Raw genomic sequence first — 144,179 nt, forward strand, 5'->3', positions numbered from 1 at the left:
TCCCATCCTCGGGGGCCTGGGGCTCATTGTTCAAGCTCCAGTGGGCCCTGCGAGCAGGGGTAAGCCCAGATGCCACCACATTAATCAAGGCTGTCACTTCAATGGAAGCAGTGAGGTTATTACTTTATTCATTGATTAACTCATTCACATTTTCCTCCCTTGTATCTTTCTGTCCATTTCACTTCTCACTTTCCCAGATGACACCTATCTCGATGGGTCCATGTCACGGTAAACGCAGCATTAGTGAGCATCTGCCTCAGGTTCTATCACCAGAAAGCAGTCTGTAGATTTGATGTTGATGGAGGTTTATACCTGTCAGGCCTCTACTAGAATCTGAGACTTGTCCCCAGCTTTCAGTAGCCAAACTAACCTTTCCCCTGGACTCCATGCTCTTTGCAGGAAAATAAGGAATCCCAGGTTGTCACCATCTGGGGTGACAGGTGGTCTTGATTTGCCCAGGACTGAGGGGTTCCTAGGAAGTGAGACTTTTAATTCTGAAAAAAGAGCAGGCATTCTAGTTAAGACTCCATGCTCGCAACGCAGGGGGCATGGGTTTGATCCCTGGTTGGGGAAGATCCTGCAGGCCATATTGTTGCTGTTCAGTCACTCCGTTGTGTCCTACTCTTTGCAGTCCCATGGACTGCAGCACTCCAGGCTTCCCTGTCCTTCATCATTTCCAGGAGTTTGCTCAAACTCATGTCCATTGGGTCAACGATGCCATCCAACCATCTCATCCTCTGTCACCCCCTTCTCCTCCTACCCTCAATATTTCCCAGCATCAAGGTATTTTCCAATGAGTCAGCTCTTTGCATCACGTGACCAAAGTATTGGAGCCTCAGTTTCAGCTTCATGCTACGTAGCCTGGCCAAAAAGAAAAGCAATAAGATAGAAGCAGTCTCAGGAAAGCTGGGAAGAGTTGGTTACCCCACTCCTGATCAACAAATAGGCTGGAAGAGAACCAGCAAGGAAAGCTATGAAGGTGCTCAAAGTCCTGCCTAACTATGGAGAACACCCTCATTGTTCTTGATTTGCAAAAGTCTAGGTCTCTTGACAGCAGGGGTCAAGGAGATCAAACTTGTCAATCCTAAAGGAAATCAACGCTGAATATTCATTGGAAGGACTCATGCTGAGCCTGAAGCTGCGATACTTTGGCCACCTGATGCAAAGAGCCAACTAATTGAAAAAGACCCTGATGCTGGGAAAGATTGAAGGTAGGAGGAGAGGGGAACAACAGAGGATGAGATGGGGCTGGCATCATCAACCCAACGGACACGAGTTTGAGCAAATTCTGGGAGAGAGTGAAGGATAGGGAAGACTGGCATGCTGCAGTGCATGGGGTCACAAAGAGTTGGACACGACTGAGTGACTGGACAGCAACAAACCTCTTGACACCGTCCTAATAATGACAGTCAACAGAGCCCTCTCTAGAGACAGAGGACAAGGTAAGAAGACCTGGAAGTCCGTGAACTTGGGACAGAGCGTTTAACTTTGCCTCACTTCCTCATCTAGACTTAGTTTGTTAATACCTTGTTCAAGACTTCAGATCTATTTTCACGAGGAACTTGGCCTCAATTTTTCATTCTGGTGCTGTCGTTTTCTGTATGGGTCTGAGGTTATATACATTCACCTCAAAATAAATTTGGGCTGAGTTCTATTCTTTGGAGGCATTTGTATCCAATTGGAATTTTATATACATTTCCCTCATGCTTCCTCCTAGAGTAGGAGGACCCTACTCTAAAGACATGTGAGTCTTATTTTTCAGGAAAATTTCCATGTTGTCTGTTTTCATCTATTGACATATTGCATTCATCAGAGACCACTAAATCTTTAATGTCTTAGCATTTGGTAAGTTATGTCCTATTTAATTCCTAATGTTTATGTTTACACTCATTTTTTTTCTTGACGAGTAGTATCAGATGCTGTGTAAAATATTGGGCTTCCCTGGTTGCTCAGTGGTAAGGAATCCATCTCCCGATGCAAGAGACACGGGTTGGATCCCTGGGTGGGGAAGAACCCTGGAAATGGCAACCCCCTCCAGTATTCTTGCCTGGAAAGTCCCATGGACACAGGAGCCTGGTGGCTACAGTCCATGGGGTCACAAAGAATCAGTCATGACTTAGCGATTGAGTACAAGAGCACCACTGCTGCTGCCAAGTCACTTCAGTCGTGTCCGACTCTGTGCGACCCCATAGACAGCAGCCCACCAGGCTCCCCCGTCCCTGGGATTCTCCAGGCAAGAACACTGGAGTGGGTTGCCATTTCCTTCTCCAATGCATGAAAGTGAAGAGTGAAAGTGAAGTCGCTCAGTCGTGCCTGACTCTTAGCGACCCCATGGACCAGGCTCCTCCGTCTGTGGGATTTTCCAGGCAAGAGTACTGGAGTGGGGTGCCATTGCCTTCTCCAGTACAAGAGCACAATCATGTGTAAAACATTAGCTCTTCAAAGGAGCAAATATTGCTGTGTTTTATATTTGTTTTCTAAGTCACTCTCTTCTAATTTTATATTTAGATGTCTCTTATATGTTAGAAATAGGTAGAGGAGAACTGTCTTGTCCTTTTTTCAAACTTCTTGATGCTTAACTAATGTCATAAGCTCTTCTTTTTTTCCCCAACATAAAATACATGGTTTGGTGTGTAATACTTTCATCATTAGCAATGACAAGATATTGACAATTACACATTACAATTTCCTCTTTGAACCATGAGCTGTTTAACAGTGGATGTAATTTCAAATGCTTCTGAGGTTGTGAGAAATAAAAGCTGTTTGCCTCTCCAGGTCTATTCTTCCCTCTCCCCCCACACCATTTTCTGCCCAGAAAGCTGACAGCTGTGGATCAGAGCAATGGCTCCGGGGCCCCCTGGCTTCTTCTTGGGAGGAGCTATGAGGGATGAAGGGGGGTGGCATCAGACACATACACTCTGGGCTCCTTTTTCATTCTTTTGTTTCATTCAGGGCACACATCACATCCTCAAAGGATGCCTATCTATTTCTTTACTTCTTTGTTTTCTGTCTCCCTACTGAGACGGTAAGTTCCCTGACAGCAAAGGGGCTTTGCAGATGGCATTAGTGGTAAAGAACCTGCCTGCCAATGCCAGGGACACAAGAGATGTAGCTTTATCCCTGGGTTGGGAAGATCCCCCAGAGGAGGAAATGGCAACCCACTCCAGCATTCGTGCCTGGAGAATCCCATGGACAGAGGAGCCTGGTGGGCTACAGTCTGTGGGGTGGTAAAGAGTTGGACATGACTGAAGCGACTTAGCACACACAGGACATCAGAATCTCCACTCATTGAGCCCCGGGCCTGGCATGGGTTAAGACCACCAAGGGGTTAAGAGATGAAGAAGAATTTTTGGATCACAGAGTCTAGTTCCTTCCTGGTGCATCTGAGGGAGCTGAGCCTGGAGAGGTGAGAAGACTTGTCAGTGGGCAAGTGTCTCATTAGAGGCAGAGCCTGGGCCCACCCCCAGATCCCTGGGCTTTTTCTGATGCAGCACGAGGCCCCTGGAAAGCAGGCGAGAAGAGGGACGAGGGGAGCCCGCAGTGCAGGGGAGCGGGTATAGCCATTCTCTGAGCGAAGGAGGACGGCACGCCTACAAACCTGAATCACTCCTTCCTTTTCATCCCCTAAGTTCCGCAAATAGCCTCTCATTTCCATGCCTTGCGTATCCAGCCGGCACAGACGGTCAGTTAATTAAATGAGGCCGCAACAGCCAAATGGCCTGGAAGCTGCCCATTCCCGCTGCCAAACCTCTAACTTCTTCCTGGCTGGGAATTTGAAAATAGAATAAACAAAGTTTCCCAAGAAACTGAGAGAAAGCTATTTTCCTGAGGTCAAATTAAATATGTCAGTGACTGCCAAGCACAGATGCAGGGCTCACGGTCTCAGAGCACCGGAGCCGCAGACAATGGTCTTTGAGGCCAAGATGCCCGAGTGCCTTTTACCTTCTCCCTTCACTAATCCTCCAGGGGCCACCACTGCAGCATAAAGGGGAAACATATCAACATTTTGAAACAAATCCCTGGGAGCTGTAGGAAGGAGGGAGGAGCAGCAGACACTGAAAGTTTGATTCATTGTGCTTTGTGAAATACACAAAATATTTAGGACTTACATGGTGCTTGTCGTTTGTTAGATGAGTATGTGTCTGTCTCTCCCAGGCATCCGTAGGTTTCTTGAGATAGTGTCTCATTCTCTCTGCTACTGGCTGTTTCTATCTCTGTGGACTACACATAGGTGCCTCGTGGTGGTATGTTTGAGATGTCTGCATACTTGTTTGAATGAATGTCCTGAAATTTACCTCGGTGGAAAATGAGGTGACCTTATTGTGGCTCTGCTGTCTGACTTTGGAAAACTCACTGCCGCTTTCTGGTCCTTGCTTTTTCCACCTGCTGTGTAAGCTCTTTAAATCCGCTAGTCTCTCATTTTCCACTTTGTGCCAAAGGTGTGCCTCCTTCCCACTGGGGTCCCCACCCCTATACACCCAAAGAAAGGCAAGAGACAGCAGGTCCAGCAGAGAGGACAGTGGCTGTGCCACCAGGCGCAGGTGCCCCAGAGGCACCCGGAGAGCCGGAGCCAGAGCTGGGGAGCAGGGTGGGGGCTGGAGATGGGGCTGAGTGGGAAAATGGTGGTAAATCGTGAGGGCAGACGGGGCTCCCTCCAGCACAGCTGCGGGGAAGAAGTACAGTGACCCAGGATAGGGCCCGGGGGACCCCAGCCTCTAGAGGAAGAAGTGAAAGTGCTAGTTGCTCAGTTGTGTCTGACTCTTTGTGACGCTGTGGACTGTAACCCACCAGGCTCCTCTGTCCGTGGGATTCTCCAGGCAAGGACACTGGAGTGGTTTGCCATTTCCTTCTCCAGAGGATCTTCTCAAGCCAGGGATCGAACTCAGGTCTCCTGCATTGTAGGCTTATTCTCTACCATCTGAGCCACAAGGGAAGCCCTGTAGAGGAAGAAAGTGAATAGCAAAGGCCGTCCAAGAAACAGAAAAATGGCCCCAAAATGTGAGTTAAACAGAAGAACATGGGAGAAGGAGAGAATTTCAAAATCCTGAGTGAGCAGCAGCAACACAGAAGAGGGGTGCTGTAAGATGAAGGCTGAAAGCTTTTGTAAAACGTGAGCCACGATGTTGGCTGTCAGCATGACGGCAAGCACCGAAATGAGGATTGGTTTGGGACTGAAATCCCTCCCCACACCCCCTTCCACTCTGCCACCAACCCTGGCTGTGACCGAATGTCCCCAGCTTCACCATTGATGGAAAAGGGGTACCAACACATGACTTGAAAGGTGTCTGTGCTGCTCAAGGGAGTAAAGGAAACGAGCAAGTGCTTTTGAAACTGTTCATTGGTTCCTCTAACATATGGGTTATAGTCAAGGCTATGGTTTTTCCAGTAGTCATGCATGAATGTGAGAGCTAGACTGCAAAGAAAGTTGAGCGCCAAAGAACTGACGCTTTTGAACTGTGGTGTTGGAGAAGACTCTTGAGAGTCCCTTAGGACTGCAAGGAGATCCATCCAGTCCATTGAATATTGAAGGAAATCAGTCCTCAATATTCATTGGAAGGACTGATGCTGAAACTGGAACTCCAATACTTGGCCATCTGATGCAAAAACTGACTCACTGGAAAAGACCCAGATGCTGGGGAAGATTGAAGGCAGGAGGAGAAGGGGGTGACAGAGGATGAGATGGTTGGATGGCATCACCAACTCAATGAACATGAGTTTGGGTAGACTCTGGGAGTTGGTGATGGACAGGGAGGCCTGGTGTGCTGCAGTCCTTGGGGTCACAAAGAGTCAGACATGACTGAGCAACTGAACTGAACACGAGGGTTAGAGCTCATGTGAGAGCTTTGGATAATAAACCATGGAACAGCTTCTGGTATAGACTGTAACACTTTAGTGAAGGCTGGCTTTCCTCATCTCCAGTGAGGACACCTTAAAGCTTATCATGTGAAATTGTCCGAATCAGTAAAAGGGGGCTCTGAGACACTTCAGCACAGAGAATGAGACGGAGATTTGAGGCTTTGTGAGTCAGTGTTCTCGATCTGACTCTCTTTGGGGCAGCAGGTGCCCTGCATTTACTTCCATTTTGTGGTCTGTGCCCTTCCAGAAACAAAGTCAGGGTCTCATAGTCATCACACCCTTTCCAGTCACCAACACAGAAGAGACCCAAGACATGTGGTGAATGGCTGGATACCGGGAGAGAGAAGAACACACGCTGGAAAAACATGAAATCAGGAAAAAACCAAGGAGAGGAGTTTTCGGGCTGGAGGAGCTGGAACGGTTTCCCAACCAGAACTCTGAATGAAGGAAAGATGGGACAGGCCGGGAGTGGAAAGGTTAAGGGCTTCCCTGGTGGCTGAGACAGTAAAGAATCTGCCTGCAATGCAGGATGCCCGGGTTTGATCCCTGGGTCAGGAAGATCCTCTGGAGGAGGGCATGACAACCCACTCCAGTATTCTTACCTGGGGAATCCCATGGACTGAGGAGCCTGGCGGGCTCCAGTCCATGCGGTCGCACAGAGACAGACACGACTAACACACACACACGTGCATACGTGCAGAGCAAAGTGTGAACACGAGCGCAGTATACAGCAAATGCAGGCGCGCTGGCAGGCCCCCCGGGCTCCTTCTAGCTGATCAGGAAAGATGCACACACAGAGTGCTTGCCGCGTGCCAGACACGTGCTGGGCAATCTGCCTTCTCGTTAACATGGAAAGCACCCGAGTTCCAGGCACATCCCAGGATGGCAGGTACGTGAGTGGACTCTGGGTTCTAGCCAATGCATGTTTTAACCCCAGTCCCACCATCTATGAGATATGACTCTGGGCGATTTAAAGAATTTCCTGTAGCCTCTGGTTCCTTGTCTACCCAGTGGAGGCAACAGAACATCTTCAAGGGTGTGTGTAATGATTAAACAACGTGATGATCAGGACATGCCCAACACTGAACTTAAGAGCTGCTCAAGCAATGTGACTCCTGCCCCTGTTGTTGCAGCCCAGTGACCCAGGGCAGCCCGAGGGCATATTGAGGTCCTCACGGGGTCATGTTTGCTCTTAAATAGTATGCTCTGTGGGAAAGCAAGGTACCCTTCCCACACCAAGATGGAGAGAGCTTTCTTTTCCTCCCAACTCAGGTCTTTTTATTTATTCATTTGGCTGCACCGAGTCTCAGCTGCGGCACGCAGGATCTCTGATCTTTGCTGTAGCATGCAGGATCTTTAGCTGTGTCAAGCAGAATCTTTTTTTTTTTTTTTTTTTTTTAGTCGCAGCACGTAGGATCTAGTTCCCTAGCCAGGGATGGAACCTGAGCCCCCTACATTGGGAGTGAGGAGTCTCAGCCAGTGAACCACAAGGGAAGTTCCCCCAAGCCGGGTCTTTATGGGAACCTTCAAATAGTACAATGTTTCAGCCCCTCGGCTCCCTTCCCTACCTCTATTTTTATCTCTTCTCATGTTCCTAGGATGCAGCTTCTTGCGGTGGCGACAGACACGGGGCTGGGTTGGGAGCAATCAGAGACAGATGGGAAGGACCTCCTGGAAGAACCCTGGCAGGAGGAGCTGGGAGAACGGTGTGTTCTCTGGCTCCACTGCTCCCCATGGCCCGACTCCAAAGCCCTCGTCCATACAGGAGAGCAGAGTCTCTCCTTGCATCTGGGTCAGCTGCACTGAGATACCCACCCAATGGAAAAAAGTACTTTCAAGCAAATATGCTCTTCTATTTGAAAAAATGCTTACACACTTTATACTCCACTCCAAACAGATCAAACCCCATTCTTCACATCAAGGTAATACTTATAAATCACCTTTTTTTTTTTTTTTTTTTTTTTCACAAAAATCTATACATAAGATGGATGCTCCAAGCATAAAACCACACAAAATGTTTCTTTTCCTGAACTTCAAGCACTGCTTGGAAGATGTCCATCTCTTCCAGGTGAAACGTGGACTTCAGGTGGGAAACATGAGTAGATCCAAACTTCAAACTATGGGACTAAAACTCGGAGTTTGGAAATTGGTTCCTTTTGGACTTCATTCTCCACTTATCTTCATCAGTGTTGCTTATTTAATCCTCGCAAGCCAATAAGAGAAGGAGGAACAGGTTTGCTATTATTTCCATTCCAGAGATGAGGGGACTGTGATGCAGGAAATTAGCACGCTTTGGTTGCAGCCTCCCAGGTTGCCACGGTGGATTTCAGTCTCGGAAAGAAGATTCTCCCAACAGCCGAATATGCAAGCAGCATGGTAGGTGCTACAGCAGAGGGGCTTGCAAGGCCTGATGGGAGCACCAGGACGGCAGTCAGCGCAGCCTGGAGATTCAGGGAGGATCTGGGCTCTGCTTAGACAAGACAGTAGCGACCTGTGAAAAGAGAGCTTACTGCAAATTCAAGTCCTAAATGGACCGGCTGAACCCAGGATGCTGTAGACTGAATGTTTGTTCCCCCCGAAACCCCTCTGCTGCAACTGTATTCCCAAAATGATGGTGTTTGGAGGTGAGGGCTTCAGGGGGTGATTAGATAATGGAGACGAAACTGTCATGGGATTAGTCCCTTTATAAGAGAGACCCTGGAGAGCTCCCTTCCTTTCCATGATGTGAGGAGACAGGGAGAAGGTTCCCACCAGACTCTGCGTCAGCTGGTGCCTTGATCTTGGCCTGCCTGGGTCCCAGAACTGAGCCATCCATTTCTGTTGTTTATAAGCCAAACAGTCCATGGTATCCTGCTACAGTGGCTGAATGGACTAAGACACTGGGCCAGCCATTGAATGGGGTGACAACTAGACAAACCCGAAGATGATCTTGTTGGTGATAAAGGCTCAGAAGGAAACAAAAAGGACCCCAGCATATTTTGACGAAGCTCTGTCCACCTTTCTCAGAAAGAAAAGAAAATCAACCAGACAGCTGCTCCCTTCACCAGATGCAAACACCACTTAAATGAGTCTTAGTGAAGTGTGAAGTGAGTGTTAATCACTCAGTTGTGTCCAACTCTTTGCGACCTCATGTTCTGTAACCTCTCTCCATGGGATTTCCCAGGCAAGAATACTGGAGTGGGCAGCCATTTCCTTCTCCGGGGATCTTCCTGACCCAGGGGTCAAACTGGGTCTCCTGCCTCACAGGTGGATTCTTGACCATCTGAGTCACCAAAGGCAGTACTCATGAGCAGAAATTCTCCAAGGTCCAGGAACCCTAGTCTTGACCCCCAGCCCCTCCCAACTCCCAGTAGGAACGTTCCCCAGACCCCATCTGGCCATCAAGTAGGCACTGCAGCAAATGCCTCTTATTTGCTGAGCAGCTGTCTCCCCACATCACTCCTAGAAAGGACTGGGAGGAGATTTTTCTGGTCCAGGGACACCCTAGGGACAGGAACAGATACTGTTGTGCCAGGGCGAACACCCACTTTTGAGCAGTCACCTCATCTCACCAGAGTATGCGTAGCTCTGCCTCGTGAGGGTAATTTACCAAACTGGAAATTGATGAGCAGCCAAAAGCCCTGAAGGAACAAATTCTCATTTCCTACGGAGCAGATTGAATGCCTGGATTTCTCATCTGCAAATAAACGTGGCGTAGTATCCCACACAACCCCAGGAGTTAGTTCGCCTTGCAGCATTAAGAAATGATGAGATGGACCTGCTAAGTGGGCAGATGGCTCTACCTGGTGAACACCTGACTGTGTAGCCAAAATTCTGCCTCTGTACCCTGGTAGCAAATTGAATCTCAGAGACAGAGATTTGGTTGAAGTAGAAAGGCATATAGCTTTATTGCTTTGCCAGGGAAAGGAGACCAGAGCAAGGTAATGCCCTCAAAACTGCGTCCTGACCTATAGCAGGTAGTGAGGAGTTTTACAGTAATGGTTCAGAGAGGGTGACCACGATCATGGATCGTGATGGTTTCATGAGGAGGTAAGTGGGAGTCAGCATCATCCACCTTCTGGTTCCAGCTGGTCTGGGGTCTTCATGCTTCTGGGCTGCATACTGTTAACTTCATGTTAACATCACTTCATGGCAAATAGATGGGAAAACAATGGAAACAGTGACAGACTTAATTTTGGGGGCTCCAAAATCACTGCAGATGTTGACTGCAGCTATGAAATTTAAAGACCCTTGCTCCTTGGAAGAAAAGCTGTGACCAACCTAGCCAGCATATTAAAAAGCAGAGACATTACTTTGCAAACAAAGGTCTGTCTAGTCAAATCTATGGTTTTTCCAGTAGTCATGTATGGATGTGAGTGTTGGACCATAAAGATGTGTGAGTGCTGAAGAATTGATGCTTTGAACTGTGGTGTTGGAGAAAACTCTTAAGAGTCCCTTGGACTGCAAGGAGATCCAACCAGTCCATCCTAAAGGAAATCAGTCCTGAATATTCATTGGAAGGACTGATGGTGAAGCTGAAACTTTGGCCACCTGATGCAAAGAACTGACTCACTGGAAAAGACCTGATGCTGGGAAAGATTGGGGGCAGGAGGAGAAGGGGACGACAGAGGATGAGATGGCTGGATGGCATCATTGATTCGACGGACATGAGTTTGAGCAAGCTCCAGGAGTTGGTGATGGACAGGAAAGGCTGGCGTGCTGCAGTCCATGGGGTCGCAAAGAATTTGACACGACTGAGCGACTGAACTAACTAACTGTTAACTTCTCCCACCTGGTGGGAGTTTCAGTATCTGCAAAACTGCTCAAAGATATTGTTCACTGTATCGCTTAAGGGGGAGCCAGGACCCTGCCCAACGCTGCACTATTGTTTCTTGCCTGCTTCTCCCTTGTTTTTGCATCCTCTTTCTTCCCTGATTAGCAACTGTTTGAACCTGCCCTTTGGATCTCAGGGAAGGCTATGGAGGCTGAATGAAATCTAGTTCCTGCAAGCAAAAAAAAAAAACCAAAACCAGGGGACACAGAAAGGCTTTTGTGCCCAGGAGCCGCACAGAGTCCTGCTCAGTTTCGCCTCCACTTTGCAGGGAGATGGTGCTGCTAGCTGAGGGGACCCTACCTCCAGAATAAGGTCTTGTGACAGGAGTGTGTAGCTTGGCTTTTCAGGAGATGCCCCGACTGAGGCTGCAGACCCTGTAATTTGTCTTCTCAGTATCTGTGTGTTGCCTATCAGTGCACATGAGTGCTAAGTCTCTTCAGTCGTGTCCAACGCTTTGTGACCCCATTAACTGTAGCCCACCAGGCTTCTCTGTCCATGGGATTCTCCAGCCAAGAATACTGGGGTGGGTTGCCATGCCCTCCTCCAGAGGATCTTCCCAACCCAGGGATTGAACCCAAGTCCCTTATGTCTCCTGGACTGGCAGGTGGATTTTCTACTGAAGGGGGTGGGATAGGGTCAGTAGACATATGATTTGGGTGAAGGGGGTATACATGCAATCAAGATTTTCACAGAAGGTTTCTGCTGGACACAAGAAATAGACTTCACTATGAAGGGTTTTGGTAATTTTCTAGCTCTGAGGAGATGCAAGAATTGGGCTCAGAAAACCTTCTCTGGAAAATATCTATCTGAAGGCCTGTTCTGCCATTTTCCCCAGAGCACAGAGTGCCTCATTCCCGCTCTCCACCCTGAGCTCCTTTCAGGGGGTGTTGAAGGTCAGCAGCTGTAGCAGCTTATGATTTAATCTGTGTAGAGGCCGATGACAGTTGCCAGTTTGTACTGCAGTTGGCGGGCTTCCCTGGTGGCTCAGACAGCAAATAATCTGCCTGCATTGCAGGAGACCTGGGTTCAATCCCTGGGCTGGGAAGATCCCCTGGAAAAGGAAATGGCAACCCACTCCAGTGTTCTTGCCTGGAGAATCCCATGGACAAAGGAGCCTGGTGGGCTACAACTCATGGGGTCACAAAAGAGTCAGACACGACTGAACAACTAACCCTGAACACTGACTGTAGTTGGCAGTTTGTAGTTGATGGTCACCCTTCCTTCCATGTGTGTCTGCATCTGAATTTTTCTCTGTATAAGGACATCAGCCTTCCTAGATTAGGGCACACCCCAATGACCTCTTGTTGCTTCCCTTGTGGCTCAACTGGTAAAGAATCCACCTGCAATGTGGGAGACCTGGGCTCAATCCCTGGATTGGGAAGATCCCCGGGAGAAGGGAAAGGCTACCCACTCCTGTATTCTGGCCTGGAGAATTCCACAGACTGTATAGTCCATGGGGTCGCAAAGAGTCGAACATGACTGAGTGACTTTCACTTTCACCAGTGACCGCTATTTAATGACATTTCCTCTCTAATTGATAATTGGCTCCTCTCTCCAAGCCCCGAGACATTGGGAAGTTAGGGTTTCAGTGCGCATTTTGAGACCCTCCAGTACCACCCAAAGTGAGCTTGTCTGTGATTGGCTATATCTGCACAGCTCTCTGCTGTATCATAGAACCAGGGCATCGCACTGTCAGGCGCTGCCTTGTCTAGGGCAGGCAGCCATCCTGGGAGACACAGGTGTGTGCACAGCCCATAGAAGGAGAGGTCCGAGTGAGAAGCTGGACTTGCCGCCCAGCAAAGCGCCTGTCTTACGAGCAGCTCTGCATGGGGGCAGTGGGTGCTGGGGCCACACGGGTGGGTGACCACCTTCCAGGGCCAGCGCCCACTCACCAGTCTGCTGGTATAAGGTTTGTATCTGTCCACGTGGCCCTGATGCAGGTTACCAAGCCTGGAAATTTGGCACCAATGGAAACAACTGCTATGAGCGTAACCATTAACCCTTCACTAGTTCAGAGAATCATGGCCAATGCTCTGATGGATGCCGAGATGCCATGAGAAATGGTGGCCGCAGCAAAGTGAGGGATCAGGGCTCAGGCCCTTGAGCCACACTTAGGCTCTGCTACTTGCTTGCTCTGTGACCTTGAGCAATTAACAACCTTCTCTGTGCCCGAGTCCTCACCTCTGAAAAGGATGACTTCACCAGACTTGCCTCTTTGAGTTCCTGTAAAAAATAAGCAATTAACATTTACCAAGAGTGCCTGGCACTTTTCTCAAGGGTTTATTTTATTTTTATTCAAGTTCCAACATTTTATCCAATACCACAGGTTCCATGGGCCAATCGCTACCCTATTCTCAGCTTCTGATTCCTCACTGTAAACGTCGTTAGCAAATGCATTCAACATATATTTATTAAGCACCTACTGTGTACCTAAGGTCTGTGCTGGGAGCAGAAGGCTGGTAACACCATTCCTGCATTCCTATAAGGGTGGTGGTCAGGGTTAAGTGGAACTGGGGCTGGTGCTAAGCACAGTTTGAGGGGTTTCTGTGTCCCTCCACTGTGTCGCTGGTATGTTTTCCAGCAGCCTGCATGGACAGCCTGGTGGAGGGTGACCTAGAGCAGCGAGGGGACAGAAGGCAGAGAGAGACCAGATGTCGGGAGAGATGGAAGGCCTGTGTCCACATGCAGAGAGCATAGGCCTGGGGCAGGCAGACGCAGGTCTGAGTTTTTCCTCTGCATCTCCATGCGAGGTTGGCAGTTTGCTCACGTCTCTGGCTGTTTGTCCTATTCTGAAAGATGGAGAAGATGAGGGCTGGTGTCTGCTCTGTACCCAACCCCCACCCATCCACCCCTGCCGTAAGTCTTGAAGGGTGGCGTGACCAGCATCAGTTCTGATTGGTTTATGCAATGTCATGCCAGGACAAAACCTGGCCATCTCTGGGGAACCCCATCACAGAACTTGGCACTCACCCCTCAGCCAAATTCATATCCTTCTTTTAAGATGAGGGATTAATTGTGGACGACAGCTCACAACACTGGCCCTGGCAGAAATAAATGCACTTTGACAAATGACAGAAAGGCCTAGCTTTGGGTATTAAAGGTTCTTCCTTATTTATCGAATTAGAGGTGGTTGGTGGATGAGAAGAAATTCCCTTAAAGACAGTCTTACCTGATACAGGACTTTCCACTCTTGAAATTTCATGGGTGATGATCCTCTTGCTGGACTTTGTGGACAGGAAGCTTTGAAGTTAGATGCAGTGGTTTGTGGTTCGATGACACCTTTCCTCTCTCTTGGTGAAAGGTAACCGTGTGCACGCAAGGACAGCAAGAGGAGCACTAGGGCAGGTTAGAAAAACCAAGTTATCTGCTCAGTGCGTTTCTTCGCACAAGTCAGACTTATTTACCATTCAGACACTTTCTAATTTGCTGTGTGATTGTGGGGCTGTTGTTCATTCCCGTCTGGTTTTTGTGTCTTGACGATGATGTGTCTCGAATAGATACCATCCAAGAGTAAGAGGCAATCTTAGGAAAACTCGAGTCCAGTTTCTGACCTTCCAAATGAGTTTGATGGAGAGAAAAGGGCTTGCCTTGTGATTCCAGAAGTCTTTGGGCTTTAAATTCTAGACACCTCACACAACCCAGCAGAAAGTGCCAATGTTAGACACACAGAGACAGCCTAACCCAGCAGATTGAGACTCTTCCTCAGCCATGCCTGCCAGTGATGAAGATGGAGGCCGGATGAAGTGCTGCTTGAAAGCATTGTTCATTTCCATCCATCATGTCTCTGTCAGGCCATGCTGGGCGAGAGGAAAGATAATGCAGCTGAATCTGATTCCTACACAACTGATAAAGATGCTTGTACCAGGGGCATGGGTGGGGAGTGTTTCCATCTTCCCCAGCCAGACCGCTCCATGACTCTTAGGCGGGAGATGTATTCTCTACTGAGCTGATTAATAAACCCAGCTTTGATTCTACCTCTTGAAATGGCTGTTGGGCAAAAGAGTAGAAAATAATGGGGCTCAAGAGAGAGAACCCTGATTATCAGGAGTCTAGCATCTGTCAGACAAAGAGAATTGTGGCGCTGAGAGGGGGCATACGTGTCCCCGAGTCCCCAGGCTCCTATGTATGTGGAAATATCTTAATACCTTTGGGGTCTAACTGATTGTGTTTTCCTGTATTTTTCATAAGTTCCTTTGCTCTGCCCTACCCTTCAGTGCTGCTATTCTTCAGGCTTCCAAGCTTTTCCATTCTTGTCTCCCATTAGGAAGGGAAGGGGTCATAGATCCTCCCTGGAAGCCTGACTCCCTCACCAAGAAAAGCCCCGTAAACAAGTCTGTGACAATGCAGATCACAGTTGCAGGATCTCAGAACCCCTAGTCTACACTGGCAGGTTCAAGTTACGCCAATATCTTCTCTACCCTACGTACTTGCAAACCTACCTCTTTAATCTAGAACGTTCCGCACACATCATCCTTCTGTAAGCCAGAACACCCTCTTCCATCAGTACAGTAGGGACATAAACATGCCACCTGTGCACCCCGTTAGCTTTAAGTCTGAAATGAAATGCCCACGGGAAAGGGTGATGGTGTATGACCAAGGGTCCTACGGGTATCTTGGAGAGAACCCTGATCAGGGTCTTCAGTGCTGAAGATCAGGCTCCTAGAAGAGAAACTGTGTTTGTCATTTTCACCTAAAAGAGCAGAATAAGGGACGGAATTTTGTGTGGCAGCCTATCTTAGGTGAATGGGAAGGAAAAATCCCTCACAGTGAAAGCTGTCCCAAAAGAGAAGTTCAAAATGTGGTGAGATTCAAGGATCTGCTCTTGGCTTCTAGGGCTTATTTTGGAGGCAAGCTCTTGGTTATCAATCATGTATTTCCAAACTCGGAATCTAATAGGTGTGTCTTGGGCAATAGAATTTCCACATCTATTGCAGTCCCTAGTGGAGCATTTCCTTGGGTTACAAGTGTGTATGCTGTTTCACAACAGTGTACGGCCTCGACTCCCCCGTGGAGCTCAGGGGGATGGAATCTACCCGAAAAACATCTCGTTAGAAATTAGGCTTATGGCACCAGGACCTGCTCTTCCTGGAGTCTTACTTGGTGCTCTCTCTGTCTCTCTCTCTTTCTCTCTTTCTCTTTCCCTCTCTCTCTTTCTCTCCTTCTCTCTCTCTCTCTCTCTCTGTGTCTCTCTCAACAGAACAGAGGTCTGGGTAAAAGCCAAAGGTTTGGGGTCAAAGAGATCCCAAACCTTTACATATCTGTTTAATTTGAAGTCATTTCCAAGAACTTGCCCTTTCCTGCCACTGCTTATTCTATAAACCCTTCATTCATGTACATGAAACTGTCACCAAAGCCCCCTCCGTGATTTAGAACTAAGATTCGTTTTCAGAATGTAGGCTCAAAGTTGATAGACATGAGAACAATGGAGAAACAGACATATTGATTAAGTCAGTTGAGGAAAAGAAAATGTTTTATCCTCATGGTGAAATTCACAAATCATCAGCATTGAGTTTCCTTCAGCCACAAGTGTGCTAATTACTACTGTTGTTATCTATTTGCTTATTACAACTCTTTGCAAGCTCCTTGGAGGTGTTTAATTTGATTGACTCTTCCTCTGCCCCTGATGGCTGTGATGCTCTATTTACCTGAAACTAATAAAATCAAGTTCTTGTGAAAATAGGAACTAATGGGAAAAGTCAAGGGCTTTACAGGCATCCTTCAGAGGTGTTAACAAGCATCAGATGTGGGGAGAGAGGGAACTGGGTTTAAAATTTAAAAGTTATTAAAACTACTTAACTCTCAATTGTTGCACCGATAAAATTATACTGAGTACCTATTGTTGGGCTTCCCAGGTGGCTCAGTGGTGAAGAATCCTCCTGCCAACGCAAGAGACTCATGTTCGATCCCTGGGTTAGGAAGATCCCCTGCAGAAGGAAATGACAATCCTCTTCAGTGTTCTTGCCTGGAGAATCCCATGGACAGAGGAGCCTGGCAGACTACAGTTCATAGAGTCATAAAGAGTCAGACATGACTAAGCACGCATGCACCTATTGTTAGGATTTATTGACAATTAAATGTGATCATATATTTGAAGTGCTTGGCATATTCTCCAACATGTAGTAATTTGTCCCATGAATGCTGGTTATTTATTCATATTTGGTGCTACTGATTTTATTACTCAGATAAGACAAATTGTTCCTAAAATTATATAGGAATGCCAAGGACCTAAACTAGCCAAAACAATCTTGAAGAAAAGTCTAAAACTCTCACACTATGTGATATCACAACTTAATAGAAATCTACAGTATCCAAGAGAGTGTGGCATTGGTGTAACACTAGACAAATAGATGAATAGGGTCAAAGGAATAGAGCAAATCATATATATCATCTGTTGTTTGATATTTCAATGGAGAGAAGAATAAATTTTCAACAAATGGAGCAGGAAGAACTGGATAAGTATAAGAAAAAATAACACACAGCTAGAATATGGTGGGGCCAAGGTCTAAAGAAAAAGTTTTAACCTGCAAAATCTGAATTTAACACTTGCCTACACTGCCATTCCAGCATGGTGATCTGCAAAGGGTCCTAATTTAAAAGCTAGCCATCTTTGTCAGCTGCTTTCTCAAGCTGTTTACAAGGAATGAGAGGATAAGGTGAGATGATTTCTAAGATTGCTACAGATTTGGGAAATGTGTCCCTAAATGGTAGACCAACAATTGGACCCCTGACCTTCCTGGGCACATCACTGTCCACTCCCCTGACTTTCTTCCCAAAGGAAATCTTGGGAACGAGACAAGGAATTCCTCAGGGAATGAGGGCTCCCTTAGGACCCCAAGAAGCCCATTGTCATTGCAGAATACAGACAGATCCAAAAATATCTCAAGGGCTTGGTAATGCACTTTCTCGCTTTGCTCCCTGAAATTGATTAGACTAATTTTTTAAACTCCAGAAGTGTTTGCAGGATATAGCCTTTCTCCAAAGTCATCAGAACACCTCTCTGCGCAGGTGAAAGTTAAAGTGTTAGTGCTCAGTCGTGTCTGATCCTTTGTGACCCCATGAGTTGTAGCCCACCAGGCTCCTCTGTCCATGGAATCCTTCAGGCAAGAATACTGGAGTGGGTTGCCATTCCCTTCTCCAGAGGACCTTCCCGACCCAGGGATTGGACACACATCTCCTGCAGCGCCAGGAATTGGCAAGTGTGTTCTTTTTACAGTTGAGCCACCAGGGAAGCCTCCATATATAATATCTTATATCTGCTAATCCCAGACTCCCACCCCATCCGTCTCCCACCCCTTGGCAACCACAGTCTCTTCTCTATGTCTGCGAGTTGGTTCCTGATTGGTAGATAAGGCCCTTTGTGTCATATCTTAGACTCCACGTATAAGTGGTATCATACAGTATTTGTCTTCCTCATTCTGACTTGTTACACTTAGTATGATAATTTCTAGGTCCACCCACCTTGCTGCAAATAGCATTATTTCATTTTTTATGACCAAGGAGTATTCCATGGTACCATTGCACCATTTCATATGTACCATATCTTCTTTATCCATTTATCTGTTGCTGGACATTTGGATTGTCTCCATGTCCTGGCTATCGTGAATAGTGCTACTATGAACATTGGGGTGCCTGTGTCTTTTTGAATTAAAGTTTTGTCCAGATACTATGCCCAGGAGTGGGATCACAGCATCATATTAGAGCTCTGTTTTTAGTTTCTTGAGGAACTGCCATCCTGCTCTCTCAGTGGCTGAATCAGTTTACATCCCCATCGACAGTATGGGAGGGTTCCCTTTTCTCCACACCCTCTCCAGCATTTGTTATTTGTAGACTTTTTAATGATGGCCATTCTGACCAAGGTGAGGTGGTACCTCATTCTAGTTTTGATCTGCATTTTCTCTAATATTAGCAACTTTGAACATCTTCTCATGTGCTTATGGGCTATCTGTATAAGATACTGGAGGTTTTAGGCAAGGGTAACAGTGATGGTCTATGTTGTAAGATGACACTGAAATCGGCCTCTCAGAGGGAATCAACGAATGCTTGTTGAGTGTATAAATATGCATAAACAGTATAAACATCAATAATGTGGGAGAAACAGACAGTGAATTGATTAGCATGTGGGTTTTTTTTCCTCTCTGAGATGGGATTTCAGGGGGATTTGCTTTTCCTATTATGCATTTCTGTATCTTACAAATATTTAAATCAATACATTTTGTCTTTTCTGAGAGGAAATAAAGTTTGTTTTGTTTTCCTTTCTAAAAGTAAAATCTCTGCAGACAATGCCTTCTTTAGACAATAGAAATAAATTGCAAAGGAAATTGCCCTAATGTGACCCAGGCTGGGACTGGGCAAGCTTTAGACATAAATAGAAAGGTCTTTTGATGATGCAGTTTTAAAAGTGTCCTTGACATTCTTGAAGGTTTTAGCAGCCCCAAAGAAAAGAAAAAAACAGAGAATCGTGTTGCTGAAAAAGATCTTAACAGTTCAAACGATCCAACTTGCATATTTTACCACTGTAGGAAATAAAGCTCTGAGACACAGATATTTCATAGAGAAATCCACTCAGAAATCAACATTAATAACCCATTTAGACATTGAATTTTTTAAAAGATTCAGTCACTGAAGGATTCATGTCAATGTATGGCAAAACCAATACAGTATTGTAAAGTAAAAAAATAAATAAAAACAAAGAGGAAAAAAAATTTAAGTTAACTAAGAATACGTCTAACCAAACGTGTGCAAGTTCATCACAGAGAAGATAAGAAAAAATATTTAAAACATAAAATGACCTGCACAAATGAAGATCTATATACCATGGTTAAGGATGGGAAGATTTACCATCAGGACCTACTAAATGGACTGACATACACTAGTTGATCCAGTTATCCTAGTTCAAGTGAATTCTTTAGAAATATGTCATTTCCCCCCCATATGTTAAGCATGGTTTTGCTGATGTTCAGTCACTAAGTCCAACTCTGTGACCCTATGGACTGCAGCATGCCAGGCTCCTCTGTCCTTCACTATCTCCCAGAGTTTGCTCAAATTTATGTCCGTTGAGTTGGTGATGCTATCTTACTATTTCATCCTCTGCCACTCCCTTCTCCTCCTGCCTTCAATCTTTCCCAGCATCAGGGTCTTTTCCAAAGAGTCGACTCTCCATATCAGGTGGCCACAGTATTGGAGTTTCAGCTTCAACATCAGTCCTTCCGATCCTGACAAGTTTTGGTTGATTAGTGGGTTGGTTTTTCTTTGTAACATCAATTTTTGGTACTATAATTTACATTAAAATGCATCTTATTTTCAAGGGTACAGTTTGGCAAACATCTACATCAGGGTAAACCACCCCAGCTAAGACTTAGAACCGTTCCATTACTCGGAAAAGTCTCACAGGGCTTTTCAGGAACTTGGCAAACTGATCTTAAAATAGATCCAGTAGAGTAAAAGGTCAAGGATAACGTAGACAATTTTGAGGACTAACAAGGGGAAGGATTTTTCTTATCTAGAAGATAGAAAGATTAATTTTAAAACCACAATAACTAAGACCTAAGTAAACAGTCCAAAGGCATAGTTACAAGTTCCAGAAATAGACACACTCAAATACGAAATCTCTCTATATTTTCCAAACTATATCTACCAAAAACGGCATCTCGAGCCAGTTATTGGAAGATGGCCATGTCAATTCGTTTACAGATTGCTTGTGGCTGCTCTCCTGCTCTGATGGCAGAGCTAAGCAGAGGCCACATGGCCCACAAAGCCTAAATGAAGTCTGGCCCCATCTAGACAGGCATTTACTATCTGGCCCTTTCAAGACATTTGCTGAATTCTAAAGCTGCATGATAGGGAAGGCTAAAATGCTAAAATTACCTGTATTTCGTACAAAGTCTCATAATCATCGAAATTTAAAATTCTTTAACTCTTGTTACTCCTCTCATTTTTGCGTGGCTTTGAGAAATTTCTGTTCTACACACGTCTGCTAAATTTGAGCTCGTCATCTCCTGCCACATTTCCCAGTTTAATAAGGAATCACTTTCTTCTGCCTTTGGTATTTACAGCAGATCTGATGATATTAAATCATCGCTCATTTCTTTCAGGAGTTATTTTGTTTTACCTTCATCTTTGAGGCTACTTTTGCTAGATAGAGAATTACAGGATGAATTTGTTAGCATTCCAGGGGTTGCCCCCCCCCGACTTATTACAGATCCAATACAAATCAGTTTTCTCATAATGGTAGGGCCTTGGAATAGTCTAATTATTACCTTTATTCTTTGTTGTTGTTTTAGATTACAATATATCAAGGACCCGCATTCTAATCACTGAGTAATCACTAAAAGAATAATAACAGATGTATAACTAATTTCAGAGAAAAAGAAAGCACCTTTTTAAATCTAAAAGGCAAAAAACTACAAAGAACAGAAATAGGAGCGTAGAATAAGCAGATGGGTCAAATAGAGAACAAATAGGAAGATTGATGGACCCCTATTTTATTTGTGCTTACTTTAATTGTGAATGGAATAAATATTCACTTAAAACACTGAGATTATCAGAGTAGATGTAAAAGAAATACAATAATACTTTTGCAGACAGGGGTCATGCCTTCATGATAAGGATACAGAAACCCACACAGTGAAGGATGAGATGTGCATATCTTGTGACTACTAACCCTAAGAAAACTGGTTTAGCTAGCTATACTAAGGTAGACTTTAAGGCAAAAACATTACCAAAGAAGAAAAGACATTTCCTCAATGAAAAAGGAGCCAAATCACCTGGAAGGAATAACAATTCCAAGCCTATATATAGCTTCAAAACACATACAGCAAAAATTGACAGAACCTGAAGGAGAAGTAAAGAAATTCACAAGGATATTGGCAATTTTATCACATTCCTTACAATAGCTGCTAGATCATATAGGAAAAAATCTACATAGATAAAGAAAATCAGAACAACAAACAAATTATTTCATGTCATGAACCCTGCACCTATATATACATTCTTCTCAAGTGTACGTGACCACTTTCCAAAACTTACCATACAATGGATTGAAAAGCAAGCCTTTACAAAATTCAAAGATTTTTCTTATTATATTGTTGTTGCTTAGTCACTAAGTCATGCCTGATTCTATACAACCCCATGGACTGTGGCCCACCAGGCTCTTCTGTCGAGATTGCCCAGGCAAGAATACGGGAGTGGGTTGCCATTTCCTTCTCCAGGGGATTTTCCTGACCCAGGGATCAAACCTGTGTCTCCTGCATTGGCCGGTGGATTCTTTATCACTGAGTTACCAAAGAAGCCCCTTATTATATTATCCTAGTAAAATTAAGCTAGAAATATATATAGCAAAAGATAAATTTTAAATCACCAAACTATTTATAAGTTAAGCAATATGCTCTTAAATGATGCATCTCAACGAAAAATGATCACAACAAAAAGCAGAAAGGTTTTGAACTGAACATTGAAGAGACAAGGTAGCAAAACTTCTGCAAGGCAACTAAAACAGTCCCTGGAGAGAAATGTGCAGCCTCAAATTCACATACTATTAGAAAGGGAGTGAAGGTAAAAATTAATTTGATTCTATCGCAAAAAATTGGAAAAAAAATGAAAAGGAAACATATAATAAATAAGTACTAAAAACAGAAACTGATAGAATTACAAAAATGTAAAATAGAAAAGTTCATCAAAACCAAAAACTGATTCTTTGAAAATATCAGTAGAATTGCTAATGCCCTAACAATACCATCAAAAAAAGCATGAGCGAATGAAAATGTTTTACCAAGGTCAAGAAGTAAAAGGGAGAAATAATTGATCTTCGTACATCATTGATGGGAAAGTAAATTGGGAAAACTACTTTGAAGAGCAGTTTGGTAATGTAATACAAATGTTGATAATTCTGCCCTTCTGTACAGAAGCACCATGGGGATATGGCATCAGGTTGTGGTTCTGAAACCTGGATGTACCTTAGAATTGCCTAGCAAGCTAAAAACCAAATTAAACCAAGAAGATTCATGAAATTGGAATGTCTAGGGGTCAAGTGTGCCTTCATTCTCCCTTCTTTTGAATTCTCTCATTTTACAATTCTTTTCAATGTATAGCCAGAGCTGAGATACACTGCCCAGGGGAAATACATATAAATGTTCATAGGAGAGAATGTTCTCTGTACTATCCATAAGAGAGAGAGAAAAAAGAAACTGTATCAGTATTTATCAACGGAAACCTTAATAATAAATTTGGAAGTATTCAGTATTGGCATACCAGACAATATTTGAATGAATGCCTAAAATACATTACATGGATGAATCTCACAAATGTGGTAGGAAGAACAATTGCTTTATGATAAGGCCAGTATGATACCAATTTTGGAAAGCTGAAAAAAAATATACAAAAAAAGTGTACGTTTGAAAGTCAAAGGAGCAAGGCAGTTAAGGGCACAGAATCTGGTTGAGTGGTTCAGACCCCGGCCTCCCAGAGACAAGCATGACCTTAGCCATCACAGGATTTCTGTGCACCTCACGGTCCCCCTTTATAAAAGGGGGATGCTCCCACGCGCACCTTGAAGGACTGCGGTGAGGGCTGGAAAAGCTGGCAGGTGTGAAGGGCCTGGCACGGGGCATGTGATGGGCAGTTGCCTGTTGTTACTCTGTTACAGCCCAGGCCTCAGCTGTACTCACAGTCTTTCTGGCCTGGCAAGATGTTAGAACAGAGTAGAACTGGATGGCGAGTGTACCCCTGATTTTATGCTATTTTCTGTTCTTTCCCACACACTGAAAATAGCTAAAACAAGAAAAGCAATCTGAAGCCCAGAGACAAAGGTCGCTCAGATGCTCAGAAAAATCCAGACGTCGTCTGGCGCCAAAGATCTTGCCCCTAATTTAGCCAATGTGATACAAGAAATTAAACTCAGTGTGTGTGTAGGAATCGTTTCTATGCATTCCAGCCACTGAAGATTGGCCTGCCGAAGCCATGGTTTCCAAAGTCTATTGTAATTCTTTAATTAGTTTTTTTGTTGTTGTGTTGGGTTATGCTTTTATAATACTTGGCTTATCTCTCCTCCGTTGACTTATGACTAGAAAGTTGCATGGTACAAAAGAAAGAAAAATAACCACCCCCATGGCTTCCTATCTCACTGAGAATAGAATGGAAAAAAAAAACACTTTCCAAGGGTGCATGTAGTATCTGGCCCCCAAATGCATTTCTCTGTCTCTTACAGCCCTCTCCTCTGTTCTGCTCAGACCATACTCACGATAGTTTTTTTTTACCCCTTTCAGATCTCCTAAGCATCCTCCCATCTCCGAGTCCTGGGACTCACTCTGCCAGGGTCCCTTCCCACAGGCCTGTCTGTGGCCTTCTCCCTCCCTCCCTTCCGGTCTGTGCCCAGCGGAGGAGCACCTGAGCACCAGTCTCAGATAGCCATTCCCCACCATTACTCTCCACCAAGCCTGGTTGATTTGTCCTCGTGGCTGTCTCAGATCGGCCCCCAACATGCATCAGACCAGGGCACGGATGCAGAGAGAAGCCCAATAATAATAAATCCAATTATTTACAAGCTACAAGCCAAGCTTGGCAAGCTGTGAGTAACATGTTTTCTAATATCCCTACACTGACAAATATGCAGTCATAACCATCTACCAAGTGATCTGCATTTAGATTTTTCAGGCTCCTCCGAGACCTGTACTGGAAAGCGTGGAGGGTGGCCCTCTGGTTCCCGGACTCTCTCTCGCTCCCTTCTTTTCTACCTCGGCTCACAGAGACAAAGGGAAATGGCCCTGCTGCTGATTTTCAACTGCCCTGTGTCTTTCCTCCTACAGTTCACAAGGAAAAGGGGGTCTGATTTTCTCGGCGTGGGCAGAGCCTTTCAAGTTACCAGCTCTTCCTCATACACACATACAGCTACCCAACAAACGGCTCAGCACCTGGGGTTTCGGGCAGAGACAGTCACAGTAAAAGAAGTCAGACGCACAGGCAGACTGGCACGCCTGGCACAAACCTGTAGCTCAAAGACGTGAAAGCGCAGGTCTTCATCATACAATCGTGATGGACTGTATCAGGCTGCAGCCCAGATATGGCGGAGGGTTTTAAAAACACGGGATCTAAAATCGCTCAGCTCAGGGTCAAATCCTGGCTCTGTCGCTTACCAGCTCTGTGACTTTGAACAAGGTAGAGAATCGTCCTCTGGCAGCTCCAGAGGGTATTTGAGGTGACTGCTTGAGTTAGTGCAAGTGAGCAGAACAGGGTCAGGCAGTTATTAAACTTCCAACCGGTTGGGCATTAGATTGTCGTAGCCTTGAAAGTAGTCCTCTCTCCAACCCTCCACCAAATCCTCATGGTTTATAATAGAATCAAGGACGAATAGACAAATTAGATATCTCCTTGAAAATAAGTTCTGAGATGTAGGCTTTATATTTCATAAGGTTTCAGGGAAAGAAAAGGAAAGTAAGCACTGAAATCAACCAGAAAATCTTCCTGGAGGACGTGGGACCCAGATGAGCACAGAGGATTGGGAATGTTTGGCTGGGGAAGGACTTCCCAGAAACATTGCTTCCTTAATAAGGGTTGTGTGTCCCAAGGGCAGTATTGTGTTTTAATGTTCGTATTGGAGGATAGTTGATTTACAATGTTGTGTTACTGCCAGGTGTACAGCGAAGTGATTCAGTTATGCATGTTGCTCAGTTAAGTCACGTCCAACTCTTTGCCACCCTATGGACTGCAGCCTGCCAGGCTCCTCTGCCCTTCACTATCTTCCAGGGTTTGCTCAAGTTCATGTCCGTTAAGTCAGTGATGCTATCTAACCATCTCATTCTCTGTCATCCCCTTCTCCTCTTCCCCTCCATCTTTCCCAGCATCAGAGTCTTTTCCAACGAGTTAGCTCTTCACATCAGGTGGCCAAAGTATTGGAGCTTTAGGTTCAGCATCAGTCCTTCCAATGAACATTCAGGATTAATTTCCTTTAGGGTTGACTGGTTTGATCTTGCAGTCCAGGGGACTCTCAAAAGGACCAAATGTTGTTGGCACCTGGATTGTGAAATTTCTAGCCTCGGGAACTACAGGAGAATAAATATCTGTTGTTTTAAGCCAGCCAGTTGTTGCACTTAGTTATGGAGCCCTTGCAAACTACTACAGAAGCCACCTGTGATTTGTGTTCAACATCACACAGACATCAGGAACTCAAAACGTGATGACTGTTGACCTTGTATCCACCAGCCCTGCCTAGAGGGGCCTTTTGCATGTCTGTCTCACTTTGGGTATTGTGGGGGATGTGTGTGTGTGTGACTATCACAGCACCATGTTAAGTTGTTTCTCCTGAATGCAAACTTCTTCTGTGATGTCGGACCAACTGATGTAAACTTGTCACCCACCTTGGGTTTACAATAAGTACATGAAGCCTATGGACTCAGAGTGGGAGACCAGCCTCTCAGATGACTCCTAATGACTTCATATCCTGATATTTACACCCTGATATAGTAGTCACTCTTCTTTCTGAGAATAGACTCCTTTTAACATCAATTCCTCAGAACTGTCTCTTGCATCAGCATTTACTCATTCATCCATTCAATAAATATCTATCAGGAGGAATTGTATTCTAGACACTATTCTGTTATAATTGCTAAGGATATAGCAGTAGACAAAATTGACAAAAATCCCAACCCTCACAGAATGTACATTCTAGTAGGTGAAGCCAAACAATAAGACAAAAAATTGAGATATATAGTATATATCTTATTTAATATAACATATACTATATTGTTGGTTGCCCTGGTGGCTCAGATGGTAAAGAATTTGCCCACAATGTAGGAGACCCAGGTTCAATTCCTGGGTCGGAAGATCCCCTGGATAAGGGAATGGCAACCCACTCCAGCATTCTTGCCTGAAGAATTCCATGGACAGAGGAACCTTGCAGGCTACAGTTCATGGGGTCGCAAGAGTCAGACACACCTGAACAACTTTTTCTTCATAAGATGTACTATATTGTAGATAGGATATACTACAGATTCTATGGAGAAAAATAAATCAGAAAAAGAGGATATGAAGCCCTGAGTGGGGGAGAAGAAGTTTCCATTTGACTGAGTGCTTTAGCCAACTTTCTCTGCAGTAATAACCCTTTGCCAAATCTCATTGACTTATGACAGCCATCATTTATTTCTCATTTGTGGGTCTTGAGGTCAGTTGCAGTTCAGGTTTATTCAGCTGGATTCCACAAATCTTCCCAGTCCAGGACTCAGTGTGTGGGAAGGGGCAGCCTCTAAGATGAGCCCCAAGGACCTCACATCCTGATATTTACACCCCAGTATTATATCTTCCGAGTATAGGCTGGGTTTAGTGACTCACTTCTAATGAATGAATAAGACAAAAGCAATGGGGTCGCACTGCTGAGATTAGGTTATAAAAAGACTGTTTCTTCTGTCTCTTGCTGGCCCTTTCTTATCCTTGCCCTCTGGGTCTCATTCTGGGGGAAGCCAGTGGCCATGCTGCCAGCTGCCCTACGGAGAGGCCCCCAGGTGAGCACCTGAGGTCTCTGGGCAATAGGCAGTGCAAGTCTGGTTCAGCGTAAGTCAGGAAGCTAATGCTTTGTGCTCCACAGGGCAGAAAATGAGAATGAGAGAGGGTGAGAGAGCCTCTCACTGGGGAGGCAAGGACAGACCCCTCTTAGAACGTGGCATCCTACCAGGATGGAGGAAAACATAGAAAACACATATTTTTCACAAATTTATCCCAGGAAAATCAGAAGCTGTTTTCTTTCTTTTTTGGAAAGAGTGAAGTGTGATGAAGACAGAATTTTTTTTTTTTGTAAGTTTCCCAACTGAGGAGCTGTTATTATTTTTCTTTGTTTTTTTTTTTTTTTTAACTGATCGGCTATTTTGGGTGTCTTTTCTCACCATGAACTTTTTATTGTTTTTCTTTCATATAGAACTAGAAATACAACACTTGCTGCTTCCCTCCCCCCACTCCAAAATCTGGTTTTTATGGTACTCAGATACTAAGACTATTTTGGGATCCCTCCACCCCACCTTTAAATAAATCTATGTTGATGCTTTCAGAGTGCCTTTGGGAGGGGAGATTCAGTCCCAGGGAGGCATTGAGACCGTGCTTGGCTCAGACAGGCTCCCTTGAAAGGTGCAGCATATGCTGGGGTCAGGGGGGCTCCTACAGTTGTTCCTACAAACTGAAACTCAGGATTTTTAATCAGGGCACGTGCGTTCCGTTCTGCCACTCAACATCTGTGTAGCTTACAGCAAATTCCTTCATCTCTCTGGTTAATTTCACTCACCTGCATATGGATATACGCATGGTGGTGCTATTTTCACCTCCAAGTTCTGATAGACTTTAAATAACACAGTACAGAAGAAAAAAAAAAGAGCATCCTAAGTGGGAAACTAACTTCATATAACGATGCAATGGTCATTAAGTCTGAGAAGGTAAGTGAATGTTCTTGGAAAAGTGTAAGACACTGTACATATTATTGGACCTTGTTATTGTAACTCTAAGAAATTGTTGGTCCTGTCTTCCCAAGGGACATGATGGAGCTAGGTGGGCAGTGGGAGTTCTGATTATTGACGGCTGAGAGTTAAAGTCGACTCAGGGGCCTGATAACCTTTGAAATCTGAGTCTCAGGATAACCGTCTCAGGATTCCTAGATCATGCTAGCCCCGTTCACACCTTCATCTTTCTTCTCTTATTTCTTATTTCTCTTTTATGATTTTGTCTCCTTCATCCTGTCTCCTCTGCGTCTATCGGGGGGGGGGGGGGTGGTACGCAGCATGCGGGCCGGCCACCTCTAGCAGCAGTCTTCTGACAGCATCCATCTGAGAAGCTTCAGGGAACACTGTACACCTGAGGATCCGTCTGCAGTGACCACGCCTGGCAGGGGCCTGGCCATTTCCACCCATATCCTGATCAGGGAAGGTATAATAGGCTGGGGATGAACCTGGGGTGGAAGTGTCAGCATTCAAGGGCAAGTCCAAGGTCTCCTTCCAGGGAGTCCAGCCCAGAGTGTCAGGGTCGGGAATCAAGCTCGGATGGTCCTCTATTCCCTGGGGGTATGACTGATGACCTGGGCCTGCCCTCTGGAGAAAACCCACCGAACTCAGCATCTTGATCCTCCTAAGAAAGCTGAGGGAGGCCAACAGGAGAGGATGTGCTTGGGGCCGGGCACTGGATCAGGCGGGTCACAGTGAGGGAGAGGCTGGTGAGCTGAGACTTCAGGGAGGCGTGGAGATGTAGCCTCAGGATCAAAAATGAGAAGCAGGTGGTCATGTCACCAAGTGGCAGGAGGCTGCCGCCAGCTTCCTGATGCCAACTCCACTCTCATTTCAAGGTGACAATCATCCTCTAGGCACTGAAGTCGTTTTCTCAGAATTTAATCTGGACCACAGGTTTCTGGAATGGACTTGGTCAGGGAGTCAGGAGGAGACGGAGCTGGGGAAGAGTTCCAGGAAGTAGCGGCCAGATGCTCCAAGGACCAGGAGCAGCTGTCGGGGTATTTGGCTTGTCTCCTTTTCTGGAGCTTTCCCCAAGGCCCTGCACACCCACTCCTCTCTTCCTCCCCCAAGTATTTAGTGCCTCTAGATCTCAGTTTTCCCTCAAACCAGCCCTGGAGAGAATCTGATTAGCAGAGCCTGGGCTAAAGCAGGGACTTACAAAAACTTCAGGAATTTTTTGAGTGACAATTGAAGTTACCCAGAGGACATATGCATGCTAACAGGGGTGAAAGACAATACTTCCAGCCAAAGAAAAGAATTTCCAGCAGTCTGAGCTCAGATCCTGTGGGACTAGAGGGTGTTGGTGTTTCTACTTAGTATTTTGTGGCTCTTAGATTTCAATTTATATTCACCCGCATCTCTCTACTTCTCAAGGGGCAAGCATTTACACAATCCCCCATCTACGTGTGGCCTGTTGCTAAACTTTTCAACATATATGATTAGCAAGCATTTATCTTATTCAAACTTGTCAATGGTCCTCCGAGGCAGGTTTTAAGAAATCTCGGTTCATTGTTTTGTTTTCAGGAAAAGAAAGAGCTAGGCCTTTGACTTGCCAAGGGTGGGAAAACAACGACAGAACAGAATTTGGGACCCAGGTCTGGCAGACAGCAACCTACTAGGCTCTCGCAAACCTTCCTGAACAGAAGAGTCACCTAAGATACTCATGGACAACGCAGCTGCTGGAGGCCCCAGCTATGGGCACAACCTACCTGCCTCAGGGTAGGGGCCCTGGGCCTGGTTCCTCAGAAGCAGGTAGAAAGAAGGTGCAGGACACTCACTGGGGAGAAGCCTCAGATCTTCACCTCTAGGGGTGCAGATTGGACTGGAATAAGTCATGACAAGGCTTCTGAGAAACCTACTGGAAACTCTGGAGCTGGGATAACCCTTCAGAACTGGCCTGAGCTGGAAGAAGGGGGCCACATTTTACTCCACTTCTTGAGCAACCCCTGGGTATGAATTGGCCTAGAAGGTGAGCGATGTGGCCCAGGGCTGAGTAGCCTTCCTCAGCCGCTCCAAAAAGAGTCGAGAGTGGACAAGTCAGCCAATAGCCTTCCCAGCAGCTGGCAAAATGGGTCCTTTAGTGATGAAGGGGAATTTGAGCAGCGCAAAACCACAGGAATGTCTGTATAAAATCCATGGGGATCATGAAGTTCCCAGGGTGATTATCTTGGGGGAAGGCTATGGACTTCCTTGTCCCCTCCAATAGTTCACGAAGGCCAGTAGGGGGAAGCAAAGAGCTTTCCAGGTGCTACTCTGGAGCGTCATGGGGAAGCAGGAGCCTGGTGAACAGCATCACCTGGGAAGAAATTGCGGGGTGCCCACAGGAATCCAGGCTTTCCCTGGCGGCTCCGATGGTTAATAATCTACCTTCAACATGGGAGACTTGGGTTCAACCCCTGGATCGGAAAGATCCCCTGGAGGAGGGCATGGCAACCCACTCCAGTATTCTTGCCTGGAGAATCCCCACGAGCAGGGAAGCCTGGAGCGCTACGGTCCATAGGGTCTCAGAGTCCGACATGACTGAGCAACTAAGCACAGCATGAGGGAATCCAAGCAAGCCCAAGATGGAGCCATCAGTAGCAGAATCTGAGAAGGGGTAGAAGGATGGGACCCAGATTACAAGAAGATATGCCATGTAAAGAAGTTGAGTGATACCCTACAGCTGTTGGGGGACCCTTGAGTGGTTTGAAGCCCAGGAAGTAATGCATCTAATGGGTTTTAAGGAACTTTCTGCCTGCGAAAAGGGTGTCTTATTAAAGGACTCCATCTCTTTGCAGTCACTCAAATTACTTATCTTCACTATCCAGATTGGAAAAATTGTGGGAGGTAATAGTACTCACCTTACATGGTCTCTTTGCTGAGGAAGAGAGATTCACTAATTTGTAAATAAGGGAAATTTCTCTCTTCTTTCTTTGCGATTTTCTCTCTTTCCCTGTAACTCTTGTGTTACTCATTTTTTATTCTTCTCTTCTTACTATGCTAAGTAGGATATCCAGTAAAATGTCAAATAGACATGCTATTTGATAGAATAGCAAAGTATTTGCTCCCATTTTCAATATAGTAATAGAAATGCTTCTGACAGGTCACCCTATGTATGATGCTTACTATAATGTTTAAAAGTAAATACTGTTTAGTCAGTTAAGGAGGTTCCCTTTGGTTTCTATATTTCCCATAAGAATTTTTATCATAAATAGGTGTTGAATTTTTTTTTAACACTTTTTTTTTTTTTCCTGTGCCAAGTGATAATAACCTTATCTTTTCTTCCTTAAATATGTTAAGGTGCTTCATTGCCTTAGTGAATGTTCTGGTTAAACCATCTTTGCAATTCTGAGATAAAATGTTGCCATCTGAAATTTTTTTTTTTTAATTTAAAGCAAATCATCCTAACCTATTATAATACATGGTCATGTCAAGAGCCTTTCTACATAAGCATTTTCCGAGAGGTATCATTTGTTTTCAAGAGAAAATCAAGTATCCAATTGTCTCTTTCCCCAGTTTAAATCTTTCAGTGGCTCGCCCCTGTCTTCTGAAGACAAGATCCTTTGATGCACATGATTTGATTCTCAAATCGTGTCTCCAAATCCTCTGCCTATCTCTGGCCCCTTTTCTTTACTCATTGCATCTAACCTGGCATCAAAGCTTATTAACTTTCCTCTAAAAAATATGTATTTATTATATTTAATATACAATGTTACACATTAGTAATGCTTATTTTAATGTATTTAATAACATATATATATATGGATGTGAGAGTTGGACTGTGAAGAAAGCTGAGCGCCGAAGAATTGATGCTTTTGAACTGTGGTGTTGGAGAAGACTCTTGAGAGTCCCTTGGACTGCAAGGAGATCCAACCAGTCCATTCTGAAGGAGATCAGCCCTGGGATTTCTTTGGAGGGAATGATGCTAAAGCTGAAACTCCAGTCCTTTGGCCACCTCATGCGAAGAGTTGACTCATTAGAAAAGACTCTCACCCTGGGAGGGATTGGGGGCATGAGGAGAAGGGGACGACAGAGGATGAGGTGGCTGGATGGCATCACTGACTTGAGGGACGTGAGTCTGAGTGAACTCCGGGAGATGGTGATGGACAGGGAGGCCTGGCGTGCTGCGATTCACGGGGTCACAGAGTCAGACATGACTGAGTGACGGAACTGAACTGAACTGATATAGCTAAACTAAGAATCTTTCATCTAGATTATTGCAATGGACTCTGGAACAGTTACACAGTGATACTGTGGAATACAAATTGGTTCCTGTATTTGTAAATACATAAAGCTCGAAAGCTCCTTCAGTTGGCCCAGTGGCGTGCTAGAGTCTGTTCATATTGTCTTCTGAGCACCCATTGCTAATACTCAGGAATTTCACAAGCCAGTTGTCAAACTGTTATTAGCTTGAAATTGACTGTGGTAGAACAATTTGCTCTAGGAAAAAAAAAAAAAAGGTCAATACTACAAATCAATGAATTTAAAAAAAAAAAAAAAAGCTTTACCCATGATATAAAAATTGTAGCCCATGATCAAGTTTCTCTGCTTTGTGCCTGGTTAGAAGTTCTAGTTCCCAGAACTTCTATATTTCCTTGATTTCGTGGTACCTTCCTTCTGAGTGTAATGCATTTCCTCTCCCATCTGTGAGCACCTCCTCCTGGACTCAATTCAGTGCCCGTCCCCTAAGGGAGCACTTAGAGGATACCTCTTCTCTGCAGCTCTACAAAAAGCACTTATCACACGATTCCCTAGTCATTGGTTTCTGGGTCTGTGTGCTCTGTAAACTCCTGAAAGGCATTCCTCTTCATTATTCATCCATTTGTCCTCATGGTTCGTCCACTGTCTAACACATGACAGGCATCACATATATGTTGGACAACTAAGGAGTAAATAAAAGATCTTCCCATCTTCCTTTTAGTTCCCATGTTTCCAGCAAGATCACCCAATTTCCAAGCCACGACCTTGCGCTCTCTCCCCCAGGCCTGTCCTTATCTATAGAGGACTGCAGCATGGCACCACTTCTAATCCCACCTTTATCCATGAAGCAAGTTCAGAGGGAAATGGAACTGAATGGAAATTTTTCTCATCTGATGAAAGAGCACTAGAAAAATAATCACTGGGGCAAAATCATCGAAAGAGATTATTCTTTTTATCTATCACTGGATCGCAAACTATCCCCATATCTGGTGATTTGTTTCACTCCCAGTTTTGTGGGTCAGAGATTCAGACCCACAAAGTCTGTGGGGACTCCTAACCATGGGGTGTCCAGGGATGCAGCTGGGGTTGGAGGATCCATTTCCAAGCTGGCCTCTTCACACACAAGTTCAGCATTTCTATGTCGTTTGGTCCCTCTGTCTCCACAGGTCAGGGCCTCTGCGGGGGCTGCTGCATGCGGGGTAGGCTTCTCACAGAATGGTGATCTCGGGATAGCTGTCCTTCTTCTATGAGGGCTGTCTTCTAGGAGAACAAGGCGGAAGTTGCCGATTTTAAAGGGCAGCCCTGGAGAAGGAAATGGCAACCTGCTCCAGTACTCTTGCCTGGAGAATCCCATGGAGGGAGGAGCCTGGTGGGCTACAGTCCATGCGGTCGCAAAGAGTCGGACACGACTGAGCGAATTCACTTCACTTCAGAGCAAGTATCGGATTACATCCTGTGTGAAGCGAAGTGAAAGTAGCTCAGTCGTGTCCGACTCTTTGTGACCCCCTGGACTGTCCATCAGAGAAGGCAATGGCACCCCACTCCAGTACTCTTGCCTGGAAAATCCCATGGACGGAGGAGCCTGGTGGGCTGCAGGCCATGGGGTCGCTAAGAGTCGGACATGACTGAGCGACTTCACTTTCACTTTTCACTTTCATGTATTGGAGAAGGAAATGGCAACCCACTCCAGTGTCCTTACCTAGAGAATCCCAGGGACGGGGGAGCCTGGTGGGCTGCCATCTGTGGGGTTGCACAGAGTCGGACACGACTGAAGTGACTTAGCAGCAGCAGCAGCAGGACCGTCCATGGAATTCTCCAGGCCAGAATACTGGGGTGGGTAGCCTTTCCCTTCCTCCAGGGGATCTTCCTCCCAGGGATCGAACCCAGGTCGCTCACATTGCAGCCGGATTCTTTACCAGCTGAGCCACAAGGGAAGTAAAAGCAGACCCAGGCCAGTCTGGATTCAAGGAGAAGGGAAGTAGAACCCATTTTCAGTGGGAAGAGTATCAGACACTTCGTCTTTATGTCTAATCTACCACAGAGGGGTCTGGCTTCTGTCTCTCTCTGATAGAAACGCGGGTAGCAAACTACACTGGGGAGGGAAATATGAAACCCAGAGGTATCCCCCGTGGAATGAGTTACTGTCTCCAAACAGCTGGAGTACTACCTGGCACCAGACGTGTCATCAGATCCCTGAAAGGTGGTACTGAACTCTTTTTTCTAACATTAATCCCAAATCCATCTCAGCAGACGTAACCTCTCATCTAACCTCTAGCAGTTCCCTGAGTCAGAAGAGTAGATGGAACCTGTGCCTTTTAGAGAAAAGGCCCTGCCTCACAGATGACGAGCAGTCAGTCAAGAAGTATTCTCACTACATCTGAGCGAATAGAAGTGAGAGGCATCTAGAGGTGATTGAAATGCAAAGAAGTGGCACCTAAGCCACATGAGCACACCTAGAAGGGGAGGCAACAAAAATAAGCATACAAAACAAACACAACAAGTTTTTTCCAGACATCTGGATTTCAAGGCTTTAATGCATTTCCCGAGGAATATAAAGCTTAATCGCTAAAGGATTTTATGCTTATAGATCATTACAGTCAAGGTTAAACAGGAAACAGATGGCATACTCAAAAAGGGTGAATGAAAATAATGAAGCAGAGAGTCTATTAACAAAGGTGAGGGAAACATTCAGAAAAATCAGCAGGAGGTGGTGAAGCACAGAGGTGCAAACAACAGCAAGAGGTAGGTATAACCCCGGGGAGCTAAGGGGATGCAAGGAAAGGCTGATGCAGAAAGCCCGCAAGGATTGGAGCTGTAGGGAAGGGGTGTCTGGTGGGAGCTGTGACCTGGGGAGTGGAGCCCCGGCCCTCCCAGTGTGGCCCAGCCCGGAGACTCGGTTCCCCTCTGATCTCCTGCTACTGCCTCTCTTGCCTGAACTCGATCAGAAGGAAGGTCCTAGGGAGCCAGCCGATGGGACGCGGCCCACAGCGGGTAGCCTCCTGGAACATCCGGCAGAGAGGAAAAGTGCACCAAGTGGGCCCGGAGAGATGGATGTGGTTGTTGCTCCGTCGTTCAGTCATGTCTGACTCTTTGCAACACCATGGGCTGCAAATGTAGATTACACAACCGAGTTGGCCTGGGAACAGTATTCAATTTAAATCTTAACATTTGAATATATATCAACAGCTGTATCCCTATGGAGGAAGACTCTGGAATGATCTTTATCTTCCCCCTTTTATGTACAGAGGTTTTAGAATAATGAATCCGTTTTATTCTTTCTCTTAATGTATATGGAAGATTTATCAAATTGACATTACAAAACTAGGAAGTTTATTAAACAGAATCAGCATGGTTGACTGTTGAACCATCAGCATAGAGGGATGGGTTTCAACTAGTGATTTCTGATGAAAAGGAGAAATATTCAGGCAACTGAAGGTCCTGGTGGTCCAGTGGCTAAGACTTTGTGGTCCCAATGCAGGGGTACTCAGGATTGATCAGGTCAGGAAACCTGATCCCACATGCCACAACTAAGACCCACCGCAGCCGAATAAACAAATAAATAAAAATAAAGCAACTAAAGATGGCTAGTAGGTACGTAGGACAAAAACAAGACAAACTAACTATAACTGGTGGCTCTGCTATGCCCAAGTCGTGAAATCTCTCAATGACCACCAGGGAGCCGAAATCCGATGCAAAAGCAAGAGAGTTTTTATTACCAAGCTCGAGCAGCGGCTATAGGGAGGAGCCATTGCTTATATAGGGAATATTCAGGTAAAGGGGGATTTTCAGGCTGAAGCACATCCGACTGGTTACCTTCTTCTATAGGGTTGTGTGTGGATTCCCGATTGGTTTTCACTTTCAAGGTAAATCACAAGTTCCTGAACGTAAAGTCAGGAGGTTTAACCCGAGGGCCGATCGGCTCGTGGGCAGTGGGGCAAGGTTGGGTAATATCCGAAGTCTAAGTCTTTTTGCCTGGAACTTTACAAAGTGGAGTTCTTTTGCAAGATGGAGTAGCTTAGGCTCTCCAGCTCTAAAGAAGAAAACCCAGCAAAGGTACAGAAGACATACGTAAAGGTAAGCTATAAGGGAGTGCCTCTAAAATATAGAAATGATATAGGAAGACAGATATGAATCTATCACTTGGGGAATTGTTTCAAATTCTTCACCTCCACGGCATTTCTTAGTTGATATATTGAGCTCAACAGGTAAAAAACAATACATTTCAAGCAGAAAAAAATTAATCACACACAAAGGAAAGCAAAACATCAAACAGAATTCAAGCTTTTCAGATCCATCTTAAATGTCATAAAACAACAGAGGAATTTCTACAGAATTCCAAAATCAACAAGTTTAAGCCAAGAATGTGATCAAATTAAAGGTAAGATTACCAAATGCATATTCTTGGCTAACAGACTTGAGATTGTTTTTAAGTTATTACAAGACATTGAATAGTTTCTATGTGATACAACAGGACCTTGTTGTTTATCTGTTTTATATACAGTAGTGTGTATCTGACTCCTAGTTTATCCTCTGGTCCCTTCCCCCTTTGCTAACCATAACTTTGTGTTCTATGTCAATACATCATTTCTTAATTCTATAGTAGAAAGAAAACGCAAGAGAATATATTTAGATGATGTGAGAGTGTGTCTAGATGTTTCGTTGCTGTTGTTCGGTCGCTAAGTCATATCCAACTCTTTGCAACCCCATGAACTGTAGCACATCAGGCTCTCCTGTCCTTCGCTATCTCCTGGAGTTTGCTCAAATACATGTCCATTGAGTCAATGATGCCATCCAACCATCTCATCCTCTGTAGTCCCCTTCTCCTCCTGCCTTCAATCTTTCCCAGCATCAGGGTCTCTTTCAATGAGTCAGCTCTTCGCATCAGGTGGCCGAAGTATTGGAGCTTCAGAATCAGTCCTTCCAACGAATATTCAGGGTTCATTTCCTTTAGGATTGACTGGCTGGATCTTACAGTCCAAGGGAGTCTTATGAGTTTTCTCCAGCACCGCAGTATGAATTCTTTGGTGATCATCTACATTAAATCATCTAATTGAATTTTAGGTCACGAAACCCTCTTGTAAACTGATAGGTATAAACCCCAGAAGTAATATTTGCCCGGAACAGAACAGGACACAGGAATCCCAGGAAAAATCATTTTCTCTTGCTCCTTCTTGGATATTCCTTCTTGTCCAGAAGAGCTGGTCTCAAATTTGATATCAGCTCTCTGGTGTATCTCAGTGAGCACTAGCAACTGGGGGTTAATGACCATTAAATAACTGATATACTTCAAATGATGTACTTTATAAATAACTTGGGGAAAATTCAAGGTTACCTCTGTGAAAGCATCACTCTTGCTTGTATTCTCATAGGTTTTCTTAAAGTGTTATTCTGGGTGTCACCTACATCCTGGGGCTTGCTCTTTGCCCCCTGAGGCTGGCTCTGTGTCCCCTGAGGCTGACCTGAATTTCATACATCAATGAATTCTGTGGGGGGCTACAAGCAATAGCCACAAATTCCTCCCTTTCCTGTATCCGTGCTCTACTACAGCACGGCTTTGTGGTTCTTCCCATCAAGGAGTAGATTCTATTTCTCTGCCTATTCCTCCTCTTTCAGCCCTCAGAGTCTGAGCCAACTTGTGATTTACTTTGACCTTTAGGATGGAGCAGAAGCAACATTGTGGGGAGTTCTGATCCTGGACCTGATGATCCCTCAGCTTCTGCTCTTTCTTAGAACTCTGACAGCACCATACGAGGAAGCCTGGACCCCCTTCCCTGAGAATCAGAGACCAAATGGAGACAGAAGTCCAGCCTAGAGCCAGCACCAACTGCCAGACATGTGGGTGAGGCCACCTGGGACTAACCTGCCCCAGGTGAACTGCCAGATGACGCCACTGCCGGAGCCAAATGGGGAGTGACAGCAAAAAGGCCACCCGGTTGAGCCCATTCCAAAAACTAACCAACAACAGAATCTTAAATTCCAAGAAAACTCCCCAGTGGTCCAGTGGTTAAGACTCCATGCTTCCACTGCAGGGGGCATGGGGTTGATCCCTGGTCAGGGAACTAATATCCCACATGCCATGTGGTGTGGTCAAATTTTTTTTTAATTCCAAGAAAATGCAGTGAGATTTCTAGGAATCCAGTGATCTGGGGGCATGTTGATGTATTTCTTCCAAGGTGAACTACAGGCTTCTATATCTGGCCCCTTTTCCTACTCTGAAGTAGACACAATGCCTCCTGGGTCTCTCTGGATCTTAGAGGCGACATATGCTTCACTTGGTGACCCATTTTTCCAAGTTAACATGAAGGCTGCCCACGTTGATTAAGAACCAGAGGGAGGAAAGGCACTGGATCAGGTCAGCGCTGTCACTCAAGCTGCTCTGCCCTCAGGCCGTGTAACCGGCAGACCTGATGGTGTTTGAAGTCTCTGGTAGATACAGATGCTTTCTGGGGCCCATGGCAGGCCCCATGGAAGAATCAAAGCACACATTTTGAAGGATTTAGAGTGAAGCTATGCTATCGTCTTCAGATCCTATTCTTCTGAGATTCTCTGGCTTGACATAGGCCCTGGTAGCGAGCAAATGCTTGGCTGCAACGCACCACATTACTAGCCAACCTGATTTCTCCATCGTGAATCGGATGTTGTCTGACCCATCACTTATAACCCACCAGCATGCACTGCAGCCCTCCATCGTCAAGAGAAGTGGTGCGGACAGATTGGATTAATGGGATCTGAAGGCTCAAGCCAAGTCCATGGGCAGATGGCCATGATGTCCAGAACTCTTCCTCTGTCTGCATCATCTCCCCCTCCCTCAAGTTAGTACCCATCACCTCAACGGGAATTCCCCATGAGCAGCCTTGTTGACAGAAAGTTCTGCACAAGATTCTAGCAACAGGCCAAAAGTGGATGGAGGCAGAGCTTCAGCCACAGAGAAGACCTAAAGGACCATCAGGGCAATAAAGTGAAGGTCTTGCAGTGGCCAGAACCTCAAGAAGCACACCTCTGGCTAGTCAGTTTGCTTAAAAGAAGAGGTCTCCAGCTGTACTGGTTCATGAACATTGACTAACAATTTGACTGGAGAGACGAGGACTTGAAAGTAAGATGGTTGGGAAATTGCTAATGAGGGTGTCAGATTCAGACCTCTCTGAATGGGCACAACCATGAAGCTATGTCATGAGTGAATGCTCACTAAAGAGCACCTTCTCCAGAGGAGGACCTTCGTTACCAGGTGGGTGAAATGATTCATCCTCTAGATGTCGGCTGACCTCTTTCCGCAGTCATCTTGTCTTTATAATCAATGAGCTCATGGGCCCAGGGCATGGTGGCAGGAATGGAGATTAAGCCCAGGCTGGGGCTGACACTCACCAAAGCCAGCCTGGCTGCGGTCACTGCCGAATGCCCAACCGGCTGACAGCACAGACTGCAAGGGAGCCCCTGATGTGCACAGAAGTTGGGGCAAAACACGGTGGATGGGAAGCTGCATGGTTTAGTGGAGAGAGCCAGGAGCTAGGAATGACAAGTCGGAGGTTTCCATTTCTTCTCCTAACAACAATAGCAGAAACATGAGTGGCTACATCTGTAATGAAGTAAGGGCACAGGAGAAAGTTGAAGTTGGAGTCAAGAGCTGAGATCCTGGGTGGTGGGGTAGGGGTTGGTGGGGAGGGATCAGCTGGGAGAACTGGCTGGCATCAGCTGAATCAGCTGGCATCAACTAGGCACCATTTCATGGGTGGGGGACTCTGTGACTGTGTTAGGAAGCTCGGACAACAGTGACCTAAGGGGCCCTGGAGGCATTGATGCTGTCTGCTCTGTGGCGCTCACTAGCTCTGTGACCTTGGCCGTGTCTCCAGTCCTCTCAGAACCTTGGTACCCTCATCTGCCAACTGCAGGGCTGCCTGGGAGGGATAAACGAGATACGCCGTATGCGCAGTTCATGGCACAGTGCGTGTGCTGGTGTGCTCATGGCGTGATCCCAGGTGAATGTCCTCACCCTGCTCTCAGATGCTGCTGTCGAACTAGGTCAGTGACTGCTAAATTGAACAAGCCTCAGAATCACCCAGAAACTTGTTTAAAAAACAGACCCCTGGGGCCAAACCTGGGTCTGCTGGTCTGGGATGTGCAGGGGCAGGACCTGAGAAGCTGTACTGTCAAACAAGCACCCCAGGGGTTCCGGTCCACAGATGGCTCCGTGGATGGGGCTGGAAGCGTCAGCACAGATGCCCTCCAGGGCCGGGCCTGCACGCCTCAGGTTCCAGGCTGTGTGGTCCTCTGGAGGTCACCTCTGCACACCATCTATTTTCAGATCCACCTCCGGGCTCTGGCCGAGTCTGTGCAGATTACACTGGACGCCATCTTTCCCCATCTCTCGGCTTCCTAATCTAATTATCACAACAACCAGATGTGACAGGCTCCCTCTCAAACCCATTTAAAGGTCTCCAAAGGCACCTCTCCGTATTCAAGCCTCCTCTAATTTCCCCCCTCCCTCCTCTAAAGGGACACCTTGGCTCCTGGCGCTCTCCCTATGCCAATTAGCAATGAAGTATCTTTCTGCTGAAATAATCCGATTATGGGGCACTGAATAGCAGCCACAGACTGTCACACTCAAATCCTCATCCCCAGAGAAGCTCAGGTCAACCCTCTTGGCATCCTATGGGCTCGGCCTCCTGGAATAGGAAGGCATCTTGCTCCGACAGCCACACTTCGGAGCCCTTTGGTGCATCTGGGCCTCTCTCAGTATCTTTGAAAATGGGATGGAGGTAAAGGGCTCTCCCCACCTTCCAAAAACGCTCATGTGTGTGTTGATTCCTAGTCAGTATACTGAGTTCATAGCCTCTTAAAGACCATCCCTGGGCGCTGGCTGACATGGCCCCACCAGGGTCCACCACTCACCACTCATGTTTCCACATTCCCTTCCTCACCTTTTCCTATTCCAGAATCATCTTTTCTTTCCAGAAGAGTAAGTGGGATCTTACCATACCCCTCGCTCCCCATCGTGCTCTTCTCACTTTACGATACCTCCTAGCCACCTTGCCGTGTCATGCATTATCCACCCATGCATTATTTTTAATGCCCCACCAATCCCACAGCGTGGATTTTTCTTAACCGTGGATGGACATTAAATTGTTCTCCACTTTCAGGCAAACCATGTATCCCTAGAAAACAAAGAATTAAGAAATTGGCATAAACAACATCGATCAGGGAAGATTTCAGGGAAGAGAAAGTATTTTAAATCACTGCTGGCAAGGAGATCCAACCAGTCCATCCTAAAGGAAATCAGTCCTGAATATTCATTGGAAGGACTGATGCTGAAGCTGAAACTCCAATACTTTGGCCATCTGACACGAAAAACTGATTCATTGGAAGAGACCCTGATGCTGAGAAAGATTGAAGGCAGGAGGAGAAGGGGATGACAGAGGATGAGATGGTTGGATGGCATCACCGACTCAATGGACATGAGTTTGGGTGAACTCTGGGAGTTGGTGATGGACTGGGAGGCCTGGCATGCTGCAGTCCATGGGGTCGCAAAGAGTCAGACATGACTGAGCAACTGAACTGAACTGGCCACAGATCAGATCCCATTGAACCAGCAGACCTGTCCCAGGTCCCCCTCACCTAGCAGAGCGCACGGTCCCCAGCATGGCCTGATTCAGGCCACAGCCATCTGGCCCCATCAACCATTCCAACCTACACCGGGAGAACTGCAAACCCTGGGTTATTTATGATTTCCTGAACATGCTGTGCTCTTCTCCCGCTTTCCCTTCTGGAACTCACCCTCTTTCCCTCTCCCTTCAGCTGGAACTCAGACTCCCTCCCTCCCTCCCCCGCCCCCCAGCCCCACCAGAGAAATTTACATACTAAAGGCTTAAGGAGGAAAGGGACCGATTTAACTCCCATTCACAGTCGGCACCTTCTCCTCCCTCTTCCTTCCACACCTGGCCTCCCTCTGTGCCTCTGGAGGGCAGCAGGCCCCCCTTCCTGGGACTGGCAAACCTTTCCCTCAGTGGTGGGGACACAGTTTGGAGTATCTGGACTCGGACCTGTCTTCTTGCGGTTTGGGTTTCCTCTGGTCTGCAGTCATCCTGGACTGTCTTAAAAAACACAATTCCACTGACTAGATTTTAAAGATCTTATTGGCTTCATTCAACAGTTTTCGGGCAGTATTCAATGTAGCAGATAGAAAGACTCCAAGGAGCTGTACAAAATGAAAGACTTTTATGGGCAGAAGAGAGCAGGATGTGAACGTTCTGCTAGACCATAAAAAAGCAGATTGGGCTATGACAAGGTCACTTTTCTTTAAGGGATGGCAGGGATGTCTCAGCCAGGTGACCTAACTAGTCCTGATCAAAGGATTCCTGATTGACTTATGATTCCATTTCTGGGAGAGCAGAAGCTGTAATGGAGGTGAATCTCGGTTTGGTGACGTGGACTTAGCAGAAGCAGCTCCATGCTGGGCCTGCTGCCTTGTCTTTAAGAACTACAACAGTCCACGCAGCTTGACCATCCCTCTCTTCCTCCTGCAATAACCCAACACAGATGAGGCTGATCAAGTTTATCACCTACACCTTGAGGGCAGGGCTTTGGCCAAGGACAGGTCACATGACCCACACAGCCAATCAGAATCCATCTTTGAGGGGATCTCTATTCCAGATGCTGGATGAGAAAGGCTCCTTTTTTCCCTCAAGCGTGCTGAGCTGGGACTTGTCCCCGTGGAGTGGAGGGCAACACCGGGACCACCAGCTATGCAGAGACCAGCAGAGCTTCCAGAGCGGACAGAGAGGAGGGTCAGAGAGGTTGTTCCTGTCCTTGCTGATTCTCTGAGCTGCCCCAGACTGCTTCCCAAATGGTGGGATGGTAAATTCCTTTCCTTTTTTTAAAATGTAAGTTACTTTGACTTGGTGTTCTGACACTTGAAAATATGCGTTTGACAAATATATACCAAATTTAGCAGCTACACAGGTCCTTAGTGTTTAGTTGAAAGGTTCTGCATTCTCCAAGCTCTCGCATCTCTCTGAGCTCACCCTGTTCACTTAACTCCAGGACAAGCATTTTTTTTTTTTCTGCTCCTCAAAATAAGCTCAGGGAATTTGCAGGCATTTTCCATTCAGCTCAAGGTTCTTTCTGCCCAGGTCGTCTCGCGGCTAGCTTCACAGTTGTGTCTCCAACAGCTAGGATAACACTTGGTGATAAATACCTATCAAATAAACAAATGAGGAAGGTGACAAAGCTTATTGGAAAAGACCCTGATGCTGGGAAAGATTGAAGGCAGCAGGAGAAGGGGACGGCAGAGGACGAGATGGTGGGATGGCATCACCAACTCAATGGATATGAGTCTGAGCAAACTCAAGGAGATAGTGAAGGACAGGGAAGTCTGGGTGCTGCAGTCCATGGGGTTGCAAAGAGTCGGACACGACTGAGTGACTGAACAACAGCAAATAGAGCAAAGGGCTCAGATTTTGAAGCAGATGCCCTAAAATCACCCAGGCTCCACCACCTACAAGCTTGGTTTTCCTTAGAAAAAAAATAATTAACATTCTTTTGCTACTTGCAATGAGGAAAATATTCATACACTGTATTGCTTTTTGTTTTTTTTTAAGTAAAAGAGTTCTTTAATGTTTCGGCTGTGGTGGGTCTTCACTACGTGCTCTGGTTGCGGTAACTCAGGGATGCGGGTGGGTGGGCTACTCTTCACTGTCAGGTGTGGGCCTCTCACTGTGGTGGCTCCTCTGTTGCCAAGCACAGGTTCTCAGCACTCAGGCTTCAGGAGTTGTGGCACATGGGGTTTATTGCTCTGTGGCACATGGGATCTTCCTGGACTAGGGATTGAACCCAGGTCCCCTGCGTTGCAAGGCTGATTCTTAACCATTGGACCACGAGGGAAGCCCCATAGTATTGCTTTTTGGTTGATTTATCCTTTACTCCCAACAAGACTGAAGATGTGAAAGTTCTATGTTACCTGCAGCGTGCTGACGGCACGATGATGACCACAGCCAGCAATATTAACCATGTGCTGTGTTCTAGATATTGTGCTGATAGCTTATTCTGTTCATTAAAACACTCACCACAACCAGTAGGCAGGCATCAATATATCATCTTACATGATGAGCGGCTGAATCTTGGTGATGTAAGTAGCATCTTAAAGTCAGCTGGGAAATATGGAGCTTGGGATTTGACTCTATCACAATCTACAAGGAGATGCCATGCAAAATGGACCAAACAGCCAGTTGATAGTTAAACTAAGTGATCTGATGGTATCTTTAGAGCCCTGGGATTCTGTGGTCAACCAGCTCCCATTTATAGTCTATTTCTCCAGAACATCTCTGCTTCCTCTTGGCTGTCATTTAACTGGCTCATCACTAGTCGGGACTCAAGACACCCCTGATCATAGACAGACTTTGAAGTGAATTCAGGATGTGCCATCATTGGGAAAGAGTGGTGTTGGCTTCACCTGTGGGCTCTGGATGCAGGATGTAAGAATTTGACCCATCTCTGCCTCTAACTGGCCTTACCAGCTTAGGCAGGTTATTAACTTCCTCTGCCTTAGTTTCTCCAGGATAAAAGGGAAATAGCCAGAGACTGTCCATACAGGATGGTTGTGAAGATTCCATGAGTCAACATAACTAAAGCTCTTGGACAGGTATCTATCTGGCCCACAGTGAGTATTCCACAAACGTGCACTATTAAACATAGAGCTGTGTAGAAATGGAAAGAAGACGAGTCAGAATGAGCAATTCTGAATTACGCAACACCCCTTGGGAGCAGAAAATCAAATTCATCTCAGAGCCAGCTCACAGAGGACAATACCCTTCTGAATCCTTGAATTTCTTTACAGCATGTATCTATTCATGCATTCATTTGAGGGGGAAAAACCTTATGAGCATGGCTAAGATTCTCATTCCTCCCCTTCTCCCACCTGAGATGCAAGCAGTTCACAGCAAGCTGAAGGAGACAGAGAAACTTTTGTTCAGCACAGTTCCTCCCAGTAAGAGAGTGAGGTAGCCCTGTGTGTAGTCAGGAGAAATCCCACCGTAAGCCTTCTGGGCAGGAGGCTAGTCTCTAGCGGCCCTTGTAAATTGCCTTCCAAGAGAGGAAGTGCACTTCTCAGAGGTGGGCCCTGTGTTTGCAGAGCACCAGGTGGGTCTGTACACAGAAGTATCGAGGAGACGTGCTCTGCTTAATGGCAGAGGTGAGGGAGACTTTGATAATAGAATAGGGGATGGAATCTAGGAAAACAGAGGGGCTTCAGAGATTGATGTTACTGAGGGAGCAGGTGGAGAGAACAGAGGAAAAACTTAAACAACCACAGAAGAGGCACAGATGCTAGAAAGAAATAGTCCCTCCGTGCTACTCCAAAGGGTGAGTGGCAAGGAACTAGGTGAAATTTCCAAGATGACATTTCTCTTTCCTATAGGGGGGATTTATTTTTATACACTCACATGTTCAGAAATGGAAGTTACTGCTTGGATTAGGTGATGAGCTCACCAATAGTGGAGGCATTTAAGCAGTGAAGGGTTACTCACTGAGGGATTGATTAGCTTGGGATTCACTTGTTTCAAAAAGAGAAACACTGACTCATGGTTCTGAATCATGCCCCAGACAGGGTAGAATCCTGGAGCCTGTCCTCCTTCTCCCTCGTGAAATCTTATGCGGATAATTGAGTTAAAATGAGGCTGCCAGGGTGGACCCTAATCGCATCTGTCTGGTGTGTTTATAAGAAGAGATTAGAACACAGACACTCAAAGGAAGGGCTTCCCAGGTGACACCAGTGGTAAGGAACCTGCCCGCCAATGCAGGAGATGTAAGAGCTGCAGGTTTGATCCCTGGGCGGGGAAGATCCCCTGGAGGAGGGCATGGCAACCCTCCCCAGTATTCTTGCCTGGAGAAGCCCACGGACAGAGGAGCCTGGTGGACTACAGTCCATGGGGTCACACAGAGTCGGACACGACTGAAGCGGAAGGAAGACCCTGGGAGGATACAGGGAGAAGATGGTTGTCTACACGGCAAGGAGAGGGGCCTCTGAGGAAACCAACCTTGCTGATAGCTTGATCTTGGACTTCTGGCTTCCCGAGTTATGAGAAAATTAATTTCTGCTGTTTAAACCACCCCAGTCTTGGGTATGGCAGCCCTAGCAAATGAAGACAGAGGAGCAGTGACATCTAGGTGACCTTTATTTGACAGAAGGGGAGCCTAAGCCTCAGAGAGATTAAGTGACTTGCCCCAAGGTAAGCGATAAAAGATGATTTGAACCAAGTCAGTCTGATGCGAGTGTGTGTACTATTTCTGTTCTGTGCTGCTTCTTAAGTGCAGGATACCATTTTCAAGCGCTGTAAGAAATAACATTTGAGATCCTCGGGCCAACTGTTCCCTCGGTAAAGCGTCCCACCAAATGCCTTAAATACCTCCATTGCTAGAGAGCTCACCACCTATTAAAGAAGCCATTTACATTTTGAACATCTGAGCATGTAAAAATAAATTTTCCTTATATGGGAAACAAATGTCATCTGAGAATACTCACGCAGTTCTTTACATCTCTCTCTCTGGAGCAGCATGGAAGAAGTATTTGTTTGTGTCCCTGGAAAGTACTTCAAGTTCCGTTAGAGGACAGTTCTGTCTGCATTGTGTCTCTCCTCTCAAAACAAAGCAATGACAAAATCATGAAAGCATCCTCCTGTCATAATATTTCCAAATTCTTTCTTTATAACACTAAAATTAGGTCAACAGAGAGTTGCCTAGTCCAATTAGCAAAGCCATCCTTAAAAAATGGACAAGCATGATTTGAGATGAGTGTAATTTGGCATCCTTACCAATTCATAGGCACAGGAAATTATTCACCACCAGTTTGCCTTCTCCCCAAGCCAAAGACATATTGGGAGTGACCTAGAGCATGGACTCGGGCTGCCAATGGAAGAAGCAATGAAGTGAAAATCACCATCTGTTAAGTGGAAATGAGAGCCGCTGAGAGGAACCTGGAGGAAGCGGCTTGTCTCAAAGCAGAACCCCGAGACGGGCGCCCGCACAAACTGTGGCGAGTAAGAGTCCCGTAGGTACTCCATCCCCACCATGCACTCCAGCCCATGGCAAGGCTGGGGGAGCGCGCGCCGTGGGGCTAGAGTTCCCAGGATGCTGGCTCAGGTCGAGATGCTGTAACAGTAGGGAGTGACATGTGACAGCCTCTCCATCTTTCCCGTTCCCTGGCTGCCAGCGCCTCAACTCCAGGGTTCAAGTCATTCTAAATCATTGTCAAGGCCATGTCAAGGTCCCCACCACGGAGAGAAAGGGAAGGTGATGCTCTCAGAGCTAAGCTGGAGCCCGAAGAGATACACAGGCCTTGTGTAAACATCACTGAACAATTTTGACTTGATTCAGCCAAAGGACCAGAGGGTACAACCTGGAACCAAAAGATACATTGAAAATGCTTGAGTGCAGAGCAGAAGAGAAGAGTTTAGGTGACTGATGTGCAGGCATCTGAGGGACATAATATATTAGCTGTCACTATTTGATGACACAGGGAGGGGTATGTATTTTCAAATACTTTTAAAGTAATATATAATTTTCTACCTTCAAATGTATGCAAATATGCAAAGAAAGCTAATAAAGAGAGGCAGAGTAAAGAGCCTCAGAGAACTGACTTTAATTAAGTTACCCATTAAGTATTTCTTAATGGCTTCTTCTAATGTGCCTGAACATTTACTATGAAGTACATTAAAACATTTTTTTTCTCTCCTAAGAGCAATAAAGAGGATGAAATACCTTGACAAGCTTAAAATAAATGGGCACAAGTGAGTTGAAAACAAACAAAATAATGAAAACCAAAAGAGCCACCCCCCAGACTAAAATCTGACAGTCTTTTTGACTTATGTTTATACAACTCCAACATAAATCTTAGTGTGATACTATAAAACTTCACAAAGGGCTTCTAAAGTTTATCTGGAATAAAGTAAGCATAGGATATTAGCCAATATATTAAAAGAAAAAAATTCTGGGTAGAAACTGCCTCTCCAGGTAGCAACTGTAATAAGTCTAAAATAATTTAAATAGTATTTAAATGGCAATTCACTATTACCAGCCACTAGGTGCCAACATGGTCACAGATTAAAAGGCATGAGGGTCTTGAGCAGAGGTCAGAAAAGTTTTCTGTAAAAGGCCAGATAATGAATGTTTAGACTTTGTAGCCATCCAGTCTCAGTTGCAACTATTAAGCTCTGCTGGTGTAGCATGAAAGCTGTGATTAACAATATAAAATGTGTTCCAATAAAACTTTATTTGCAGAAACAGACAGCAGGCTCAACTTGGCCCACAGACTGTAGTTTGCCACCCTCTGGTATCTGCTCAAAATCTAGAATTCAGAGCACACATGGGCAATTGTCATGGAATTCAGAACTTTTCTGACTTCTTAGGTAGAACTCTGTGGTAGATTTTTTTGTTTTTAATCAGCCCCAATTCTTTGCAGCTTCTCCCAACAAGACTGTAGTCTATTTTTCCATCTTCTGACTGGCTTTGCTCTAACGTCATGTCAAGTTAAGCCTGGGCCCCAAGAGGAGATGCACGCTTCTTCTGTCACTCTCGGACCTCAGTTTCCATGGCAACGGATCTAGTGTTGTTATTGTTGTTGTTGGAGGATTTTTCATGGAGAAGAATCCTGGTGCCCCTGTGCAGTTTCTGCCGGTCCCCAGCCATTCTGGGAGTTGAACAAATTCACCAGTCAGCCCCAGTCAAGGTCAGCTAAGCCTGGATAAATGAGCAGACAACCTAGCCAAGCCCAGCCTAAGTACTGACCCACAGACTTACAACATCCATAATTGATGTTATGCTAAACCACTACATTTTGAGATGATCTATATGTAGCAAAAGCTGATTAAAACCATTCTGCCGCTCAATATATGAAGCAAACTTATTTTGTAATGTAGGCTTTCCAAAGGGAAGAACAGTTAGACAATCAACTGTGCTTTTGTTTGTACACTTGTCCTTAATACCCATTTGCTTAACTAGCTTCTCCTGCTTTGATATCTGATTTGATTGCATGAATATATTAAAGAGGATTAGATTCTTCATCCCCAATGCTGTGGGGATACAGGCATACTTTTGAAATACTAATCTACAGAAACCTGTTATCAAGGCATAATCATTTTTGTTTATGACCATATTGGCACTGAATGGCTAATAATATTGCATTAACTGTCTCAGACTAATGAGAGAAGAATAAAGCAGGTTATCATGTAAATAATGTGTTTATGTCTGGATCAGTAGAAGAAAATGCTAGTGAGCTGCATGAGACAAGATTTTTCAATAGTTTAGAGTGAGACACATAGAGAAAATTAAGTCTGTATGTGGCAAAGAGCAGTAAAGGCATGAAAAATTCAACAAGACTTGTCCTGTAGCAACTGTGATCATCCATGTTACAATCAGCATTTCATTCCAGAAAAATAACTTCACCTATCATATTAGTGTTGTCATTTTGAATTTCGTTGTTTTCTTATGGGTTTTGGCATTTGAGTTATAAATTTTCTTTGTTTCTGTTGCTGCGTTAAGGAGTTTGCTATTCTCTCAAAGCAAGAGCATAACCTTTTTCTTTTCTTCCCTGACTGCGCACCATGCATCAAGTGGATCTTAGTTCCCTGCCCAACTAGGAACTGAAGCTGTGCCCCCTACGCTGGGAGCGCAGAGTCTTAACCCACTGGACTGCCAGGGAAACCCCTAAGAGCAGAGCCTTTAACCTTGCTAACCCCACTTCTGATACAATTCTCTGGGATAATCTGGATTAGAGGCCAACAGACTGAGAAAATCTCTTCCCTTCTCTGGACTTCAGTCAATCACTAAAACATGTTATTCTAATTTGAACTGTGGTTCTCAAACTTCAATGAACATGTTAAGAATCATAGTTATGAGATCCATCTCCAGAGATTCTCATTAAGCAGTGAAGGGTAAGACAAAAATAAAATATAAGGCAAAATTGAAAGATATAAGATATAAATAGACAATTTAACAAAACAGCTGAATAATGCCACACTTTTAATAACATACAGAGCAACTAGACAGAAGATAACAAGTAAATGGAAGACTATGATAAACCGAAACTGACCCTAACAGACTTATGTAAAGGACTCCATCCAACCCTGGCAGACACACCATCATCTCAAGCACACCTTCTCCAGGACAGACTGCATGTGAGGTTGTAAAGCAAATCTGAATAAATTAACAAGAAGTTAAATCATACAAAGTATGTTTTCTGACCATTGAGGAATGAAATTAGAAATCCATAGCAGAAGGGAATTTGGGAAACCTACAAGTATGTGGACGTGAAACGATACATTGCTAAATAACCAAGAGGTCAAAGAAAAAAAATAACAAGAGAAATTAGAAAATACGTCAAGATGAGTGAAAACAAAAACACAGCCTATCAGAGCTTGTGGGATTCAGTTAAAGCAGTCTTTAGAGGGCAAGTGATACCTATAACTGCTCTATTAAAAAAGAGAGAGACCTCAAGTTGGTAGCCTAACTTCTTACCTTAAGAAAATAGAGAAGTAAGTGTTACTGAACCAAGCAAAAGGAAGATTAGATTAGCATAAATCAGTGAAATAGAGAACACAAAAACAGAGAAAATTATTAACTTGTTCTGTGGAAAGATCAACAAAATTGACAGTCTTTAGGTAGACTAACCAAAAAAAATAATAAAATGCTCAAATAACTAAAATCAGAAATGAAAGAGGAGATGTTGCTATAAACTTTACAGAAATAAAAAGGATTATGAGAAAATCCTAGGAACAAGTTTATGCCAACAGATTAAACATCCCAGATGAAATGGTTAAATTCCTAAGACAATAGAACTACTAAAATTGACTGAAGAAGATAGTTCTAACTAATCTCTACTTCTAACAAGTAGAGATTGAATTAGCAATCAAAAAATTTTCAACAAAATGTCCAGAACAACCTCCGTTGGGATAAAGCATTAATACCAATTCTTCTCAAATTTCTGCAAAAAATAATATATCACTTCCCTCAACTCATTCTGTAAAGCCAGTATTATCCTGATACCAAAATCAAACTACAACATCTCAAGAAAACTACAGATCAATACCCTTTATGAATGTAATGCATAATCCTCAACAAATTACCAGCAAACCAAATCAGCAACATATGGAAAGGATTATATAACCCAACCAAGTGGGGTTTTATCCCAGGAGTATAAGATTGGTTCAACAATCAAAAACTATCAATGTATTCACCATATTAATAGAATATAGGACAAAAACCACATGATCACCTCAGCAGGTGCAGAAAAAGCATCTAACAATATCTAACACCCTGTTATGATAAAAACACTCAACTAATCAGAAACAGAAAACACTTGCAGCCTGAGAACGAGCTTGACATTATATACATGACAAACCTAGAAGGATTCTGAACCACGGAGAGAAGGCAGGCCAGGTAGGAACCTCAGGACCCCAAGAATGAGAAGGTAGGGATCTCCCTGGGTTTTCTTTCTGCCTCAGCTGTCCCAGATTTAGAGCTGAAGGAAACAGCAACTCAGAAACACCAATGGCTGCAACCAAAATGCTCCAGAGAAAGCCCTTCTAGCCAAAGGACCAGGAAAGAGGCAGCCTAGCAAGACAGAGATCTTTTAGACAACAACCACCCTCTGCCCTACAAACACCCCTGGATAAAACTGGCCATCCACCCACACCAACATGTGGAGCCGGAGTCCCTCCACCCTGTGGAGGCTGTGCTGAGGGCCCCCTCCGTCTCACTAGGATCACAGCCACATAGGGAGGCAGGACTGTCATGCCTGCCCACAGATAATAAGGCACAACTCCGCCTTCCCAGGTAAGTGGAGACCACATGGGCAGCCAGGACCCCATCCCACCCAGCAATAAGTAGGAGACTCCTCCCTGGGTGTCACTGGAGGGAGGTGCAGGAGGGACCCCAAGCTCCTGCCTCCACCTGGTAGAGAAGAGTTGGTGTAAACATGAAATGGTACAATCATGATAGTAAACAGGCTGTTTCTTAAGGAAATGAACATTCACCTGCCTTTTGATCTAGCCGTTTCACCTGCAGGTCACCCCTGCCCCTCCAAATAAATGGAAGTTCAGGTCCACACAAAGACTTGCGCACAAACACCCCTAGTTGCTTCATTTCTAACAGACAAAGACTGGAAACCAGCCCAAATATCCATCAACAAGTAAATGTGTAGATGTGTTTTGGGATGTCCATGCAGTGAAATAGTGCTTAGAGCAAAGAGAAAGAAACCATCGTTGCCTGCAACAACATGCGTGAATCTCCAAATAATTATCCCCAGTGAAGGAAAATCAGATGAAAGTACATACTGCATCATTCCATTTTATAAGCTCACTACTGATACGCAGGACTTTCCTGGCAGTCCAGTGGTTAAGACTCCAGGCTGCTAATGAACAGGGTGTGTAGTTTGACCCCTGGTGGGGGGAACTGAGATTCCACAGGCCACAGGTATGGCCAATAAGTAAACAAACTAAAACACATTAAAAATTCACTACTGGTACAAATGAACTTACTTACAAAACAGAGACAGACCCACAGACTTTGAAAACAAACTCATAGTTACCACAGGGGAAATGCGGAAGAAAGGATACACTAGCAGTTTGGGATTAACATATACACTCTACTAAATATAACACAGACAATCAACAAGGACCTATTGCACAGCACAGGGAGCTCGTGTTCTATAACAACCTGGATAGGAAAAGAATCTGAAAAAGGACGGGTATATGTATAACTGAATCACTTTGCTGTGCAACTGAAACTAATACACACACACAAAATTCACTCCTCTGTGATAACTGAAAGTAGGTTGATGATCACCTGGGACCCTGAGAGTATGAGGAAGCATGGAAGGAAGAGGTTACTGAGGGAGGCAGGAGGAAACTTGGGGCAAGTGGTGAGTTTGTTATCTCCGTTCTCTGTGTTCATCATCCTCACGCACCAGCACTCCTAGTCCTCGTGGGTCTGGAGCACTGATGAATTAAATTAGATGCCTTCATTAGGTTAAAAAGATATCCATTTCTCCTCTGTCTAAATTTGAAAAAAAAAATTATAAAAATAGGCTTTGGGGCAAAATATAAGATTTTATCACTCAGTACTCTTGGAACACGTTGCCCTAGGAAAGCAGACCACTTAATAAATGCATAGTCCTATTTGCACAGGCCTGCAAGCTGAATTCTGAAGGTTTCAGTCCAGAAACTAGGGCTGAACACTGGAGCCAACAGAGCCGAAATTCTCTGAATCCAGGGAAACCAATTAACACCTTAGCATGCAATAAACTGAAATGCATAATGGATCATGACTTTACATTTATTTTAATAAATGGCCCAATAATTTGAAGTTCAAATAAATAATTCATCCTCCTCTCTCCCTCAGCACCACAGCTTGGAAGATATATGATAAGCTGAAATCATGGTACAGTCTTCAGTGGGTCTTTTTTACTGGATTCTAGTCTTAAAGGCATGACCGGAATGGCTCCTAAAAAAGATAGCAGGGCCCTGCACTCTCATATTTGCCAAGCAGAGGAGTGAGTATAGACCTGGGCTGTTGCAGCAGCCCACAGTGAGAGCTGAGGCCCTGCATCTCTGGCGCCTCTCACTTCCCTCCACTCTCCAGGGACCTACCTCTCCTCTAAGGGACCTCACTTCCCACTACTCTGCCCTGCAAGTGAGGGTACCTCGCACTTCCCTCCACTCTACAGGGACCTACTTGGGTCACTCATATTGGAAAACTTGCCATGTTGCTAGAAACATTTCTCCTGCCTTTTAAAAAAAGACAGTCATTTTTAATTGAAGGATAATTTGTTTACAATAGTGTGTTGGTCTCTGCCATACATCAGCACCAATTAGCCATAGGTGTACCTGCGTCCCCTCCCTCCCACCTGCCCCTCCTAGCTATCACAGAGCACTGATTTGAGCTCCCTGAGTCACACAGCAAATTCCTACTGGCTCTCCACTTGGCATATGATAATATTTGTGCTTCCATGCTACTTTCTCCATTTGTCCCACCCTCTCCTTCCCCCACCTGTGTGCACCTCTCTGTCTCCCTTGCTGCCCCGCAAATACACTAATCAGTACCATCTTTCTAGATTCCATACTTATGCATTAATATATTTTTCTCTTTCTGACTTACTTCACTCTGTATAACAAGCTTGAGGTTCATCCACCTTATTAGAAGTGACTCAAATGTGTTCCTTTCTATGGCTGTGTAATATTCCATGGTGTATATGTACCACAGCCTCTTTATCCATTCATCTGTTGATGGCCAGACCATCTCCCTGTCCAGGAACTTTAGTCCAAAAGTGAGACGGAAACATTTCAAGTGTGTTATTTCAATCACATGAGGCAAGATCAAAGATCATCTTTATCCCGGGCACAGAAACATCCATTCTCAGGGGCATTTCCTCTTAAGAAAACGAACTGTTCTGATTAAATCCTTTCCAGGTTAAACTAAATCTATGGGGGTGGGGGAGAATGTTCCAAACTGTATTATGTTTCTAGAAACCTCTTCTTAACTGTCCTAAAGATGAAGAAGGGGCAAACAAATTTTATTTCATCAATAAACTATATCCCCAGTTCCTAACACTCATTCCTCAAGTTTTTATCGACCACCTGCTATCTACTGATCACTTTTCCAGTGTTTGTGATGTAGCCATGAAAAAAGGGGGGTCCTTAGAGAGGACATTCTAGAGGAGGCAGAAGGGCCTGTAATAATTCAAAGAGGTAAGCGCTAGAGTATGGGAGAAGTAATTATGTTTTAGGGAGAAGAGTGAATTCGAGAATGGAGATAGAATGCCGGGGTGGGGGGCGCTGCGATCGCACAGATAAGGAAAGCCCACCAGAGAAGGTGAACTTGGACATTGACTTGAAGGAGATGAGATGAGCCACACAATATCACAGGGAAGGGGTTACCAGCAGGAGAAGCAGCAAGGATGGGTGCATAGCAGCAGGGCTGCTGTATTGGAGGGACTTCATGAAGGCCCACGTAGCCAAGGAAGAGACTAGACTCAGAGAGTTAATGGGGTCATGTCACCAAGACACTTGACCCTAAGGACTTTGATCTTGCTCTGAATATAAGGGGGAACCACCAAAAAGTTTTGGGCAGGATATGACATGATCTGACTTGTTTTGGTTTTTTTTTTTTTTTTTTTGGCTTGTTTGCTTTTTAATTGTGATAAAATACACATTACATAGAACATACTCTCCTAACAACCCTTTTCATCTTGCAAAACTGAAACTCTGTAATCATTAAACATCTCCCCATTCCCCCTCCCTCCAGCCCCTACCACCATGCTACTTTGCATCTCTATCAGTTTGACTACACAAGGTACTCCATATTATTGGAATCAAACATGTAGTTGCGTAACTGGTTTACTTTGCTTAGCATAATGTCTCCTCCATAGTATAGCATGTGTCAGAATTTTCTTCCTTTTTAGGGCTGAATTATACTCCATTGTGTGTATATACCACATTTTTTTATCCATTTATTCATCAATGGACACTTGCATTGTTCTCACCTTTTGGCTATTATGAATACTGCTGCTATGAATGTGGGTGTGCAAGGAGCTCTTTAAGACCTCCTTTCAACTCTTTTGGATAAATAAATACGCACAGGAGGAACTGCTGGATTGTTCTGCACTTCTGTGTCTAATTTTTCAAGGGACTGCCATACTATTGTCCATAGCATTAACTTGAGCTTCAAAAGGGCGCTCTTGCTGCAGGGTTTAGCAACAGACTGCAGGAAGACAAGAATGATCTCAGGCAGGTCGCCGAGAAGCCTTCTTAGGCATGTTTCCCTGCCAGACTCCAAGATAAAAATCTGCATGAAGAAACTTTAGCAGGGGTCACCCTGGATTTATGTGGGGAGGGGAAAGCAAAAAACAGATTTGGCCGAGGGAGAAGGGAGGGTTCGTTCAGAGACGCAGGCGCAAGGAAGCTTCATATGATCCCAGGGGTCTTGGAAGCTGCAATGGTCCTTTAGTGTTGTCCAGACTTAAGAGAGCTGGGTCTTTCTACCCAACAGGGGCCAGAAACTTGATGCGTACTGACGCCAACACAAAGATGGGACTTGCGTTAGGCAGCTCTCTTCAGGGGAGGACAATTCCCAGTGAGGGACTCACTGGGAACCTTCAGCCACCAGCCCTTCAGCAGTGGAGGGAATGTAGGCTCAGTTCTGAGGGGGCCGCAGGGTCTGGGAAGCACAGCATAGCACCCTCCACACAGGCTACTGCAGTAGTCTGTGTAACTGGCAAAGCTGCTTGGCCAAGGGTCTTAACAGTCAAGGTGAGAAGAAGTGCTGTATTCTTGAACTGTTTTCAAAGTAGAGTAAAAATTTTGTGTTGATAAAATGGATATGTGATGTGAGATTCTACAAAACTAAGCTAGAATGAAGCCAAGACTGTTGACCTAGCAACTAGAAAGATCAAATCGTCATGACCTGAGATAGAGAAGACACTTGGAGGAGCAGGTCCTGGGTGGGGGAGCGGGGTGTGGATGCTCAGGAATTTCATTGTGAACCTGGGAACGAGGGCTACTGTTGAGCAGACGTTGAATATAAGAGCGGGTTTCCAAGTGAAGTTTCGTCTGAGGATATAAATGTCAAGGTCATTAGCAAATGGATGGTACTGGAGGCCACGAGACCTTGAAAGATCACAAAGGAAGTGTGGTTGGAGAAGGGAAGTAGACATGTGAGGACAGAATCACCGGGAAGTGCAACTTTGCAGGAGGGGACCCAGCACAGATGGAGAGGGACAGTCAGTGTCGTCAGCTCTGCGGCCGCTGCTGCCGTCTGAGGTCCGTCCTCTGCCTTTCCCAGCTGCATGTGCCCTGGAAGGCTGCCACCGCTTGATCCATCCTGTGGGTCTGCTTGCCCTCTGGTTCCCCTTTGGGTTTATTCAATGAGCATCTCTGTCCGGACAACAGAGCATACAGGCGGAGTGATGGGCGCGTCTCCTCCCTGCCGTCCCTCCTCAGAGCAGTTCTGGCAGGGGTTGCATTCTCCAGGACCACTCTCTGTGCACCCCCTTTTTTGGTTCCAACTCCCAGGAAGGTCCTATAACAACATTTGCACCCTTCACCCCTTCAGGTCTGAAAATGCCAACAGCTTCCGGGGTGATTATTCTTCAGGTTAATAACATCTCTTTGCTCTGTCAGGCTTCTCTCAACAGCCCATTCATGAAAATGTCTCTTTCAAATCCCTACTGTTTTATCTATATCTGCTAAGACCTCAACTAATATACGTTTTTGTGTATGTGTTCAGTCACTCAGTCGTGTCTGACTCTTTGTGACCCCAGGGACAGGACCCCAGCAGGCTCCTCTGTCCATGAGATTTTCCAGGCAAGAATACTGGAGCAGGTCGCCATTTCCTCCTCCAGGGGAATCTTCCCCACCGAGGGGTCAAACTTGTGTCTCTTGTGTCTCCTGCTTTGACAGGCAGCTTCTTTGTATGTGCTGTCCTGGAAGAAATGAAACATTTACAGTCTTGAAGGAGAAGGATGAAGTCGACAGGATTACTCACAGTTTAACTAAGATGCAGGCTCTGGAATGGCCAGAGGGTTTCACAGCAGGGAACAGATGTTGATGTTATCAAGTCATGTCTTTACAAGTGGGACAAGGGCTCAGAGCCGAAGAGAGAAAAGGAAGAAAAGAATCTGAAACGGCAAGAGGAGACAACTATTTTAGGGGATTTTTCTGTAGACAGGAGCAGAAAATGGAACAGAGCAGGGGAGGAAAAGTGAGATCAGCGCTGGGTTTTTAAGGCGGGAGAAATAATAGCGAGCTTTCAAGCTCAGGGAAACCATCTAGTCAAGAGGAGAAGGGGTGATGCAGAAAGGAGTGGAAAATCACTGTCTCTGTGTCCTTGAGCAGGAGAAGGGGGTGCGACCGCCTGTAGGAGAGGAGGGGCTGGCCACGAAATGTTGCTTGGAGAATTTATCCACGGCACTTGGAGGGAAGGCACAAGGTGCAGGGACAGACGCTGATAGGTGGGGAGGTGTGGGCGTGAAAACATGTGGAATTTCTTTTCTTATCAATTATATTTTCCTAACTAGAAGCAACACCATCCCCCCACCCCACCCCCCGAGAGTGAGGATAAGGGACAGATTGCTGGTCCGAGAGGGACAGCGTGTCACCATGGAGAGTATGGGAGCGTGACCAGACTGGGAAGAGCTGTAAGGTGGTGAGGTTGCATTAAAGAGCACAGCTTAGAGGTTCAGCTTCCCCAGGGGCTCAGACAGTGAAGAATCTCCCTGCAGTGCCGGAGACCCTGGTTCAATCCCTGGGTTAGGAAGATCCCCTGGAGAAGGGAATGGCTGCCCACTCCAGTATTCCTGCTTAGAGGTTCAGAGTTGTATATTTTAAGTGGGACCGTGGTTGTTCTGGGGCTCTCCTGCCATGTTTTGCTACTTGGATGCAGGCACAGAGCAGGAAAGAATTCTTTTACAGGCTTGGGTTTTTTTTTTCCAAGAGAAAAGCAACAAAGCAAGAAAGGGCAAGAGAGGAAGAGAAAGGATACAGAAAGGGAGTCCTTATCATGATTTTTCAGGAATCAGCATGTCAAGGAGTGTGAACAGTAGTGTGCTGGTGTGAAGTTAAGTACTAGGAGATGATGTATTAAATGTATCATTCCACCCAAGATACACTGAAGATACAAAAGGATTTTTGTATACATTCCTTGTTCTCCAGGCGTTTGAAGTCTGATGGGATGAGAGAAATTTCTCGTGGTAGGGGATGGGTTCACCAGCCGTCTTTGCAAACTTCTAAATACAAGGAACTTGGTTTGCAATTTCTGATTCAAGACACTTGCCAGAAATAAGAGACGTAGATGTTATGTGACGTATTACATCACTTCATCCTTGAGATGAGGAAACTCAAGCTTAGTTCCTTGTCTTGGGGCTTCCCAGGTGGCTCAGTGGTAAAGAATCCGCCTGCCAATGCAGGAGACGTGGGTTCAATTCCTGGTCAGGAAGATCCCCTGGAGGAAGAAATGGCAACCCACTCCAGTACTCTTGCCTGGGAAATCCCATGGACAGAGGAGCCTGGCAGGCTACAGTCCATGGGGTCACAAAGACTCAGACATGACTTAGTGACTAAACAACCACCACCTTGTCTCATATTGCAGGAGCCAGGGTAACTCAAGCCAAGGGTCTTAGTTTGACCTGCTTTAACCACACACCTCAGACTGGGAGGTTTAAACAAGAGAAATGTATTTTCTCACAGTTGTAGAGGTTGGGAAGACCAAGATGACAGCGCTGGCCAATTTACCTCCTGATGGAGACCCTTTTTCCCACTTTCAGACAGTTGCATTAGTGGCTGGGTCCTTACCTGGCCATTCCTCAAAGCATGTGCACAAACACACACAGAGATCTCCCCCTTCTCATAATGCCACCAGTTCCTCTTGGATTAAGACTTCACTCCTATTACCTCATCTAATCTTGTGTTCAGTCACTCAGTAGTGTCTGCCTCTGTGACCTTATGGACTGTAACCCACCAGGCTCCTCTGTCCATGGGATTCTCCAGGCAAGAACACTGGAGTGGGTTGCCATTCCCTTCTCCAGGGACCCATTCTCCCGACCCAGGGATCAAACCCAATTCTCCTGCATAGCAGGCAGATTTTTTACTGTCTGAGCTACCAGGGAAGCCCCATTTAGCCTTAATTACCTTTAAAACACAATTAAACATTAGGGCTTCAACATACAAATTTGTTGGAGGGACATAATTTCAGTCCAGAGCACCAAGATCTTCTGATTCCAGAATCCATCATTGCCATTTGCTCTAAGATAGACAAATGCAAAGAATTGTTGCAGATGAAATAAGAAGTTCTTTGGACGTGTCCTTTCTTGCTGGCCTCAAAATCCTTGCCATGGTCCTGGTATAAAATAGACTTTAATATATTACCTTCACACTGATGTATTTGAAAGAACAATGTAACATAGATTTATAAGTCTACCAGAGGTGTCCTTGATAAAGTGTAAAAGCAAACCTCAGCAAGCAGGTGTGGTATGATACCATTAGTTCTCAGATGACACTGGGCTAGTTTGCTTGGCTACTGTAACACAGTGCCCTGGGCTGGATGGCTCAAACAACAGAAATGATTTTCTCTCACAGTTCTGGAAGCTAGGAGTCCAAGGTCAAGGTATCCTCAGGATCGGTGCCTCCGGAGGCCTCTCTTCTTGGCTTGCAGATGCTGTGTTCTCCTCATATCCTTATCTGGCCTTCTCATTGTGTCTATTTGTGTCCAAAGCTCCTCTTCTTTATGAGGACTTGAGTGACGCTGTATTAGAGCCCACCCTCCTAACCTCATTTTAACTTAATTCCCTCTCTAGAGACATTAACGTCAAATGGTCATTTTTCTGAAGTATTGGGGTTAGAATCTCAAAGATTCTAAGAATTTGGGGGTTCACAGTGCAGCCTGTGACAGATGTCAATATTGTGTATGTGGACAGTGTCCACGTGTGTGACTGCATGTGTTTGTAAAGCATGAGGGTGTTTGTAAGTGCAGAATGTGAACTTTGGAAAGTTCATAACTACTTCATGGAACTCACCTTTAAGTTGGGGTGTTGGCTTGGGAGAAAAGGTGTAAATAGGGACATTTGCTTCTGATTTTTACGCAGCATTTCATTCTTGATTTCTTATCATGAAAAGATATTCACTTGCGTTGAAAGGAATGAAATACTTTAAAACTATAAAAGGAGGTGTACCTACCAAGGCCCATTCGGACTTCGTGATGTCAACAAGGGCGTATAGACTCCACACGCATCTGTGAAGTGCAAGTGGCTGAGTTTTAGGAACTCAGCTTTGGATGGGGGTCCGAATCTGCTCCTCTCTACAGAATGAAGGGCCTGAGATGACGCACAGGCCTTTTCACCTGGAAGTCTCCGTTCCACGGTCCCTGTGGGCTGAGATGGGAAACAGTAGGCAGGAAAGAACATCGAGTAGCAAGAGGTGCGAGTTCTAGTCTACTTGCTGGTACCTGTGTCACTGTGGGAACCTGGGAAATTCACTTTCTTCTGCAGCTCTTGGCCCCGTCATTAGGGAAATAAGAAGCTTGATCCGCATCAGTGGGTCTTTACTTGGCCCTGGAGTGTTCTGACCGGGGTAACTTCACATATGTCTTAAAAGGCCAGTGAGCAGGGGTCTCTCTCTCTCTCTCCTGCCACAAATGGGCAGCTTCCCTGTTAGTCACTCAGTCATGTCCAACTCTTTGCCACCCCATGGACTGTAGCCCACCAGGCTCCTCTGTCCATGGGATTCTCCAGGCAGGAATACTGGAGTGGGTTGTCGTGCCCTTCTCCAGGGGATCTTCCTGACCCAGGGATCAAACCTGGGTCTCCTGCACTACAGGCAAATTCTTTACCATCTGAGCCACCAGGGAAGCCCGGGCAACTCTCTATTCATCTGTAAAATAATCAACTTTCTAAGAAGTGTTTCCTTAGAGGAGAGAACTTGATGGCTAAAGGAAGTTTTAAAGGGACTGTCATTGTAGCAAGATGCTCTTGCATGGGTAGGTGTTGGGTCTTGTTGGAAAACTACTTCTGAAGCATCACAGGAAATATAATGGAATTGCAGAGGCTATGAAGCCCAGGGGCCTGACTTTGTCTGCCTGTCCAACCACCTACTTATCGCATGACACTGGATCAATGACTGAACTTCCTCTGAGCTTTATTTTCTTGACCCATAAGACTGGGATGATTGCACTGTTTACCAGGAAGGTTTGGAGGATAAGCTCAAATCCTCTGCTTTCGTCCTGACTGTAATTTACCGGCCAGTTCCTATGGTTAGGACTTTGCATATATTAGTCAGTGATCAGTTTAAAACCATTGATCACAATCAGTGATCATAAAAACCCAACAAGGTATAGGTTTCCTTACCCCAAAGTACAGATGTAAAAGCAGAGGCTCAAGAGGGCTGGAATAATTCGCTTGCCCAAGATTAAACAGCAAATAAACTGTGGAAATGGCAGTTGACGCTGCTTGCATTTGGCTGATAACCAATAGATGGACGAAAGCTTGTATTTCACTGTTCTTATTGATAAGGCCAGTCTGCAGAGAGAGATGTTTGAACAGCATGGGGATAGGGCAAGTGCGGGCAGGAAAGAGGCGCGGGCAGCTCCGGTGTGAATGAGTAGCGACACAAAGGGGCTGTGTTCCCAAGAACGAGGTGCCCCACTTGCCTTCTATGGACAAGGTCTGAAGGCATGGCTCTGAGTAGAGAGATGAAGGTCTCAGTCCGGGCACCTCTACTTGCCAGTTCTGGGAATTTGGAAAGTCACTTCTCCTCCTAAACCTCAGGTTCCAAGGTGAGAATAACAGTCCACACATTGCGGGCTTGCTGAGAGGATAAAATGAAGTAGGAACACATGTGTGAAAACACCGGGAACAGTACTTATTATCAACCAGGATGGGAGCCAGGAGTCAGACTCCAGCCCAGTTAGCTTGGAACATTCTGTTTCTTTCACACTCACGTCCTGCTTCCCGCAGGGGATGGACGAGGTGCCTGACCCAGGCAAGTGGACCTGGAACAGCCCAAAGAAGATGGAGGGGGTTCCAGCTGGCCAGGAGGCTCTAAATTCACGACCAGCCTTATCTACTCTTTTCTTTCAGCAGCTTTTAACCCTCAAATATTTTCCACGCTTTGGCAATAAAGCCAAATGTGAAACGGACATAAAAAGCTTAAAGGTAAAGGTTGCTTCTTCTGTTACTTCCTTTTCTTCTTTTTTTTTAACGCCATTCTTGTAGTTAAACACAGATCTTGAATAATGCAAACCTATAATTCATGCAAATTGATCCCTAATGAGATGGAAACCAGCCAAGTTTTAATTTGTTGAACTTGAGGGAGAGAGGATAATGAGCTGGAAAGAACAGATGCAGAAATGTGTCCCCCTTTCATCCGCAATGAGCCCCAACATTTCCTTTCTGCCCTCAGCCTCAAATGTATTCAATATGATTTATAGTTTTTTGTTAAGGAGATGAAGATACCTCACAGGCACATTGTTACCTTTGTGTCCATTTCACGGTGCTTTAGTTGCCCAGAGTCTTCAGTGACCTCATGTTCCGAGACTTTCACGCCCTGGAAGAGAGTGCAATCCATTAATGATCTGTAATTGACAGATGCTCTAAAGTGTAACTTTACCCAAAGCCTCAAAAATGGTCAGTAATTAGTTCCAATGTGAGGAAAGGGGGAAGACACTCGCAAACTCGGTCCCAATGGGAAGGCTGAGAGTGGAAGCCAACAGAGAGGAGTATTTCGGGGAGAAGGTGACTTGAGCAACAGTGAAGGGTCTGAACATGTACGTGTTTAGCACACGGTGACTGGACCTCTCCCACTTCTCTGTAATGCATCTCCTCCTAGGTACACACAAAGGAAGTAAACAAATTGAATTTCTCAATATACCCCTTCCTCACTTTTAATCCTTCCAGTGGTCCTGGTCTTTCCCTTGGACAATAAGCAATTCTCCACTCTTTGAACCAGACATGGAAGAAACCAGTAGGACTTGCATGTAACCTTTGCTGGGCAGTGAGTAGTGCTGCTGTGCCTTGCTGTCACTCAGCCGTGTCCAACTCTTTGCGACCCCATGGACTGTAGGCCACCAGGCTCCTCTGTCCATGGGACTCTGGAGTGGGATTCCAGAATATGGGAGTGGGTTGCCATCCCCTCCTCCAAGGGATCTTCCTGACCTGGGGGTTGAACCCGTGTTTCCTGCATCTCCTGTATAGCAGGCAGATTCTTTACCCACTAAGCCACCTGGGAAGCCCAGGTACTGAGGCAGGGCAGGGCCAAAAACTTGGTCCCTGCCTATGTGAAATTTGCAACTAAACAGGCAGTGTTTCCACAGCAGCTCCACAGGTTACATGCCACGCCTACTGGCAGAGGGTCCATGGTGGTCCCCACTCTTGTCAAGGGATGCTGGCTGCTGGGCCTGGTAACGGTACTTCCTGATGCCAAAACAAGGGAGGTAGTGGTTTTGTGGTGTTACTAAAGCTGGGCTGGCTCAACATCACCTGTTGATCATCAGCTTTTTACTACCTGTTTAACTAACTCGGGACATCTAATATCCTCTCTTTCAAATATCCGAAAAACTGTTGGTTTCTTAACTGGCCCTCATGCACAGGGAGGAAGGAGAGATGGAAGAGGCAGCCAGTCCAGATGGGAAGGATGAAAGCTGGATAAGCTGGGAGCTTACCTACAAGGCCAGCCTTGGGCCTCGAGATGGTAGGTCTCTGCATTCACCCACCAGGATCTTCAGAGTTTATGGAGAGGCCTTAAGGGGGTGAGTCACTTACCTCATCCAGATGAAATCAACACCACATTGCCCTCTCAAGGCTGTGTCCTGGAACATGGTGCCCACTGGGGGGACTGTGGGCTCAGCTTGTGTTCCAAGGACAGGGGAGGGGGCTGAGGAGCCCAACCTCCTGGATCCAGCTCGTGGGTCAACCAGAGGTGACATCCTCTCAACCTCCTCCAACACAGAATGGTGTCTGCTTTCCTGATTTTTATCCCAATTGATGCAATGCCTTCCTGGCTTTTTGTAAAGTTACACATTTAATACACGGATGTATCGACTACAATGCCAGGTATCAAGTCACATGCAATCATGAATATTCTGCTTAGCAGTAAAGATCAGACTTCATGGATTTGAAGCTGTATGACCTTAAGCAAGCTATTTAAAAGTTCTCTGCCTCATTTTCCGAATCTGCAAGATCAGGATAATGGTAATACCTACCCAAAAGATTGCTGTGAGGGCTCATTTGTTTCACGTGAAGCACTTGGCTTAGTCCCAAGTACAATAGCTCCAATAAGTGTGAGTTATTTTCAAGGGATTATCACTTAAAAAAAAAAAAAAGTCAGTTGATGAAATTCCAACAGAAAAGCAAATGAGAAATTAAAGTCTTTGAGCTCCCAGTTTGAGCTAGTTGGAATCTTATGATTTCAAAAGCAAACCCACTTATCTTTCCAATTATCTCAAGAGGTAAGAGGCATTACCCTAAACAAACAGATACTCTCAAAACTGGACCCTCTCATCCCTTATAGGATTGAAGAGTGTGTATACACACACACATATGTCTATGTGTATATCTGTGTGTGTGTCTGTCTTTGTAGTTAGAAATGTGACTGTTAGGTTGTTCCTGACTTGGCTGATCATATAGCTTTGGTGGACAGAACACTAGACTTGGAGTTGAGAGTTAGCAGTTTGGATTTCTGGTTGCAATTGTACCATGTAACACTTACGACACTGACAATGAGCCACAAGCTCTCTGAATTTAATTAAACTTACCTGTAAAATGGGAATAGAATCTGCCTTAATCGCGTGTCATACAGTGAAGGAATTTTGCTTATACGATAACAGCAAATTATGAGATGGGTGCCAGGCGGTTGCCAATCTAAAGCAGAGGCTGAGCATCAGGACAGCACTGTTGTATCTCTGTCCTGTGGGTTTTCTTCCGTTTTTGTCCCTGTTTTTCAGATAAAAGAACAGATTCATGGAGATAGCTTGTGAGCTGCAGAGCCTGGCTTTGAACCCAAAACGACTGGAACCAGAGCTCAGGTCAGGAGCCATGACTTCGTCTTCCACCTCTAGGCAGGTGGGGTGATGGACTGCATTTTCCCGTATCCTGCCTGAGGCAGGCTGGTCACCCATGTCAAGTAAGAGCCATCACAAAGGCAGCCCCGTGCAGGGTCAGAGAGCCAGGGGGAGGGAAAAACCTCTGAGTCCTTCGTGAGACCACCCCCAGTGACTCCTCAGGCCCACAGGGAAGTTTTCAACAACACAAGTCTGGAGGGAACCTGTATTTATTGAGAAAGCTCGTGAAGGGCTGGAGTCTGCGTCCCAGCTCACTCAGAATAATTAATAACTAAGCTGATACAGACACGCGAAGATGAGCACAAAGGAGGTCACAAGGAAGTCATGGTAAGACCTGCCAGATAGGGCGAGCCTACCAGCCTGCCACGTTGGAGATTCAGGCCTTCAGGGAGGCCTCACACCTTGCCTGAACCCTGTAATTAGGCACCAAGAGAAACTACAGCAGTGTAGGAAGGGCCCTTCCGTCAGGTACCAGGTGGCACGCATCTTCGCCCATCGCTCTCTGTGCAGGTACTTCGTGTGGAACAAGGAAACGTTACCTGTCACATCCATGGCAGGCCTGCACAACAGGAAGACAGGGCAAGTCATAGTAACATTCCTTATTTACACGTGTTTGCAAGCTGGTTTCAGATACACCTTCGTACGTGCATCTTACGCTCGTCTGACCTTATTGATAAGAGTGACACTTATTGGAAATTTACAATAGACCAGGCATGATAGTAAGCCCTTTACCTGTGTTTTCTGATTTAATCCTCAAAAAACTCCATTTTATAGATGAGAAGACTGAGACAAGGAGAGGTTAAGTAACTTATTGAAGGCCTCCCTTGTAATCGCTGTTGGAACGCAGATCTCAACCCAGAAAGTCGGCCTCCAGAAGCCCGGATGAGTGGGAGATTGTGGTTGTTCAGCCACTAACTCATCTCCGACTCTGTGACCCTGTGGACTGCAACACACCAGGCTCCCCTGTCCTTCACTATCTCCCAGAGTTTGCTCACATTCACATCCATTGAGTTGGTGATGCCATCCAACCATCTCACTGCACATACACGAAACCAACTCACTGATGAGAAAGTAGCACAAATGCTTGGATGATTGGCGGAGAAATGACTTTGAAAAGAGCTGAGTGCTCAGCAAAGGGATCACTTTGATGCAAACACGGATCTCGTTGCCAGCGGCAAACGTCAAGTTCAGGTGCCAAGGTCTCCTCTGCAGCGTCCGGGCCAGATTGTGGCCCTTCTGGTGCGTCTGCAGTTGGCCGATCTGCCTGATGAGTACCATGCTGGAGCCAGGAAGCTGCTTCCTGAGAGCTCGAGAGCCCTCCCCCGCTCGGACCATGGACCAAATGGCAGATCCTCAGGCCCCTGCCCTATTCGTTTGCATTTCAGGCATATCAGGCCTGCTCCTCTCTGAGTGTTTTCTGTTTGTCAGGGCAAGACAGATGTCTCTTGTTTAATTTATACCTTAACATTCCACCTTGAGGGCATCCCTGGTGATGCTGATGGCAACGAATCTGCCTGCAATGTTGTTCAATCCTGAATTGGGAAGATCTCCTGGAGAAGGGAATGGCAACCCACTCCAATCTTCTTGCCTGGAGAATTCCATGGATAGAGAAGCCTGGCAGGCTACAGTCCATGTGGTCTCAAAGAGCTGGACATGATTGGAGCGACTTAGCATGCATACATGCCTTCAGCCTTTAACCCCTTGTTACCACCTGAAGCTGGAACTTGGGAAGAGTCTAGACCTGGGTTTAGACAGACAGTGGAGACCTGTGGTATCTGCTTTATGAGATTGTCGTGAAATAAATGAAGACAAGTTGGTGGACCCTGGGACCCACTTCAGCATTGCAGAGGATGAATGAATAAGGCGAGTCCCAGAGGCCTCCAGAACAGCTTTGTCGGTGTATCTCTCTCTTGTCCAGGGGCTTATTTGCTCTGATGGAGTTAGTCCTGCTTCTACATACAAAACAGAGAGTGGAGAGACCTGACCCACACCCTGCCAGAACCGCTCTTTGGAATTCTGTGGCCTCACAGGGTTAGGAAGTGACCACACCCTGGGCCAAGCACTTTTAGGTATTTGCTTCCTGGATGCTGTCCCTGTGTGGGCCCACTGCCGAAGCTGGTAGTTCTTCTGGGAAAAACTAACCCCCACTTCCCTGTGGTTAAGAATCCACCTTCCAATGCAGGGGATCCAGGTTCAATGCCTGGTCTGGGAACTAAGACCCCACACGCCGCAGAGAAGCTAAGCCCATGTGCCACCACTATAGAGCTTACGCACCACAACCACTGAGGCTGAACACTGCGCTGCAGAGCCTGAACACCCTGGAGGCTGCTCCCTGCACTGAAGAGCCTGAGCATCGCAACGAAAGATCCCACGTGCTATAACCAAGAGCTGATGCGGCCAAAAATAAAAAATGTTAAAAAAAAATAGGATAACCCCAATCTTCTGACGCTGGCCTGGGCCACAGCCCTGCCCCCTCCACAAGCCAGTTAGTTTACGCCCACCATCACCCCCTTTTCTCAGCACCAGCCCTTGGAGTCAGGTGCTGGGTAGGGGTTCTATCAGGTTTCCTGATAGAGCCTGTACTGTATCAAAACCCACCCTCCACACTCCACGGAGACAGTGCTGCTCACACTGCAGAGGACAGGTAATGCAGATTCCAGGCGTTTCACTGCTACTTTTAATAATAAAATAACCCTGTGAAAAGCTGAATCGGAACAACGTTAGAATGAAGAGGATGCTGATGGAACTGGCAGGAGCTGGTCTTTGAGGGCAAACAGGTCCTATGTCACTAGAGTTAGGAACCCTATAAAGTGGGTGGAAATATGGTTCTTGTCCCCAAACAACTCAGGCAAGCGGCTGAGACTCCTTGAACACCATTATTTACATTATGGTGTATCCGCTTTCTTCCTTGTGTTCCAAAGAAAAATGTACCGGATACATGTTTATGTGTGGCTGAGTGCCTTTGCTGTCCACTTGAAATGACCATAATGCTGTGAATCTACTGTACTCCAATAGAAAATAGTTTTTTAAAAATAAAAGAACCGTGTAATGCAAAGAACAGCATTTAAATTCCATGGTGGGGATGGAGACAAAGAGAGTCGCCAGGAATGAAGTGTGTTTGAGTCAAGCATTGAAGACACCTCCCTGGAGAGAGAGTGGGGAACCAGAGGGTAGGAAGCACAGGTGAAGGGTCCTGAGCTGCCCTTGACCTTGGCAGCGGGTCAGGGAGGGATGAGTCAGCTGAGGGCAGATGAAAAGAGGAAGAAAGAGAGCGGGCAGGAATGGAAATGTAGTTTGCCGGAGCTCAGAATCCTCTCCAGGAAGTTTCGATTTGATTCCCCAAGGAATACAAATCCCCACGGGGGATGGTGGCGGAGAAGTGGCCCAATTAGGACCGGATTCAAAGAAATCGTGCGGTGGCCCTTTGTGTAGCTCATTAGCGGAGGAGGGACTGGAGGCGGCGGCAGCGTGAGGAGGGTCCCGGCAAAGACCCCACAGCAGGAGGAGACAGAAAGCAGAGGAGAGACCACTGGGAGAAAATCATCAGAACTCAATGCTCCCCAACTGGGCAACTTGAGCGCTTGTTATCTGCCTCTCCTGAATCAAGAGATGGGTTGGAGCGTGTGAATAACAGATGAAGTGCTGTGTAGATGATGTTGATTAGAATGAACAGTTTAACAATGTGCTTAAATGAAAATTTCAGGGCTGGAGACCCAATTAGGAGTCTCATTAGAGGCTCAGCACAAGGGGCGCCGGCTTTGTTCTCTGGGTGATTTTTAGGGAGCGATGCAGAACGTTTTAATGATGATGTCACAGTGGGGCGTGATTCCTGGAGGGTCCAGCAGGGCAGCGATCCTCTCCGGAGACAGGCAGCTTCTGTTGCAACAACAAGGATCTGAGGGCATAGTGTGATTTGACGTTCCTCCTGCACCTGTTTCTGGCAAAAATAATCATAATTAATTTTAGGGTCTGTTTTTGGATCCCCCTCAAAATAGAACTCATGCATTGGCACTATCATTTCCATTTCATAGGATCCCAAACAGACTCACCTCAGGAAATAAGACCCACACAATCAGCAAAGGCCTGGAATCTGCCCACCAATGCAGGAGACGCAAGAGATGACATGGGTTCGATCCCTGGGTGGGGAAGACCCCCTGGAGGAGGAAGTGGCAACCCACTCCAGTGTTCTTGCCTGGAGAATCCCATGGATGGAGGAGCCCGGAGTGCTGTAGTCCATGGGGCCACAGAGTTGGACAGGACTGAGTGACAGAGCACGCTAGTTTGGGCTCTGAAGCTTTTGCTCTGCGTGCTTTTCTTAAGACACACAAAACCAGCCATGTTGCGATGGTAGTGAGCAGTCGTCTGGAACTGAAGCGTGAGTCTTCCGTGAGAACGAAAGCATTGGAAACGTACGTTGTAAACTTGATATCAAGCTAACTGTGTTCCATGTTATCTCCAGAAGTAACACTGGTTCTATTTAGCAGCAATGATTAGCATTCATGAGCACCCACCAGAGTCAGGATCTGTGCGCCATGTGATCTCCACAAGTTAATTAACTCTTACAACAACCATTGAGGTGGATTCTATTACCTTCAAAGTAACATATGAGGAAACTAAGGTGGGAAGTGGTGGACCCAGGGTTCCCAGGAACAAGTGGCAAGTCGGGAACTGACCTCCATTCCTTCCGACTCTTAAGACTTTGCAAACATGTAGAGTGATGGCAACCCACTTCAGTATCCTTGCCTGGAGAATTTCATGGACAGAGGAGTCAGACAGGCTACAGTCCATGGGATCACAAAGAGTCGGACACGACTGTGAGACTTTCACTTTCAGGGTGTTGTAGCCCTAACAAAGACCTTTCACAAGCAGCAGTCTTTCTTTTTTTCCTTCGATACAACATAAAAATGTTGCTGTCAATTAATCTCGGCAGCCAAAGCAGCAGAGGCTCTAAAAGCTGAAAGTGACTCACGAAACAGTCATACGGCTCAAGAGTGGCTTGCTGGGGATTTCCAACAAGGTCTCCTGACTCCAAAATATGTGGGTGAGCCAGGTACAAAGCCCATCCCGTTCTTACTCTAAACCTACTTCTCTCCCTTTATTGAGTCCCTATTTTGGTCCGCAGCATTGCCAAATCACCCAGCTCAAATCCAGAACCATTCTTCACCCTGGCCTCCTTTCTCCCCACGCACATGCCCAGTCATCACAGCCTCTCTCTCTCTTTCCTGAACTCCTGTCTCCTCCTTTCTGGTTTCGTTTCCTCCAGCTTGAATAAAGCCTTCACCTGTGATGGTTCTGTGCCCTTTCCCCGTGTTCTCCTAATTTTCCCCAGGGGGTACTCGAGCTTCAGTATACACAGCTTTTAAGGATGCAGATCGGAGATTCTGATTCAGAGGTCTGGGGTGGGAGTCACAGATTTGTGTTTCTAACAAGTTCTCAGAGGAGGTTCCTGACTCTGGTCTAACCACCTCACTTTGAGAACCACTGTCCTACTCCATGACTCCCAGAATGATCATTTCACTTCTGTGCGTATGAACCCTCCATGGCTCTGGATAACCTGCTGCAGATAGACACCCAGTGTTTTAAAGCCTCCAGTCCCTGAAAGCCCAGGTGACCCAACATTGACCAGAATCAAGAGCTGGGGAAAGCCACTCTTGCTGATGGGACTAGCACGTGTGCGAGAATTTTCTTTGGCTCAAAGTAAGAAACTTAGCCCTGAGGACTCAAAGTCTGAGTGAGCAGGTCAGGGATAGCTGGTCTCTGGTAAAGCATTTTTCCCAACCTCATTTTTTGTGTGTTTAATCATTCATTCAAATTCTAGACAACTAGAATACATCTTTCAACAAATGGAGAAACATCCTTGCTCTCTTTAGTTATTATGGCAGGCACCCCCTGTTCCTAGATACTGAGGACACAGAAGAAAAAGAAGCTGAGGGAGTATTCCCCCAGCCCCATAAGAAGGCGTATTCACTGCCAGGTCTAGCAGCTGAGGTTTGGAGCCCCATCCACAGAGGCTTAAACATCTTGCTGATAAAACTACGACCTGGACTATGGCTTATTAATCAATGGAATACATTATATTAACGGGTTAAAGAACAAAACCACATGGTGATCTCAATTAATGCAGGAAAAGTATTTGACAAAAATCAACTGTCCTTCCATAATGAAAACATTCAACAATCTAGGAATAAAAGGAGAATTCTCAGCCAGGTGGAAGTCCATCTATGAGAAACCCACAACTAATGTCCTTCTTAAGGGTGAAAGACTGGACGTTTGCCTCTAAGGTCAAGAACAGGACAAGGTCGTCGGCCCTTGCCATTTCTATTCCATGTTTTAGTGAAGCTTCTAGCTGGCACAATTAAGCAGGAAACGCTTTAAAAGGAAGACATAAAGCTATCTCTGTTTGCAGATGACATTATCATGTATATAGAAAATCTGGAGGAACCCACTAAAAAAACTGCTAAAGCTGATAAAAGGCTTCAGCAACATGGCAGCATACAAAATCAATGCGTAAACTTCAATTGTATTTCTATATACCAGCAGTGAAATTAAGGAAACAATTCCATCTATAATAGCATTCATAAGATTAAAATATTTAAATACGTTTTAAAAAAAGAAAGCAAGACTTCACAAAATATCATGCTCAGACACTTTACAGCCCCATGGACTGTAGCCCACCATGCTCATCTGTCCATGGAATTTTCCAGGCAAGGATACTGGAGTGGGTTGCCATTTCCTTCTCCAGGGACCTTCCCAACCCAGGGATGGAACCCACGTCTCTTGTCTCCTGCCCTGGCAGGCAGATTCTTTATCACCAGGTCCACCTAGGAAGCCCACCAAGTAAAGGTCAATGCAAACGTAAGGAAAGCTGCTGTTTATGAATCAGAAAACCTAATATTGGTAAAGCAGCAATAATCCCTCAAGTGACCTACAGATTTTATGTAATCTCCTAAAATCCAAATGGAGTTTATTCTGCAGAAATTGTCAAGAAAATACTGAAATTTATTTGAAAGCTCAGGGATCAGAATAGCCAAAATAGTGTTGAAAAAGAGCAAAATTGGATGATTCACAATTTTAAAACTTACTGCAAAGATATAGTAATGAAGGTAATTAAAAGGTACAAACTGCTATTTAATTCAGATATATAGTACAGCACGGGGAATATAGCCAAAATTTTATTATAGCTATAAATGGAGTATAACCTTTGAAATACATGAATCACCATATTGTATAGCTGAAACATACAATATTATACCTCGACTATACTTCAGTTAAAAATATATACTAATTAAAAGAAGCCAGACACATGCTGTATGATTCCACTTAATGGTGTGTCCAGACAGGCAGATATCTAAGACAGAAAGTAGATTAGTTCCCTTTCCAGGGCACTGAAGGCCTGAAGGGAGCAAAGAGATGGGGAAAGACTGAATGGGTAGGTTTCTTTCCGGAGTGATGAAAACATTCCAAAGTTAAATAGTGGTGATAATTATGTAACTCCATGAATATGCTAAAAAAAAAAAGTTGAAATGTACCCATTAAATGGGTTTGATTTATGATCCATAAATTTTGTCATAATAAAATGATTTTATGGGACTTCCCTGGTGGTCCAGTGGTTAAGACTCCACGCTTCCACTGCAAGGGGCACACAGGTTCCCAACTAAGATCCTGAATGGTGTAGCTAAAAACACATAAATAAAAAATAAGATGATTTTGTAATTCCATTAGGATAAACTCTTAACTAGATCCGGTTGAACAAATAGGTGGTGTGTGGAGAGAGAGACCTGAGGAAATTATCCAAATGCAATGCAGATGATACAGAGCCCAAAAGACATGGGAAGCAGCCCAGAGGCTACATGGGGAATCTCCCACATCCGTGGAGTAACAGTGCCGGAGCAGGAAATGAATGGATGCTGACGAAGGAGATAGTAGCCAAAAATATTCCGAAAGTGGAGATTTTTGACAGAGACTCTCACTTTGAGGATGATATTCTGAGCTCTAAGCAAAAGGCATGGATGTCTAGAGAGACTTTAAAACATAAAGAAAGAGGAGAAAATCCCAGAAGCTTTCCAAAAAGAATAGATCGCTTTACTGAAAATCTGTTTCAGAACAGATTTCTCATCCACGAGAGAAGATGCAGATGGGAAGAGATGATATCTTCGGGTGCCAAAGGAAAGTAATTTTCAACCCCAGATTCTAATCCTAACTAAGTTTGATGCATTTGCAGTGAAAGGTAGTGGCTAAATGTGTGACTCAGGAGCTAGAAGGTGTGGATTTGAAACTCAGCTCGGCTACTTATTTATGTGGATTCCAGCCTCAGTTTTCTGACCTGTAACACAAAAATAACCACCTTATAGGGAGTTGTGAGAATTATGTGAATTTGCATATGTAATCATGCTCAGAATAATACTTGACATATAGATGCACTGTTGAAGGGTTAGCTGCTAACTCGAGACGTTGCTGTTCAGTCGCTCAGTCGTATCTGACTCTGTGACCCCGTGGATTGCAGCACGTCAGGCTTCCCAGGCCTTCACTATCTCCTTGAGTTTGCTCAAACTCATATCCACTGAGTCGGTGGTGCCATCCAACCATCTCATCCTCTGTCATCCCCTTCTCCTCCTGCCTTCAATCTTTCCTAGCATCGGGGTCTTTTCTAATGAGTCGGCTTTTTGCATCAGGTGGCCAAAGTATTAGAGCTTTAGCATCAGTTCTTGCAATGAATATAAAGGATTAATTTCCTTTAGGATTGACTGGTTTGATCTCCTTACAGTCCATGGAACTCTCAAGAGTCTTCTCCAACACCACAGTTCAAGATGTATACTTAGATAATGAACTCAAGATATATACTTAGATATTCAATATGGAAAACAACCTTCCAGTTATATAACCAAGAAAGTTATTTTAGCAATGTCTAGTATTAAATTGGCCTTCCCAGATGGTGCTTGTGGTAAAGAACCTACCGCCCAATGCAGAAGATGCAAGAGATATGGGTTCGATCCCTGGGTCAGAAAGTTCCCCTAAGGAGGGCATGGCAACTCACTCCAGTATTCCTGCCTGGAGAATCCATAGAGAGGAGCCTGGTAGGCTACAGTCCCCAGAGTCACAAAGAGTCAGAAACAACTAAATCGACTTAGCATGCAATATTAGATTTGAAAAAAAGAATCAAGAGAAAAACATTGAAAGAGTAAAAGGATCCAGTCAATAGAAGGATAAACTACCCATCCAAAAGATATCATGGGCAGGATCTTGCCTGCATCTTTCTGTACAAAACATAGTCTAAAAATATATAAAATAAAAATTAAAGAAAAATGACAATTCCTTGATTCATGGTGTATTTTAAGGTAATGATTTAATGTAAAAGATTAGCAGTATTATGACTGAACAAATACATGTGCACACATATTCCCCTCACAAACCTTGTAAAAATGTCTCAACACATTTCAGTGAGTTGATGAACAGTTCACAATCTCTTGCCATACCGCAGTTAAAATAGAAACCAACAAAGTGTAGAAGAGAACCAGAAAAGTGTAGTTTGAAATCACAGAAGGAAAAAAAACCAAGAAAGAGTAAATGTAAGCAAGTATTCAACCACCTACAAAAAAAATAAAAGAATGGAGAAAATAATGAAGACATCTATGAAAAATTCAGAATTCACTAATAGTTTATTCTAAAATTCCCTTCCTAGTGGTTCTCATTGGTAAATTTTAAAAAAGTAACTTTTATTTGTACACAGACATTAAATTTGTGAGACGCATACCATAGAGTACCTATGTGCATGTGTTAGTAATGCTTAATAGAGATGATAAATTCTAGGAGAAGCATTATGATTTATTCACTACCATATCCCCATTCCATATAATAGTGCTTGGCATCTAGGAGACTGATAAATATTTATTGAATATTGTAGTTGAATATGAAGTAAAATGAGTCAGAAGCTAACCCTCCGAGGATTTTGCAGAGACAAATAGAACTGGATTATAATCCTGGTTCTGGAACATTCTGAACTCTGGGAAAGTAGAATGTCTCCCAGCTACAATTTTCTACAACATAAAATGGAAATGACAATAGCTACTTTGCAAGGATCTTGCAGGACTTAAACATGAGGACCATGCGCCAGCTACTAAATTATTAGGTCGTAGCCCTATACCCACCTTTCAAGTCCTCCATTCTGCAATACTGGGTCTGGGAGTGAAAACCACATTCCTGCTTGGCTCACTGGTTCCAGGCTCAGTCTGGCAACGAGGACTCTGGGGTGGGTGCTGGGGAGAGAGAAACTCCTTCTTGTTTGCACCCCAGGGAGGTCCCATCGACTTCCTGTTTCCGGGAGCCTCACAGCACAGTTTCTCCACCCTTGCAATGCTCACTCCTTCCTCTGGGAGCTGTGAAATCTAGTTTGTAGTTGTTTTTTCTTTTCCCAACACTCACAGAACCAGCTTCTTCAGGGCACCTCAGACACCAGCACCAACAGAGCAGACCCTTTCTCAGAAGGATGGGTTTCAGCTCCATAACCCCTCCTCCAAATGTCTACATCTTAATACCTGTCCTTCTAGCCCTTTCTCTTTGATCCCCTAGCCTTGAAATTGCTGCCTCTGTGATGAAAGTGTCATTCACTCAGTCGTGCCTAACTCTTTGTGACCCCATGGACTGTAGCCCACCAGGATCCTCTGTCCATGGAACTCTCCAGGCAAGAATACTGGAGTGGGTTGCCATTCCCTTCTCCAGGGGAATCTTCCCAACATAGGGATCCAGCCAGAGTCTCCCACATCACAGACAGATTCTTTACCTTCTGAGCCTCCAGGGAACTCCAACCTCTGTAATATTCTCCTTTTACTACCCAATTAACAATTCTCCGTATTTTCTCTATTAAAATAATGTATGTGGTTTCTGCCTGGTGACTGGTCCCAGATTAAGAACTCAAAGCCCCAAACATGGTGGTTCCCATCACCATTCAGTTCAGTCGCTCAGTTGTGTCCGACTCTTTGCGACCCCATGGACTGTAGCACGCCATGCTTCCCTGTCCATCACCAACTCCTGGAGCTCACTCAAAGTCATGTCCATTGAGTTGGTGATGCCATCCAACCATCTCATCCTCTGTCACCCCCTTCTCCTCCTGCCTTTAATCTCCCAAACACCAAGGTCTTTTCCAATGAGTGGCTCTTCACAGCGGGTGGCCAAAGTATTGGAGCTTCAGCATGAGTCCTTCCAATGGATATTCAGGACTGATTTCCTTTAGGATTGACTGATTTGATCTCTTTGCAGTCCAGAGTCTTCTCCGACATCACAGTTCAAAAGCATCAGTTCTTTGGCATTCGGCTTTCCTTATGGCCCAACTCTCCCATCCATACATGACTACTGGAAATCCCATAACTTTGACTAGATGAACCTTTATCAGCAAAGTAGTGTCTCGGCTTTTTAATATGCTGTCTAGGTTTGTCATAGCTTTCCAGCATTTTTGCACGCATGATCACATCTGATCCTCAGAACAAAGCTGGAAAGGAATCACTATAGGTAACCACCCACCCCTATATCAGGTAAGAAAAATAAGACTCAACCACATCCAGGCTATTTTCAAGATTCAACCATACCCTTTGTTTCTTCAAAAAATTTTGGCCAATATTTTAAGGAAACAATCTGAAATAAATATTGAATGAGTGGTCATTGACTTGTGTCAGCAGAATATTGTACTTATCAAAATCTTTCAATTCTTTGAAACATTTTCCACTAAAGGAATTCTTAAAAGGATATAAAACATCTGATAGATTGCAAATATTTGACGTGAAAGTGAAGGGACAGAGACTTTAATTCAGCTAATTAACTGTCTGTCTTGGGAATGAAAGACCTGGAATCTGAGTCCGATGACCCAAACTATCAGTCATGTAGCCTTGCACAAGACACGTGAGTTCTGAACCTCAGTCTTCTCGTGTGTAAAATGGCCATGGTCTTGCTGGGCTATTTGAAGAATAAATGGCTTCTGTACAATTCCTGATACATGTGTGTATGTGTTAAAGACTCAGTCATGTCTGACTCTCTGTGACTCCATGGACTGTAGCCCTGCAGACTCTCTGTCCATGGAATTCTCCAGGCAAGGATAGTAGAATGGGTTGCCATGCCTTCCTCCCCTTCCAGGGGAATCTTCCCGACCCAGGGATGGAACCCAGGTATCCTGCATTGCAGGCAGATTCTTTACTGCCTGAGCCACTAGGGAAATCCCCCTGGTACATAGACTGTCTTAAATAGAAACTGTGTCATTATAGGATACAGAGATAGGTCTAGTCAAAATAAAAACATAAGGACATCCATCACCTCACATAATATAATATTCAGTCCAGAGATAACAGGCTTCAGTGCCTTCAAGATATCTGCAAAAACTGTTGTTCCTTTTTTTTAATCTGTCCACTCTGCCATCCTCACCCCCAAGGGTGAGGATTTTTTTATTTCACCCCCAAACCAGGAGGAAGATTGCTTATAATCATATAAGCTTCGCGTGTGAGCCACTGACACCTTGTGGAAGAAAGGAGGGTCACTTCTTAGTTCTCTATTAGGATCAAGGACTGTTTTCCCAGAAGGCTCGTCAGACCACACCTGGTAACTCAGCAGCCAGAACGAGGCCCTGTGTTCCTTCCCAAGGAATGAACGCGCGCCCTGAAGCGGGAGTGAGACCCCTTTCTCTGCAGCACACTGCTTCCTGGAGAACGAGAGACACTCAGAAAAAAAAAACAAAAAACAAAAAACAAAAACCTTCCAGTAGAAAGGAAGAGGTGGGACTCGAGAAAGAAATCCCCTTTCAAATAAATATTAGGGGACCACCGACCCCAATGACATCAAAGTTTCTTGGTTATTCCCTCTATGGAGGATACCTGTGTGTATTAGTTTCCTTTGTGGTGGTGGTTGTTCAGTTGTTAAGTCGTGTCCAACTCTTTGTGACCCCATGGATTGTAGCACTGACCCCTCCGTCCTTCACTATCTCCTGGAGCTTGCTCAGATCCGTGTCTATTGAGTCGGTGATGCCATCCAACCATCTCATCCTCCGTCATCCCCTTCCCTTCTCGCCCTCAATCTTTCCCAGCATCAGGGTCTTTTCCAGTGAGTCGGCTCTTCCCATCAGGTGGCCCAAGGATTGGAGCTTTAGTTTCCTAGCACTGTTGTATTAAATTATCATGGTTTTGTGGCTCAAAACAGTAGACATTTATTTGGTCGAAGTTCCAGAGGCCAGAGTCACAAATCAAGGTGTCTGCAGAGCTATGCTTCCTCCAAAGGTTCTAGGGGAGAATCCACTCCTTGCCTCTGCCAGCTTCTGGCGGCTCCAGGTATGCCTGAGCTGGTGGCTGCAGCCCTGGAGTCTCTGCCTCACCAGTCATTTGGCCTCCTTCTCTATTCTGTGTGTCGGCTCTCCCTCTGCTTTGCTCTCAGAAGGACACTTCACATTGGGTTTAGGGCCCACTCGGATAATCGCAAAGAGTCAGACACAACTGAGAGACTGAACTGAACTGGATAATCCAGGTGATCTCATAACCCAAGATGCTAAACTTAATTATACCTGCAAAGACCATTTTCCAAATAAGATGTTCAGTTTCAGGGGATCAGTATGTGGTTGTAATTGGGGCGGGGGGTGGATCCCCGTTCAGCTCACTACACTTAACCACAGGGTTGTTGTGAACAATGGGTTTAAAAGCTCTGGCAGGGACTTCCCTGGTGGTCCAGTGGCTAAGACTCCTCGCTATCAATGCAGGTGGCCCACGTTCAATCCATGATCAGGGAACTAGACCCCACATGCCACAACCAAGAGTTCACATGCTGCAACTGAGATCCGGAGAAGGCAATGGCACCCCACTCCAGTACTCTTGCCTGGAAAATCCCAGGGACGGAGGAGCCTGGTGGGCTGCAGGCCATGGGGTCGCTATGAGTTGGACACGACTGAGTGACTTCACTTTCACTTTTCATTTTCATGCATTGGAGAAGGAAATGGCAACCCACTCCAGTGTTCTTGCCTGGAGAATCCCAGGGACAGGGGAGCTTGATGGCCTGCCGTCTATGGGGTCACACAGAGTCAGACATGACTGAAGCTACTTAGCAGCAGCAACTTAAGATCAAAGACCCAGTACAGCCAAATAAATAAGCAAATAAGTATTTTAAAAATAAAGTAAAAGCTCTGGCAGAGGGCTGGCACCCAGTGAGCATGTGATAAATATTGGTTGAGTCTAAATCCATTTATACATCTCTGCAGCCTCAGCTGGCATTTTACTTATTCCCTATGCCATGACTTCTGGGGTTCTTGGCAAAAGACAGCCTTCCCTTGGCCTGAACAAGAAGAATGTGAGCCAGCAGGACGAAGGGAATAACTGCAGGATGGAGAGTCAAACGCAGGGCGAGCAGGTTGACCCAGATGGCAAGGAGAGGGAACAGGAAGGCCACGGCCGCGGGGAGCCTGGGGAGGCCAAGGTGCGTGTCTTGGATGGTGCAGGCGGGACGCTGGCCCCTGTCTCACTGCTTTTCCGAGTCCTGGCAGGGACTACAAATACGTTCTCTGCCTCAAGTCAAGCAATAACCCCGAGTGTACATAGCTTCTTCCTCTTGAAAAATTCACAATTTCATAAAGGGTATATTTTACAGACCTTACATCCAAGTTTATTTTTCTTCTGGGCAAACACATCAATCTTCCCAAGCCCTCATTTGCAAATAATGAGCCAAAGCCATTCTCTCATCCCTCTGTTTTCCATCTTGCAAAGAAAGGTGATGCTGAAAATTCATACTTAAATTTCATGCTCAGACAGTTTCCCAGCTGGAATGAAGGCACCTTAAGGATCATCTGTCTTAGCCCTGCATACAGAGGAGGAGTCTGGGGCCAGGAGATGTTAAGTAAACTTGTTTAAAGTCACAGTCGGGGGGTTGGAAGGAAAGGATGAACCATCAGAAAGAACAGCTGGAGCCAAATCCCAGATGGGAAAAAGATCCTGGAGTTCTAGGCAGGCAAGCAGGACTGGAGAGGAGAGTGGTGACCTTGTCATTTTCCTGGGTCACCAACTATAGTTGAAAATTTCAGTGCTTTGTCCCTTAAATTGTCCCTAAGATTCTTTATGTAATCTCATTCAGCAAATAAAGGTTAGACACTTAAACTGTCAAAGGGTCATTAGTCATGTTCTGGAGACTCCGAGCAGGTGAAGTGAATCCAAAGCATGAAATAAGATCTATAACTTTGCCATCAACTGCATTAAATGTGTCATTTATCACCATCCACTGATGCACAGTTACCATCCTCAAACCAGCCCGTGTTACACTCATCATTTTAAGAATGCATTTTTGTTGTTGTTGCTTGGGACAGACTGACATGATGGATGAAAGAGGTCGTGAAAGAAAAGAGTACCTTTGAACCAAGCAAGTGACATGGCAAAACTGCACCTCATTCCCCACTTCTGTCTTCTCAAGGGCTCTGGCCCAGGGATGGTTCAGCCAACACTGACTCTGCCCACGAGGAAAGACAGGTCTGGAGAACTGAAGTGACCATGGGAACGTCTCTCTCTTGACAACAGTGCTTTCCACAACTCCACGTTGTTAAATCAGCAACCCAGAGGATAACTTTTTCTAACAGGAAAGCATCTGCTCAAAGGCTTTGAGAAAATTGAAAGTAGAGTAATTGATTTGGCAACAGCAACAGAGTAATTGTATTAGTCAAGGCTCAATTAGAGAAATAGACCCTGCGTGTGAAATAGACCCTATGGGTGTGGGTGTGGGTGTGCATGTGTGTGTATAGGAGGGAAAGGGGATAAAGGGGGTGACTCAGGCTGATTTATTGGATTATACAACTGCAGGAGGTGGTCATGCGAGTCTGAAGGGTGTAGGACAGGCCATCAGGAAGGGAAGAGCAGAACATACAAGAATCCGACAGAATTGTGGTCCAAAGGCAGGAGCCTCTCTCTCCCCAGGAAAAGCACAAAAGGTGTTCCAACTGATTAACTGAGGCCCACTCAAAGAATCCCCCTAATTTAAAGTCAACTAAGTATGAACTTTTACCATATCTGGGAAATTCATTTACAGAAGCATCTATGTTAAGGTTGTTATTGAGTAACTGATGACTTGTCCAACCTAGCCAAGTTAACAAGAAGCTTTCCTCAAATTCATTTTGATACCTAGTAACCACATTTCCAGCAGAGTGGAAAAGTCAGGAAGAGAAGAAATAATCTTGGGTGAGAAAATGCTCGAAGTCCATGATGACATTTTCAAATTTTATTTATAACGAAAGAAGAGTTTCAAGAGATGTCAAGCTTCCAGATATATTATCGGCTACAAGTAGCTATATTGCTGGATTAGTTTGCTAGTGTTTGTTAAGGATTTTACATTTATATTCGTGAGAAACAGTAGCCACTAGTTTTTTTTTTCTTATAATGTCTTTCGTAGGTTTCATTATGAAGATTATGCTGTCAAAAGTTGGATGGCGGTTCCTGTTAGGTGGGGATAGAGACTTTCAGAAGATACAAGAGGACTCGTCTGCCCTCTGGTAGTTTTTCTGCTGACCTGTGTGCTGCTTACATGGAGGTATTCAACATGCAAAAACTCATTGATTTGTGCACTGATGAAGTACGCACTTCTCCATCTGTAGGTTCAACTGTGCAGGCCCTTCAGGAAACCGACACTCAGAAGGAATACAAGGGACTTCTATGGTGGTGCAGTGGTTAAGACTTCACCTTCTAACACAGGGATGCAGGTTCAATCCCTAGTCACAGCCAGAAAACCAAAACACGTAAAACAGAAACACTATTTTAACAAATTCAATGAAGACTTAAAAAATGGTCAACATCAAAAAAAAAAAAAACAAAAAAAACCTAGGGATGCAAGAGAAGCGAAGAGATTGGTTACAAACTGACCACAGCTACACAACGTTGTAAATCACTGTACTTCAGTATTTTAAAAAAGTTCCTATTGATTTAATAAACATTATTACTTGAGTATTTAGAAAAAAGAAAAAGGGGGGACCACAGCATAGTCTTGAAAATTCACCTTCAGGCCAACAGAGTACAGCAGAGCAAGGACCAGTCGTGAAAGGAGTCTGCACTGGACAAACACGCCCCAGCCCCAGTGTTCCCACTTTGCTCTCCATCACTGGGTGAGCTGGGAGAGCCAGTCCCAAAGATGCAGAAGCTGGGGGCCGCCCGCTCATACACTCCCCAGGGCAGGCTCTCTCCTGAAGGGAGGTCTGAGCCAGGCAAGCCCATTCCTGACTTGGAGGGAGTGGAAGAAAGAGAGCATTCTGAGAAATCCTTGTTCACCAAAGAGAAAAGTGTGACTTGGATGAATTCAACCCCCACAGGCACATCTGAGGAATGCAGAGTTCAGCGGAGACCTCGTGGTTCTCCAGTCTTCCTTCCTCCCCGTTACACCACATTTCTGTGCAACGAATTCTGCACAGACTCCAAATCAAGACTCCTTTGTCACTGTCATCCCACAGTAGTGAGAAACAACATCCTTTAAAACGTGCCTCTGTGCTATGTAGCTAAGGAAACATGAGGAAATGGTGTGTTGAAGGAGATCAGTTCCTCTTAGATAATTTTGCAGACAATCCTCCTGGGAAATTAGCGATAATTAGTATTCTGGCTGCTTTTCTAAAGATGGATTCTTCTGCAATGAAGCAGTTCAGCTCCATAGTACCTGAGGCAGAAATAATGTGTGCTACAAACACAGGGGATGGTCAAACAGCCACTGCAAGGTCTCCACTTAGAAACCTGAAATCAACCCGGAAGACAACAGAGCAGACCCTCCGGAGGGAACTGAGATACCACAGAGCCAGAGAGCCCAGACGAGCGTCTGGGTCAGGCAAGGGTGCAGCTTAACTAGCCTGTTGTTGGGGGAGGGGGTGCCTCTGGGATCAGAAGAGAGCAGGGAGGCTCTTCCCTGAGACGAGGTCCAAGGGAGCAGGGCAGAAGGCAGCCCTGAACCTGTGTCCTTGCTTCATCTTCCCCTCAGATGGGAAAAGCCACTCTGAGAGGGTTTTCTCTGGGCTCTGTTTCCTACTATTACAACACGTTACTCCAAACATCGTGGCTGAACACAATACACATTGATGCTCTGACAGTTCTGGAGTTAATGCGCCTTCCTTCTGTAGGCTCCAAGCGAGGATCTGTTTCCCTTAACTTGTCCAGTGTCTAGAGGTTGCCCACTTTCCTTGGCTGTCAGCCGCAGCACTGTAATCTCCAGGCTTTGGGGGCAAATCCATACATTTGTGTCCTTGCCTCTTGCAGTTCCGAAAGGACATCCACTTTCCTTGGCTTGTGGCTTTTTCCTCCACCTTCAAAGCCATCAGCACTCACAGAGGTCTGGGGTGTTACTCTGGCCAGGCAAAGGACACCTCGGTGGGTCATCGGTAGCTTCTAGAACAGTGGTTCTCAAACTTCAGTGTGCATCGAATCGTCCGGAGTAAAAGTACAGGACGCTTAGTTTCATTTGAATTCTAGAGAAGCACTTTTTTTTTCATATGAGCATGCAATATTACATGGGACTTTGTTATACTAAAAATATTTTCACTGTTTATCAAATGTATTCAAACGTAACTGGGAAGTCTGTGGTTCATCTCTTCCCCGGAAGACTTGGTAAAACCCAGTTCACTGCTGCTCCTGATTCATGAGGTCTGGGGTGGGGGCTGGGAATGTGCCCTCCTAACAAACCCCCTAACAGAAATCAACCCAGAATACTCATTGGAAGGACTGATGCTGAAGCTCCAATCCTTTGGCTACCTGATGTGAAGAGCTGACTCACTGGAAAAGACCCTGATGCTGGGAAAGATTGAAGGCAGGGACGACAGAGGATAAGATGGCTGGATGGCATCACCGACAACGGACGTGAGTTTGAGCAAACTCTGGGAGAGAGTGAAGGTCAGGGAAGCCTGGTGTGCTGCAATCCATGGGGTCACAAAGAGTCAGACACAACTGAGCGACTGAACAACAACAAACCCCCAGGTCAGCTGATTCTGCTGCCCTAGGGTCTACGCATATGCTGAAAACCACGGCTGCAGTAAAGTACATACATACTTTGAGAATGTAAATCAGATTAAATTATTTAGGGCTTTTCCAAGTCCCATAAAGGACAAGCCAAAGTTATGACAAAATCTTTCAAGGGCCCAGGTGCCCTGGCAATTACCTCGCTCCCTAAGCCCCTCCCCACTATCAAGAAGCTCCGGCGGCACAGTTGCTTCTGGAACAAACCAGGCACAGTCCCACCTGAGGGCCTTCACACAAGTAGCTCCCCCAGTTAAATGAGTCTCCCCTAGACAGGGACAGGGGCTCCTTTGCTTAATTCTGCCTTTCACCTGATTTTAAATGGTACCCCCACCCCCACCAATCCACCCGACCTGATGATTTCTGCCATAGTCTCCACCTGACATGCAAGAAGTAGCATTGCTTATTATCGACCTGCTCCCACTAAAACTCAAGTTCCACGAATACTGGGTTTGTGTTGATTAGATTCACTGTTATTCACGGCAGTGATGGTGTTTTCCAGGATGTAAGAGATGCTCAACAAATGCACAGAATATGTGTTTAAAGAACAGGGATGCCCTAAACTGTTTGTTCATTCTGTGGACACAGGTGTTAAGTTACCCTGCAGACAGGGGTATAAAGAACCATTTGCAGGGACTTCCCTGGAAGTCCAGTGGTTAAGATTTTGCCTTCCAAGGCAGGAGACGCGGGTTTGGTTCCTGATCAGGAAGCTAAAATCCCACGTGCCTTGGGGCCAAGAAACCAAAACATAAAACAGAAGCAGTATTGTAACAAATTCAATAAAGACTTTTTAAAAATGGTTCACATCACCAAAAAATTCTTAAAAAGAGAACCATTTGCAGAAAATGTCTCCTTTGCCTATTGGGTAAAATCAAAGTCACCCAAGTGTGTGTGTAGGGGCATGAGGGGGCAGATAGGACTTTAGAAATGCTATTCCAAAATGACCGAGAGCGATTGGACCACTCCACAGCTATCAGTTATTTGTTGCTTTTGTGTTTTTAACCAATAATCAGGCAACAGAGGCAGGTGGAAAGCATTAACCCGTGCATAACCCTACAACCAGAGAGTGTATCACAACCAAGGTAAGGTTTAGAGCCCATTCTGAAAAACACATAAGCATTCACTAGCAGTCAAGCCCCATGTGGTCAGGTAGTTCTAGAAGTTCAGAGAGTTCCCTACACTTTGTCCCCAAGCGTTCCAAAAACAGGGTGAAAATGTTCCTCTGGGCCAAATGCACTGATATCTATAAGAACAGGTCAAAGCTTTCATCTCTTCAAGGATTTTTGCAATGCTTCAAGTTGGTCTTAATCTGGGATATAAGAGAAGGTGCTGGGCTGACAGGCTGCTGGGTCCCTAGACCCTGTGCACCCAAGGTGCTGGCATTCATGCAGCTTTCAAGGCAGCCATATGGCTTGGCCAGTGCTTACTGTACCAAAGAGAAATTACTTCTAATGTCCCTTAGAAGTGGAGGGGTATTTGGTAGTCTCCTCCAGGTGTAGCATCTCATTTAAGTTACTTCAAAGTTAACTGAAGGCCCCTAGGATATAGACTAAAGGTATTCAAATACCTTACAGTGTTTATTCCAGAATATTTTAATTAACTACATATAAACAATAAGAGTCTTCATATGTACGCATACATAACATTTAAGATGTGTTTGCTAAAATCAATACATATCCATTAAAGTAAAACTTTACAAATGAAGTCATTTCAAGATTTTTTAGCATTTCAAAGCTGGCAATGAAACAGAACCCATTTAATTCATTAAACTCACTGGATTTCTCAGTCCTGAGGATGAATACAATGAAACCAATAACCACTGCAGAGTCAAAATTCCAAATTCTTAACTCTAGCTGTTTACATTGGAGAAGACCCTGATGCTGGGAAAGATTGAAGGCGGGAGAAGGGGGCAACAGTGGATGAGATGGTTGGATGGCATCACCGACTCGATGGACATGAGTTTGAGTAAACTCCGGGAATTGGTGATGGACAGGGAGGCCTGGTATGCTGCAGTCCATGGGGTCGCAAAGAGTCAGACACAACTGAGCGACTGAACTGACTGACTGAGCCACTTATATTCTGTTTGTAGGATCAGAACAAGCATCTTTGGAACAAGCATCTTTCACGTGGACTGAACCCTAAGGCTAAAAACCTGACATTTAATGCCTCAAATGGGGGATAATCAAACTTCTTTTTAAAAAACATCTCTCCATCCAAAATTGGTTTGTTCATAATATACAGAAATATGCATTTAACAAAGCTCACAAAACTTTTAATCTTTTCTATCAAAAATTAAAACAATTTGAATTACGAGCATTAGGAAGGTTTCCTGGGTTTAAACTGGCAGAGGTGAGAGAGGTCTGAGGTTGTTCATAAATTTAGGTAGTGAAGGAAAAAAGACAAAAACATTTCATTAAAGCAGAATGCTTCCTACAGCTCTCAGTCCAACCCCTGCCAGCTGTGGGGGGCCAGTACAGGCACGCCTTCCTGGTGGAGTTTTGCTCCAGCACCCAGGGGAAGTCACATCTTCTGGTCTGCCCAGGGCTGCGGGGTCTCCCAGGATACAGGACTTTCAGAGCTAACATGGAGATGGTCCCAGGCAGCAGGAACAAGCTGTTCACCCCACCTGGACCCTTAGCTCATCTGCAAGAAGGATCCCTCCACCGCGGCCGCCCCCCTAGGCCTGGAGGAGGCCCATGAGGGGCTTTATTCTGCAGAGTAAGCTTCTAACCTCCGCCCTCCTTAGCTGTGCTCACCGACTGGGCCCTTGGAGGCCCAGCTGCCCCTCCTCAGCCCCTGAAACCTGACAGGAGTCTGATGGCTGGGCAGGTGAGGGGCTGTGGGCACAGGTGGCTGGAGCCGGGCTGAGTGGGGGGCAGGGAGAACGCAGCGCATAAGGAGGAGGGTTGCACCCCCTCTGCCCCTCTTACATGAGGGTGCCTGACCACCCTGAGCTGCACTGGGGGCTCTGCTGCTCCCTGACAGGTGGGGTTGCTGGGGGATGTTTTTGATAGGCCCCACATGGGGTCTCATTGATAAGATGGCTTGTTTTGTCAACCTCGAAAAACGAAGAATAAAATCACAGTGATCTGTGAGATTGACCAAATGGCATCCTGTTATCTCACTGGCGTCTATCTTCTCAAAGCTGTGAGACCACCGGATTTCCAGGCCTCCAGCTACGTGACCATCCCTTCAGGGAATTTTTCATCGGTGGGGTATAAGAAGGATGCTGTCAGAAAGGGAAGTTGCTGGTTCTCCTTAAGAGCCAGTCACCCTCTCTTTTCCCTCTAGTAAATTTCCTCTTGCCTGACTGCCCAGCTCGCTCTCTTTCTCTCTGCACTCGCCTTGTAGTTTTCAAGCTTGCAAATTCACCTCTTTCTCTGGTTTCAGCTCTCTCTCCTGAAGACGCTCCTGCCTCTTTCTTTCTCCTGCTAAAGTGTAAAGAGGCTGCAACCAACAAAAGCCCATCTCGGCAACTCCACTGCTGCTGTCTGCAGCCGCCTCTTTGCACAAAGAGCCTCTTCTGTTTATGGGCCTTTCGTTTCTCCTTAAAAGAGGATGGGGACAGCATGTCCTTGGTCCAGGGTGTTATAGGCAAAGCTCAGATAGTTTATCTAGAAGAACAGGACAGGAAGGAGCTGGCCAGGCCCCTAATGACTCAGCCTCAGAGGAAACAAGAAGAGCAGAGTTTCAAAAGCTTCCCTCTCCCAGCATCTTCACAGAAACTAACATTAGGGTGAGAGCCAGGCCAGGGCCTCTGCAAAGCTTGGGGATCGGAAGTCGAGAAACTTGAGGGGCTGGAGCTATCTCTGTCTGCCTTCTGCAAGAATCAGGCCAGCCTAACTGGACTACAACTGTCATGTCGAAGAAACAAACATGAAGAAGTGAGAGAGACCCAAAGCTAAGCTGCAGGCCTCCCTACATGCAGGCTGTTTTCCCCCCCACCCCACGGAACCAACGGGGCCAGCAACTGCCAATGCACGCCCCTGAGCACTGGGCACTGTACTCTAGGGGCCGCTTCATCAAGTCCTCTTGGAGTTGGGGGGGGGGCTCAGGCAGCTCCTCAGTCCTGAACTGAGAGCCGCAGACTCCCAGCCCACTCCCTCCCCATCTGGGCCAGCCATCTGGGGAGCGGGGGTAAGCACACAGCATAGGTAAGGAGGAGCGTGGACCTGGGATAGGCAGGGGTCTGGCTGCCATTCTCCCGAAGTTCAGGATGCTGGTTCCTGTTCTAGGAAGTGGGTACCTAAAATAGAGGCTCTAGTCCTTAGGCCCCCTTTAATAATTAGGTCAGACTTGAATGCTCCTGGAATGGGAGGGCTGAGAAGTAGTAGCAGGTCATTCTCGGCATAGCTGACCACTAGAAACCCCCTTGGACCACACGCCCTAACTCATGAAGCACGGGGCATGTTGCCTCCTATTGCCAAAGTGCTGCCTGGGTCATAGGCTGTCAGCAAGTTACAAGCTGTGGAACTTGTTTGTGCCAGTTTAACCCTTCCCTCTAGGACTCGGACAGTTCATGAACTAAACTGAGCCCAGTCTTTTTTTCCTTAACCTGGGCAGGGGTTAACAGTCCTTGTCAGCTGGCTCACTTCTCTGGCCAGCCTTCATGTTCCAAGAGGAAGAGACCCTGACCCCAGTTTCCAGCATCTCATGACATGCTTCCACGCTTGGGTCTAATATGCCACAGGGCATATCCTCTCCCATGTTAGGAACTACTTTAAGTGAACTCGGTTCTAGCCTGACTTCTTTCCATCCTAGTAAATAGGCTTTCTAGGCTGCTTTGATGCTGGCATCCTACCTAGTAAGAAAGGTGGGTAGGTAAGAGCTTCTGAGGCATTCACAGGCACCCTTACCGTGTGACAGAGGCCCAAAGCTGGGGGACAAGGACTAAACCACTGAGTGCAGGAGCGGAAAGTCAGCTGGCCGTGAAGTGCTATCTAGATTGCTCGAGGCAGCCCCCGAACGCTGCCTCAAATAGCCATCGGCTGCATTTCAGATGCAGGTAAGTTCAGGGCTCCTCGCGGAGAACGTGGAGATACACGGGACTAGCGATCGGCTCTAACCATCATCCTGGGGAGGAGACTCACAATGCCGGGTGTTGCCTAGCTGCTGATATTCTGCTGTAAATACTGCTACATTTTAAACTTCCTTTTTGGTGAAGAAAATACCACAATCCACAGTCTATGTGCTTCATTAGAAGAAGCCATTAAACTCATTTTGTGTTGATCACAAGCCTGGCTTCTCACTCTAGCTTCTGCAAGCTGCCCTGCCCTCTATTATGGCTGAGAGACGTCCCCTTGAGGGTTTTGCCAGTCATTTAGCTGTTCCCAAACAATACGGGTTTGTGTTTGGTGGGTGATGGTTTCTAATTCTCAGAGAAGTAACAATATTAAAGACTGTTATAAAACTGGGCCTTGAATGGCTGCAATTGATGTACCTGAGGTGTAAGCGTTCAGAAGCTCATCAGGTTAGACTGTGCAGTGGGCAGGGTCCCGTCACTGGGGGCCTGACGCTGTCCCATGATGTCTGTGCTGGGGCCACTTAGATGCGGGCGTGCAGGGCACTAGGCGGCCAAGGTAGCCCCCGTGGTGGATCCTGGGAGGCTCCAGGTGCCCTGAGGACAGGCTCATTACTCCCCGGGGGCAGTGCTGCCTGCAACACCTGATTCAGAAGTCTGAGTGCGCAGGCTCCAGTGGAGAACAAGTCCTGGGGCTGTCATCGCCAGTGTTCTCCTGTGAGCCTCGTTTCTCCGTTCCCTACTGAAAGACTCGTCGGGATATAGGAGTTAAGAGCAAAAAAGCAAAATCGTTCCAAAACCTCACTTGATAGGTATTAGGTATAAATGTCAGGTCGGTAAGAATGCTCGGAGGATCCCAGAGTCCCGAGCGAGAAAGGCCAGGCTTCGTTGGGAGAAAGCTTGGCTCCAACCTCTGCTCGTAGGATTAAGGAATAGTGGTTGCTTCCAAGACCAGAGGTGGGAAGATCCCCTGGAGAAAGGGAAAGACTACCCACTCCAGTATTCTGGCCTGGAGAATTCCATGGACTGTACAGTCCACGGGGTCACAAAGAGCTGGACACGACTGAGCAGCTTTTACTACCCAAGACCAGAATCCATCACGACTTCAGGTCCCAGTGGAACGAAACACAAATGGACCATGGGTCCACAAAGGGTCTGATGGCCTCACTCTGGATCCAAGTGGGAGCTGAGTAGACTGACCTAACCCACCTTGCACTCGAAGCAGGCCCTTAGACCTGGCTCAGATTCCCTACGATTTGGAGGTTTGCTAGGGTTCACATTCAGCTGTTAGCAATTTGCCCTCCCCTTCCCCATGGCCTCTGTCTTTTTTAAGTGACAGACTAAGACATTCACGGACTCCTTAGAGCTGTGTTTCTTCTGCTTCATAGTTTTCCGCTTGAGTCTAGCTTGGGATCTAATAAGGATTCCGTTTGTCAAAGGAGCATTCAAGTAACTTAACGCTCAAGTAACTTAAACAAAACACCAAAAGTTGGCCCAAATATCACCAAGTATTGCCCATGGGCTGGAAGTAAGCGGGGGATCCAAAGTGAACTGTTCTGCAGAAAGGTTGGCAGAGTCCAGCCTACAGGATGAGTCCTACAAGAAGGAGGGGACTGTGGAGAAACCTCCAGCCAGGACCTCCTTTGTTAAGTCTGACTCCTGAGTGGTTGGAGTTTGGCAACTGGGTCTGAAGTGTAATGAAGGACCCTGACCTTGACGCTTCACCGGGCTGGTCCTTGCCAAGCCTCACCTTCACCTGGTGCTGTGCAGGCAGGGTGACTTCAATTACCTGTGAGCAGATCTGCTGTCAGTCTTGGTCCTTGTCTAGTGAGGTTGACTGGAGTTAGTGACTCATGTTGCTGATAAGGGGCCTGGTTCCACCATCCACACCGAGACCCTCTTGGGAGGGAGGGGGAGTCTCCTCTGTTCCTGAGTTGAGGATTAGCACACCACCAGTGCAGACAAACTGCGCTTCCCAGGTGGCTCAGTGGTAAAGAACCCACCTGCCGATGCGGGAGATGCAGGTTCAATCCCTGGGTTGGGAAGATCCCCTGGAGGGGAGGGCATGGCAACCCACTCCAGTATTCTTGCCTGGGAAATCCCATGGACAGAGAAGCCTGGTGGGCTACAGCCTGTGGGGTCACAAAAGAGTTGGGCACGACTTAGCAACTAACAACACAGACCACCAAACGCGGCGCTGGTGCGAAGGGCCAGGCATTCGCTGAACAGGACGATCTGCGGGCCAGCTGCTCCTTGGTCAGCTTGCGTCCCAGGCAGGCAACTGTCTGCTTAAAGTAAACCAAAAAAAATGATGAGCTCCCAGTCCTGGGCTGCTCTCCCTCTGAGACGGGGCGTCTTGGGAGCATTTTCTCAGAAGCGGCGTCGTTAGACCTGAACCAGAAAAGCCTGTCTTCCAGCTGCAGCACAAAGACTTTGTCACCGTGAAGGGAAGCCTGGCAGATCAGCCACATGAAAGGCTGGTACCAGCTGTGCCTCTGAAAGAGGCACTCAGTCAAAACGTACGCGGGGGCAGAAGGTCCCCCCCGGGGCACTTAGTCTGGGTCACTGATGACATGGCGTCCAGCGGAGAGCATCCCTCTGGCTGGATCTGGGGGAATGACTACACCTCCCTCTGCAGCTTGTTTGCAAGAGCACAAATGGGCACCTGCCGTGGGATCCCCAGCCATCACAGGGCAGCTCTGGGAATGCAGCCGCCTCATGAGCACGATATCTGCCTACCCAGTACTGGAGGGCACCTTTGGTGTGGGCCGAGGATGAGGGGAGTGACCTTTAAAAGGAATAAAGTCCTGGGACTTCCCTGGAGGCCTAGTGGTCAGAACTTTGCCTTCCAGTGTGGGGGTTGTAGTTCAATCCCTGGTCCAGGAACTAAGATCCCACTTCAGTTCAGTCACTCAGTTGTGTCCGACTCTTTGCGACCCCATGAATTGCAGCATGCCAGGCCTCCCTGTCCATCACCAACTCCTGGAGTTCACCCAAACCCATGTCCATCGAGTCAATGATGCCATCCAACCATCTCATCCTCTGCCGTCCCCTTCTCCTGCCCTCAATCTTTCCCAGCATCAGGGTCTTTTCCAATGAGTCAGCTCTTCCCATCAGGAGGCCCAAGTATTGGAGTTTCACCTTCAACATCAGTCCTTCCAATGAACACCCAGGACTGATCTCCTTTAGGATGAACTGGTTGGATCTCCTTACAGTCCAATGGACTCTCAAGAGTCTTCTCCAACACCACACTTCAAAAGCATCAATTCTTCTGTGTTCAGCTTTCTTTATGGTCCAACTCTCACATCCATACATGACCACTGGAAAAACCATAGCCTTGACTAGACGGACTTTTGTTGGCAAAGTGATGTCTCTGCTTTTGAATATGCTGTCTAGGTTGGTCATAACTTTCTTTCCAATGCCTGGGGCCAAAAGCTAAAATATAAAACAGAAGCAACATTGCAACAAATGCAACCAAGACTTTAAAAATGGTCCTCATCAGAAGTCTTCTAAAAATCTTTAAGTCCCTACCCTGTTCTGATAACTGACTTCCAGAGCTGTCTGCCCTACATGAGAACTGTTGAGATTTAAGGTGCTCAGTTGTTTTGTTTGGTCATGGGGGTGTGGATGTCTGCTCGGGGTTTTGTTTTCCCGAAAACAAAACATTCTGTTGTATGGCAGAAACCAACAACACTGTAAAACTTTTAAATGTATATATTAAAAAATAAAGGGAGATGCATGTGAAGTAAGTTACAGACATCAGTACAGATCGTCCTCAAACGCTTCAGCATGCATACTGTTAGCTAGATCTCCAAAAGTGGACCACCGGATAAGCTGAGTTTTGGTAAATGCATCAAAGTGCCCAGTTCTTAAGTCTGTAACAAAACCAAACTCCCGATGGTCAGGGAGGAGAAACGATCTCCCAAGATCAGCCTGCTTTTGTCCTGAGAACTGAGTCATGGTAGGTCCCAGTGTGAGAGGGACCTCCAAGGTCACACTAGCTAGGTCACACTAGCATGGCCGAAAGTACCGTCTTGAGTTTCTGTGCCCCGGTGGTGATGAAAGCCCTAAAAGTAGGGGTTTTGGGGGAAACCGGGTCATGAAATAAACTTTTTCAAAAAGTAGATGTGCCAGTTTTGACTGAGACTCCCATCCCCAGCATGGTTGGTGAAAGTACAACTCTTGGCCTCGGTCGAGAGACACAGATGGGTTCAGATTTGCTGTGACTATTTTTTAAGAGAAGATTATTGTTATGAAGTGATATTAGACAACCCAAAGGAGCCCAAGGCAGAATATATATTGTATACCAGTTTACTCATGAGTTTTAAAAATTCTATGGCAGTGAATGAGGAACAAGTTTCAAATGTCCCTGATACAACTCAGTACTTGAGTCTTTGCAAATAACATTGAGCCCATGATGCTCTAACACAAGTCAAATCTCAACTCCTCCTGCCTTTCATAATTGAGGACTTAGATCATAATCTGAAATAACCAGAAGGATCAGGCTCCTGGAGAAGTCCTCTCTGAAGGCAACCTGCCTGTAGTGAGGATTTGGGCTTAAACTGTGGTAGGAGGGGGCTTGTGCCACACAAGGATAGGGCTTGTGCCTAAACCCTAGATTCTGCATCCTTCTCCATGAAAGGAAAACTGGGCACTTCCGCCCATGTGGCCTTCATCTATTACAAAGGCAAAACTTGGATCAGTCTCTATCCTGTGGCATGAGGTTGAAGGCTGAGTTCTCAGGGCAGGGGGTTCCCGAATGGCTCCTGTAGGAATCCTAGTCTTTCCACCAGATGCTAGGAGATGAGACTGGCCTGGTGTGGTCTGAAAGCCCAGGAATGTTTCTGGATCTTGATATGACTGTGTGATTTGGGGCTGTTCTTAGGCTTCTGAATATCTTAAGACTGATTCCTACTGATCTTTTGTTTTAGCAGGTGGTCAAAACCCATGTGCTCAGAAAGCATAGCACACTTAGGAGCTGTAGATCAAATGTCAGTTCAGCTGATAAAGCTCCTGCCATGCTGTTCTGGTCTATCCCACCAGTGTTACCCCAGGGTCTCCTTGGGGCGGGAAGGAGAGCTGCCATCCCCAGGAGGGAAGGGGGGTGGACATGGGCATTGTGCCCGTAGGCTCTCGGGGAGAGGGCCTCCTCCTCACTCTGCAGGAGTGGAAAAAAGGTTCTCCATGAAGTCTGCTGCAACCCTGATCACTAGGGTGGGGGAGGAGCTTGACTCTTCCCAACTAAAGAACAGGCAAGTGTGGACTTCCTGGTGGTCCAGTGGTGAAGACTCTGCCTTCCCATGTAGGTGCTACAGGTTCGATCCCTGGTCAGAGATTCCCGCATAACCACAGGGCTTAGTTGGGGCTACTGAGCCTGGGCACAGCAAAGACTAAGCCCACACACTCTAGAGCCTCAAGAGAAGACTACGCACTGCAATGAAGACCCACTGCAGCCAGGATTTTTAAAAAGTGACTCCTTTACTTCCATACTAGGTGGTCATCAATCAAAAAAAACAGAAAGGTGTGAGTAAGGGGCTCCTGCCACGCTGGGCATCCTTTCCCCAGGCAACATAGGATGGACCTTCCTTGGGGCTGTTTCTCATCTGTGCCCACTGGCATTTTCTGAATTCTGATCTCCCTGGTGCCCAGGCAAGGGTGTATAGAAGGTCAGACAGAAACCGAGGCAGCTCACTGCCAGGCGGCTCTCGTGTCCCGGGGTCCCTAGCCTGGAGGCTGCCTTCTCTCCTACTTCCAGAACTTCCTAGAAGGTGACTCCCACAGAAAGGAGACAGCTTCCAGCCCCAAAGTGTCAAATTGAGCTGCTGACTACTGCTTCTCTCCAGACAGTGAAATCATACGGGCTTTCTGACTTTCCCAGCATCTCTCTATTCCCTTGACATCTACTAATCTTGCCCACTAACTGACGCAACCTAGCAGCCACCTGAACGTGTCTCTGTGTGCTTATCTTCATCCTCTTATTTCTGATTCCTTATGTTCATCCTCTGACTCTTAAGCCAAAACAAAGAGACTGTGAGTGCTCCTTCTCAGACTGCTGTGCATTGTTTTAATCACCGCTCCCCCCCGCCGCGCCCCCCACCACACACACACCATGGTGATACTGCCGGACAGATGAGAGTCACAGAAGATTACTTGTCACGTATACTCAGAGCCTAGGAGAGGACACTGTCCCACAGGGCCCCCCGGGAACAGAGAGAACAAGGGGTCATTACTAGACTTCCAGACTTAAAACTGCCTCCCGTCAGCTTCTGTGCAACACAGGGAGCTCAGCCCTGTGCTCTGTGACAGTCTAGAGGAACAGGAAGGGGACGGGTGGGAGGGAGGCTCGAGAGAGGGGACAGATGTGTACTATGGCTGATTCACACTGGTGTGGACCAGAAGCCAACACGGCGCTGTAAAGCAATTATCCTCCAACTAAAACGTTTTTCAAAAAAGAAACCACCTCCCATCCAGTGGACTGTTTCTCTTTAAGAATACCCAGAAACCTCCAAAATTAGTGACTGTGGCTACATAGAATTTCTGGTAGCTCCCTGTGCACACAGGCTGTGCAAGCTTGGATTCCTGCAGTGTAGGGATGATACAAATGGAAAGTGGTCAGTGATGTCTCTCACCCTGGACAAGCTCTTCTCTGGAGACCCAGCAATCCAGTTTAAATTCATCAGCCCTAGTTGTGCTGAACAGTCATGTACTGCTTGGTTCTTATTCTTCACTTTTTCCTGCTCTCTGAGCAAGGAGGAATTTGGGCCAGCACAAACACTTCTTGCTGGAGCTGCATATAGTACATTCAGTCAGGTACAAAGCTTTATAACTAGACTAAAAAGCCACCTGGCTTCTCACAATAAGACCCAGCTGGATTTGGAGGCAGTTCTTATGTTTTCCTAATCAGAACCTAGTCCTGTGTATGAGCACTATCTTGCTGCTTCGTTGGGCTGGTGGATCCTATGCAGACTCTTCAGAGGTACAGTACGTGTGTGAAGTCAGATATTCCTATAACTTACCAGGCAATGAAAAGGGTATAAGTAACTCTACAGATTAGTCTCAAGCCTCTAACTGGAATCGGTGTGCTGGTTAGGATCCGAATGATCTGACTTCTGCCTTTGGCCGAAGGCCATGAGAGAGATGGATGGGGAAGTGTTTTGATATCTTTCAACAGGTAGTGGGACCAAACTTAGTTTCACAGAAGACCAGCATTTAGTGTTGCTTCCTGCCAGTGACGGGACAAGGCGTTAACGAGACCTCCTCTGCAGTTGTCTGAAGATGGACAAAAAGAACACGTGCAAAATGACAAATGACCAAATGGCCTTCGTCCTCCTCCCTGGCTTTTACGGGTTTTCTCTGAATCTCATATTTCTGTTCTTTCATGGGTTGTCTTCTCCACGAGCAGCTGTTGAGAAATGGTCCCATAGAAAGGATGTCTATCCTGTGTATAAAATAACTGATGAGAACCTACTATATAGCGCAGGGAACTCTACTCAGTGTCCTGTAGTGACTTAAATGGGTTGTTGTCTTAGTTGCTCAGTCAGGTCCAACTCTTTTGTGACCCCATGGACTGTAGCCCTCCAATATCCTCTGCCCATGGGATTCTCCAGGCAAGAACACTGGAGTGGGTTGCCATGTCCTTCTCCAGAGCACCTTTCTGACCCAGGGATCAAACCCACATCTCCTGCACTGGCAAGTGGATTCTTTTATTTTTTTTAAACCACTGAGCCTTTAGAGAAGCCCTAAATGGGAAATAATTTTTTTTTTTTAAAGGAGGGCTATATGTATACTTACGGCTGATTCACTTTGGGGCTGTACAGCAGAGCTATACTAAAGCAAGTCCAGTAAAAAGTTTTTAAAGAAAAAAGGGTGTGTACTAGGCCCAGAACTTGAGTCAAAAAGAGGGAAGACATGGGATCAGGCAGAGGAAATACTGAACTTGAATCTAGATCCAAATCCTCGGGTCAGAACAGCCAGACCCTTGCACCGCCACCTTCTGGGTCATCGGCTGTTGGTGCCCTAAGACGGGTGTGACTGTGGGAAGAGCAGCTTCACACGAGGCAGCCCTGAAGGAGCTGAATCTGAAAGTGGCTTGTTAGCCTCACTCGCCACAGCTGGGCAGCAAGACTCTTCTAGCTATTCACTGACTCCTCAGACTTCCATGGATACAGAAAGCATATGAGAACTTGGGTATTACGTCTCCATGGTCAACAGAATACATAGCTCCATCCAGGAGCTGTAATGGATTTTACACTCTTCTTTGAAACCAGCAATGAGTTCCTAGGTTCATTAAGTTCTCTGATCCCTGTCAGCTTTCCAGTTTGGGGGGCGGGGCGGGAATGGTGGCTGAAAGATAAGCCATTCATGGAAGATTTAAATAAAAATCTCTATTAGCCCAAAGAAAGCAGGCTGATCATTTGGGAATAAGGGCAGCCAAGTTTGCTAAGTTTCTAGTTTATGAAACTAGAAATCCCTCCACTCTTAATGCAAAAAAGATAAGCTAAGAGTCATGTGCACAGTAGCTTAGGCTTTGAGACCTATGTTGTTGTTCAGTCTCCAGCTCATGTCCGACTCTTTGCCTCCCCGTGGACTGCAGCACACCAGGCTTCCCTGTCCTTCACTATCTCTCAGAGTTTGCTATATGCCACAGTCTAATCATAACCTACGTGCCATAGTCTAATCCAGATAAGTGGATTCTAATTGACGTCATGAAAATCCATGGTTTGAGAGGTATGACTTACCCCTCTTCCAGCTCTGTCCTCATGGGAATTCTTTGTTCCTTGAATGTTATGACCTTCTGATAACTTTCACCTAACTAGATTGTATATTCAGATGCAATTATCTGTTCTTGATGACATCAGAAGAGGCCCACCTCTCTAAAATAGCTATCTGAAGAACTAGATAAAAGGACTGTTCTATGTGAAATATCCAACAAAAAGCCTAAATGTGAGCTGCCTGGCTATCTGAATAAACAAATGGAACCTGGGTATGAATGTGTTGCTTTGAATTTACTCTGGGAATTTTCCCAACCCTTTGGGTTTCTTGATTTCAGCTCCACGTTCATAGACTACCCCTCTCTGTAACCATAGTTGCCATAAACACAAGAGGGTGTCCAGACAAGGCAGGTAGCTATTTCATGGCTTGAGACGCTAAAGGAGTTTAAATGATGGTGTTAGATCATGTGCTTAATTACAGTACAGCTTACTATAACTAAACCTCAAAAGGATACAAAGAACTTAAAATCTCTACACAGTCTATTTGCAAGGATAACACTTGACTCTTAAAATACCTCTTCTATAAAGGAAATCTCAGGTAGCTTGGTCTTATTTTTTAAGCCACTCTTTTCCTTTGCTTTTACATGAAAAATATAGAGATGTTAAAACAACTTAATCCCTTTTCCTACATCTTGCAATGCAAATTTTAGGGGAAAATGAACTTCTAGAGATGCAAGAAGGGTATAAGTTGAGACAACTGCCAGAGAGTAGGGGCTGAATTGAGGAAAATTACCCAAGAAGGAAAACACCTTTCTCTTGAGGAACTCCCATCTTCCTATACTCTTCCCAAATGCTGCTTATCAATGAGATTGGAAACTTGTGTTCATTAGCACCCAGAACTATATCCATTGCCCACTCAGTGGAAGAATTGCCATGAAACTTGATTATTCAGCTGTACATCTTTGTGATATAGCAGCCACAACCTTTGGACACATGGTGAATATCAGGGAAGACAAACCGGGGCCCTCTTGGGGGCTTCTGGCTATCTACGGTTGCAAGATGAGACGTTCTAATCAATGACTCTCATTGATCTCAGGTATATGGTCTTGAGTTTCAGAATGTTCCCTTCCATAGCAAGCTCAATGGTATTGTTGATGCTAGGAAGGCAAGACTTACTCTTATTTGGAAGTTCAATCCCCTCGACAAGGAATGGTATCCTCTGTGTTAATTGGTTATGTGGAAAGAATAGGTTGTAGAGCCCAGTGGTATCTCAGCTGCCTTAAAGGAGGTGGAGGCACTCTTGAAGAGGGACAGCAGAAGGAACCCTCATCTCTACCCCTTCCTCTGACAGCCCTAAACACCTGAGGCAACAGAAAGCCCATTGCACTGGCCCCTTGCTCAGCCAGAGTTTCCCCAGGTTTCTAACTGAAATGTTTTGAGTTGCCCTGGCAGACAGCAGAGAGGGATGGAAGGGGCCCGGGAAAGTCAGCATGCCAGGGGGTGCGTATTATGTGAAACCAGAAGATGATGTCCTTGCAAAGGCCTGGATGACATGGCTTCAGAAAGGCCACCAACGATGCTCTGAGGAGGGCACAGCATCATTGAGAGCCGTGGCAGCTCCCCTGCGGACAGGGCTGATGGCAGCCGCACTCATGGAGCTCAGGTCACCGATTAGCAGCGGAGATTGTTCCATACCCCAACTCAAGCAGTAGAGGCCAGAGGGCAGCACCTACCCACTGATGGTTGGAAAGGCCACTGTTGCCAGCCAAGAGGCCATGGCCTTCAAAGGACAGTAGAGATGACTTAATAGAACCTGTGAGATACTAAGCTGTATCCTACTTGGATGCATATCTAGTTTAGCCTATGGATATGATCAAAAGGAAGTGAGAATTATAAACAGGAGATAGAGCAATCATAGCTTAAAATATCTCACAATTCCTAGACCTAAGATGGCTTTTAGACCCAGCACCTATTGACTAAAGAAGTGGTCAGATACCCAAAGAACCCACAACACAAATATATTTTCCTGGAATTTGACCAGGTCTTTCCCATGGCCATTTACTCCAAACAATACTGTGAGGAAAAGAAGAACTCGGCCACTTCAATGATTGTTTTAGAGTCAAAACTCTTTGATACCCAAAACCCTCTAGCCACCTTCATTGTGACTTCTGATTAAAGGACATTTGCGGCCAAGTTTTAAATGGGCACTTGGTCAAGGCCCAGATTTCTCTAGGTCCACTATGTCTGCAGACGCACCTTGTTGCCTTATCTCTAGACCCTGGATCCACGGCTGGGAGTGTGACATCCTTGATGTGGAATGATGCATGTTGCTCTTTGCTATGAAACAAGCTATCATTGTAGGTAAGGCCAAGTGGAAGCGGCTTAAGCTGTCCTTTCTCCCAGCAAAAATAACTCCTGAACAATACTGTATCCCAGGATAGTGGCCAAGATCCAGACTATCCTTAAGGATTCTCAGCATGCAGGAGTGGCTGTCTTCATTACACCCCCAGGTTGTTCATTTCCCGCAACAGAAAGTGGAGAGATCCTGCAGGATGGCTATAGACCACCTTGAGCCTGAAGTCCTGATCCTAGCTGCTGTGGCAGGCACAGCATCCTTGGTAGAGCAGGGGCTACTCAGGAGCGTCGTGTTCTGTATGTCCATTGGCTTGGCAGATGCATTAACTTACATCTCAGCAGGGCAATAGGATCAGAGCACTTTGCCATTCAGAGCTTTCAACAATATGCATCCAGTTTTCTCCCAGGACTTCATAAACTTCCCCATCTTATTATATTTTATTTCAAATGACTGAAACGGCCAAGCATCCTGAAGAAGAAGAATCCCATTACATCAACACCGTGCTCAGCATGCATGATGAATTAGAGGGGCCGGCATGTAGGAGGACTCGGTAAGACACTGCACCTCAGAAGGTGGGAGAGTAATTCTCCAAGGATTTGGGGAGCTTGCTTTTTCAGTAAGGACACTTAGAACCAAGAGGTCAAGACATCCTGGGACATCTCTGCAAAGGAAAAAGACAAATCATATCTTGCATCTAGAACAGTAAACAACCGCTGTGCCTACTAGGCTTGTCGGGGTTCTAGAAGCCACTCTCCAAGTCTAGATCGATTGTCCCACCAGATGGCATGAGGGAGGCCACCAGCTTTGTGTGAGGCTGAGAGCAGGGATGGGCTCTGCGGAGGGTCTGGGCTGTGGGGCGTGAGCCCTGATGCTTGGGCCATATAGTCAGGCAGACTCTAGGGTGTGGGAGATGTGACCGGCGGGGAAGGGGGCATCACGGAGCTCATGGTAAACCACCATGAGAGAAAATCACACTGCAGGTTCCCAGGTTGCTAAACCAAGGCAGGCCATCTGCTTATGGCACCCCAGAATTGTCCCAATTAAGCAATGGCCTGCTGTCTGTGTCACCAGAACATGAGCTCAGGCAGGGCTCCGTGAGGTTGAGTGCCATCCTTAGGATTCAGAATTCAGATCAAGTAGAACTCTCTGCGGTGCTGCCTCCCAATAGGAAGAACCCATGAGGCCAGTAACCACGGGGCAGAAGTGGGTGTGGCCTCACCATCAATTTACACTCTTCCAGGGGACTTTGTGCTTACCCACCTCCAGTTTAGCTCTGAAGGATTGGAGGCCCTACTCAGCAGGATGGAGGCTTGGAGAGGGTGGGGGTAGGGGGACGTTCTTGCTGGGAACACAGCGTGGCGTCCCTGAAGGAAAAGGTGTTCCACAGTGTGTATTGGTGTTTCTCCATGGGTGACGGGAGGACCAGGAGACGTGCTTCCCCTGAGAGTTCTCAGTCGCTGCCGCACCAGGAGTGATGAAGTGGCCTAATTCTGGAGGGTTAGGTGCTCGGAGCAAAGTCAGATAGATTCACCCTCCCAGACTTGATGTGAGTTCCCTTCCTGGCATCCCAGGATTGAAGAGAGGCCTTCCCGTGGCGTCTCATCGGAGGCATCAAATGTAGAAACTGCCAATGAGTCCCTATTCTCACGGTGACACTGATCTAAGGAGGTGGTTCCCTGAGCGACACTATTGCTCCTGTTTCCTACCAGTGCTGAAAGTGACCGACCCCGCAGAGACGAGCGTAAGCCTCAGAGTGCACACCGGCTCTTACAGTGGAGGGGAGAGTCCTCAGTGGTGGCGGCACGGAAGACCCTTTGCGGGGAGCGGGTGCTCGGGGATTCACCTGCAGCCAGAGTGGGCGGGACTTCGCAGCGCTCATCCTAGAACACGGCCTTCCCGTCCTGGAACAGTCCTTACCCCGGGCTCTCTGAACTTGGTTGAGAGAAGAGCCCACTAAGTTGGGCTAAGTTGGTTCGATCTTGTTCGACTCTTTGCAACCCTGTGGAGTGTGGCCCACCAGGCTCCTCTGTCCATGGGCTTCTCCCAGCAAGAACGCTGGAGTGGGTTGCCCAGAAGGTACCACAGATAATTTCAGGGTCAAAGACCTGCAGGCAGAGAGAGACCAGTGGAAGCCGAAACTGAGACCGCTCAAGAGAAACAAAAGCGGAGGTGTAGGGGGAGCACAGGGTTTGCAGGCAGTGAAAACACCACGCGTGACCCTGGAAATACCATCCCTGACCACGATAGGTATACGTCATCGTACGGCTGTGGGAACACACAGAATGTACAGCATGAAGAGTAAAGCGAAGGTCAGCTCTGGACAGTGATGTCAGTTCACCAAACATTACAAGGGTTAACACCCCTACAGTGGGGTGAGCTGCGGATCATACGGGAGTCTGTGCGTGGGGGCGGGGAAAGGCACGTGGGAAATGTCTGTGCCTTCCTCTCAACTTAGCTGTGTACCTAAAGACATTCATTCTTTTAAAGGAGTTTTTATACAGAAAAAAAAAAAAAGCCAGCCTTGGCCTGAATACTCCTGATCTCTGTATGGAGCGGGATCCATGCCCTGATACTCTGTGCTCCCCTCTGGGTCAGGGTCCCGTATCTCTGACTGAAGCATCTCTTGGGGTTGGTCTCTGCGTGCCACCTTTGCGGCCACCCCAGCAGCGTTTCAGAATCCCCTCTGCCAGGGCATGCCAGCTGTTTGGTGCTAACCCCGGGGCTGCAGGCGTGCTGCGGGCCCACCAGCTGGGCTCTGTGGGAAGTGGAAGCTGCTCTGTGTTGATTCTGGTCTGTGTGTGTCTCACCACGCCGTCCTATGCAGCCTTGATGCTCAGGTTGTACAGTAATAGACCGTGTGGGCTGGGGATCGGGTCAGATGAGGGTGTTATCTCGTCTGCACAACACCCAGGAAGAGTGTTTCCCGCATCTTAAGGGTGTGGTTTCCATACAGCTGCAACAAAAGAAACCTCTTACCTTACAGCCTGGGGCTGCGGGGTGGGTAGGATCTGAGTGGTGTGTGTGCTGTCAGGACTAAGTCGCCTCAGGCGTGTCCGACCCTGTGCGGCCCCATGGACTGTAGCCCCCCTCCAGGCTCCTGTGTCCATGGGACCCTCCAGGCGGGAGTACTGGAGTGGGCTGCGTGCCCTCCTCCAGGGGACCCTCCTGACCCAGGGATCACTCTAGGCTCTTCCGTCTCCTGCATTGGCAGCGGGCTCTTTATCCCTAGCGCCACCTGGGAAAGCCCGGGTGGTGCACGGCTCCTCGTGGCTCTGGCTTCTATGGGATGGGTCTGAGGGTGGCTGGTGTGACTTGTGTCCTTATCACATGGCCTCTGAGCCACTGCCCACCACACTTGCCTTAAGTGCCAGTCTCCTTCGCAGACCTCTTCTGCCACCAGCCCCTGTTAGAAACGAACCAGTGTCTGCCTCTGCCGTGACCTTGACTACAGGAACCTCAGAGGAAATCTTAGATGCAAACCCAAAATAGCTCACAGTATCTTAAATTGTCCTCCAAACAGCAACTCTTCATCTGGAAAATGACCCACTCATAACTCGGGCATCAGACACACAACTCAGGTGACCAAGGCCTTGCAGAGGAAGGTTCTAAGACAGTCCTGTCTACTGGGGAAGCTGCTGGGCTGGAGAACCTCTGAACGTGCCAAGAGGGGTAGAGATCCCTTCATCGCCGGCAGTCCCGCTGCCCCGCTGCTTGGCTCTCGTCCTGTTATCTGGGGACCCCTTGGACCCACAGCGCCATGTTGCCCCAGAGCTCATTTTGTTTGGCCTCTGGTGTCACTCCCCACCCTACCACATATTCTATGATTGTATTTGATGGCAGTTTCGAGCAAGAGGTACCTTTTTTTCCATGTCATAACAAGCACAAGAGGCCCACTGAGTTGGCTTCCTTCTCAGCTGGAACCTTCTCCCAAAATAAATCACACCACATCTGTGACCTCAGACCATGTTAGGTGGTCTCCAAGGACAAAATGTCACCACGAAAGAACCTTGATTTGTCCCTCAAAAAGCAACGAGTGGCAATTATTCTTCAGTGCCACCTGATGTCCAGAGGTGAACAGGCTTTCGGAGCTTCCAGTTGCAGTCTTCATATCGCAGGCCAGAGGAACCTGTTCCAGGTCACAAACAGCACTCAGCGTCCCCAGGACAGTCCACGGTGTTTGTGTGGAGTCTTGTGTGGATGCTGACGCAGAGGGTTCAGATTCTGTTAACACGGTGTGAAACACAATGTGGTCCGTGGGAAGCTGCCCCCTCTAAAGGACTGTGTTCTACCTGATTCTCCCCCAGAGGGCAAGCCCCAGGGCCATCTGGCCACTGACCTGAAGGTGAGGTGGGGCAGGGGTGGGCAGTCTGGTCTGGAGGCAAGTGTCACCCTTGGGACTGGGCGCTTAGGAGGTTACAGGCCCCTTGAGTTGAGGCTGACCTGCCTCTCTCTGTTCCTCCTCCTCTGTGCATCTCCTATGTAGGGAGCAAAGTGGGGAGGGAACCCTGGGAGCCTTCTGAGCTGCGTGAGGCTGGTTGCCTCTTCCTATGTGGTCTTGAAATTGACACTAAACCATCTTCCTTGATGGAAGTTGAAGGGAAAATAAAAGATAGTCATGAAGAGACTGAAAGGCAAACGCGTGGTTTCTCTCTTCAATCACTTCCCACCTGCTTTCAGACTCTGATGGATTCCTTTGTGCTGATGTGGGTGTAGGAGAGGGGTGTATCCTCTGTAACACAATAGACCAAATGATATCCCATTTATTTTAAATTAGTGTTTTCTTTCAATGTGTTTGACGTTACAATTCCTGATACAATTATTATATCATAGACTATGAAAACTACTATTTATTTCAAGTACATAATAACTCTTCTAATAACAGAAAAAAAACGATTAAAGTGTTCCCAGTGTTCTCACTGTAACCATCTCATGAACGGCCAGCAGAAGATGGACCACCGTCTGGAAGCCCAGGGTCACCAGAGCATCCTGCTTCCTACGTCATCACTGGTCCTTCACTGCCCTCAGGTCCCCAACCCCGGGAAAGCTTGAGGGGCGGAGGATGAGTCCCACCTCAAAGCCATCTCTGCTCATGTCGTTCTCCAAGGAGAAAGAGAGACACACTGGGGCACGGGGAAAGTGTTTCTCAGATGTTGCTAGACACTGGAAGACAGAACAGCCAGATCAAAGCCCTCAAGATGCTGGGCGGGGGTGCTGGTGAGTCTTTTTCTGGAATGTCGCTGATTTCTTCCCCAATGTTTGGTTGATTTTGGTTGATCTGGGTTTCCGTAGTTGTGCATAGGCTCTCTCTAGCTGCGGTGTGCAGGCTTCTCACTGTGATAGCCTCTCTCGTTGCAGAGCCCAGGCTTCAGTAGCTGTGGCTCCCAGGTCCTAGAGCTCATGCCCAACAGCTGTGGTGTGCAGACTTAGTTGTTCTGCAGTGTGTGGGATCTTCCTAAATCGGGGATCGAACCCGTGTCTCCTGCATTGGCAGGCGGGTTCTTTACCACTGAGCCACCAGGAAGCCCTCTTTGCCAATTTTTAAAAGATGGTACTGGACTCGAGGGTTATTGAGCCACAGAGTGCGGTGCTGTAGAGACCCAGCTCCCAGCATTCCACAAGTATGGCTGGCTAGAGCCACAATGATAGCCTGGTGGGCCACCGAGTCCAGCTACAGTGCCTATGTGGTTGGGGCCCAGGCTAACCATGCTCCAGAGCCTTCTCTTGGAATTCTGCTGGGGAGTGTTCCAGGAAACAATTGGTATCTTGATTGCTTGCTGAGGACTCTAGTTCAAGGCCAGGGGAAGACTCTTGGGTTATGACTAGGAATGAAGGTCAAGGCCAGGGGAAGACTCTTGGGTTATGACTAGGAATGAAGGTGGAGTCCTGTATCTTGGTTTCTAGGTTGCACACTGCAGACAAAGCCCATATCAAGTCCCTTGGCTGGCACTGGTCAGGTGCATGGAAGACCTTCTCATGGGTGGGTACATGTTAAGTGCCCACACAAGTCGTAATTACACTGAATTCTGATGTTAATGAGAATAAACATGTTATCAGTTCAGTTCAGTCGCTCAGTCGTGTCCATCTCTTTGTGACCCCATGAACTGTAGCACTCCAGGCCTCCCTGTCCATCACCAACTCCCGGAGTCCACCCAAACCCATGTCCATCGAGTTGGTGATGCCATCCAACCATCTCATCCTCTGTCATCCCCTTCTCCTCCTTCCCTCAATCTTTCCCAGCATCAGGGTTTTTTTCAGTGAGTCAGCTCTTCACATCAAGTGGCCAAAGAATTGGAGTTTCAGCTTCAACATCAGTTCTTCCAAGTCCTGAACACCCAGGACTGATCTCCTTTAGGATGGACTGATTGGATCTCCTTGCAGTCCAAGGGACTCTCAAGAGTCTTCTCCAACACCACACTTCAAAAGCATCAATTCTTCAGCGCTCAGCTTTCTTTATAGTCCAACTCTCACATCCATACATGACCACTGGAAAAACCATAGCCTTGACTAGATGGACCTTTGTTGGCAAAGTAATGTCTCTGCTTTTGAATATACTGTCTAGTTTGGTCATAACTTTCCTTCCAAGGAGCAAGTGTCTTTTAATTTTGTGGCTGCAGTCACCATCTGCAGTGATTTTGGAGCCCAGAAAAACAAAGTCAGCCACTGTTTCCAATGTTTCCCCGTCTATTTCCCATGAAGTGATGGGACCAGATGCCATGATCTTCGTTTTCTGAATGTTGAGTTTTAAGCCAACTTTTTCACTCTCCTCTTTCACTTTCATCAAGAGCCTCTTTAGTTCTTCTTCACTTTCTGTCATAAGGGTGGTGTCATCTGCATATCTGAGGTTATTGATATTTCTCCCAGCAATCTTGATTCCAGCTTGTGCTTCCTCCAGCCTGGCATTTCTCATGATGTACTCTGCATAGAAGTTAAATAAGCAGGGTGACAATATACAGCCTTGATGTATTCCTTTTCTTATTTGGAACCAGATGTTGTTCCATGTCCAGTTCTAACTGTTGCTTCCTGACCTGCATACAGGTTTCTCAAGAGGTGGGATAGGAAGACTTAAATCCTTATTCCGTTAGCTTGACTTGCTGCTGTTTTAGAAATGTTCAAAATATATGACTACTTCTTAAAATCTCAAAGTACAGAAATCCCCTATGCTGGGTTTTTTATAAAGTTTACTTTGATTTTGTTCCCCTCACTCCCTACCCCTGCCAGTTTTCAAGCACTGGGGCCCTTCTTGGGTTTTTATTTTTTTCCTGGGGGTGGGGGTGGGGTCCTCCATACTGTTTGCATGGTTACTGCCCGAATTTACCTTCCCACCAATTGTGCACAAAGTTTCCTTTTTCTCCACATCCTTGCCAACACATTTCTTTTTTGAAAGTCCTTCTAACAAGGGTGAGGTGGTATCTCACAGTCTTCATCTGTGTTTCCCTGATCAGTGATGTTGAGCCTCTTCTCATGTATCTGCCATTTGTATGACTGCTCTTGAGAAATGTCTATTCAGTTCTTCTGCCCCATCTTAGCTTTGGTGGTTTTCTTTTTGTTATTGAGTTGTACAGGTTCTTTAATTGGAGTAGAGTTGACTTAAGGGCTCTTTATGTGTTTTGGACACCATCCTTACTAGATGTGATTAGAAAATATTTTCTCCCGTTCCATAGGTTACCTTTTCATTTTCGTTGGCTTGTGTTTTGCTGAGTCTGAAGAACAGTCTTTCCCTGTAGTGGAAATCTGCTGGTGACAATTTTTATTGTCACTGAAAAGTACAACGTATACTCAGAAAAGTGCACACACACCATACCTGAACTTCACTCACTGCCGTGCTAACACACCTGTACTCAGTTCATCTTCCACCTCTTTTCTGTGTGAAGAAATGCAGTTGATTTTAAAAAATGTTAACCTTATATCCAGTGATTTGTTTAAAATAATGGTTCTCAGATTGTAGCTGCTTTTGAACTTTATATATAGTCACTATGCATATTCTCTTTCCCTAGAATCCTTAGGCCTTCCACATCTTTCTACTTTATTATACCTTCAGTATATCATTCTGGGAAAGTAGTGACTTTGGACATCTTCCCAAACTCAGAAGAAATGTTTCCAATATTTCACCACTAAAGTACAATGTTTACTGTAAAATTTTTTTCTTCCTTATCTGCTGATGCTACTTTCTTTAACAATGACAAGGTGTTGTGATTTTTTTTTTCTCATGCTGTTTCTACATATATCCCAGTGATCATGACTTTTTCAGCTTTATTTGTTAATGTGAAATTCACTGAGTTCTTCTCCTAGGTCTAAAATAGCTCTTGCATTCCTGGGGGGCAAAACCCATTTGATCATGCTGAATTATTTTTATAGATCACTGATCTGGTGTACTAAAATTGAGAACTTTTGAAACTACATGAGAGAAATTAGTGCATAGCATCCCTCATCACATTGTTATGCTCATAAAGCATGAGGAATTGTTCCCACACAGATGGCAAGGGGGGATGTGAGGGTCCTAGGGGGAACACGGATGTTCTGCATAGAGTTAAGATCGGATGGGCAGTGGGTCTGCTGATATTTTCTTGTTAATCTTGGCTATATTCTCTTTGCATGTCTAACAATTTGAACAAATGGCATTACGAATTTTAAATTAAAAAATCTTAAGACTGCCTTCTACCAGAAAAGGGTCATCTTTGAGTGTGAAGACAAGGAGACCCTCCTCTCACCCTACCATCTAAGTCTTAGCTGGAAGGCCAGATGGCCCTTTTACTAAGGCTCTGGTTTGTCCTTGTTTCTGGGCTTCGGTTGAGAGCTTGGGAGGTCTGTTTCTTTTACCATGAAAGTTTTGGAGATCTCACTATATGCCCATCAGAGAATCCTACCCCTTTCCCACAGCCTAGACACCTGGAAGATGTCTTCAGAGGAGACAGCAGCAGGTGTGGGGCTGTGTTCAAGCATGGGAGGATGGCGAATGGTTTCACTCTGCTATCTATAAGCTTTCAGCCCAAGTTCCAGCCTTCCAAACAGCCCAAAGATATAGAAGATGTCCCCTGGGAAAACTCATGCACTCGAAGCCCTTCAAATTTCCAATTTGTCACAGCAGCAATCAACAGAAGCTCTCCTGCTCTTTGTCCCAACAGCACCCCAGCCAGGGTCATTCAGATCCTCAGCCCGTCCCCAGAACTGACAGCTGCTGCCAGCAAAATACGGTCAGCTGTAAGCAAGTCACCCTGACAGTTTCCGTCTCTGGAACTTAGTTTATCTAGTCATCTGTGCTTCTGATTCCTGTATAGATTTTTATTTTTTATTTTGGTAACTTTTCCTAGTTTCAGCAGTTATGACCTATCTTCTCTCCAGAAGCAAACACAGCTAAAGGTAACTTCTAAAACTCAATAGTTACGTTAGGAAAACTCAAGATGCTTTAGTGAAGAAAATGACCTTATGGAGACATGTCTATATTCTACTGATATTGTTCAGAGCCAGGTCAAATGTCCTGTCCCTATACCAAGTCTCTTAATCCAGGTCCGTCTGTATGGGCATATGACCTGGGAAGTCACACACACCCTGGGCCCTGCATTTGGCATTCTCGATAGTTAATAAGAGAGGGCCTGCATGTTCCTTTTGGCTCTAGGCCCACAGTTTCAGTGGCTACTCCTGCATTTAATCTAAGCTGACATCACTGCTCTTTCCTCCGAAAGCCTAGCCCTCTACCCCAGCAAGTTCCCAAAGGATGACACCTCCTTTTTACCTACATCCCAAATGTGCCATGAAAATTCACATGTTGGGTAGTCCTCTCATTTAAAACACAACATAGGAAACAACTCTCAAGTTGCCTTCCTTCCACCTGATGAGAGGTGATCACTATACTCACCCTCCAGAAATCCCCAAAGGCTCAACCCCTCAAAGGGATCCCAGGAAACCCATGAACTTGAAACCAGCAAGAAAGAGGCTCCAGGCCCAGGTGCTCATCATTCCAGTTAATTGGAGGAGGAAGGAAAAGGCAGAGGAAGCAGGCAAAGGTGTCCCTCCACAGAGAGCTGCCCCGGTCCAGGGACTGAGTCCTCGGAAAGCAGGCCCGTGAACCCTGTGAGGTCCAGGTTCTTGGGGGAGGGGAGAGGTGGGGTGTCTGAAAATGCTGTTGGGATGCAGTGAGCAAGGCTGCATGGCTGTCTTTGCAGGAAACCAGTCTCCCAAAGCACCCTGACTGCCTCCTTCCCTTCCTCCCTTACCAGCTCTCCTGTACTCACTCTTGCTCACCCAAAGGGGGCAGCAGGCAGGGCTGCAGGCATGCAAGTCCCTAAGAGGGTGGAGGGCATGACAGCCTTCGTCCAACAGGACCCAGGAGGAGACCATGAGGAGGTCCTGCCAGAACCAGGCCCCTTCGAAGAGCCCTTCTTTCCTTTGAAACCTTCCTCGATCCTTCAGAAAAGAATCTTGGAAACTGACTACCCCCGGTTGTTGGCTCAAAAGAACAGGGCAGGGAAGAGATGGCTGAACACTTAACTGGCCTAACAGCAGCCAAGGGATTCTGTGTCACCATGGAAACCAGTGTCAGGTGGGAGCTTAGAGGGGGGAGCAGTGGAGGACCGCTGAGTACCAAGGGGTGGAGCCTTGTGTGCTTGTGGGAGGACCATGCACTGAAGCCCTTCTTGATCCTCTTCATTAAACTTCTCCTCACTAATTTCCATTTAACCTGGCAGTTGTTAGAGACAGCCGAGTCTTGTGTGGTTCTGTGCTCAATAAAAGCAGCCATATCGATCCAAATGGAGTTGCAGAATGGTCTCTAATTAAAGACTCTCTAATGAGGAAAACAGCTGCCATCACAGTGCCCACAGAGAGCTAGGCCCTGTCCTGGGGATGCAATTTCATTCACTAGCTCTTGTGGCCCTCTGAGAATTAAATGGTGATGGATGTAGATGCAGCTTCATCGACCAGTAGGAATCTCTGTAAAGCTTCTGAGTGTCACTTGCTTGATTCAGATAAACCTATGGGGTGGCAGGTGTCCTGTGAGACTGCAAAAGGCAGGATGCTCACAGTAAAACTTGGCTGAAATTCTTAATGCCGATGCTTCTCCCGAGGAGGAAATGAATAAAAGGGAAGCTATTGTCTCTAGGCCCCTCTTCAGGAATAAAACTGCATTAACTGCGCCCAGGATGCAAAATATGGATGGGGCCTCAGCCATTATTTAGTCTTTGACCCCAGAAAACTCGCAGCTAAATTTCACGAATAGATTCACCAAGTACTGGCTGGGTACCAGCCTGAGAATACTGTGGTAAACATGTCAATAGCAACTTCAGAATCAATAATTAAGTGAATGTTATTGGCGCATAAGGAAAAAATTTGACAAGCTGGATTGTGGTGAGTCAATCTTTTTCTTAGGAACAGCGCTTCTGTGTGATTCCTGGCGACATGAGCGCTATGGTCCTGAATAACTGGGGAAGGAGCTGTGACTGGGAACCGGGAAGTGTGTCACTCAGGGATGTGCAGAAACCACTGTCCCGCTTTGGAAGGGGGGGGGGTGCATGGGTTCGGTGCTATACTTGCTCAAGTAACATAACAAGGTCTAGTGGAGAAGGGAGGGAGTCTAAGGTCTGCTGACTTAGGCTGAAAGGTCTTTATTACCTGACGCTGGGAATCCATGGAATTGAGCTATTGTCCTGGATCCACCACCACCTTGTGCTAATCTCCTAAACAATAAAACCCCAAGGACTGGTCCTTGTTCCCAGCTGCAGGAGACCTAGAACGAGAGCAATGAATGACCTAGTCAATGCAGAGCTTATGCGGTAACTGAGTGCTGATGAAATGGCCACCCCGTGGGAGGCGGAATGCCGAGTGGACTGCAACGCTAATGAGATACCATTCACCAGCCAACATGCTGTGTTAGTCAGAACTCTCCGGAGGAACAGAGTCAATGTGAAGGTCGGTAATAAGGTACTGACTCATGCCGTTACGGAGGTGGGCAAGTCTCAAGATACGCAGAGTGACTCAGCAAGCTGGAGAGCCACCAGTATGGTTCTTGTCCAAAGGCCAGCAGGCCCGAGACCCAGGAAGAGCCAGTGTTTCCATTTTAGCCCAAAGCAGGGAAAATGCCAACATCCCCATGTGAAGACATGTGGGCAGGAAGAATTCTCTCTTGGGAGAGGATCTGTCGTTCCACTGAAAACCTTGCACAGATTGCCCTTCCTAATCTGGGGGTACCCCACCAATCTGCTTAATCTATCCATTTAAATGTTAAGCTCCTCCAAAAACCACCTGCACAGACAAACTCAGAATGTTTGACCAAATACTTGGGCACCCAGTGGGCCAATCAAGTGGGCATAGAAAACCAGCCACACATACAGTTAATCTGAAATATTATGAGATCCTGTGTTCTGACATTAGTAGAACTGTCCTTTCCAGTCCATTTTAGTTCACTGATTCCTAAAATTCTTGAATTCAAAGCTAAATATTTCCAAATTCTTGTCATCTCCTGTTTGACTGCTTTCAATTTGCCTTGATTCATGGACAAAACATTCCAAGTTCCTATGCGATATTGCTCTTTACAGCATCAGACTTTACTTCCATCACCAGTTACATCTACAACTGGGAGGTGTTTCTGCTTTGGCTCTGCTGCCAAAGCCTTTGTGTGGATCACAACAAACTGAAAAGTTCTTAAAGAGATGGGAATACCAGACCACCTGACCTGCCTCTTGAGAAACCTGTATGCAGGTCAGGAAGCAACAGTTAGAACTAGACATGGAACAACAGACTGGTTCCAAATAGGAAAAGGAGTACGTCAAGGCTGTATGTTATCACCCTGCTTATTTAACTTCTATGCAGAGTACATCATGAGAAATGCCAGGCTGGAGGAAGCACAAGCTGGAATCAAGATTGCCAGGAGAAATATCAATAACCTCAGATATGCAGATGACACCACCCTTATGGCAGAAAGCAAAGAAGAACTAAAGAGGCTCTTGATGAAAGTGAAAGTGGAGAGTGAAAAAGTTGGCTTAAAACTCAACATTCAGAAAACAAAGATTATGGCATCTGGTCCCATCACTTCATGGCAAATAGATGGGGAAATAATAGAAACAATGAGAGACTTTTATTTTGGGGGGCTCCAAAATCACTGCAGATGGTGACTGCAGCCATGAAATTAAAAGGCACTTGCTCCTTGGAAGGAAAGTTATGACCAACCTAGACAGCACATTAAAAAGCAGAGACATTACTTTGCCAACAAAGGTCCATCTAGTCAAAGCTATGGTTTTTCCAGTAGTCATGTATGGATGTGAGAGTTGGACTATAAAGAAAACTGAGCACTGAAAAATTGATGCTTTTGAACTGTGGTTTTGGAGAAGACTCTTAAGAGTCCCTTGGACTGCAAGGAGATCCAACCAGTCCATTCTACAGGAAATCAGTCCTGAATATTCGTTGGAAGGACTAATGCGAAGAACTGACTCACATGAAAAGACCCTGATGCTGGGAAAGATGGAAGGTGGGAGGAAAAGGGGATGACAAAAGATGAGATGGTTAGATGGCATCACCAACTCGATGGACATGAGTTTGAGTAAACTCCAGGAGTTGGTGATGGACAGGGAGGCCTGGCGTGCTGCAGTCCATGGGGATGCAAAGAGTTGGACACGACTGAGCGACTGAACTGGGAACTGTCCTTCCTCTAAGGAATGCTGAAGGAGCTTTCGGGCTTCCCAGGTGGCTCAGTGGTAAAGTATCCCCCTGCCAATGCAGGAAGACGTGGGTTCAATCCCTGAGTCAGCAAGATCCCCTGAAGAAGGAAATGGCAACACAGTCCAGTGGTATTGCTTGGGAAATCCCATGGACAGAGGAGCATAGTGGGCTACAGTCCATGGGGTTGCAAAAGAGCTGGATGCAACTTAATGACTAGATGAAGACCAAAAGAAGCCTTCAGACTTCAGTGAAAAGGATGCTAGACAGCAACTCAGATCCCTATGAAGAAAGAGTGGATATGAGATTTCCTTTTGGGGGTGATGAAAATATTCTGGAACGAGGCCGTGGTGATGGCACTATAACACTGTGAATGTAATAAACGCCACTGAAGAGTGCTGGATACTAGACTTCAAAATGGTGAAATTTATGTGAATTGTACATCAGTTTAAAAATCTCCTGGGAGTCATAGAATAAACTGAATAACTCTGTAGGACCTATGTGATTGAGCTGGTGCACTTCCAAGGAGTCTCACGTCAGCAAAGCCAGGATGTGGCTGTCAGTCACACTTTCCAACTGTGGGACAACTGAGAAATACTGGGAGACGTTTGGCAAGACCATGTACACAGATTAGACTGTCTTGATGGAACTGGCTTCAACTCTCAACCTCAATGAACCAATAGCAGAGTGTCGTTTAACAACCATATGAAATGGACGCAGTCCAGACCCAAGCTCATACTTCCCTGTGAAAATCCCTGGTAATTGAAAGGCACATATCAGATGCTATTCTGTCCACATTTTCCTCAGATCTGATTAATCTCAAGAATGAAGTGTGGACCTTCTTCCAGAACAGCAGTGACTTTCTCTCTGAGTCGTGTTGGTCCTTCTGTCAAAGAAAGACCAGCCCCTCTCAAAGACCATCCATTCCTCTGGTCTCATGATCGTCTGCAGCTGAATCTCTGAATATGGGGTCCCTGTGCCATGTCCCCAGGATTAATTCTCCATGGACGTTGCTGTGACTTCTCTGTCATGGATCATTTCAGAAGACAAACGCCTGCCACCAGGTACAGTGTTTCTGGAATCATACAGATTTTTGTCAGTCTGAAAGTATGACAGACTGAGCTCAAGAGATTGAATGAGACTGGCCATAGTCCTTGAGGGCAGAAGCTATTGCATATTGAACCACTCAGGAATCCATTTTGTAGAAGGAGATTAATGTATGAGTAGTATGTATACCTTTGGGAGCAGTACCTGGGAGGAATTGGATGGAGAGAAGCTCATCCATGACACATTCTAATGGAGGATACTACTGACCCCACAGAGTAATTCAGAGCCAACGCAAGATGGGGTGAGAGGGTTGACACCCTGGGAATGGCACATGAGCTTAAGCAAAGACATTCCCCTCAGCCGAGGCAGCCCACTGCTCAGGGCTAGTAGTAAACGCTCAGGGCTTTCTTCAGGGAGCGCCTTCCTCAGGTGGTTGTGCAGTTGCTAAGCTGTGTCTGACTCTTTGCAACCCCATGAACTGCAGCACACCTGGCTCCTCTGTCTGCCACTGTCTCCTGGTGGTGGTAGTGTTTTAGTCACTAAGTCCTGTCCAGCTCTTCCCACCCCACATGCTGTAGCCTGCCAGGCTCCTCTATCCATGGGATTCTCCAGGCAAGAAGACTGGAGTGGGCTGCCATTTCCTTCTCCAGGGGATCTTCCCGACCCGGGGATTGAACCCAGGTCTCCTGCATCGCAGGCACATTCTTTACCAACCGAGCAACAGGGGAAGCTCCTAGTTTGCTCAAATTCATGTCCATTTGGTCAGTGACACTATCCAACCATCTCATCTTCTGCCCCTCCCTACTCCATTTGCCTTCAATCTCTCCCAGCCTCAGGGTCTTGCCCAATGAGTCAGCTCTTTGCATCAGGTGGCCAAAGGATTAGAGTTTCAGCTTCAACATCAGTCCTTCCAATGAACACCCAGGACTGATCTCCTTTAGGATGGACTGGTTGGATCTCCTTGCAGTCCAAAGGATTCTCAAGAGTCTTCTCCAACACCTTAGTTTGAAAGCATCAATTCTTCAGCTTTCTTTATAGTCCAACTCTTACATCCATACATGACCACTGGAAAAACCATAGCCTTCACTAGACAGACCTTTGTTGCAAGGTAATATCTCTGCTTTTTAATATGCTGTCTAGGTTGGTCATAACTTTCCTTCCAAGGAGCATGTCTTTTAATTTCATGGCAAAAATCACCATCTGAAGTGATTTTGGAACCCAGAAAAACGAAGTCAGCCACTGTTTCCACTGTTTCCCCATCTATTTCCCATGAAGTGATGGGACCAGATGCCATGATCTTTGTTTTCTGAATGTTGAGCTTTAAGCCAACTTTTTCACTCTCCTCTTTCATCAAGAGGCTTTTTAGTTCCTCTTCATTTTCTGTCATAAGGGTGGTGTCATCTGCATATCTGAGGTTATTGATATTTCTCCCAGCAATCTTGATTCCAGCTTGTGCTTCCTCCAGCCTGGTATTTCTCATGATGTATTCTGCATATAAGTTAAATAAGCAAGGTGACAATATACAGCCTTGGTGTACTCCTTTTCCTGTTTGGAACCAGATGTTGTTCCATGTCCAATTCTAACCGTTGCTTCCTCACCTGCATACAGATTTCTCAAGAGGCAGATCAGGTGGTCTGGTATTCCCATCTCTTTCAGAATTTTCTACAGTTTATTGTGATCCACACAGTCAAAGGTTTTGACATACTCAATAAAGCAGAAATAGATGTTTTTCTGGAACTCTTTTGCTTTTATAATGATCCAGAGGATGTTGGCAATTTGATCTCTGGTTCCTCTGCCTTTTCTAAAACCAGCTTGAACATCTGGAAGTTCACAGTTGACATATTACTGAAGCCTGCCTTGGAGAATTTTGAGCATTACTTTGCTAGACTGTGAGATGAGTGCAATTGTGCAGTAGTTTGAGGATTCTTTGGCATTGTCTTTCTTTGGGATTGGAATGAAAACTGACCTTTTCCAGTCCTGTGGCCACTGCTGAGTTTGCCAAATTTGCTGGCATATTGAGTGCAGCACTTTCACAGCATCATCTTTCAGGATTTGAAATAGCTCAACTGGAATTCCATCACCTCCACTAACTTTGTTTGTAGTGATGCTTTCTAAGGCCCATTTGACTTCACATTCCAGGATGTCTGGCTCTAGGTGAGTGATCACACCATCATGCTTATCTGGGTTGTGAAGATCTTTTTTGTATAGTTCTTCTATGTATTCTTGCCACCTCTTCTAAATATCTTCTGCTTCTGTTAGGTCCATACCATTTCTGTCCTTTATCGAGCCCATCTTTGCATGAAATGTTCCCTTGGTATCTCTAATCTTCTTGAAGACTCTAGGCACTAAACATTCTTTCGTGCCCTGCCTCCTCCTGGTGATGGGAGCCAGTTACCCCTGTAAGGTGGTGTCCCTTCTTGTCCCCTGGTCCCTTTACTCAAGGAATCTGGAGTGCTTGGGGAGCAGTCGAGGATCATTAAGTTGATCTTTCACTGTGTACTCTGACGTAGGTTTCGCTTCGGGGACCCAGTGGCTCTAAATCTGGAAGGCCTGGAGTTGCATGACTGAGAAGAGGAACAAATCCACTCGTGAGTCCCTTGAGTTGATAGCAGATGAAAGCCACACCAATCTGAAGCCCCTGGCTCCTAGGCCCATGTCAATGACATCCGTTCTTTCTACATTTAAAACCACTTCTTTGCACCAATTGTTTACCAGTACAATAAGGTCTCTGATTTAAAGCATTCTGCAGCAGAGTACTTTATTAGAATATTTAAAATATTCTGGCTGAGTCAGCCCTTGCATTCTTAATAAGGCCCAGTGTAAAAATGTTGAAAAGACCCCGTGATGACGGCTTAAAAAGCCCTTCATCTCCTTCAGCCCTGTTTCATGTAATAAGCCTGGCTTGCAGAGTCTAGAGTCCCACTACAGACTGCAGTCTCCTGGCCTCCCCCTGATATTTCCAAACTCGACACCCAGCAGGCCACAGCCTCCTCACCAGCTTTTGGCATGTTGCTATGTCACTTTTACATATACTTCTATTTGGGGATCATAGGAGTTTAAAGAATATATTTACCACACCACATTAAGTGTTTGGGATCTATTTAAAAACTGAAAAGAGGCTGGATGTCTGGCCTGACAACGGCTTTGTTGTTGTTCAGTCACTAAGTTGTGTCTGACTCTTTGAGGCCCCATGAACTCAGCACACCAGGCCTCCCTGCCCCTCACTCTTCCCCGGAGTTTACCCAAGTTCATGTCTGCTGAGGCGGTGATCCCATCCAACCATCTCATCCTCTGCCGCCCTCTTCTCCTTTCGCCTTCAGTCTTTCCCAGCATGATGATGGCTCTATGCCCAATAAAGTCCTGAAATCGCTTGGAAAGGGTTTTTTCATGCCAGAAGTCTAATTTCTGATGACTGTACATAGTTGGTCACCAATTTATATATAGCATTTGCTTTTTTGGCTGTATTAAATTTTCTTGCTATATTCGATCTGCTTCTATTAGCACCAATTAAATATTGCAGCATGGTTTGGTATCAATATTAACAGAATCTGCAAACAGCAGTGTCCAATTTACCTTAGCCCCTTGGACTCAGTATCTCTAGGTTTTTGTATATTTTACCCCAAAGAGTCTATTCTGATATATAACCTTCTCTAGTTTTGCCAGATAAAACACAGGGAAGCCCAGTTAATTTTGAATTTCAGAAAAAAAAAATTTTAATATGTGTATACCAATTATTGCATGGGACATAATTATACTTTAAAAAAACACGTTTAAATTTCACATCCTGTGTGTTTGTTAAATCTGGCAAACTTACCTTTAGATAATGCAATAAGATACTGCTTAGGATCTTCTCAGCCTTCACACAATATTTTCCTTGAACCAATAGTCCGGTTTTTTAGCATTTGCTACCAGTGGCTCAGTGGGTAAAGAATACACCTGCAATGTGGGAGACCTGGGTTCAATCCCTGGGTCGGAAAGGTCCCCTGGAGGAGGGAAAGTCTGCTCACTCCAGTATTTTGGCCTGGAGAATTCCATGGACTGTATAGTCCATGAGGTTGCAGAGAGTTGGACACAACTGAGTGACTTTCACTTCACTTCCACCAGTAACGAAGCCAGATAGCTTTATGCCTCTACACATAAGCGGCATGCTAGGATCAGAGGCTGTGCTCAAAGATACGGTAACTATGGGTAGCATCTATGCTCCCGCATCGGGGGAAGACCCAGGCAGGTCTGATACCCTGGAAGTTGACTTTCTATGCCCACAGTTCAGTTGGCACTGGTTCATCAATGGTCATGACCACCCTAGACCATGAAATAGGATCTTAACTCCTACTTCAAACAGCAGCGAAAAAGTGAGGCGCCCATCCTAGGCCCAGAGAAATCGACTGGAGGGCTCTTAATTCTCAATTTCAGGACCTTAAGTTACTCCTAAGCCTTCATTTAGTATTTACAGTATGATGCCCTGCTCATCTGCTGCCTAGACTATTAAGATTTTGCCCCTAAACAATTGGCTCAGCTGGGGTCCCTTAGCATGTTTCTTCGTGAATGTCTTTCAATGGGTTATTTCAAATGATTCCTGCGTATTGTAATAACATTTTTTTTTAAACTTTAGGATTATGTTTTCCCCAAATTCCCTCACTTTTCTTCCATGCTTTTTTTTTTTTTTAATCAACTCAATATGCCAGGCATGGCCAAATATACCTTGAGGCAGGGTCCACATGATTCTCACCTGTCCTCCCTGCTCCTTGGTCTTATAAGCCTGGTGACCCGAAATCAGAAAGTCTGCCTATGGGGCTAGAATCCATGATTCCAAGCTGGTGCCTGAGTTTATTTAGCATGAATCATCTAGTCTACCCCTTTGACTAGTGACACAAAATAAATCTTTCACCTTTCTTACTAATGTTTCCAATTTTTCTGTATAGACCTGTAGATTGCGAAAGAAGTACGTCTATACCACACTAAGTTTTTCTTCTTCCTATAAAGGGAATTCTGATTGCTTCTGCAGGTGTTTGACCCAATTTACAGCTGCAGTCCTTTGGGCTGAAATTGAAGCTGGGATGCCAGGATGACACAAAGGTGTCTGCAGTACCTAGGGGTGATGTGGTCCTGGCAATGAATTCTCTGCTTCTCACAAACGACTTTTGTATGGAAGCACTCCACATTGCCACCTTGATTAGTTGCCCTGCAAAATGGTCCAGCTGATTTTCTCTGATCTTGTCATTTGGGAACAGCCAGGCTGTCTGAAAACAAAGGTGTGCCAGGAGTCACCAGGAGACACAGTGACACAAGATAGAATCAATACTTGCCTAGATGAAACGATACGGAGAGCTTAGGTTAGAAACTAGTTTTTGGAATTTTGCTTACATTTCCTTTTGGAGCTCATTGTTCTGCAAGCCAAAATATAGATCTCTTTTCATTAATATTTATAGTTGACCTTAATGTAGGAATTAGGGGCAATGACCCACCTTGCAGCTGAAAATCCATGGATAACACTGGACTCTCCCAAAGCCCACTGTTAACCAGAAGCCTTACTGGTAACAACTGACTAACACATTTTGATGTTATGTGTACTATAGGCTGTATTCTTGATTTTCTCTAGATTACTATAAGAAAATCATAAGAAAATACATTCACACTGCTGTATTTATTGATACTGTAAGTTTGTCTTTTACAAGCTGGTCCGTCTGTATCTGTATCAATATTGTTTTGTACAATATAAAACTGTATGTTATATGTAACTGCTAACATCAGACTTCAGAAATGAAAAGATAATGTGGAAAATTCATTTACAGGTATAATCCACGCATTAATAAGAAGCAGCAATATGATTTCTTAATGGTAGGCTAGCATAGTCAATGCAATTGCCTCAAGGTAGCCTAGCCTGTACATTAATGAATGAAATATTGTAAAATCTTTATGGCATACAGTATTATAGTCACTTATAACACAGTATTTGAAATATTGTTACATCTCATAAACCGCTGCTAAGTCGCTTCAGTCGTGTCCGACTCTGTGCGACCCCATAGACGGCAGCCAACCAGGCTCCCCCATCCCTGGGATTCTCCAGGCAAGAACACTGGAGTGGGTTGCCATTTCCTCCTCCAATGCATGAAAGTGAAAAGTGAAAGGGAAGTCATTCAGTTGTGTCCGACTCTTAGCGACCCCATGGACTGCAGCCCACCAGGCTCCTCCGTCCATGGGATTTTCCAGGCAAGAGTACTGGAGTGGGGTGCCATTGCCTTCTCCCTTAAACCACTTACCTGTGTTGATAGGCTGCTATGCAGTTTCTTCAGTTAAATGAGACAGGTATACGGTATGGTAATGTAATTCTTTGAAAGCAAAAGTATAAAACAGAACTGACACACTAATTTTATATTAAATATCACTTCCCTTATGGCTTTATAAGAATAGGTTATCCACTTTTATAGCCTTGTACACGATGTTCTATACATGTATTTTTTTATATTTACTGAGAAAAATCCAAGTAGACTCACATCATTTGTCTCAACTGTATTTCAGTTCAGTCGCTCAGTCGTGTCCAACTCTTTGCGACCCCATGGACTGCAACACGCCAGGCTTCCCTGTCCATCACCAACTCCCAGAGCTTGCTCAAACTCATGTCCATCTAATTGGTGATGCCATCCAACCACCTCATCCTCTGTCATCCCCTTCTCTCATCTTCAGTCTTTCTCAGCATCAGGGTCTTTTCAAATGAGTCAGTTCTCATCAGGTGGCCAGAGTACTGGAGTTTCAGCTTCAGCATCAGTCCTTCCAATGAATATTCAGGGCTGATTTCCTTTAGGATTAATTGGTTTGATCTTGCAGTCCTAAAGGACTCTCAAGAGTCTTCTCCAACACCACAGTTCAAAAGCATCAATTCTTTGGCGCTCAGCTTTCTTTATAGTCCAACTCTCGCATCCATACATGACTACTGGAAAAACCATAGCCTTGACCAGGTGGACCTCTGTTAGCAAAGTAATGTCTCTGCCTTTTAACATGCTGTCTAGATTAGTCATAGCTTTTCTTCCAAGGAGTAAGCGTCTTTTAATTTCATGGCTGTAGTCACCATCTGCAGTGATTTCAGAGCCCAAGAAAATAAAGTCTATCACTCTTTCCATTGTTTCCCCATCTATTTGCCATGAAGAGATGGGACCGGATGCCATGATCTTAGTTTTCTGAATGTTGAGCTTTAACTTTTTCACTCTCCTTTCACTTTTCATCAAAAGGCTCTTTTGTTTTTCCTTTTCTGCCATAAGTGTGTTGTCATCTCCGTATCTGAGATTATTCATATTTCTCCCTACCATCTTAAAAATCTTGATTCCAGCTTGTGCTTCATCCAGCCTGGAATTTCGCATGATGTACTCTGCATAAAAGTTAAATAAGCAGGGTGACAACTGACAGCCATGATATACTGCTTTCCAGATTTGGAACCAGTTTGTTGTTCCATGTCTGGTTCTATCTGTTGCTTCTTGACCTGTATACAGATTTCTCAGGAGGCAAGTAAGGTGATCTGATATTCCTATCTCTTTAAGAATTTTCCACAGTTTGTTTTGATCCACACAGTCAAATGTTTTGGTGTAGTCAATAAAGCAGGAGTAGATGTTTTTCTGGAACTCTCTTGCTTTTTTGATGATCCAACAGATGTTGGCAATTTGATCTCTGCTTCCTCTGCCTTTCCTAATCCAACTTGAACATCTGGAAGTTCACAGTTCACATACTGTTGAAGCCTGGCTTGGAGGATTTTGAGCATTACTTTCCTAGTGTGTGAGATGAATGCAGTTGTGCCCTTCAGAATAAGACCCAGTTTCCCCCGCAGTCAGTCTCTCCCATCAGGAAGCTTCCATAAGCCTCTTATCCTTCTCCGTCAGAGGGCAGGCAGAATGAAAACCACAATCACAGAAAGCTAATCAAACTGATCAAATGGACCACAGCCTTGCCTAACTCAATGAAACTGAGCCACGCCATGTAGGGCCACCCAAGACGGACAGGTCATGGTGGAGAGTTCTGACAAAATGTGGTCCACAGCAGAAGGGAATGGAAAACCACTTCAGTATTCTTGCCTTGAGAACCCCATGAACAGTATGAAAAGGTGAAAAGATAGGACACTGAAAGATGAACTCTCCAGGCCTAGTAGGTGCCTAATATGCTACTGGAGAAGAGTGGAGAAATTACACCAGCGAGAAGGAAGGAAGGAAGGAGCCAAAGCAAAAACAAAGCCCAGCTGTGGATGTGACTGGTGATGGAAGTAAAGTCTGATGATGTAAAGAACAATATTGCATAGGAACCTGGAATGTTCCTATGAATCAAGGTAAATTAGTGGTCAAACAGGAGATAAGAGTGAACATCGACATTTTAGGAATCAGTGAACTAAAATGGACTGGAATAGGCAAATTTAACTCAGATGACCATTATACCTACTACTGTGGGGAAGAATCCCTTAGAAGAAATGGCATAGCCATCATAGTCAAAAAGAGAGTCTAAAATGCAGTTCTTGGGTGCAAACTCAAAACTGACAGAATAATCTATTAGTTTCCAAGGCAAACCATTCAACTGTATTTAAAATACTTAAAATACATTTTCCCTAGATCTTCTTAAACATTTTCAAAGCGATTTTAAAAACTTGAAAGAATAATGCATCCTTCTTCCAGGTCATCAATTGTCAATATTTACTTGCATTTGATGTCTCACACTTATATATAAAACATTGTACAAAAAGAACCCTGACTAACGTAATCGTATACAAAACTTTTGCTCTGATGTAACTGTATTCTCCTTTCTTTGCACTGTTACTGTCATGCAAATGACATCCTTATACATTGCGAGTTCATCAATAGTTTTATAAGTGATTTCTGTAGCTGTCCTTTCAAAGGTACTTTCATTGTTAGACTTGAATATTTAGGCCAGTTTCTGTATAGGAATATTGTAGTAAATATGGTAAAGAGTCCCCACAGACTCCCACACAAAGTTTTCCCTACTATTAACGTATTACATTAGGATAGCATACTTGTTACAGTTAGTGAACGATGTTGATGCACTGCCAAATAAAGATCATGATTTACTCAGATTATCTTATCCACTGTCCCTCTCCTATACCCAGTATGGCATCCAGAATATCATATCACATGTACTTGCCATGTTTTCTTGGGCTCTTGACTAGTCTACTTCATAGAACGTACTAGTTGTTCAGGATATTAGCAGTCAGGTATATTGCAGTGTGCTTCTCTGTTGGAATTCATGTGATAGTTGTCTCATGATTTGACTGAAGTTACAGTTTTTAGGGGATGGGATAGGGCAAGTTTAAATGCACTGAAGCTCACTGTCACAACTGAGATTGGGCCAATTTTCCTGAATAAATGCTCCTCCAACTGTTGTAAGTCTTTGGCTAATTTCAAGATTTCTAACAAAGATGATTGCTGACAAATTTTTCCTATGTTCCCATCATGATTTTTTTGGAGGAATGAACCTTGAGAAGTTTGTTCCCCAGCCATTGTAAGAGTGCTTCCCTCGTTAGGCCGATTTGGTCCCAGCTTTTCCCACTTTTAAAGTGACATTGACAACCTAGAGGGTGGGATGTGGAGGGAGGTTCAAGAGGGAGGGAACATATGTATACCTATGGCTGATTCATGTTGATATATGGCAGAAACCAGTGCAATATTGTAAAGCCATTATCCTTCAAAAAATAATTTTTTTAACTAAAAAAAATTGGTATCTCTGAAGTGTCTGGGTCAGTCATCTATAGATAATCCCATATTATAGACAACATTTATACCTTATTACTTCAAATATGCTGTTCTTTTCTACACCACATTCTGATATTAAACTACAATTTCTCAGTATTCTCTGAGGGAGGGAAGGATGGGAGATGGAGAAATTAAGACTATTAAGAAATTTAAATCAATATTGAAAAATTTAAAGGAAGAAATGGTAAATCTTGCCACCTAAAAAATTATCTGAAGTTCACCTGGACTAGTCCCATTTACCTAGAGAAGGAAATGGTAACCCACTCCAGTATTCTTGCCTGGTAAATCAATGAACAGAGGAGTCTGATGGGCTGCAGTCCATGAGGTCACAAAAGTCAGACACGACTGAGCGGCTAAACAACAACAAGGCCCATTTACCATCTATGATATTAAGACCACAAAAAATATATTATCCAATAGCTGTTGTAGTATTATGTCAGTGCATAAATGATGTATTAACATTGTTTTTAGATACTTCTAATAACAAAGTAATCTGTAAAATTTCAGAAACATATATACAGAGTTATTTCATGGTTATTACAAATATCTAAATTTAGCTTTAAGTACATAATTAAATTTTTGCATGATAGAATATACCTACAATTCAATCTTGCAATTTTAGCAATTTCATAGGTATTATAGAGCTGAAAAATGAATCACCATTAATTTGCTAAAGCCTATTAGCACTTTGCTATAAAAAATATTTTCCCTAATGCAATTTGCAACATCTGTCAAATTTGACAGTTGTGAAAACTCAAATTTTGCACTTGTTTAAAAAAATACAGTATAATGTTATAATTCTGATTTGTTTAGATCTGTGGTGTTTAATAACTTTTTACAGAGCTCCAAAAAAGTAAGGAGAAGTGAACTAGCCAATTTCCCCTTCCCTTTCCACTAAAAGGTAATTGCCTCAAACATGAGTTTAAAGGCTTACAAACATTTTTCCTTTGTTTTTTTGTTTTATACTAAGGCAAAAGCTTTCTCTCTTGGTGATTTCTAAGCACAGTCATTCTATCCTGATTGCTTTATTCCTTTCACTTAAAAGGGAAATTAAAAGTTAAATAATATACTTGATATTGAATGCCTAATATTCAATAATTCAGACTTTATTTTTCTTTAGCATACATAAACCATAAATCAATGAATTTTTTTCTTAGTAAATAGATAAAGTCTAAAATTTATCAAGCGTTCAATTTGGCCAAGACACAAACTCATTATAAAAAGATTCTAAGCATCTGACAAATTTAGCAATGGAAATTTCGTGTCTTCAATTAAGTGTCAAAATTGACTGTTGAGAAGGCATCTCTCCAAACAATTACTTTCAAAACTTTGCAGATGTTGAGCACTAATTTCAACCTAATTATCTACATATATATGAACAAATCAATGTCCAAACCCATTTCTTAGTAAGAACTGTTCTTACTGAATCCTCTTGCCATAATTGGAATTTTTTTTTCCTCCTCACCATTTCAGAACCTCAGTGATTCTGGCTCTGAGTCAACAATTTCAGGAACGTATTTGTTTTGTGTGTGTGTTGGCTATTGTTTTAAGTTTGTTTTGGGGAAAGAACACACTCCAGAATAAACCAGAGTTTATTCTGCTTTTTCTTGGTGTTGGGGGAGTTAGAAGTTCAGGTACTATATTTGCCAGACCCTTACATCTGGGATCCTAGATGTTATTTACATTCTGCTAGTGAGAAATCCTCATATAAGCCTGGAAAAGTGATACTGAAAGAGAATCCATTTCTTCGCCTCTAATGCATGTGCTTGCCAAAATCAGACTTAAGCAGTGTCCTTCAAGAAACTGCAGGGGAGCTGTGAAGTTAGCAGTGGTTTCGTAAGTATCCTAACTCTAGGTAGCGGCTGCTCTGAGTCTGCAGCAGAGAACCTGAAAGAGTTGATCCCTCTGAATTTGGTCCCTCCATTGTTCTCTAAATCTAATCATTTCTGTTTGAAATATCTACAGTGGTTTTTCTGTTTTCCTGCACCCTGAATTATATAGCATTTGACTGAAAATGACGTGGTCTGCCTATTTCTGATGGTACTAGAGAGATCACAGAACAAAAATGACAAGCTCAGGCCAATATTTTTCAGTGCAAGGCATTGTCAGAATTGAGGAGCTTGTTTAAAGAGAAAAAAAAATCCCTGAATATCTCACCTATTGTAGGTATAGGGTCAATGTATTATAACATCAAACCAAATTTTGATACTTCAAGTGGTGAAAGAATTACAAAACTTAGTTTCTTATCCACAGAAGGGCTCTTAATTCATGAAAGTCAGATTCACTGAAATATCCCCATTCTGAGTTTTCAGGATTCTATTTTCAAATCAGTCATGAACTTCCAAGTCCCGTTGACCTTTGTTTCTGCCAAAGTGTAAAGTAGCCTCTCCTCCCTGATCTTGGCTAGTGTCCTCTAACCATGACTTCACCTGAGGAAGTTGCCTTGCAGAGGGCTCTGTGTCCCTTCAAAGCCCCCCTCCACCAGCCCTCTTTCCCTCCAGATCAGTAACTGCAGTTGGATCAAAACATACCAAGGAGACACGTTGAAAACAGGAAGCAAGCATGTACACAGTTATAATCACAACCTTTGGTGGTTCTATTAGCCCAAACCTAGGTGTATGTGGGGAAATAGATCATAAGTGCGTTAAACCAGGGAAGAATTGCATTGGTCCAAAATTACCAGCAAGAGTGCTGATTATAAAGGTTCAGCTCTGATGTGTTATCTTAAGCAGCTAGGAGTAAAGATGTTGGTTTAAACAGGGGTTCAGTGTTGGCTTTTATCAAGTGTCAAGATGCCAGAACTTCTTTCATAAAATGTAGAAGAGAGAATTCAAAGACTTGGATGAATTTTTATTTTGTGCTTCCCAGGTGGCTCAGTGGTAAGGATACAGATCCACCTGCCCGTGCAGGAGACACTGGATTCAGTCCCTGGGTCGGGAAGATCCCCTGGAGGAGGAAATGACAACCCGCTCCAGTATTCTTGGCTGGGAAATCCTATGGACAGAGGAGCCTGACGGATTGCAGGCCATGGGGCCACAAAAAGTCAGACACAACGGAGCCACACACACAGTCGCTTTACAATGCTATGTTAGTTTCTGCTGTGCAGCAAAGTGCATCAGCTATGTCATACATATACCCTCTCTTTTTAGGGTTCCCTTCCCATTTAGGTCGCTGCAGAGAACTGAGTAGAGATCCCTGCGCTATATAGTAAGTTCTCACTAGTTACGTCTAAAAGGTATCATACGTCAATCCCAATCTCCCAATTCATCCCACCACCCTCTTTTCCCCTCCTTGGTCTCCATGTGTGTTCTCTACACCTGTCTCTGTTTTGCAAATAAGATCGATACCATTTTTCTAGATTCCACACATTTGCATTAATATGTGGATAATAATAAATGCAATCAATGTAGTTGATTTTTTTTCTGACTTACTGCATTCTGTGTGATAGTCTCTAGGTCAGTCCACGTTGATTTAGGGATTTTGGCCCCATCTCTCACTCTCCCGGTCTCCATTTATGCTTCAGCGTTGCTGCAGCAAGCGCAGAAGTGTAGTCTGACAACCTCATATTAATTGCACCACATCTGTCTTGCTTCCTGCCCCAGGGCTTCTGTTGCCACTACACAAATACCTGTGGGAGTCCTCATTTCCATTCTGGCTCAGCCTCAGACGTGGAATTGCAAGGCAGCTACCATTTGGCCAGAGGATAATAGAATATTGTAGAATTATACTCCCCTGTTTCATGCCTTGCACAGCACCTTCTGCGTGGTTCCTCAGAGGGATCCAGAAACTTTTAGAGAGCTCTAGCTTCCAGTAGTGGTCAGGACCCCAGCAGTTCACAGTAGCATATGCTACGGGTATCTCTGCAGCTCTTCCCTGGTAACCGCCAGCATCTTCCCCTCTCCATCTCCTAGCTGTTCCTGGCCACTGGAGGCTGCTCTGTTTGTGCACATGCAGACCTAAGTGCCTGAGAATTTCACCTCCCAGGAGCCACCCTAGCCAGGAGCTGACAGAAAGCTGTACAAAAATATCTCCCTCCCTCGCGTCTTAGGTGGGAAGACACCGATGCTTGGGAAAGATTGAAGGCAAAAGGAGATGAGAGTGGCAGAGGGGTGGGATGATTAGATGGCATCACTGACTCAATGGACACGAATCTGAGCAAACTCCAGGAGAGTGAAGGACAGGGAAGCCTGGCTTGCTGCAGTCCACTGGGTCACAAAGAGTCAGACATGACTTAGCAACTGAACAACAGCAATCCAGAGTCATGTGCTCTGGGTCTGTCCCCAGTGTTCTCCAATGGCATCCACGTCTGGTTCCACAGAGTTAACTTGCCTGAGGATGTGCCATTGACTGGAGGATGATCCCAGGAGATGCCAGTGAAGGAATGAGGCAGTGAACTTGCCCTTGAATCCTTGCCCCAGGATTCACTCCTAGGGGGACAATAACTAAGGTGTTACTGGAAGTGGCCTTAAGAGGCAGATGCTCAGAATGGGGATCTAGTATCAAACCCAGGCACATTTTAAAGATTGAAAGGCTTGAAGTGAAGTGAAGTCGCTCAGTCGTGTCCGACTCTTTGCAACCCCATGGACTGTAGCCTACCAGGCTCCTGTGTCCATGGGATTTTCCAGGCAATAGTCCTGGAGTGGATTGCCATTTCCTTCTCCAGGGGATCTTCCCAACCCAGGGATCGAACCCGGGTCTCCCACATTGTAGACAGACGCTTTTACCATCTGAGCTACCAGGGAAGTCCTATTGAAAGGCTTATTTGAGCAAAAATCCATTCAAATCGCATAGCACCAAACTGGAAGTGGCTGGGGGCACTCAGCCAGCAGGAGCTGGGGAAAGACTTACATATACAGAGAAAGGTGCAGAGGTGGAGAAAGGAAATTGATTGGCTATAGCTTAAAGCCTGTTGGTCTATGATTGGCTGTCCTCAGGTTTTGATGTTGTAACCTTGAGGCATTTATAGGCTTAGATTTTGGTTTGGTGAAGTAAGCCAGCGTGGCAAGGCTCTAATTAAACACTAGACTTGGGTCACTCGCTAGCCAGACTTCAAGAAGGATCCGATCACTGATAATAAAAGGGTAGGATAGCCCCTGGCAATCTGAGGGTGATGCTGCTAGTTCCTTCCCTTGGGCAGCAATACAAGTGGGAGAGAATGAACATCTCCTGTGGTGTCTAATGTTGAATGCTTGGCAACGTCTAGAGACAGTCCTGGTTATCAAACAGGCTCAGGGAGAGGATAGTTAGCAGCAGCTACAGGGTAGAGGCCAAGCAGCTAGATGACTCCTGAGGCACAAGACCCGCCCCCCGCCCCCCCTCCCCCCCCCCCCCAGAGAATTATCTGGTCCAGTGTCACCCAGTGAGGGTTAGAACCCCAGGTACTTTTCAAGTCTTTGATTATGCTCATCTCTGAGGGTTATGTTTTTCGATGTTAAAATGCTTAATTTTTAGTTGAAATTCAAATAAAATGATCTCTCAAACGTCTGTGTGCCAAACAAAAATACCTAATTTTAAAAAGCACTTACAAATAAGTAAGAAAGGAAAGTTTAAAACCCCCAAATAGTAGCAAATGTAAATAAATAAATGCAAGCCTCAGTAGAAACAACACAAACACTAACAAATTTGTGAAAGGAGAAACCTCAACAGTAGCAAAAAAAAAAAAAAGGTAAAAGGAGTCAGTTTTGTTGTTCCACGTTGATCCTTGGGGTTGCCAAGAGTCGAACACAACTTAACAACTAAGCACAACAAAAATATCTGCAGAAAAAAAAAAAAAATCTGCAGATACTCAACCCACTATGTTTAAGATAGCAAAAACCAGCTAAAATATCCATTAATAGGATTTGTATTGGAATATGATTGCTTTACAATGCTTTAGTTTTTACTGTACAACAACGTGAATCAGTTATAAGCACACATATAGCTCCTCCCTCTTGAATCTCTCCCCCACTCCCCGCTTTCCTCACCCTACCCATCTAGGTCATCACAGAGCACCAAGCTGAATTCCCTGTGCTACACAGCAGCTTCCCACTCGCTGTTTATCTTACACATGGTAGAGTATTTATATCAATGCTATATGCTTCTACATCATACAACCAGGGTCACACAGCCATCAGATGTAATGAGGCATATTCTTATTTATTGATACACTCTTTTTCTGCGACCTCCATGGTCCTTACGGAGAAGGCAATGGCACCCCACTCCAGTACTCTTGCCTGGAAAATCCCATGGATGGAGGAGCCTGGTGGGCTGCAGTCCATGGGGTCGCTAAGAGTCAGACACGATTGAAGTGACTTAGCAGCAGCAGCAGCCACAGTCCTTATGATAAAATCCAAAATTCTTACCTGCAGAACTCTGGGTACAATGGCCCTAACTTGCTCCCCTGGCTATACCTTCTGCTCCTTTTCCCCACGCCAACTAAGCCTCAGCCACATGGTCACCTTTGGGGGCTGCTTTCCCTCCCAAGATAACCCTTCGCACTGCTACCCTGCCCAGAACACACTATATGATGTATGTTATCTGATTTGGGCATTTATGTATAAGCGCAGGTGAATATATGCATAGAGGAACGGGATTTTAAAAGGAAGATAGTCTCATATTTCTGTATCTATGGTTATATTTACAACTCTATGGGAGGTTATTAAATGACTTTGCAAAGTGAAGACAGTTTGAAAAATCTAACAGAAATGATACTTGCAACTTTATGACAAATTTGTAAACCTAGTGGAAACAGACACTTTTCTAGCCAAAAGGTTAAAAAAGAAAGGTTAGGCAAGAGGTAGAAAATTTGACCAACCATAGAAAAACTTTCTGTCATGGTTCACGTGTTTCTCTTAAAATGCAAGTGAGTGTGTTTTATAAACCAGTTTAAAAAGGTATTGAGCATGTAGAAGGGTATTTACAACCTGAGAGTATTTGCCTTATCTTTGATTAACTTGAATAGTAGATGTATATTCAAACATTTTCAATACCTTGGAAGCCCTCTGTGTTCCTCCTTCATAATATCCCCTGTTTCTCCCTGCACCCATTAACACAAAAATTAGCGGTACGATCCTGATTTCTTTCGTTGTTCAGTCACTAAGTCCTGTCTGACTCTTTGTGACACCATAGATTGCAGCATGTCAGGCTTCCCTGTCCTTCACTATCTCCCAGAGTTTGCTCAAATTCTCATCCACTGAGTCGGTGATGCCATCCAACCATCTCATCCTCTGTTGCCCCCTTCTCCTTTTGCCTTTCCTCTTTCCCAGCATCAGGGACTTTTCCAATGAGTCGGCTCTTCACAACAGGTGGCCAAATATTGGAGTTTCAGCTTTAGCATCAGTCCTTCTGATGAATATTCAGGGTTGATTTCCTTTAGGATTGACTGGTTTAATTTTTAATAAATGTAATGGCCATAATAGAAATACCAAAACAATATATTCGATAGTCTTTTAGAGGCTCGATAACTAACATAAACCTGACTAAGGAAAGGACACTAATTTCTATTAGACAAAGGCTCCTACGAGGAGAAAAACAGACTCCTTGGGTCTTAGTCAGCTCCAGCCCATTCTGGTCCAGCTAGCAGACAACCTTATGAATGAGTTCTGGGAGACAAGAAAACCACAGCTGGGCATTAAGATCTCCCTCACTTGCCTCCAGTTCTGAAGAATCCATCAAAACAGAACAGTTCTGTGTTCAGAAATTGCTGATATCTGGTGTTTCCAGCATTGGGACCTAGAGGGCAAGAGCTCCATCAACATCAGCTCAAGACAAACCAAGTAAGGAAAAGAAGGGAAATTTCTCTTATCTAGAGAAGTCATTCTTTGAAAGAAACGTGTCTTGGATTGCCCACCCTTGGGAAACTCCTTTTAGGAATCCAGCCACTGTGAGAAGCCCAAGCTCCATGAAGAGGCCATGTCCCTATCTTAAGGATAACAGAGTACCCACCAAGCGAGCATCCATGGCCAACTATGGGGGTGAACCACCTTGACATCAGCTCAATGGAGCCTTCAGATGACTTCAGATGGTAAATCTTTTGTGTCACCTTGGCTAAGTTATGGTACCCAGTTAGTTGTTTGACCAAACATCAGCCATTTTTAGATGGGATTAACATTCTAATCAGAAGACTTTGAATAAAGTCTTCTTTATAGATAAAGATAACAGGGGTAAAGATAATAAAGATAACAGGGGTAGGCTTCATCCAATCAGTTGAAGGTCTTCAGAGCAAAGTTGACATCACCCAAAAGGAAGAAATTCTGCTTCCAGACTGCAGTATAGAAGTTCTGCCTAAGTTTCCAGCCTCTGGATTCAAGACTGCAATTATCAGTTCTTGCCTGAATTTCCAGGATGCTGTCCTGTCCTGAGGGGATTGATGTTTACGTGTCAACTTGGCTGAGCTACAGCTCCCAGATATTTGGCCAAAGATTATTCCATATTTTGAGGTGTCTCTGGAGAGTGCTTTGGGATGAGAATAACATTTAACTCGGTGGACTTTGAGCAAATCAGATTGTCCTCAATCATGTGTGTGAGTCTCATCTAAGCCTGTTGAAGACCCAAATAGAACAAAAGACCAACTTCACCAAACAAGAGAGAGTTTAGGCAGAAGACAGGATTCGGACTTGAACTACAGCATCGGTCCTCCCCGGGGCTCTAGCCTACAGGTCTACCCTGCAGATTCTGGACTTCCCAGCCTCCGTAATCACATAAGCCAATTCCTTAAATCTCTCTCTTATATATGGATGTATTCTATTGACTCTTTTTCTTTGGAGAACCCTGAGTTTTGGCCACCTCATGCGAAGAGTTGACTCATTGGAAAAGACTCTGATGCTGGGAGGGATTGGGGGCAGGAGGAGAAGGGGACGACAGAGGATGAGCTGGCTGGATGGCATCGCGGACTCGATGGACGTGAGTCTGAGTGAACTCCAGGAGATGGTGATGGACAGGGAGGCCTGGCGTGCTGCGATTCATGGGGTCGCAAAGAGTCGGACACGACTGAGCGACTGAACTGAACTGAACTGAGTAACACATGTACCCACTACAACTACAAATACACAAATATAAGAACCATCACATGTGCACTCCCAAGCAAGGACCACCCAGCTGAGTCCAATCAAACCACAGAACCATGAGCCATAATGAATCGCTTTGAGCCACTAAGAATTTGGATGGTTTCTTACCCAGCAATAGGTAACTGGACCACTATGCTTTTTTCACTCACAACCAAAAGAATCTTCACACACACACCATCTACCCTTTCTGTTATACTCTTTCCTGTGAGGTCCTGACCCTGGAGGTTTGTTTCTTCTTCTCTCCAATTTGCCCTAGTGACTCCACTTCACTGGAGACTATTTGCTTTTTGTTCAGACTAATTATCTATTTTCACACTGTCTTTCAAATATCTGTAAAGAATCTCAGTCCATGTGGATGAGAAGACAAAAAGCAAGTCCTTCTCAGCACTGGTTCTGCAGGGACGTCTGCTGTTTTCACTGGACTCTTTCCAAGAATACACTAGCACTATATAATTGTCATATTTTATTAGACTGGTCATTTCAGCAAGATTTGGGGAAAAGGAATCACACATATGAGCATAATAGGTATTCTTAGAACTTTGAATATATTATTTTAGACCTATGTACTGAACATATCATCAAACTATTTCTGTCCATTGTGAATTGGATCATTTATCAATACAAAAAAGCTCTTCATTCCATTTTATCCTGTGTCTGAAATCACTATCACCATGTCACCTTTCTGTTTGTCTGCTTCGCCCTGAAACAAAAACGGAAGGTAAAGACAGAAAGATAAACAAGTCTGTGAGTTTCTTGTTAAGCAAAATGTATCTGAACTTTTTTGTAGCCCAGTTGGAGAGTCAGGCATTTTTGTTTTTAATAAACAAGTATAGATTAGTTCATCTTTCCTAATATGGGGCTCTTCTGCACCATCAGATGGTGCTTTCAATTCTGGCTGTTCATTTACAAAGGCAAATCGCCTTCAGGTATGTATATGTATGGCCTTAGAAGTTTACTCCCCAGTAAACTTTCTCCAAAAAACGGGAGTGATGGTGTAAAAGAACTGAAACTATATATATTAAGCCAGTTAAATGTTGCTATGGTTTGATTAATCATAGTATCTAAAGCATGCGTTCATGCGTGCTCAACTGCATGACTCTTTGCAATGCTATGGATTGTAGCCCGCCAGGCTCCTCTGTCCATGGGATTCTTCAGGCAAGAATATTGGAGTGGGTCACCATTTCCTCCTCCAGGGGATCTTTCCCACCCAGGGATCAAACCTGCATCTCCTGTGTCTTCTACAATGGAAGCCGGATTCTTTACCACTGAGCCACCTGGGAAGCCCGTCTAAAACTATGGTCTGGATCCTACTATGACAAAAGCTTGAAATTTGATTTTCATAGTGAGAGTAGGGAAGGCAAGCTAAATTTTTAGATGGTGCCAAGATAAATGCCCCCCTCACCCTCCCTGGGTTTCAGAACACAGAGAACCTAAGAAGGAGTGGCGGGTGAAGCTCCAGTGTACTAGCTTTATTATTGGTAAAGGTGGAGCTGGGTATTGTAACTCCTTGTAAGAACTAAAGGACTTGCTTAGTGAGCTCCAAGGTTACCAATCACACCCACCTCATTCCGGACGTGCAGCGCCCAGGCTTGGCCTGAAGGAGCTGGGAGGATGGTGTTCTCTCTGGCCAGCTGGTACCCAGAGGAGGGGGAGAAGGGCTGAGCTGGTGTGTGTGCTCAGTTTATTCTTCCCGAGCTTACCAGCTGGTCAGATTACACTCTCCCTGATGCCAAATGAATGAAGAGGTGACGCAAAGCCAGGAGCTAACACTGAGGGGGAACTCTTCCCACCTAGGAGGAAACATCTGGGGTAAAGAGGAAAGATGCCCCTCTAATAATCATCTTCGGGGGAAACCTAAATGACAGCTACCGTGGAGCCTCAGGAGCTTAGCACCGCTCTAGGGGCTTCCTCCTCCCGCCCCTGCCTCTCCCCCGCCTTCACTGCGTGTCTTCCTGACCCTGCCTTGAAGCCAGAGTCCCGGGGTCTGCTGCTTGGTCCTCTTCTCTGCTCACAGCCAGCCTCCTAGGTGAGATGGTTGAGGACTTTGTAAGTACCAGAAACAGATGGAAAGCTCACCATTTAATTTTCTAGAACTAGCATACCAACATCAATCTAAACTAAATCCAAAACTACATGTATTATGAATATAAATGAAAATCATTCCACTTCTCGGCACATCGATTCATCAGTTGTAGCAGATGATACGGCCCATCACACAAATCTCGCGCTATCACTTTTAAAGTTTTATTTTTTTTAATTGGAGGAAAATTGCTTTACAGTGCTGTGTTGGTTTCTGCTATACAATGCTGCTGCTACTGCTGCTGCTAAGTCGCGTCAGTCCTGTTCGATTCTGTGCGACCCCACAGACGTCAGCCCACCAGGCTCCCCCGTCCCTGGGATTCTCCAGGCAAGAACACTGGAGTGGGTTGCCATTTCCTTCTCCTAATCAGTCATAATTATCCAAGCATCCCCTCCCTTCTGAGCCTCCCTCCCCCTCCCCCACTCCACCCCTCTAGATGATCACAGAACACCAGGCTATGCTTTAGTGCCCCCCGTATTGTATAACAACTTCCCACTAGCTCTCTGTTTCACACATGATAGTATATATGTGCCACTTTTGTTGATGGGATTATTCCCAGCAGATGGGAGTATTGGCGGCCGATAGCTCTCAGCTGAGAACTTCCTTGGGCATTGACCTTGACTAGACAGAGTGACTCCCCGATGTCCAAGGTTATATATAACTCCTTTCTTGGTGGGTGGAGGGGGTACAAAGGCCCACCACCTTGCCTCAATCTAAGACCTCTCAATCCATCAATTAGTCCCAGCATCCCCTGCAGGGCTAGCAGTTCCACATCCCTTTCTGTCCAACCCTGCTTCCTTCTCTCCCTCTATTGCTGCCGCACACAAGTCTCCATCGAAGAACCTGTTTCCATGGAACCCAGTCTCCAGCATCAGTAGACAGTGGCCAAGTTGGTTCTGGTCCGAGAGAACAGAGAGAATTCAACCTCAGGAACTCTAGCCTGTGAAGGTGATAAACTACATGATGGAGGTTAAATAATTGTATCAATGGTTACCAAATTGGCATTTTCATACAGTTCAATAATTCCTAATAAAAATTTTGTGAAATAGGGTTAAATAGAAACTACTACCTATGAAAGGGCTTTCATTAAAATCTAGAGCATTTTCCCATGTAATGTTTGCTATTAGATATTATAAAGACTGTCTATCAAAAACTATTAATATTTTCAGAGCTATTAACAAGCATAATAAGATATGCAAAGTAAATGCCCAGGACAAGTACTTGAAAAAGATATCTGGGACTACCCTGGTGGTCCAGTGGTTAGAATTTCACCGTCCAATGCAGGGAGTACAGGTTCAATCCCTAGCTAGCAAGCTGAGATCCCATAAACCTATGGCCAAACCGATACAGTATTGTAAAGTAAAATAAAAAATAATAATAATAAAGTAAAAAAACAGAAGCAATATTGTAACAAGTTTAATAAAGGCTTTAAGAATGATCCACATCAAAAAAAAATCTTTAAAGGAGGCATCTTTATATACAGATGCTATAATTGCATAATAAGAAATCCAGGAAATCTTAGACTCTTAGGTAAAAAGAAAAAAATTCAGACTTTCAATTTCTTAGGGCAAAGAAGATCCAGATATACATTAACAAAGCTTTTCTCTAACAATAAAAAGTTAGAAATGAATAAAACCCCTTCATAATAACAATAAATCTGAATAACCCCAAAGCTGAAACAACCCAGAGGTCTATCACCTGATGAATATGGAATATATAATACAAAGTGCGGTCTCCATCCACACATTGGAATTCCAGTGAGCAACAAAAAGGAATGAAGTAGAACACTGATAAACCTCAAAAACACTATGCCCAATAAGAGAAGTCAGACATACAAGACAGCACTTTGTGTATGATCCTAGTAATACAAGCGGTCCACAATGGGCAAATCAATGGAGACAAAGAAGATTAATGGTTGTCTAGGGCTGATGGGAGTGACTACTTTTGAGGGTGATGGAAGTATTCTAAAATTGCAGTGACTTTTTTGGTACAACTTATAAAAATACACCCTCCAAATTGAATTTTACACTTATAATATGCATACCATAAAATTCAGTTTTATCTCAACATAGCTATTTTTAAAAAGCCAACTCAAATATTTTAAGAGTTCAGGCTCACAGAATTTAGCATGTATCTTTTGGCAACTAAGATTAATATTTTTAGTTCAACGAAAACTGAGCTTTTTCTTCTCTGATTTGTCAGTGTTAAATCTCCTATCGATGTTAAGTATAATACAAGCATATGTTTTTATTCTACTGGGGAATGTTCTTCCAAAACTGTTTCAGGTTTACAGATCAAAGCAGCTAACATTACTCCTACACGTTCAATATTATGAAAAATAAATTTGTATTTATTTGAATTAAATCATTCTTGTGATGAACTTATATCTGTTTTGTAGTTTGTCAGCTTGAAGACAATTTCCAAGATCTTTAGATAACTGAAACCCTTGGACTGATGTTAAATTGAGTTAGTGATACTCACTGGATGCCCAGATCAGTTCTAGGTGAAATAGAATTCTGAAACCCAGATCACAGAGCCTGACTTTAGGGTTATGTGATTTTGCTTCTTGTTTTTGTACACTACTACATCTTTGGGTCTGTTAAGAACAGGTTTGTTTGCCACTAAGATGTTCTATGAGGAATGTGTGTGTCTATTTAGCTGTGTCATGTGTTTCCATGAGCCCTGACAAGCTCAAACGCTGGTGTGCAACACGTAGCTCTCATTTATCCCCCAGTTTTCTGTAAAATATTACTTAAATAACTAATATAGTTAGTACACTAATTTATTAGATAAGTGTTTGATACTTTACTTGGGAGAGTGGTTGCAAAGACATATAATCATGCATGTGCTTTTGTTTTGCAAGGAAGAGTAGTTTTGTCCTAAAGCACAGTGTTGAAGGTATTTTTCTCTCCAAACTGCCTTTCCATTCTTCAGAGTTCTGTGGACTCCTTAGTTAAAAGTCTAACCTGAGATTCCTTATGAAAACTTCCAACAAAGCAAGCTTAGAACCTATATGGTAAATTAACAGACTAGGTGTACCTATGTATACAACCAGGCCCAAATTAATGAGACCAGCCTTACTCTGTGATCAAGAATAATTTTTTAACTTTGATTAAACATGTGGCAAGGGTATACTTCCATGGAAAATGATGGTGTGTCTATAACACTCTCTCCCTCAAGTGATTCTGAATTTATGGAAGTTATATGACAACTCTGGAAGCTGGAGATAACTGATAACAGTGCAAAATCATTCGTGCAGTGAAATGCAATGAACCCTCCACCCCGTCCAGCACCAGACAAATCCATTTCAGCTCCACTGGCACATCCGTTTCAGTATTTCAGATCTATAAATGTGTTCTTTGAATTCTCCTTTGAATTGAAGCTGTACTACCTCACCAGTTTTCTCATTATTCAGTTAAGCAAAATATTTAATGTTTTATCTTTACATCTGTGTGAGAATCATGATTGTGTTTTTAAAAATTATGATCTGATTTGCATACTTTGGGGAGCTCACTCCATGATAAAGACTGTATTTCAATTCAATGGGAAAATAACTGTCTAGGTTGTGAATGTTGCTGGGGTCATTGGCTCCCTATTTGGAAGAGAGCAAAGCCAGACCCCCAAGTCATACCACGTGCAAAACTGAGCACCAGGTGGATTAAAAATTGAAATGTACATATGTGAAAAATGAACGTAAAAATGTAAAGATTTAAGTAATAACAAATGTGCATAATAAAACTCCTAAAAGAAAATTTAGGAAAAAATCTAATAAGCTTGGTGTGCTGGAGGCCTTCCTGAGTAGGACCGAAAAGTGTGCTACTTGAATATTAAAAATGCTAATTTTTATCTTTCATATGGGTTACATAAGACTCCTACCCATTAAATTGGTATTATAAAGATAAACACTGCCTCAGGCTATTATGTCTTTTGACTCTATAGTGCTTATTGTTATTCAAATTTTTAATCTTTTTAGTCAAGTTTCTCTTGCAGTTCAGCTTCTGAGTTTCCTATTTTGCTTTTGGAAAGTAGCCTTTATGTTTTTGTTCTGTAACAATTCACATTTTGCTTTTAGCTTATTTTTTTCTGTAACAATTCGTATTTTACTTTAAGTTCAATTAGAAATGTTTTTGCTATACAATAGGTTCTCAGTTATCTACTTTATACGTAGTATCAGTAGTATATAATACATCAGGTCCATTGCAGCACTTATCTACAGTAGCCAGAACATAGAAACAGACTAAGTGTCCATCAACAGAGGGACAGATAAAGGCGTGGTACATACACACAGAGGAGGGCACGGCGACTCGCTCCAGTATTCTTGCCTGGAGAATCCTATGCACAGAGGAGCTTGGTGGGTTATAGTCCATGGGGTTGCATAATACTCCATGCCGTAACCTGAAGTGCCTTAGCACATATAGATAATGGAACATTACCCATAAACAACAAAATTGGGTCATTTGCAGAGATGTGGATGGACCTAGAGAGTGTCATACAGAATGAAGTAAGTCGGGAAGTTGTCTTTATATTATTATTCAGTACTATAATTTTTATAAAGTTTTATATTATTGTTGCACCAAAGTTATTTTCCTATCCACATGTAGAGAGAGTTCTTTGTAGATTTTGAATAGAAAAATGCATCTGAACAGTTACACACCAAAGAATGCATGGTGACTTTGTCCTGGCGTAGGATTACGGATAATTTTATTCTCTTGGGTTCTATTTGCTTATCCTCATTAAACAAGCAATACAGGTTCATTATAAAACACACACACACAAGAACTTTTTTTTCTTAGAAAATTTTAATGCCTTATCTTTAGAAAGGTGTATATATTAAAAAAAAAAAAAAGGTTAAATTGGTTGTCTGTGTGGCTGGGGACTGGATAGATGGGGACAGGAGTGAGAAAGAAACTTTTCACTGAGTCCTCTTTTATGCCTCTTGAATTTTGAATTATGTAAATGAATTGTCTATTCAAAAACTTGTGATTCCTCCGGTCCCAAGGGAAACCCCCTCCCTCCACACATGGTTTCAGGCACCAAGTTGCCTGCTAGTGTATCTCCCCAGCAGAAGCGTCTTCACACCAGGTCATGAGTACAGCCCACCCCGCATCTCTGCAGCCAGGTGTGGGTACCAAAGGCCTGGGCCCGAAGCCCTGAGCGACAGGAGCCCAGCAGGAACCTGCTTTCCATCTCTGCTCATTTCCTCATCTCCAGAGTGAAGGTATAAACCTCAACAAGCCTCCAAGTCTAGAGTCGAGATACTGAATGTCAAGTACCTCCTTGCGATAGATGCTATGAGACTTCTGATCAGGTATCTTCCACAGCAGGGTTCCACATATGGCATTGCTGATGTTTTAGATGAAAATTCTTTTTTTTTGGGGGGGTGGGGTGAGTGCACATAGTAGGTCTGCACTGCACATAGTAGGATGTTTAGCTGCATCCCTGGCCTCTACCCAGTAGACGCCAGTAGCACTCCCACCCCCCACCTCCCAGGAGCTGCGGCAAAGAAATCTGTCTCCAAACTTGGCCAAATACCCCTTGAAGGTTAAATCAGCCCCAGTTGAGAGCCACTGACCTAGATGGTCCAGAAAAGTCCTCAAATGAGCTGATTGCTACTAAGTTTTCACACACAGCCTGGTTCATCCAGAAATCTGGGCAGCCCAGCTTCTACAGAGCTCAAGGTCTCTCAGCTTGGCCATCAATGAACTTGGCCTCATAAGGAGGCTTTACTCAGAAAGCTTTACTTATTGCGTGTGCTGACGCCATATCCCTGGCAACTCCAGCCCTCTGGTGAAAACTGTCCCTGTTGTTTTTCCCTCTTGGACACACTTTTAAATCCCCTCTGTTGACTGTTCTCTTCCTCCACAAGCTTCCATGGTCTTCATTCCCACCAGAGTCACGACCTTTATCAACACGGATTTATGAGGAGCTTGGTCTCCTCTTCGGGATGAAGAGAACAGAGACTGCCTGGAGAGCAAGTCACACAGCGGCCTGTGGGCAGAGATGGGCGAGAGCCGTGTCTTCTGAGGGTCTGGGGCCTGAAACGTTCTGTCTGCCCTAAAGACGCCATATAGTGCAAACATATGTTTCCATTTTCTTCCAAGTCTCCACCAAAACTGCAGAGAATGTTTCATCTCTGCATCCAAAAGGACAGGAAGAAAATCGTAGTGGATAGCAATACACTTCGGTAAGAGGAAAGCAGATGGGGCAACCGCACTTAGCTCAGCCTCTCTGAGAAACCCAAGTACTAACCGGGCAGCGGGAAAGCCAACAGACACAGCTGGATGTACCGAGTCCTCAGAAGGCTCAGGAATCAATGCACCAGGTACTTGCAGAGGTGGACGATGAAACGGGAGCCTAGAATATGAAGGCAATTTAGAAGCACCCTTAGGAATCCCTTTTGCCTCACCCCGCTTCAGGGCTTCTCCTCCCCTACCCTGGCAGAAGACTGAAAATTTATTCACTGAAGTGAGTAAAACAGAGCATCTCTAACCTAGAAGATCCTTGGATACTTAGGGACAGAAGTATTAATGTGAAAAACCAGGGCATTAAACAGTCACGTGCACATCGAACAATGAAACATTCTAATTCCTTTTCTTTCTCGGCTCCTAACCACTGGCAGCCTAACCTCAGTCCTTCAGACAGGAGTTGGAAAGAGTGCTCTTTGCAATCCTCTGACCACCATCAGGGGCTCTTCCCCGAAATACCTTGCTAGATCACCCTGCATTGAGGTTTACAGTCAGCAAGTCCCACCCTGTGCTCAGAGACCCCATCCACTTCATTGTTACCCACTCTTAAACATAACGGCCAACCAAAGAGTACCAGGAACATGAGGGGAAAGCCTGTAACGTAAAAAGCGGCCAAAATAAGCAGGAAGGAGAAACAGCATTGAAATGAGGCAAAGCAGGAAGAAAAGTGGAGGAAAAACACCTACATCCTCAAAGACACTGCGTCCATGATGTGAAACAGGAAGTCATACTTTATTGATTTAAATCAGTAAGCACTTATTGAGTGCCTGCTGTTTGATAAGCACCATGGGGACACAGCAATGACAATGTTACAGATTCTGCTCTCAGAGTTGGGAGACATATGTAGGTGTCCAGTTCTTTGGTTAACGTCTTCTAACAAGTTGTCACAAGTGCTGTGAATGAGAACATCTGCCTGCCAACGCAAGAGACATAGAAGACACGAGCTTGATCCCTGGGTCAGGAAGATCCCCTGGAGGAGGGTGTGGCAACCCACTCCAGTATTCTTGCCCGGAGAATCCCATGGACAGAGAAGCCTGGTGGGCTATAGTCCATGGGGCCACAAAGAGTCGGACATGACTAGGAGAGCATGAAAGAAGTCTGGGGCATTATGAGATAGTACAAGAGAAAACTAGAGTTTACCTTGAGGGGACCTAGGGGGTATGGCCAAGGAAGCCGCCTCTGAGACCCAAAGGATGAGTAGGAATTGGCCAGGCCCCAGGAGAGGGGACTATGTGGACCTAAGAGTTGGGAGAACACAAGGTGACCTAAGGATACCAGGAAAAAAAGATTGTTGCTGGATGGCAGGAAGCCAGGAGGAGTGTGTTGCAGGCTGGGCAGGACTTGCAGGCTCATATAGTCTGTGGCAAATAATTCAGACAATGGCCTTTCTTTGCCCAGAACCTACTCGTGGCTTCTC

This window comes from Capra hircus, chromosome 14 (assembly GCF_001704415.2).
Source record: "Capra hircus breed San Clemente chromosome 14, ASM170441v1, whole genome shotgun sequence".
Classification (NCBI taxonomy): Eukaryota; Metazoa; Chordata; class Mammalia; order Artiodactyla; family Bovidae; genus Capra; species Capra hircus.